At 42.5% G+C, this 129,558-nt stretch overlaps 2 protein-coding genes across 3 annotated transcripts; both read right to left on the bottom strand.

Annotated features, from left to right (window-relative positions):
* Nucleotides 1-22,240: 22,240 nt before the first annotated feature.
* Nucleotides 22,241-83,658, bottom strand: TXLNB (taxilin beta). The gene is made up of 10 exons (XM_075597822.1): nucleotides 83,542-83,658; nucleotides 62,130-62,572; nucleotides 46,289-46,380; nucleotides 43,332-43,502; nucleotides 41,455-41,649; nucleotides 39,228-39,347; nucleotides 36,213-36,287; nucleotides 27,735-27,827; nucleotides 26,582-26,677; nucleotides 22,241-22,768 (listed from the first exon to the last, which is right to left on the bottom strand). Exons 2-10 carry the CDS (start codon nucleotides 62,563-62,565, stop codon nucleotides 22,310-22,312), a joined length of 1,737 nt encoding a protein of 578 aa, XP_075453937.1. The 5' UTR covers nucleotides 62,566-62,572; nucleotides 83,542-83,658; the 3' UTR covers nucleotides 22,241-22,309.
* A 31,184-nt stretch (nucleotides 83,659-114,842) lies between these two features.
* CITED2 (Cbp/p300 interacting transactivator with Glu/Asp rich carboxy-terminal domain 2) lies at nucleotides 114,843-119,843 on the bottom strand. Of its 2 annotated transcripts, none has more exons than XM_075597781.1 (2): nucleotides 119,689-119,843; nucleotides 114,843-117,853 (listed from the first exon to the last, which is right to left on the bottom strand). In XM_075597781.1, exon 2 carries the CDS (start codon nucleotides 117,844-117,846, stop codon nucleotides 117,115-117,117), a length of 732 nt encoding a protein of 243 aa, XP_075453896.1. In that variant the 5' UTR covers nucleotides 117,847-117,853; nucleotides 119,689-119,843; the 3' UTR covers nucleotides 114,843-117,114. The 2 variants fall into 2 exon arrangements, with proteins under 2 accessions (XP_075453896.1, XP_075453895.1); XM_075597780.1 differs by lacking the exon at nucleotides 119,689-119,843 and adding an exon at nucleotides 119,487-119,682.
* Between the last annotated feature and the right edge of the window lie 9,715 nt (nucleotides 119,844-129,558).

Below are 129,558 nucleotides of genomic sequence, written 5' to 3'. Positions count from 1 at the left end.
CCTTCCTAGGGATGAGTATGTTTAATAGGGCAATCCTTCCTAGGGATGAATATGTTTAATAGGGCAATCCTTCCTAGGGATGAGTATGTTTAATAGGGCAATCCTTCCTAGGGATGAGTATGTTTAATAGGGCAATCCTTCCTAGGGATGAGTGTTTAATAGGGCAATCCTTCCTAGGGATGAGTATGTTTAATAGGGCAATCCTTCCTAGGGATGAGTATGTTTAATAGGGCAATCCTGCCTAGGGATGAGTATGTTTAATAGGGCTATCCTTCCTAGGGATGAGTATGTTTAATAGGGCAATCCTTCCTAGGGATGAGTATGTTTAATAGGGCAATCGTTCCTAGGGATGAGTATGTTTAATAGGGCAATCCTTCCTAGGGATGAGTATGTTTAATAGGGCAATCCTTCCTAGGGATGAGTATGTTTAATAGGGCAATCCTTCCTAGGGATGAGTATGTTTAATAGGGCAATCCTTCCTAGGGATGAGTATGTTTAATAGGGCAATCCTTCCTAGGGATGAGTATGTTTAATAGGGCAATCCTTCCTAGGGATGAGTATGTTTAATAGGGCAATCCTTCCTAGGGATGAGTATGTTTAATAGGGCAATCCTTCCTAGGGATGAGTATGTTTAATAGGGCAATCCTTCCTAGGGATGAGTGTTTAATAGGGCAATCCTTCCTAGAGATGAGTGTTTAATAGGGCAATCCTTCCTAGGGATGAGTATGTTTAATAGGGCAATCCTGCCTAGGGATGAGAGTGTTTAACAGGGCAATCCCTCCTAGGGATGAGTATGTTTAATAGGGCAATCCTTCCTAGGGATTAGTATGTTTAATAGGGCAATCCTTCCTAGGGATGAGTGTTTAATAGGGCAATCCTTCCTAGGGTTGAGTGTTTAATAGGGCAATCCTTCCTAGGGATGAGTATGTTTAATAGGGCAATCCTTCCTAGGGATGAGTATGTTTAATAGGGCAATCCTTCCTAGGGATGAGTATGTTTAATAGGGCAATCCTTCCTAGGGATGGGTATGTTTAATAGGGCAATCCTTCCTAGGGATGAGTGTTTAATAGGGCAATCCTTCCTAGGGATGAGTGTTTAATAGGGCAATCCTTCCTAGGGATGAGTATGTTTAATAGGGCAATCTTTCCTAGGGATCAGTATGTTTAATAGGGCAATCCTTCCTAGGGATGAGTGTTTAATAGGGCAATCCTTCCTAGGGATTAGTATGTTTAATAGGGCAATCCTTCCTAGGGATGAGTATGTTTAATAGGGCAATCCTTCCTAGGGATGAGTATGTTTAATAGGGCAATCCTTCCTAGGGATGAGTGTTTAATAGGGCAATCCTTCCTAGGGATGAGTATGTTTAATAGGGCAATCCTGCCTAGGGATGAGTATGTTTAATAGGGCAATCCTTCCTAGGGATGAGTGTTTAATAGGGCAATCCTTCCTAGGGATGAGTATGTTTAATAGGGCAATCCTTCCTAGGGATGAGTATGTTTAATAGGGCAATCCTTTCTAGGGATGAGTATTTTAATAGGGCAATCCTTCCTAGGGATGAGTGTTTAATAGGGCAATCCTTCCTAGGGATGAGTGTTTAATAGGGCAATCCTTCCTAGGGATGAGTGTTTAATAGGGCAATCGTTCCTAGGGATGAGTGTTTAATAGGGCAATCCTTCCTAGGGATGAGTGTTTAATAGGGCAATCCTTCCTAGGGATGAGTATGTTTAATAGGGCAATCCTGCCTAGGGATGAGTATGTTTAATAGGGCAATCCTTCCTAGGGATGAGTATGTTTAATAGGGCAATCCTTCCTAGGGATGAGTATGTTTAATAGGGCAATCCTTCCTAGGGATGAGTATGTTTAATAGGGCAATCCTTCCTAGGGATGAGTATGTTTAATAGGGCAATCCTTCCTAGGGATGAGTATGTTTAATAGGGCAATCCTTCCTAGGGATGAGTATGTTTAATAGGGCAATCCTTCCTAGGGATGAGTATGTTTAATAGGGCAATCCTTCCTAGGGATGAGTATGTTTAATAGGGCAATCCTTCCTAGGGATGAGTGTTTAATAGGGCAATCCTTCCTAGGGATGAGTATGTTTAATAGGGCAATCCTTCCTAGGGATGAGTATGTTTAATAGGGCAATCCTGCCTAGGGATGAGTATGTTTAATAGGGCAATCCTTCCTAGGGATGAGTATGTTTAATAGGGCAATCCTGCCTAGGGATGAGTATGTTTAATAGGGCAATCCTTCCTAGGGATGAGTATGTTTAATAGGGCAATCCTTCCTAGGGATGAGTATGTTTAATAGGGCAATCCTTCCTAGGGATGAGTATGTTTAATAGGGCAATCCTTCCTAGGGATGAGTATGTTTAATAGGGCAACCCTTCCTAGGGATGAGTATGTTTAATAGGGCAATGCTTCCTAGGGATGAGTATGTTTAATAGGGCAATCCTTCCTAGGGATGAGTATGTTTAATAGGGCAATCCTTCCTAGGGATGAGTGTTTAATAGGGCAATCCTTCCTAGAGATGAGTGTTTAATAGGGCAATCCTTCCTAGGGATGAGTATGTTTAATAGGGCAATCCTGCCTAGGGATGAGAGTGTTTAACAGGGCAATCCCTCCTAGGGATGAGTATGTTTAATAGGGCAATCCTTCCTAGGGATTAGTATGTTTAATAGGGCAATCCTTCCTAGGGATGAGTGTTTAATAGGGCAATCCTTCCTAGGGTTGAGTGTTTAATAGGGCAATCCTTCCTAGGGATGAGTATGTTTAATAGGGCAATCCTTCCTAGGGATGAGTATGTTTAATAGGGCAATCCTTCCTAGGGATGAGTATGTTTAATAGGGCAATCCTTCCTAGGGATGGGTATGTTTAATAGGGCAATCCTTCCTAGGGATGAGTGTTTAATAGGGCAATCCTTCCTAGGGATGAGTGTTTAATAGGGCAATCCTTCCTAGGGATGAGTATGTTTAATAGGGCAATCCTTCCTAGGGATCAGTATGTTTAATAGGGCAATCCTTCCTAGGGATGAGTGTTTAATAGGGCAATCCTTCCTAGGGATTAGTATGTTTAATAGGGCAATCCTTCCTAGGGATGAGTATGTTTAATAGGGCAATCCTTCCTAGGGATGAGTATGTTTAATAGGGCAATCCTTCCTAGGGATGAGTGTTTAATAGGGCAATCCTTCCTAGGGATGAGTATGTTTAATAGGGCAATCCTGCCTAGGGATGAGTATGTTTAATAGGGCAATCCTTCCTAGGGATGAGTGTTTAATAGGGCAATCCTTCCTAGGGATGAGTATGTTTAATAGGGCAATCCTTCCTAGGGATGAGTATGTTTAATAGGGCAATCCTTTCTAGGGATGAGTATTTTAATAGGGCAATCCTTCCTAGGGATGAGTGTTTAATAGGGCAATCCTTCCTAGGGATGAGTGTTTAATAGGGCAATCCTTCCTAGGGATGAGTGTTTAATAGGGCTATCGTTCCTAGGGATGAGTGTTTAATAGGGCAATCCTTCCTAGGGATGAGTGTTTAATAGGGCAATCCTTCCTAGGGATGAGTATGTTTAATAGGGCAATCCTGCCTAGGGATGAGTATGTTTAATAGGGCAATCCTTCCTAGGGATGAGTATGTTTAATAGGGCAATCCTTCCTAGGGATGAGTATGTTTAATAGGGCAATCCTTCCTAGGGATGAGTATGTTTAATAGGGCAATCCTTCCTAGGGATGAGTATGTTTAATAGGGCAATCCTTCCTAGGGATGAGTATGTTTAATAGGGCAATCCTTCCTAGGGATGAGTATGTTTAATAGGGCAATCCTTCCTAGGGATGAATATGTTTAATAGGGCAATCCTTCCTAGGGATGAGTATGTTTAATAGGGCAATCCTTCCTAGGGATGAGTATGTTTAATAGGGCAATCCTTCATAGGGATGAGTGTTTAATAGGGCAATCCTTCCTAGGGATGAGTATGTTTAATAGGGCAATCCTTCCTAGGGATGAGTATGTTTAATAGGGCAATCCTGCCTAGGGATGAGTATGTTTAATAGGGCTATCCTTCCTAGGGATGAGTATGTTTAATAGGGCAATCCTTCCTAGGGATGAGTATGTTTAATAGGGCAATCGTTCCTAGGGATGAGTATGTTTAATAGGGCAATCCTTCCTAGGGATGAGTATGTTTAATAGGGCAATCCTTCCTAGGGATGAGTGTTTAATAAGGCAATCCTTCCTAGGGATGAGTATGTTTAATAGGGCAATCCTTCCTAGGGATGAGTATGTTTAATAGGGCAATCCTTCCTAGGGATGAGTATGTTTAATAGGGCAATCCTTCCTAGGGATGAGTGTTTAATAAGGCAATCCTTCCTAGGGATGAGTATGTTTAATAGGGCAATCCTTCCTAGGGATGAGTATGTTTAATAGGGCAATCCCTACAGGACCAAAGGGGGAAGATTAATCAAGTGTTGCTATGGGTTAGCCTACCTAGGAGTTAAAGCTTGGTTGTGTGCGCTAACTTGTACCAGCGCTTGATCAATCCGCCCCCTTTGGTCTCAGGAGGAATTGCCCCGTTAAACATACTCTAACACAGGGGTGTGCAAACTATTCCTCCTGCGCCCACCTGTCTGCTCTTCCTCCCCCCACCCCCCGCTGGCATACCTCCCCCTAGCTCGGCGTCAAATGACATTGTGGGGTCATGGCGACGCGACACCCGACACAAAGGTAAGTGAAGTTACAGAGGCCTCACATGGTCCCCCGGCATTTAATTTAAATGCCTTTGGGAACGCGCAGGGCCCCTGTAACTGCTGTGTCCCCCCAGAAAATCCCGCACCCCCACCTCCAGTTTGCGCACCCCTGCACTGACATGCACCTCTTCTGTTCTATTTTCCTGCTTAGAGCTGTTTAATACTGCGACACTGTGATGAAAAAGTCAAACCTTTCTCCCATTTTACGTCCCTAATCGGTATGGGGAGAAGCCCGGGATCAGCTTTTCAACACCTTCAATAGGGGTGTTAGAGACGACATACTTTCCCCTAATGATTGTTAAATAATATCATACGCCTCATAGCAACTAATGTTATGCATCAAATGCTTAGCACAGGAGTGACCAATTCCTGTCTGTAAGGGCCAACAACAGGTCAGGTTCAATGGCTGAGCCAGATTGAGCCACCTGTGCTGAAGCAGGGATATCCTTAAAACCAGGCCTGTTTGGTGGCCCTTGAGGGCTGGAGTTGGCCATCCCTGGCTTAACAGCTTGAATCAAGTGATTATGTTACTTGGCAAATAACAGTACATGCCCTTCGCATGGACGCTAAGCTTGTTGTTATATACTCTTTAGTTTCATTGTAATTGTTTGAAGGCCGGTTTGTGGGAACATTTGTCGAACTGACAGTCCCAAAAAAAAAATCCCATATTCCTACATCTAAGGCTGGGGCCATGGAGGGGTGAGGAGTTCGGAGGCGCGCTGACGCTGAGGCTCGCCTGCTGACATCTGCGCGATTTCATGCCCATGCAGGCGAGCCAGCGGGCGCGTTCGGAGGCGGGGGGAGACTGAGGGAGGAGGGGCAGTGACGGCGCTGGGCCAATCGCCCGCGACGCACTGACGTCAACGTCACGGCGCAGACGTCACGACGCCGTGACGTTGACGCTGGTCCCCTAGTTGTATGATTCCAGATCCTGTAAGACACACAGTATTTTCCCTTTGGGTCTTTTTTTATAGTGCACTTTCAGACAGGCGAATAAAAAATAAATATGTACATTAATACTGCTGGATTTAACGTGTTTGACTATGACCTAGCAAAAATTTTAAAAATTGCGATACACTACAAATCAAATAAAGTGGAGAAGGGCAATTTACCAAAATAATTATTTATTGGTCATGGCAGAAGGGTACAAAAATCAGACCACCTACGCGTTTTGCACCGCTTAAGCGCTTTATCAAACGGCACATTAAGCGGTGCAAAACGCAGAGGTGGTCAGATTTTTTTTTATTTTTGTACCTTCCTGCCATGACCAATAAATAATTATTTTGGTGAATCGTCCTTCTCCACTTTATTTGTTTTGTGGTGCAAGGCAATTTTTCAATTGTTTGCTATTTTCTTTATTCCTGCGGATTTGCACACTCGAGGATCTACCCTGGATGAAGGGATGAGAACACCGCAGTCCACTTCACTCAACACAGCAAGTGAGTGCCTAAGGCTGTACATTACTCTCCTAATACAGATGAACCCTATTATAACGCGGTGCTCGGGGGTCCACCCATTGCGATTCGCGTTATAACCGGATCACGGGGGAAAAAATGGCCGTGATCAGGGGTTCTGCGTCCGCCGGAGGGGGAGAGCTGGGATAACTCTCCCAGCTGTCCCGGACCCGGCGGCGCAGCAGCACCCCCACGCAGGAGTTACCCGGCATCAGCTCTCTCTGGTGTGTGTGTGTATATATTTTTTTTTTTTATTATTATTTTTATTTTTTTTAAGTACTGACATAAATTCTGGGAGCTTATGGGGCTCTCAGCGATGGGGGGGGGCGGGGTTCCCTCATGTGTAAGAGGGGCGGGGTTCCCTCATGTGTAAGAGCAGGTACCTTCTGCAGAGGTCTGGAGTCCCTGGCAGTCAGGTGCTATCCTGGCTGGTAGGGTCTTTTAAGAGCATGAGCAAGGTCATTATTCTATAACAGTAAAACCAAATCCAGAGATAGATTAACTCCTGATCTAAAATGCAACCAATTTAACTTTTTGACAGAGTTTTGATGGTGAACTTTCACAGAAAGCCAGCATGCTGACTTTAGCTAGTTCCGTTACTTGCAGAGTTGTAAACATGTACTAAAAGCTTGAGGCACATGCTGGTCAGAGAGGTGGTTCCTTTGGTGGGCTTTTTAACACAAAGCTATTACTGCTGGCTGCTACCTCTGGATTCAGTCCACCTTCAGCAGTATACCATCCTGTTCGCAGTGACAGGGGGCTGGGCAGCTATGGTGCTACTGCTGCTGCTGCTTCCCCGGCTGAGCCGCGCTGACGAGCTGCAGGCTGCCCAACACAGAGCACAAGAGCAGGCTGGTCCGGGAGGTATCCGTGGTGCCGATCAGATCCTGCGCCCCCTCCTCTTCCTCTGCGTCAAATGACCCCGCGGGGTCATGTGACGCCGCGTTGACATGGTGACGTGACGTCACATGAGCCCGCAGGGTCAATTGATGCCGGAGCCGAGGAGGGGGGGTGGGCGACCGGCAGCAAGAGCACAGAATCGGAAAGGTAAGAGATCTGCTTAAATCGGGAGCCACGCTCAAACCGCGTTATAAGCGGATCGGCGTTGTAGCAGGTCGCGCTATAACGGGGTTGAGCTGTATATTGGGTATTATTTCAGTTATTTCAATTGTCCAGATGAAACATATGACGCCATCTTTTTCCTGGCTGCTGGGCCTTTCAAGACTGAAGATCCGGTTGGCACTATCTTCTGGTTTTGAGACAAAATCAAAAATCTTGTATATGCATTAACCCTTCAATGGGAGACCTCTTATCATTGGACTTGACAACTTGAGAAAATCTCACTGTGTTTATGTTAACTCTTTGAGCACCACCATTTGCATTCTGGACTGTTCTTTATTTGACTATGACCTAAATTGTCTTTAGAAATGTACGACATTTTATTGTTTACATTTGTTTGTAAATAAAAGATTAGAAAATAAGACGAAAATCTGTCTCGTGTTTTCCATATGATATACATTCTTACGTATTTTTCTATCCCTGATTTGTGTTTTATAATAATACAAAATAATAATGTTGTCGTTTTTTTCAAAATTGTCCATCAATCATCTTGTTCATTCAGAGTCTTTATACAAATTTAAACTAGGGTTGTTTATTTTTTCGAATGGAAGAAATCCAATGCCCAGAGGAGTTTAGTCAACAAAAATGGGTGATAAGAATTTATATTGTTATTAGCAACAGGGAAGGCAGCTACAGGTGAGCACTATCTGAATTTTCCCTCCTTGCTCATCTATAAAATAAATAAAGGAACCATCAATCACAAAAACATGGATTTGGGTGTAAACCTTGGGGCAAAACATGAATTCTAACGTAAATGTTTTTACGCTGGTTGAAGTGTACAACAAATTAATGCCTTTCAGTATTTCACAGCTATGTAATAACCGCAATCGCATGAAGAGGTCTTATTTAACTTGTCTTTGTTGAGATAGTACTGCAAATGCAGTTACCTAGATATATTACATGACCGTTAACTATGAGTTGGCCCAGCAGCTCTGCCACATTCCCTAGTTAATACAATGTATAAGCTGGACTTCAGCTCAGGTTTTGGCTTCCCTTTCCTATTTGTATGATACTTTTAATTCTGTTTTTTGTTACCAGCACCTCATCTGTGGGACAGTTCTATTTGTCCACCAACTTTGATCAAATACTTTATCATCTGCCTGTTGTGATATGGACATGTATCAGAGCTTTAACCGGACTATTGTTCTCCAAATGGCCTTCAATGATTTTTCAGTAAAATGTGCTTGGTCTCATTCTTGATTGTTCAACTAATAGCCTTGGATCATTCTTCACATATTACAAAGCTATAAATACACATCTCTTTATGTAATCAATTAAGATTTTATATATATATATATATATATATATATATATATATAATCACACGTGTGTGTGTGTGTGTGTGTGTATATATATATATTTATATATATATATATATACACATACACACACATAAATATATATATGTGTGTATAAATATATATATATATATATGATAATAACCGGCACTCCTGTATTGCTAAAGTGCTATTGCTGGTGCTAATGCCATAAACCAAATAAAGCATACATTACCAGCAGTGAAGATGGCAAAGAGGCGACAGCACTCAGTAAAGTAACCAAAATAAGATTTCGAGGTACAGTATAGTACACAGAACCTGAGTGCTGTCGCCACTTTGCCATCTTCACTGCTGGTAATGTATGTGTAGCCCTTTTTCTGAACACCTTCCTAAGGGACTACGGGTGACTGTCTAACACCTGTGGCTCAGGAGAGCTGAGCCTCCGCTAGCTGGGAGCCTGGGGTAATACACACACATTTACATAGCGCAGCGCCTCCACTTACCCAGGATCCCCATTATGAAAGATTTACCCTGGGCAAGAAACATACCATACATTGCGAGAGCAACCAATCTTTACTGTGTTTATCTGTGGTACCTCACTGTTCACATAACATGCATATATATATATATGTATATCATAAAATTGACATCACTCATAACACATAACACCTCATAATAACTGGCTCTTATACTAGAGTGGCTCGGCCACACCCCGAGGGGAATATCGTCCTGTACAGCCATGGCTCCGCCACGCTCTCATAGAGTATGTCCTTGTGAAACTTATGTAGGATATGTTCTATCCGCTAGCCACTTGCTAGCTAGCTAGCTGTCACAGTTAATTCTAAGGCGGGATCAGCGCCTGATTACCGGTGTCGGTGCACTTGCTGTTTACAAAGTACCTCCCGGTCACGGCGGTGACCGCACCTCTTCTCAAAGGGTCCGTCGCATCCGGCCCTGACCTGCCGATGTCGCGCGGCTCCACCGTCTGAGCCCAGACAGCAGTATCCGTCCACAACTCCGTGCGCTTGATGCCTACCTAAGGTGACAATGTCTGTCCACTACGGGCGTCCCTACAGTACCGCAACCTACGGTGACGCGGGGAATACTCATATGGACCTGGGGGTAGTATCTGGCCTAGGCAGGCGGGTCACGGACCCCCGGCACTCGCACTACCTCTCTCAGCACTGTCCCACTCGCTTCTGCCAGCGTGGCCTCTCCCCCACGCTTCCTGTTCTCCTCTCCTCCAAACCCAGCCTGTCCATTGGCTCCTAGCGTCAGCTGACTCCTCCGGAGTTCGCGGGGGTTATAGTTCATTACAGAGCCCTTTCTCATTGGCTCGTTGTTCGCGCGCTTCCAGAGCGCATGCGCAACCTCTTCTCTGGACCAGTGACCTCGGCAACATTGCGCAACAACATGGCGGCGCCCTGTACCAACTTGCCGTCGCGGAACCCGCCGTACAAATGCACACATATACGGTGTATTAACACATCCTTACATATGATATATATATAAATTTTAATTAAGCAGAATACTTCATGAGGTGTACAATGATCCTTATCTCTCATTTTCATGCTGTGGTGTACAGAGTATATTAAAAACATTTTTCTTTTCTTTTATTTTCAGGTTTTTTTGTTTAGTTTCAGTCTGTTTGAAAACATTGTAACTTTATAGAATAAAGGACAAAGTGCAATAGCGCCGCTTCTGCACTATCGCATGGGAAGGTTCTCTAACTGTGGCCTTTTTGTGTGTGGTAGTGATGGATTGACGCTGCCACAGTTTATAGTATGAGGGCCTTTGTCTTGATTCACATTACTCATCACGAATCTGTACTAAGCAATTTCCTATATACCATCTGTAAATATGGTGAAGGTGATACCCAGCTGTGTGTTCAATTTTTTGAAACCGCAAACTTGTCTTATAATATATGTTGTTAGTCCAAATAAAAAAGGTATCACCTAATACTGAAGTACTCATTGAAACTGTAGCACATTTTGCCAAGTGGGACTGTATCCGTATAAGGATTATGCTGTTAATTATTCAGAGGTACTACTAGCAAAGTGGAATTGCAAGCACCGTAACACTAATAAGGTTGTTGACTACTTACCCTATGCCAAGGATGGCCATTCTCAAGGGCCACCAACAGGTCAGGTTTTATGGATATCCCTGCTTCAGCACAGGTGGCTCAGTGTGCTGAAGCAGGGATATCCGTAAAACTTGACCGTTTGGTGGCCTTGAGGACTGGAGTTGGCTACCCCTGCTCTATGCCATTAGAATCGATATTGCCATTAAAAGAGTGCTAAGAACATTGTAGATTTTTTTTTTTTTATAAGCAGGAAATAAACAAACAATCCATAGGTACAGTGTATTCCTTGTGCATCACAAGCAAATCTACACCCGGCGCTGTCCCTCTCAGGGCTAAAAATATATCTGTCAAGAATAGGCAAGTGGAAGCATGCTTCCTCTCAGAGAATTTCAGGAAACCGGGCAGCAATCAAACACATTCCTATCTGGAACTGCAGCATGTGAAATGACAATTTCTAAACAGAGCAATTCTAATATAACGACTGTCTCTACCTGCTGTATAGTGAGATCTAAATCATCCTACTGTTGCACTCTGAATAATGTGTAGAGCTCTGGTTAGTCCTTTTTTTGTTGAGGAAGTGCAGGCTTGTCACATGTTTTGATAGTCACAATACATCCGAAGCATCACTATTTCTATCAAAAACTATAATATTGGTCCATTAATAGGTATCTGCTAAACCAAACAGCCAGAAGTAAATCACGAGCACTCTCAATCTCCAAAACCCCAAAATAAACAAGTATTATTAAAATACTGCTGGCAGCCTGAAGAAGGCCCTGCCTAGGAGAGCAATACACGCTTTGGCAGAGCAGTGCCATGCAGCGTCCTGATCTTGCAGTGTCTTCACTGCGTATTGTTTTGAGTGTGCAGCGTGCCCTCTTAAGGCTGCGGTCCCAGTTACTGCCACAGCGCACGGCTCGGCGTGTGCTGTGCGTGTAAGCGGCGCCCTCAATGGGGGAGGGCCCAGTACGCACCTTCCCGCTGAAGGTGCAGCCGTGCCGTGCTACAGTTTTTTTTTCAACTCAATGAAATTGAGTTCAAACCCTGCGACGGAGGCGTGGCCACGCCCCCACCGGCGGTTCACCCAATGAGGGCGAACTAACCGCATGACGTAATGGCCACGCCCTCGCAAATCCAAAACCACGCCCCCTCCCGTCGCAAGCTCCCTCTCTCCCTGTCAGACCGCAGATCGCGGTTAGCGCTGTGCATGCGCCGCCCCCCCCCCGCGCGTGTCACAGACATGACTGGGACCGCAGCCTTACCCGATTGGAGGCTGAGACTGATAGATCTGGTTTACCCGCGAGGAAGAATCCTGTGTTGAGAGCCATCAAGTATGGCAAAGTAGGAACAGGAGAGATGACACCGAGACCAATCTAGTCCTGATTAATGACGTGGGTTTTGTGCATCCTTATTCATGCTACAAGAGGCCAGTTTGTGATGAGGCCAACACGAATAACTATATCTTTTCGATCTCTGTTCTATCTGTGGGGCCCTGCCAACACCCTTTGAAATACGCAATGGAATGAGACAGGGATGCCCATTGTCCTTCCTCATTTATGCCCTGGTGATTGAACTACTGGCAGAGAGCATACGGTCCAATGACGATATATCTGGAGTTTCAGTAGAGAACATAAACTAGTGTGATATGCCGATAACGTCTTGCTGATACTGGCGAATCACCTCCTTTCCATATCTAATGTTATGGAGGAAATAAAAGCTTTTAGTGAGCTCTCCAATTTGAAAATAAACTTCTCTAAATCGGAGGTGTTGAATGTTTCACTCACACCTGCTCAGCTTAAAGACAATTTTCAATTTTGATGGGCTTCTTCTTCAGTCAATTAGTTAGGACAGCGGTGCGCAAACTGGGGGTCGCGCCCCCTTGGGGGGGCGCAAGATTATGTAGGGGGGGCGCGGGCTGAGTGCGGGGAAACCTGGGGGCGGGCATAGCTGTGCACGGGCGGCCAGAAGCTCCGTGCACTGGCTGCTTCCCTGCTCTGCCTGTGTCAGAGGGGGCGGGGCCAGAAGCTCCGTGCAGAGACTGCTGCTGCTGCTGCTTCTATGCTGTGTCTGCCTGCAGAGGGGGCGGGGCCTTGCTGCGGGGCCTTCCCTGCACACAGACAAGCCCTCCTCCTCCTGTCTGTTACCCGCCCGTTTTCTGCAGCACATGGGGGGACCGGAGCAGGTTTAGTTACTCCCTCCCCCAGGTAGTGTGTGTGTGTGTGTGTGTGTATGTGTGTGTGTATATGTATATGTATTTATGTGTGTGTATATGTATGTGTGTGTGTGTATGTGTGTGTGTGTATGTATGTGTGTGTATGTATGTATGTATATATGTGTGTGTGTGTGTGTGTGTGTGTGTGTGTGTGTGTGTGTGTATGTATGTGTATATGTATGTGTGTGTGTATATGTATATGTATTTATGTGTGTGTATATTTGATTTTTCAGGGGCTGTCGCCTCATGTGACAGCCCCTGAACCAATCAATGGCCAGGTCGCCCGCACCGCCGCCGCAAAGCGAAATACAACTTTTGTTAGCGTCGCCGTCGCGGGCACTATACGCGCGGCCTTAGACATATTTGTATTTACATTGTATACCGTTTAATAAAGGTTTTTTTTTAATGTGATTTTGATCAGACGGGGGGGGGCGAGAAATTTCATGGATTAAAAGGGGGGCTCGGCATAAAAAGTTTGGTCACTCCTGAGTTAGGAGTTAAAATTACACCACAATTTTATTTATTTATCAAGTGTTTTACGAGTAAGTAATACATCGAGAGTTACCTCTCATTTTTAAGTATGCATTGGGCACATAGTTATTATAATACATGGTTGCATTAAATGGACAGTGGTAATACAGTGCATTCAATTCGCAGACATTTCATGGGCAGCTAGACACAACATACTGTATGATTATGGGCGTATGTAACCGTTACAGAAAAGGTAAAATTGTTAGAAGAGTAGAACAAGTAGAAGATCTCTTCCAAAAAGATAGAATTATTATTATAATTCTATAGAGTTATTAAAATGAATATTCTGCCCAGAATGTTATATTTATTTCAAACACTGCCAATAAAAGTGTGTCCCAAATTCTTGAAAAGCATACTGACAAGAAATGTATTTGGCATAACAAGCGTGTCAGAGTCGCAGCCTCATTACTGTTTGTACAGAACGAAAGAGGGGGACTCGAAGCACTGATATTATTCAATATTACCAGGCAGTTTAATGGACTGAAAGCACCTAAAAAATAATAAACCATAGGTCCAGCTAAAGAATCATTTTTCTTAGAGAGAGGAATGTGGTGGCTACACAAATCACTGAGATCCTCTGACTAGTAATCATCCTTTAATTAGTAACATCTTACATATTTGGGATACACTAGCTGTTAGTTAACAACTAATAATGTTTCCCTCCCCCTAACACCTGTATTTTGTAACTCAGAATTTCATCCAGACATGCAGATGGGGGATTTTCAGAGATGAAAGACAAGTAAAATCCACAGAATTTCAGATTTGCTGTTTGTTGATAGGATATAACCAAATAAAGTATTTTATCAACACTCATATCAAGAAGGCATTAATATTGAGACAAAGTAATGTATTGGAAACTATGTTTTTGTGCCTTAGTGCTGCAGGTCATAATTTTCTTGGGTATACAGACTTCTAGTAAACATGAATCCTGTGGCTAAACTTACATTTGTCACAGTTGAACTAAAGGAGGACATTCCAATAGAGGACTGGGATACCATATGGGAAACAACAGCTTCTTCCACCATATTGGTCAGAATCCTGGAAAAACGTCACATAGTATATGATATGAATGGTTTTAGACACCAGTAAGGTTGAACAGATTCTTCCCTAGATCTTCTAACCTCTGCTGGGGAGGGGAAAAGGGATTTATGGTAGACATATGGTGGTATACGTATTAAAGTCAATTCAACTGGTCACTGAGGTGTCAATCCCACATGACCCATGGATTACTCTTGAATAGAGATAATATTTAAACTAAAAACGTCCCAAGGGCTGCACTTACCTAATTCAGCAGTAGCAGGAGTGCTATACTCTTGCTCTGTAAACAAGCCAGTGTACCGTCTATTGGGGTTTTGGAGGTATATGAGAGGGAGTGGCTCAGTGAGTAAAACACACTGAGTGACACTGAGAGTTTGAAGCAGGGGAGCCTGGTTCAATTCCTGGTGTCGGCTCCTTGTGACCTTGGGCAAGTCACTTTATCTCCCTGTGCATCAGGCACCAAAACATAGATTCTAGGCTCCACGGGGCAGGGACCTGTGCCTGCAAAATGTCTCTGTAAAGCGCTACGTACAACTAGCAGCGCTATACAAAAACATGCTATTATTATATGACATGGAAAAAATTACACACATTATACAAGACTCTTCCATCAAATTCAAAAAATACCCTGGGATGCGTATCATACCAAACCAGACTAATGAATTTATCCTGTGACAAGAAATAAATAAGAAGGTGCTCTAAAATGTGAAAGAGACCAATGAGGTCTTAAAGTGAATGTATATCTGAAAAAATACAGTGTATATAGTCTTTAATATGAATGTGATAAATAATATATATGCATATAAAACCATTGCACTGGCTTGTCATTTAATTTGTTTGCGCTCCACTTTTCTGTTTTATTTGATGCATTTATCCGCCTCAAAATTATATAAGGGAAAAGAATTATACTGTGTATGGAAATACCTACCTAAAATTGGTATAATATTACTTACCTGGGATTTGACTTATGTTACCTTCATCCCCCTGTTATGTTATGTCATAACATATGTGTCAAGCATAAATGCAGGTGCATTGACTAGCATTGTCAAAAGTATGCAAGGGTTTTTATATGATGTAACAAATGTCTTGTTTTTTGTTTGTTTTTTGTAAATAAAGAATATTGATGCAAATAAAAATTCAGTTTTTGGCCCACAAAAAAGAATACTAAAAAATGTTTAAAAAATAACCCACGACGCCAAAAACCCAGAGGGCTCAAATGAGGGATAATCCAGGACCAAATGACCTACACGTAACACTTTGCCCCCCAATCCTCTATATTGCATGAAACACATTCTCCTTTGCTGCTCTCTCTTAATGTCCTTCCTCCGCCAATGACTGAGCTGTTATGGATGGGTGCAGCCTTTATAACAAATGTTTGAGTGCCATGTGTCAAATCAACCAATAATATTAGTTGATTTAGCACATGGTCTCCACTCTTCCTAATGACGTTGCTTAAATTCCCAGCAACTACAAGAGAACTGAAGGCTCAAACATAATAATTTAACCAATCAGCAACCACACATATGGCTACACTCTGTCAAAACCACATTTACCACATACAAAACAATGTATCATATTTGGCAGTATTCTACACTTGGATACTGTATATACTTTTCTAATGAAAGGCAACCATGCAGTTATGAATTATTTTTTTTAAACGTCTTGTTGTCAAGGTAGTAGAGCAAATGCTCCATAGAGCTGTAGATATAATGATCGTAAGTCGGGACTGTAGGCCATATGGTCATCCTTTTGAATAAAAGGGACACCCGTCCAGGACATAAATAATATGGAGGGCAATTAGAATCTGATTACCTCCCTGTACGTCTCTGGATTGCTGGTTTTAAGGACTTCCCAGGTTGCTGCTCGCGGCTGTTAACAGAATCGTTTTGCTGCCGCTGGAACCCAACGGATTGAAGACCGTCCCCGTGTGCGAGGGGGAAAACGGTGAAAATAGAGAAAGAACGAGCGCTGCAATCAGACCAAAAACGGAAACTTTTGGACCCGAGATGAAAAAAAATATATAAAGGCTTTATTTAAATAAACTCATTGTTAAAAACCAAACAATCCTCCCACGTGTTGCAGAGAGATTCACAAACTTTGTCTTTGTTAGGACCTTGTTATTCCTATTTTCTTCTTCTATCTCTCCATATCTCCTAAAATACTTGATAGTTTCTCTATCTGGTCACTCTGTCTTCTTGTCTCTGTGCAAACTGCAGATTTCCAGCTCAAGGTAACAAACGCCCCTTTTCAATATACCGTGAAGCAATCTTCACCTAGCTTGGGAATTTTTAAATGCTACTAACTTGAATGGAGCTTCAGCCTTTCCAAGTAAGAGGAAGTCTGCTTCCCTACATACTGAATAGGGGCCATTGAGAGACACGTATCACCAAATTAATCTAATCCCCCCCCCTATTTATTGTTAGCCCAATGGGAGAATCGCAGGGGTTCACTTTTTGTTTTGTGAACAAATTAATGTTTATAAAGCAGTCTACAAAATCTACAAATAAGTATTCTTTAGTCCCTCTTGAGTAAATATAATAAAATGTCAAAAGACCGTAAGAGTGTTTTTCTGATTTTCCTGCTCTGTAATTGACCACATAATAGGAGCAGAGAAGTGCATTTTGTATAAGTGAGTAATTAGAAAGATGAGTAAAAAGCATTTCCTTAAATCATAGAACATGCATATTGCTTTCTTAATTGTACATTTTGTTCTTTTGCTTTTTAAAGAAAATATTGAGTCTAGAAAGTACTCCTTGTAAAGTGATACTCACGACATGCAGTGTGCTTAAGTGAATAACTTTTATTTAAGAAATAATCGACGTTTTAGTCCCAGCTTCGACTTGAGAAATGTTCAGAGAGAGGGAGGGAGGGGGAGAGAGAATTTTGCATTTTTTGTGTGAATTTAACCCAATTTCAGGTACAATTTTGAGTAAATCAGAAAAAAAAAGTGCTGGAAAAAGCGCTTGAATATAATGCATAAAATATGTGTATACTCAATGTTATAAAAATTTAAATTAATCTAAAACAAAAGTACAAAGAAGCTCACATGTATGTGTGAGGTAGGCAGGCTGATAACACTGACTGAACAAAGTCAGGAAACATACAGGGAAAACCTAAATACAGACCGGCGCCTTGGAAAATAAAGTCCAACAAATATCCAGATACACTGGCAAGAGCTATGCGCCTTGTGGGACAGTCCTGTTCATCCGGATCAAACTTCGTGGAAGGCATCCGAGATATATGGAATAAAGCACATAGATATTACATAGTGTATACTGCTGTAAATATAGGACAAACTAACATATAACACTAATGAACAACACTGACTGACAAAAGACAGCAAACAAACAACATTTAACATACAAACACAAGGCTATAAACACAATTTAAACTAATTTATTAAAATATAAAATGGACACAAAATATCCATAAAAAGATGAAGGTTCTCTGTTGAAGGCTATCTGGGGGTTAAAACCAGAATCCTACTTACAACAAGGCAATTTAAAGCTTGAATGTGTGTCCAAATCTTTAACAAGGCAGCTGCTATTCTCTTCCAACAGCACAGGCGTCTGCAGCTCCTGTGGCAATGCTGTTTGTGTGTTCTGTGAAGGCACACGCTGGGGGAGGGGCTGCTCCTGGATGCTGGAAGCACAAGGGCTTCAGCTGCTGTACAAACACTTCCTCTGGTAGCTGTGATCTGACCCTACATGTTTTGTGAAAAGTCACTTCCTCAGGGGTATATGAGGTAATTTTGAGCAAATGGCAGTAAATAAATGGTAATGTGCGTATTGATCTTTAAAGCTCTTTAAAATCTTTTCCTTTTTTGCAAAAAAAAAAAAAAATGAATAAAAATAGAAGTGGTAAATTTCGCCTGGTTTTGACAACTTTTGCAAACATTTTGCACATGTCTAGGAATCAGTTAAACTAACAGAAGACTAATGCACACGCATTTGCTCAGAAATTGAAGGCACTCTTCTTATGCGTGCCTGACTTGGGGAGCCTGATGAGAGCCAAAAGGTCGAAACAGCTGTCTGTGAGTAAGTTTACTGACCATGAACTTCTTTAACCCAGGCTGAAAAATCTGTAATATGGCAGGCGTTAGCTTATAGGGGTCCATTTTAAAATGGATAAGAAGTTGGCATTCCCCTTGTCCGCCTCTCCCAATGCCAATCCATCCAAAATGCTGCTGCTAGACTGACCCACCTCATTCACCACTCCACTTCTACTGCTCCACTACACCTAAACTGTGCTATCGCCAGAGAATGTCGATAGCACCACTTAGGCGTAACGTGTTGTTTTTTTTTGCCCTCCGAGGACACCGTACCAACCATGCAGATATAATCCTGGACTCCGCACTGATGATATGGGTGCGTGCGCAGAGGCGGAAGTCAACACACCGGTGAGCAGGAGCTGAGCGAGAAATCTGCCGGATCACAGACTGACGGTGATTTCTGGGCTGTCCGGAGCCGGTAAAGTGAGCCCATAATACACTAAATGTAACTTTTAGGATGGAAGAGTGTGTGTGTTTTATTGCCTTAATTTCATTAAACAATGTTATGCCATGTTCTCCTTATTTTTAATTTGTGAGGAGCGTTCCAGCATGTAGATAGAGTGAGCATCCATGCTTATCCAACATGGACATTAGGCATATTACCATGGCCGTGAGTGCAGGATTTATTGTTTGAGCACTTTATGCACTTATTTAGATTTCCGCTCTATTCATTTTGTGCCTTTTTATTTATATCACTCCATAGTGACATAAGTAGAAATTTCAGTAGAAAAAGGAAGGGAAAACATAGACTCATAAATAGAAAATTGGTTCTGCTCAGTAAGACACAGGGCCAGATGTACTCAATGGTCCTTTGCTTCAGAGCACATGTGGGACCGTTCACATGACTAGGCCGTCAGATATATGAAAGTTTTAGCATCTATTCACACAATCTGAGCTGCACTGCCCTAAAACTGCAACCTGTGAGCATGTGAGAGCTTTCTAGTCTGGGCTCAGCAAGAACACTGATGAATCAGAAATTGTTGTACGCATAAAATTCTTTAATTACAAAAGAACAAACCAATATTTTTTGTGTCACACTATCTTTAAACAAATTAAAATCAACATAACATGTTAATCATTAAAAATATGTCTGCTCAGGTACATGCAATCACACCGCTACGTATATTTAAAATGAAGGAAAACATATGAAATAGGTGTGGGGGAATGAATATAGTTAGCAGAAGATAAATAATAGCCTTAAGTGTATGTATTTTGACATGACTGCACTTCCAAAGTCCAAACCATTTATATTACCTTAGCAAAGGCTCTGTTATTGCATAGAATATTATTCATCATAATATTTGCTACTCACTTCTAGTCTAGAAGCCCCCAACAAACTCAAATGTCTTGATCGGCCAACTCACTTACTGTTACTAATACAGAAAGATATCAGTCTCAATGGATTTCCCCAGTCGCATAGTTTTGATTGATAATACTTGGTAGGTGTGTGTTGGAACTATGTTCTATTTGTCTGTACCCTACTAACAGCCAGTAGTTTCAATTTCACCCGTGCTTTGCTTACTGACAGCACTGCGCTAAAAACTAGCTTTTAAAATCTATTTTTTTAAATTTAGATTAAAAATTATCACAGATTCATATTTATATCACATGAGCGTTACTAGATAAAAAGTGAAAAATGATGTGATTAAAGCAGCAGGTCTGTCTATGTCTGCGCAGCTGGACCACATTTATCTCAGCTCTGGGGACCCGGGCTTAACGAGAGGTTTAAATCCCCCACACCAGCGTTTCCCAAATGGTGGGTCGCGACCCGGCACCGGGCCACGGCACCAAAATTGCCGGGTCGCAGTGAGGCTGGCCACGCGGTGTCTCCCGTCCCCCCTGCTCAATTTTAAAAAAATGGCGGCGATTCCCCCCGCGGTCCTGCGCGCTTGCGCAGGGCCCGCTCCCTTCCTTCCCCCCGCTCCCAACGTGGGACGGAGGAGGAAGTACCAGCTCCTCCTGCGGCCCGCTTCCCCCCGCGGCCAGCTTCCCGAGCTCACCTCCCGTGCCACCCCCTCCCGTGCCCCCAAGGCCACCTCCCATCCCGGGCAGCAGGGGATATCGGGGGCAGCAGGGGAAAGCGTCCGGCGGCAAGGTAAGTTACCCCACCCAGTCACTGCCTCCCACCCAAGTGCCCCTGGGCCCCCTCCCTCCCACCCAAATGCCCCCTCCCACCCACCCAAGTGCCCCAGGCCCCCTCCTGGCACCCAAGTGCCCCTGGCCCCCTCCCACCCAAGTGCCCCTGGCCCCCTCCCTCCCACCCATGTGCCCTTGGCCCCCTCCCTCCCACCCAAGTGCCCCTGGCCCCCTCCCTCCCACCAAGTGCCCCTGGCCCCCTCCCTCCCTCCCACCCAAGTGCCCCTGGCCCCCTCCCAAAGTGCCCCTGGCCCCCTCCCTCGTGCCCCTGGCCCCCCCTCTAAAGTGCCCCTGGCCCCCTCTCCAGTCACTCACATCCGTCGTTGCCTGTAATTCACTGTTTGTGTCTGTGTGCGTATAGGGGAGAGCGAGTGTGTGTGTATCAGTGTGTGTGTGTGTAGCAGTGTCTCTGTGTGGCTGCGTGTGTGTCAGTGGCTGCATGTGTGTGTCAGTGGCTGCGTGTGTGTGTCAGTGGCTGCGTGTGTGTGTCAGTGGCTGCGTGTGTGTGTCAGTGGCTGCGTGTCTGTCAGTGGCTGTGTGTGTGTATCAGTGGCTGTGTGTGTGTGTATCAGTGGCCGTGTGTGTGTCTGTGTGTGTATCAGTGGCTGTGTGTGTGTGTATCAGTGGCTGTGTGTGTCTGTGCGGGCCCTATAGGCCAGTATAGGCGATAAAATTTTTAGTGGGTCACGAAGGAGAAGTTCAAAAATAACCGGGTCACGGAAAAAAAAAGTTTGGGAAACCCTGCCCCACACCATACGAGCCAATAGGAAGCTGAGATAGATGACGTAGATTTAAACCTTTGCTTCCCAGGGAGGGACAAAAAGCAGAAACCTAGAATGGGCACTCTGAATGGACACCTGAAGGGTGATATGATGAACACGTTAAAACATATACTTTATTATCCAAATTAAAATAATGGGTATTAAAACGAAAATTAAACGCTCCGATCCTAAAAGTTTGAACACTCAATTAAGTGTTCTGGATCAAACTCGAATACACTGCACTTAAACACTAAATTGTGTACTGCAGTATGAACAAGTGGGTATGATAGACCACTGTTCAGTGTGAACCAGGGTGCCGCTAAAAACTCTACTGTGTTAACTTTCATATATCTGACGGCCTAGTCATGTGAACGGTCCCACAAATGCTCTGAAGCAAAGGAATTTTAATCAGTTACTGTTAAGACCTGCAAATGGTAATGCCTTGATGTGGCTAGCTGGCTTATGAAACTTTAACCAAAGGGTTTAACTAAATTACCCCTTTTCAAGAGATATATTGGTATTTCACTTTGTATTTTTGTCATATTGGATGTAGCTTTGGGCTTCTTTGTTTTTTGTTGTATACTGTTTTAACGTGCTCATGATTTTGCTTAAAAAAACCTGGGAATTGGTGCAATGTAAATGTCTCTGAGGTTTATGTAAATGCATTTATCAAATGTTGGTATCACAGGTACATGAGTGACACATCCTGCAAAATATACATGAGTAACCTAGTTGTGAGATAATAAAGTAAGACGGTCATACAGTTCTATGTAAGCTGATATTTCTATGTGACTTCTATGTTCTTTTGTGTTTTGCAAATATCAAAATAAGTAACTTATAGACAAAAAAAAGAAAAGAGTACATTTATGTGAATCTATAAAGCATTTGAAGCGGAACACAATGTTACATAGTTGGCTTAATCTACTGCTTCCATGTCACTATTCACTGCTGGCTGTAGTGGTTGATCCTTTGATGGATTTTGCAAGGTGGCATCTGGGCAGCTTCCAGCTTCCAGGGTCTGTGCGGGTGGCTCCATGGCAGGAGGCAATTTGCTGGCTTCAGATTGTAGACATCCTACGCTACTGTCTTCAGGTGTCTCTTCCAAATGATGGGACACCATAAAAGCTGTTTCCAGGGCTTTGATGATCTTTTCATCTATAACTGAGGGCTCTGCGCCGGAGCTTTCAGCCTGGTCAGTTTTGTGACTATCTCCTTCATCATTTTCTGTGTCTGCTACTTCCTCATCATCATGGAACTTGGCTTCTTTAATTCTTTTGTACAGTTCAATTCTTTCCTCCTGCAGAGCTCTGCAAAGCTTATCCAGCCTCTCAATTTTTGTTGTATAGACATCATATTCTTTGGCCCTCATTACTTTCTGCAATGACAAATGAGAAAACAGATCACGAAAAAGTCATAAGCAGCCAAGATTCTGTAGTATTTCATTTATTGAAACAGAACCGCACAAATGCCCTTGTGACTGCACATGTTGTAATTAGCACAACAGACTTTTATCTACTTCGTGGAAATTTTTTATTCACTATAACTTACTTTGTGTCTGGTGGTAGCCACTACCAGCTTTACATTGCAAGGCAAGTAAACCATCCTCACACTGATGAGACTCAAAAGGTCAAAACAGCTGTCTGCGTGTAGGTTTACTGGCTATGCACTTCTTTAACTCAAGCTGTGCTGAAAAAGCTGTGTACTGTAATGCGGCAGGCATAGGTTTATAAGAAGCAAAAAGTGACACACTGAGTACTCATTTGCATGTCATTACCCAGAATCCCTGACTGCAGTAGAAGCTTTGTATGCTAAGGGATAATGGGGGAAGGCAGGTTTGTTAGCCTGTCTGATGCATGCAACTGTGCTCATATGTGGTGTTTTTATTTTCTTTACACTGTACAGTGGAGGGTTTTTGACACTTTTTTTTTTACAAAGGAAAAGGCTGTGTGGTGCTCAAACCATAGACCCAACAACTTCAGATAATTCTTAATTGCTATACGTTGTATCCTAGAAGTATCCCATATTAATAATGGTGACCACCTATGAAATAACACACCTCATTCCACTAGTTATCAATAAACTGGAAGAGTATCACCTCTGAATCGGTAAATACTCACACTAGCTAGTGTCCAGCCAAAACATTGAATAGGAACATATGGTGCAAGATTGAGTGAAATAACTCACTTGTTCTTAAAGGTGGTCCTCCAGGGATTGAACCTTCATAGGTGTGTGCATCCGGTACTCCACAGCAATAGACAGGTTTCCACGAAGGAGAGTTGGAGCACTACTACACAAAAATAAATTGCTAGAGAGTGTGTCCCAAAAATAGTAAAGGTTTAATGGGTCAGAGCATGGTTACAAAGAAAAAATGAGCCCTCAGGCCCCCACCGACATGTTTTGAGCTTCCGCTCTTTCTCAAGGTGTACACTCTCTAGCAATTTATTTTTGTGTAGTAGTGCTCCAACTCTCCTTCGTGGAAACCTGACACTTTTTTTTACTCACCACAACTTTGTGTCTGGTCATTATTTAGAGAATTTGTAAGAACACTGATTGCTTGAGTGAAATGTATAGCTATTGTTTCACTTGGCAGTATGAACAACCTTTAAAACATGTAAATTACAATAAAACATCATTTAAATAAGAATAAATATATATTTCACAATTCTTTCGAGCATATAATATTGATAGCTATCTGGAATGGAAACGGGATTAGTTAATTTAATGCAGAAATTCATTAAAAAATGCATTGTGTTAGAGCGTGGAGTTGCACATGCTGTGGTCTTTCCCTCGTCTGACACCCTTATGGGAACAAATAAAAAATCGGCTACAGAGGATGTTGGGCCTCGATATCCCCATGGGCCCTTGGTTCTTCTTACTGAACAGACCGATACAAGGTATATCCAGAACTAGTTCCAAGCTAAATGCCCACTTTACCAACGGCAACGAGGTGCGAGATCGCAGCATTATGGAAGCAAGATGAGATTCCTACTCTGGCCGAAATTAGGAACAGAATTTGTTTGTGTGCCAGATGGAGAATTTAACAAGTCTAGTAAATGACTCTGGCAATAAATTCCAACTCTGGCTGCCATGGTTGGCCCAGACAGACATCCCAGGAGTGAATGCCAACACTATATTGCTCTGATACTGTAGTTCTAGATGCGTTCTCCTTTGACTAGTTGTAGAAACACACGGGCAATAGGGCATGAACAGGGGCTGCACGGGAGCTAGAGCAGGCCGACCATGACAAAGTGAATGGGTTATTTCCTGGAAGACACCAAAGGAAACAGAAAAAAGGACCTTCAATACACCCCCCACCCCCTTCCCACTTTTCCCCTTTTTCTGATTTGAATGTACCAATTGCTCTGTTCCGTTTTACCATTGAATGTTGTTAGAAAGGATGAAATGGAATGTCATGCATTCTTTGTTCAGAAACTTAATACAATTGAAGTTATATATAAAAAAAAATGCTTAATGTTAAACAAGCACCTGGTTGAGAAAGGAAGTTCTGAGACAGCAGTTAAGTGTGTTCAATGTGTCCTAAAAAAACGATGGGCCACCACTGACTTATTAAAGGGGCAATCCCTCCAATACCAAAGTGAACTAATTTCCGTGACATGTTTAAGGGGTGTCATCTGGGTATTTGATACATTTTTTACCCAAATCGGACGCCTATATGTATTTTTTATTTATTTTGCAAGTTAGACATGGGAGGGGTTTGATTTTGTCTGGCTCCTCCCATTAGTGTGATGTCACTGTGTGATCAGGAAGTGCTTGCACAGACAGATTCTCTCCTCCCCTTAAACTTTATTGGTTCTCTAATACGAACAGGGCGCGAAAAGGGAAAATAAAACAATTGATTGAGAAAAACTTCAATTAAGAAATTCAACCAGCCAACTATGTGAGATTGCACCTTTAGATGCCTTTTGCATGTAAACATTTTTTATTTGACCAGAAATGCTCACACTCACTAATTTGCGATCAGTCCACATTACACCTTCCCAGAAATGTTTAGCAACTTTCATTCTATATTAAGTGTGTGGCCTGCAAGCTTTCCAAAGCTTGTCAAGTAGCCCTCCAGCCAAAATAATTGCCTACCCCCCTGGTCTAAAGAATATATGTATTAGGGAGAAGGAGCAGCTCAGTGAGTAAAGACACTGACCGGTACTGAGTTTGAAGCAGGGGACCTTGTTCAATTCCCAGTGTTGGCTTCTTGTGACTTTGGGCAAGTAACTTTATCTCCCTGTGCCTCAAGCACCAAAAACATAAACTGTAAGCTCCACAGGGAGGGATTGTGTCTGCAAAATGTGTCAGAAAAGTGCTATACAAGAAATGCTATTATTATTATGTTTTAAGGCAAAAGTGGTGCAATTATAACATTGCTCCAGAAGGATCAACAAAAAATTATATTCATTTTAATTTTTTTTTTTTTGCTTTAATAAATCTGGTGCAGTTTTTTTTAACCACAGAATTGCACCAATTTGCCTTTATACACATGGACTTATAGAGTTATTTACTAACATCTCACAGCTGCAAAAAAACCCCCAAACATATTACTTATGTGATTTATTTTATTTGATATTTTTAGTGCTGCTTTCTGCTGATTTTGCCCAATTTTACAGCCTGGAGACTTTAGTAAATAACCCTCTGTGCCTGTAAAGTTTAATTTTAGTTTAGATAAATCTTAGTGTGTGAGTGTTTTGGGGCCCAAGCTTTTTATGTAACTTTAGTAGTGGTGGCTTAACCTTAGGTAATCAAAGAGCCACAAATGCGCTCTTTACATAACCCTTTAAGACCACATGTGCCACTTTTCCAAAGTGCCATAACTCAACATATACAAAAGTATTATAAAACATTAGATCCACAAAGCTCTGTTAAATCACGTTACGTTATTGGCCCTTGGATATTTGCGATAAGACTGGACGTGGCATTCAGTTTGGTTAATGTCATGTTATGTTACTTAACATAGCTTTGTGGGCTTAGTCTTTGGAGTATACAGTAGCAACCTGGACATTTTGCCCAGCATTAATCTATTGCCAGAGCCATATATAGTGCAGGTTGGCAATTCATAACCAAATAAGTGAAACGGCCACAACAAAGCAGATAACAGCTGAGCAGCAAAGGTTTTTTTTTAACCCTTTCAAGCTTTTCAATGCATTGGCAGTAAATGAGTGGATATAAAGTCTCTCACCTCTTCAATCATGTCCAGCAGGGCTTTGTTGCAGTTCTCAAATCTGGTTTTCCAGGTGTTTGTGTCTTTCTCTAACTTCCTCATTTTCTTTGACATCTACCAAATGGAAATGAGTTAGCACATACTGTAATCGTGAAAACAAATTGCTAGACACTGCTCAAATAAAATGAACATACAAGGTGTTGGGAAACAAAAACCCAAATGCTGTCTTGTTTTACCATACCACTGACTTGATCATTGTAATTTGACAAAAGTAATTAGATTTTGTGTCAACTGATCAAAGGCATGATTGTTTTTTTTTTTTACAATATGAATATTTTACAGGCCTGCCATGATTTGTAGCAGCGTGAATACTCGTGAGTTACAGATGGTTTATTTTACGGCAAGAACAATGCTTCTAAAACTGGAAAACAAAAGTCTGTCTAATTGGTTTACTTTAAGTGCAATGTGGCACTTATCATAAAATGCTGCATAAGCTTGTATTATAATGTTGTAAATTAATATGTATTGCTGTAGCATTTATTTCACTGAAAGAACACTGTAAAGTCATTAAGCTCAGATTTTTGAGCTCCTTATGCCCTACTTAATCAATAAACCATGTATAACAGAAGGCAGAAAACACCACATGACAGACCAAGGTGACTGTGTAGATGTAGGAACTGTGTATGATAAGAGTTGTATAGGTCTTGAAAGGGATGGACCGGCCCGCCAGGAAAGGTGGGCACTCAACCCTGGTGGGTCCTCAGAGCAGGCATTCCATCATGCCAGGGGTGCCAATAAGGGAGAGAACTGGGTCAGTTGTCCTGTGTCTGGCAGAGGAAGGTTGACCCGACCAGTTGACCCAGATGTGGACATGCGGGAGGTGACCTGTGAGGCAACCTTCCTCCGTAGCTCCATCCTCAGTTCCGCGATCAACAACCATGCTCTCCCACTGCACCACTTTCCTTCATGTGTATGTTGACACTCCGTAACATTATAAAGTGCAGTATACTCATATTACATATATTTCTTACCTCATACATTTTTTTCCATGCCCATTATCACGCTCTTCCCCATTGTTCACACAGATATCCTGCATTATGGGCATTTAGTTACATTTTGTCCTTTTACATTCACAAACGTGAAACGATTACATAAAGTATAAAACACTTACTTTGTCCATCTCCCCTTTGAAGGTAGAGAAAACCTCGTTGCTTTTTGTCAAAGACTTTTGAAATTCTTCAAACCTCTCAGAGTAAAGTGTTATCTGTGTGCAGGAAAGACGAGAATCATTCATAGACTTTTATAAAGAAAATGTGCAATGGATTTTACACAAAATTAATTATTTTCTGGTCATGGTTTTCTGTATGATAAATAAACCAACATTGGATAAACCAAACATTTTCTAAACGGTTTATTGAATGCAGCACCCGTGATACATAACAATGTAGACCCCTTTATCTCCATAGTAACGCAGCTAGTTCACATTGGGTCTCTTTGGAAATACACGACATCAATCTTACCATTTGCTGTTTAGAAAACAAAGTTAATAATTCACTCGAGTACTGTCATCATTAACAGTGTACATTACCTATCCTGAAAAATATTGGAATAATAATTGTATTTAATTAGGGATGGGAAAGTAAAGCACACAGGTATTCAAAATATAAGGTCACAATGGTAGTGTTAACTCTAGAAATAATCTAGAGAGTGTATTACCAAACTACGGGGTAGATCCTCAGAAGGTTGTTCATTTTTACCTAATAACGATTTGGGAACGGACGTTATGTTTCTTATTAACGGGTATCCTCAAAGCTAATGAGATGAAAAACTAACGTCCATTAGCAAAATGACCATAGAAACATTACCTGGATGAACGGGTATTCGTAGAGTTGAGACGTGTTAAAAAATACACTGCTCATGTCATGTGCATTGGAAAAGTCTTATTAGCACGCACCAGTTAGGGATGCAATATGTATTAGCCTGCCACTAACTCCGTGCCCATGATCATGTTACAATTTCAAAATAAAGACACAAGCTCATCTGCAAACATCAGCCATTTTCCACTGCTACACAGTAGAGATGGCTGATCAAGCATCTACCTCCACTGCTGGGGTTGCTGCTGTGGCTGGCAGAATAAGAAGCCTCAAGTTCAACAATGAGGAGCTTGCCATTTTAGTTGAAGGAGTTGGGGATAACCACTCCAAATGAATGGGGTCTCTCTGCTAGAAGACCAGCACTGCAGAAAAGCAACACATTTGGGGGTGCATGCTGGAGGGCATTAATACTTTCAGTAATACTGTCTGCACCATAGATCGGCTAAAAAAGTAACAGTAAACGCAAGGTAAAATAAAAAAGAATTGGCAGACTATTCAGCCCAGGCAAGGAAGTCTGGAGGGGGACCCCCTGTCCCCTTGCACCTGTCCCGTACAGAGGAGCGGGTTAGCTCCATTATCACACACTCCCAGGTAATGGGACTACCTGAGTTTGTGGACACCATGGATGTGGAGATGCCTGGGAAGTGACAATACAGTACATATATAATACACTAGATAGCAATCTCATGTATACATGTCACTTTAGATACAACCTTGAACACCAGAACAAACATTACTGTCTTATTTTTATATTTATATTTGCAATGCACTCAAACATACAGATGAGGAGTACTTTGCCAAATAACGCGTGTCACATGCTATTATGTGTATCCTCATACGATTACCAAACACTATAGGCCATGCCTCGTACATTGCAGTAAGGGATTAATCAGTATAAAGTGATCCCTTTTCTATTTGAGAATCATAAAACTGCCCACTAATCACAAGAACTCTAGTTTAAGCAACTCTTACAGTCTCAGTATCCCAAAGAGTTCATGTCAAACCTAATCAATCATCTTAAGAAAGCTATCTAAACACCCACTGTACCCAGTCCTTATCTCTTATGATTCAACCTCTGCAAGCTGCGCATAGTCTTAAGGTGTACAGAAGAATCCTGTTGCTCTTTCTTCTGTTAACGATCACCCCGCTGCTTTACCTATTTACCTGTGTCACTCAAATCATCTGTCATCTGTCTAAATACATTCCAAACTTATGATGTTAGCCACTGCAATCATGTTATAAATAGTCACTTTGACAGTACTTAACATAAATTACTGGCCAGGACAGAATTGAAAAGGAGAGGTAACCCTCAATGTAATTGCAGCATAAAAGGGCGATAAACTGTAGCCTGCCTAAACTCTCATTCATGTGCACGAGAGTAAAAGCCTTGTAAAGTTTAGCAACAGTTTGTGGATCATGGCCTCTATAAATTGGCCTGCTATAATGTTAAAAAAAAGTAAGAGACATGTTCTAAAATGACTTTTTTGGACTAACAAATCTATACTATTGTGCTTACATGTACCCACGTTCTGTATGAATGTTTATGATATAATGTCTTTCTTTTTCAGGACCATCATACAGATGCCATGTGGCTGTGGAGAGACTGCCTGCTGCAGAGCCCGTGATTGAGGAGGAGCCCACTGTGAGCCTTTATCTTACAGAGGATGCTCCAGCCCCACCAACTGCACTAGTGGCTACCTGTTACAGGCCCAGTAGCTGCAACTCTGACTGCCAGTCCTGCAGTTCCGAGGACCCAGACCCTCTTACAGGCATGCTGATTGCACACCAACTAGAAATGCAGTACAACGGTTTCAGGAGACTGGAGACCGAGCTGCAAAGTCTGCAAGCCTCAGCACGCCGCATGGAGCTATCTGCCCAGCGCCATTAGGTGCTGATCAACACCCTGCGCCGGCACAGAAAGTGCTATAATCAGCAGCCTGGGTCAGATATCTGCTTCAATAAACAGGCTGACCTGGACAATCCAGTAGGGGCTGGAAAGTATCCATGCCCCCTCCACGGGCACAACCCCCGGCTACCTCAATCGAGTGTCTGGCAACATCAGGGGTTTCAATAATTGAGGAGTCTTCACCTCCACCATCTGTGGGCTTGCCTACACCATCTATGCTGCATCTTCACACCCTGAGTGTTAGGGATGTCCCAGTTTGAGATTGAACTCTGGTTGCTCGCCGGCCCTTGTCCCGCTCATACACCAGAACTGTTATAACCTGCTGCTGATTTCTGCAGAGAATTCTCTGGGAATTTTGATTACCTCTGCACCTGTCCCCTCCCTCAGGCCAGCCCTACATAAGCCCTCCACTTCCTGCAGCTTTTTATTCCCAGTACTCAAGCTTGATGCTACCTCATTGCCTGTTACTTACTTCTGCTGTGTTGCCAATGCTGCTTGGACATCACTATGCTTTCCTCTCTTCAGCCCTGATTCTGCCTATTTACAGACCACCACTCTCTGCCTGCCACTGGCCCTGACTCTGCTTCGTTCCTGACCATCGCTGCCCACCTGTCCCAGCCAATTTACTCCAGCCCCGCAGTCATTCCCCAACACAGAATAAACAGGCCCTTTATGGACCTCGAAGGAACAGGATCCACTCTGGCTCAGCAAGTGACCGAATTGCCACGTTGTTACAAACATAAAGGACCAACTAGGGCATGTATTTACTTGGCTTGGCAATGCTGCAGCTCAGCTGCAGGAACTATATGCTAACTCTACTACTCCCTCGATTCTGCGAGACCAAGTTCGGACAATTTTGGTGGTATCCGACTCAAATTCCGAGAATTTCTTACGCTGTGCTGACTTTTGCAGATGCCTATGTCTATACTGCCGATGCTGCTAAAATAGGATTGATCATTTCCTTGTTAAAGGATGAGGCCCTCTCCTGGGTGGTCTAGGATGTTTGGACATGGCCATTTGATCGCGACCAAATCGCCACCAGCGCTCCACCACTAGAACTACTCACCGCTGGTCACCTCACCTCTTTCCACCATTTTAAAATGTCATCGATCTCCCCAGCCGCAGGGTACCCCGCTGCTCAAACTTCATTTGTGAGCGCACCAGCAGGACACTCAAAATGGCCACCAGAAACCAGGAGACATGGATTGAGGGTGGCGAGGTGACCGGCAGCGAAGGTGACATGCGGTGAGTAGTCCTGGTGGCAGAGCACCAGTGGCAATCTCATACCGCTCTGCTGGATATCCCCTTTTCTGGAGCACCAGGGCGCAGGGCACCCGCGCGGGACATTTTAAGATGGTGCTTCAGAGGGGGTGATATAGGATGTTTTGTGGCCTCATGCGGGTTATTTAAAGATGGCATGTCTGAGCCGGTGGTCGAGGGCATGTAGTGGGCATGGGAGCATGCACGGCGGGACATTGACATTTAAAGACGTGTCAGGGTGCATGCGGCGATATGTGAAGCGCGAGGCGCCCTACAGCTGTGGCCCAATGCCCAATTCCGTGCTGTGAGCGTTGTGTTCGATTACCCTAATAGCTGCGTTATGGCAGAAGGAAGTCTGATTAACCTCCGCCGGGGTAGGCGTACAGCTGCTGAGTGTGCTGCAGAATTCTGTAGATGGGTAGCTGACAGAACTTGGAACGAATCAGCTCAGAGGTCAATTTCCACAGAGGCCAGTCCGATAAGATACATTTTCAATTTCAGTTCCTGATCTCATACCACCTTGGTTCTAGGAATGGGGAAACAGATGCGCTGTCCAAATTGTCTTCTAGCCCCTTTTCAGGCTTTGAACAGGAGGAGACTATCCTGTCCAGTAAAAATGTCCTTTGTGTCCCCTTTTCTGCGGATTTTGTCTCACGAATTAAGGGAGCCTATCCCACAGACCCATTTCTAAGCAGGATGTTGAATTATTTTTGCAGGATGGCCTCTGGATCTTTCAGGACAGTCAGTTCATCCCGAAAGGGTAAAGTTGGAAGCCCTCCCAACTAATGCGCAACTCTAGACCTGCCGGTTATCCAGGTATCCACAAGAGCTTTTGTCCCGTTCTTTTTGGTGGCCCAAATTGCCACAAGATGTCAACAAATATGTCCTCTCTTGCAAGAGGACCATTTGGCTACCATCCCCAGACCAATGTCCAGACAGAGAGGACTAGCCAGACCATGGAGCGCTGCTTCTTCTGTGAACTCCAGGACGACTGGTTCCGACATCCTGTCATTAGCCACATTTTCTTTCAACAACACTCAGCACAGTTTAACTCAACAAAGTCCCTTCTTTGCCAACTATGGGTTCCCCACTACCTTACTTCCCTGCTTCCCGGCCTCTGGTCCAATCCCCGCTGTCACGGAAAGAATTTCCTCTCTGCAGGAGACCCAAAAGATTCTTAAATAAACTCTGAGGGAACAGGGCTACAAAAGGACAGCTGATTGCCGTCGCAGACCAATCCTTGTATTCCTGATTGGAAACAAAGTCTCTATAAAAAATCTACATTTAAAAGCTCCCACCAGCAAGCTGGGCCAAAATGTATTTTGGATTTCCACACTGATTAACCCTGTCTCATTTCGGTTGGTGCTCCCCATCTCCATGGAAATCTACCAAGTGTTCCACTTTACTAAAGCTTTTTTTGGGAGAATATCTGAGAATTCTGATTACCTGATTCTCAGCACCTGTCCTCTTCCTCAGCCAGCCTTACATAAGACCTCCACTTCCTGCGCATGTTTATTTATTTATAAAATGTTTTACCAGTAAATAGTACATTGAGGAGTTACCTCTCATTTTCAAGTATGACCTTCAAACGATGTGGTTCTTCCCAGTATTCAAGCTTGCTGCTACCTGGTTGCCCATTACTTACTTTTGCTGTGTTCCAGCCCTGCTCAGACTTCACTACACTTGCCTCTCTCCAGCCTCCAGCCCTGACCACTGCCTGTTTGCAGACCACCGCTTTCTGCCTCCCGCCAGCCCTGACCTCTTCTTTGATCCTGACCATCCTCTGCCTGCTGAAGCCCTGACCTCTGCTTTGATCCTGACCATCCTCTGCCGGCCCCTCCCTGATTTCTGCTTTGATCCTAACCATCCTCTGTGTGCCGCCAGCCCTGACATCTGCTTTGTTCCTCACTGCCCACCTGCTAGCCTGTCCCAGCCACTGGACTACAGCCTCACAGTCTCTCCCAGTGACACTGAGGCATCGCAGAGCATGTACACGTGGGCCCTGTGATACTGGGGCGTGGCACAACATGTACGTGTGGGCCCAGTGACACTGAGGCATGGCACAACATGTACGCGTGGGCCCAGTGATACTGGGGCGTGGCACAATATGTACGTGTGGGCCCAGTGACACTGAGGCGTGGCACAACATGTACGTGTGGGCCCAGTGACACTGAGACGTGACTGAGCATGTACGCATGGGCCCAGTGACACTGAGGCGTGGCACAACATGTACGCATGGGCCCAGTGACACTGAGGCGTGGCACAACATGTACGCATGGGCCCAGTGACACTGAGGCGTGACTGAGCATGTACGCATGGGCCCAGTGATACTGGGGCGTGGCACAACATGTACGTGTGGGCCCAGTGACACTGAGGCGTGACTGAGCATGTACGCATGGGCCCTGTGATACTGGGGCGTGGCACAACATGTACGTGTGGGCCCAGTGACACTGAGACGTGACTGAACATGTACGCATGGGCCCAGTGACACTGAGGCGTGACTGAGCATGTACGTGTGGGTCCTGTGACACTGAGGCATGGCACAACATGTACGTGTGGGCCCTGTGACACGCACGCAGAGTATCGACCAAAGAGGGGCGCTAAATTATAATCTTTGTAGATATTGTTCTTTCTTGTGTACATTGTTATATTGTTTATTTTAAATTTTTTCAGAAACACTGAAGTAACTGTTTGTATATATATATATATATATATATCATGTAATAAATATATATATATATCATGTAATGAAAGGGTTAAATCCCACACTTAGTACATTCATTTGGGTACCACTTAAGACCTGCCCTTTTCCTTTGCAGGCTATTTGTAGCAATAACACAATACTCCTCATGGTCTGGATGTGAGTAAGGGCATCTTTTGGAAGGTGCTAAATATCAAAGTGTTATTAACATGTTCTAACATTGAGGATCTCCGCTGTTAAGAAAACTGCTTATTACCATATGATAGCCTTACTCATATGCAAACGTCCTTTAAAATGTAAGGTTCTGTGATTTTGAAGGAAAATGCCAGGACATATTTAAGGATTAATATTGATTCAATTTTATGAATAAACAAAATCCTTTTACGTATAAATAAGATGCACACACATAAAAGAACACATAACTAGTAGCTCTGATACACGGAGCGCTGTTATTGACTTAATGCATTAACTTAAGTTAACGGCTCATTAAGTGCTAACGGTATCTTCAATACTCACTAACACAGTGTTAAGTGCTATTTTGACCTGTAACGGGCCCTTGGGTTAACTATAACAGCCATTTGTGTTAATGATATGGAGAGAGAGTGGGAGAGAACAAGGGAGAGAGATAGAGAGTGGCAGAGAAAGAGAGTATTGGAGATAGGTGGAGAGAGGGAGGGTAGGGAAGGGAGAGAGAGGCAGATAGTGGGAGAGAGAGCGTGGGAGATTGGGAGAGAGAGTGGGAGAGAGGCAGATAGTGGGAGAGAGAGCGTGGGAGATTGGGAGAGAGAGTGGGAGAGAGAGTAGGAGAGGGAGAGAGAGAGAGTGGGAGAGAGATAGAGCATTGGAGATAGGTGGAGAGAGGGAGGGTAGGAGAGAGAGGGAGGGTAGGAGAGAGAGAGAGAGAGAGAGAGAGAGAGAGAGAGAGAAGGGAGAGAGAGTAGAGGAGGGAGAGAGAGAGAGTGGGAGAGAGGGAGAGAGGTGTTGAGCCTATGCTAATGTGATAACTACCGGCTGTTGTTTTTGCATATAATTAGCTTTGTGGACCTCCGGGAACATAACGTTCATTGTTGATTTTGATAACATGACGTAATGAGCCCTGAGTTAACAGAACTTTGTGTATCTGGCCCTTTGTATCTTTTGTTTAGACTGTCAAATCCATTTTGGATTAAGCAATTTAGAGTAAAAGGTTCTTGTTTCTAACTAATCGATCTATCTGTCTAAGGGAGGTTAGTGTAGCAGAGCGATTTACAGTGCAATACGTTCAATGTGATGTGTCAATTAGAAATGTATTGTGTATTTGTTCCTTCCAAAGGATGGTTTCACATGGTAGAAGTGAAAGAAGAAAGAAATCACCCACACTTTAACTCAAATGTAATAATAATAATAATAGCATGTTCTTGTATAGTGCTGCAAGTTTTACCTAGCGCTTTAAAAGGACATTTTACAGACATAGTCCCTGCCCCGTGGGGCTTACAATCTATGTTTTTGGCGCCTGGGGCACTGGGTGATAAAGTGAATTGCCCAAGGTCACAAGGAGCTGACACCAGGAATTGAACCCCCTCAGTGCCAGTCAGTGTCCTTACTCACTGAGCCACTCCTTCTCCTAATAATATACAAGTTTGACTGGCACTCTGGCAGGACAACTGTATAATGGGCACATAATATGTCTCCAAAAGTTTTATGGTCGCCTAACACATTCGTACTTGAATATCTTTGTATTATTATTGTATTGATACAAACCATAAATCCTTCATAATTTGCATGCGTTTGTGATATTCTTTAGCATTTCTTTATTCTCTACCATTTTTTTATTATCACCATCGTGTATAACTATTACCAACTATATTCTCCTCCAGGACCAGAATATGTAAAATTGTTCATGTGAATTGATTACTTTAACAGTTTTACCTGGGTCTGCAGTACAGTCTCCTGCTCCTTCAGCATTTTGCTCTGTAACTTCCACTCAGCAGCTTGGGTCAGCAGCTATTTATTAAAGGGCAGAACAAAGAATGAGAAAGAAGCATCAGCTTGATCAGATTTGTATAGTCTGTTCATCTTTTTCAATGGTAGTGTCTACTTTTATACATAACACAAACGCTATGCATTGTCTGTTCAAATGACAAACACAACATAAAAAAATACATTATTTGGAACTCACTATCTTATTACTTTAACAAAAATCATCAATCTCATGCTAAGAGCATCTCATGGTATCAGCGCCTCCAACTCTTGCAGGCTCCAGGGATGCGGAGACAATCCCTGCCGGAGAACTCACCAATACTCCCCCGGATAGATTGCACTCACGAGGCAGGAGTATATTTTATAACAGCAACTCTTTATTCTCTGCACAGCATATAACAGCATACACTGGATCCACAGCATGCACTAGGCCTCCAGCCTCCCGATGGCCCCTGGACACCCCCAGCCATTGGCACAAAGGGGCGGTCCAAGCTCTTCCCTGACTCTGTTAGAGTCAGAGGAATCAGTCCCACTCCCCTAGGGGAGGGGATAGAAGGTGGCCAGAGCCCTGCGCACACTCTTCTATGATATGTCTCTTTCCAGGGAGAGACAGACTGAGACAATTTGGTAATGCAGCCCCTTAGGTACCGAGGGGGAAGGTCCAAGGTCTGAGCCCCTTTTGGGCAGATCACAGGCCTTAGCCCGCCTACCCCCTTGTCACCTTGCTGGTGAGGAAAACCCTGGATTGGTCCTGACACTGCCTGCACTGTTACCAGGGCCTGTGTGTCAGGGATGACAGGTTAGTAGCCAAGTCAGGCATGGCTACACTGTAATACATATGCCAAACTAGGGGTACTTTACAGGAACAAATCCTCCCTAAGTCTCCTGGTCAGAAAGCATATCGCACAGCAGATGCTAATGCCAATTATTGACTATGGAGACATAATATATGACTCGGCACCTCAAACCCACCTTAGCAAACTTGACACCCTCTACAATTCAATTTGTTGTTTTGTTCTCCAATGCAATACAACACACATCACTGCGAAATGCTCAAAGAACTAGATTGGTCATCACTAGAGTCTAGGCGCAAAGTTCACCTTTCCTGTCTTGCCTTCAAATTCTTTCTCGGCAAGCTACCCAGCTATCTGAACAAGCTCCTCACCCCTACCACATGCAGCACTTGTCATCTGAGCTCTGACTCCAAAAGACTATTCATGGTCCCAAGGCTCAACAAAGTATTCGGCCGCTTCTCCTTCTCTTGCCGTGCACCCCAAACTCGAACAACCTACCAGAGACTCTCACATCCACCACCAGTTTAAGGTCTTTTAAATCTAAGGCTGTCTCACATTTTAATCTGGTCTGTAACTGTTCCATACGCCCATAATATATATATTTTTTAACTGTGCATGCAATGTCTTGTATATAATGTATACCCTGTTCATTTATGCAACTGTATTTGTAACCATGTATTATTTGTCTTAACTCTGTGCCCAGGATATACTTGAAAACTAGAGGTAACTCTCAATGTATTACTTCCTGGTAAAATATTTTATAAATAAATACATATGCTTTTATATATTAACCCCTTCTGGGTTTATTTCACATAACATTAGTTATGCTTGGATATATTAACCCCTTCTGGGTTTATTTCACATAAAATTAGTATGCATTTAGCATAGGGATCTGCTATAGAGACTTACCTTGACATGGTTAGCAGGTTTGGCGTTATTTGATCAAAGGATGTATACCAAAAGTCTCCTTTATCTTATAGATTTTTACACCATATATATATATATTCCCCATTTATTGCTATCCCAAAGGGAGAAGCGCAGGGATTCACTTTCTGTTTTTCACATTTGTATGGCCAATCCCTTTGCCAGCTGCATGCTCTGTACATGGAGAAGCGCAGTGATTATATATTTGTTTTACATTTTCTGTTGAGCCGATTTTAATCCTTAGCAGCACGCTCCTAGAGGGCACCACTATTAGGGTGTAATCAATATATTTAGCCAATCACCTGCAACTGCTTATTGGGCAGCTTATGGGAGCTCAGCCCTCCTTCTTCTAGGTATATAATCTCCCAGCAAGGTCCCTGGATTTCACTATTCACTTTACTTGCAGACATGTGAGTATCTTCACTGGTATATACCAGTTTTTAACTGCACTAGGTTATATAAGCATATGCTTGGATATATTATCCCCTTCTGGGTTTATTTCACATAACATTAGTATGCATTTAGCGTAGGGATCTGCTATAGAGACGTACCTTGACGTGGTTAGCAAGTTTGGCATTATTTGATCAAAGGATGTAAACCAAAAGTCTCCTTTATCTTATAGATTTTTACATATATATATATATATATATATATATATATATATATATATATATATTCCCCATTTATTGCTATCCCAAAGGGAGAAGCGCAGGGATTCACTTTCTGTTTAACCAGTTGGTGCCTCGTGGATGTGTAGACAGCCATACACATATCCACGGAAACATAAAGTAAACATCAGCTTTGGCCTAAATGCCCCCAGTGTAGTTGGGTCTTGATGTGCTAATAGTCCTTAGTAAATTGCTGTGGGGTAGGAAGGTAAGGGGATTATATATAGAGAGGAAGGAACAGTGAGGTCTTTACCGTGTGCTGTGCAAGGAGCAAACCTGCCTGCCCTTCCCAGATGTACATTTGTAAAGAACGTTACGGGTATCATATGATGTGTTTTATATATTTACAGTATGTATATTGATGGTTATGTAGAAAAGAATGCATGTAATGGTTAAAAAATCAAATAAAAATGTAGGCAAAAGTATTTCCGTATTCAACTTTATCTCCAAATGTTTCCAACATTTTAACCGGACAAATGATTGTTGATATCTGTATTACTGACCATTTAATACATGCAGAACTTTTTTCTGGACATCCTCTGCATATGCTGTTTTGAATAAATATCACTAATACTTACAAAGTCCTTTTCCCGCGTGTGTTTCTCCTCTGCTTCTCTCATCTGTTCATGAGCTTGCTCCAGTCTGGCGTCCACCAGCTTCTGTTCAATATCTCTGTGTTTAAATACTTTGTCCATGTGCTGCAACAATATGGTGCATATTTTTTTCAATCACACGTGAAACAAACAAAAAATATATCATGGAGAAAGTCTGTATTGCACAGTAATTTTCCATCACAGGAGAGAATGTAAAGCTACCACACTTCTGGACGCCTCCACTAGGACAAGTATACATGAGCCAATAATATATTGGAGATAGAGTTGGATGCTGCTCTAAAAATGGGGTCTGTGATATTTAAAAGAAATCATATTTTTGTTGACATTTATGCCACCTAGAGTTATTCCTGAAATAACTGTGCTTTTCCGCAGGCCAGAGGAAATCGAGACTGTCATTTAGAACATTTGGTAGCTTTAAATAGATCCCATGCAGATAACGGTTTATGATGATGGTGGTGATTTAGATTTAGAGTGATATTTCCTTTTCATATCTCAGATTACTTTTTTTTTTAATGTCAAATGGCTCATGTTAGTGGTGATTTAAATGCATTGATGACCCAAAAAGGAATTAATCAGGACTTTTACATTTGCAATGCAGCATGGTATTTACATTTATTTGGAAGGTGCTCATACAACAAACATTTAGGATTACTATGGTACAAATCTAACAATAGGACATCCGTAACATGAGGGCACCTGTTGTTGTAACACAAGTGACTGGCCCAGACTCTGCATTTAACTGTATATCCCAGGAAATGCAATATGATACTAATGGGCCACTTCAGCGGATATAAAATAAGCCCCTAAGAAGCTAAGTGTACATTTCTTTTTGCTGTGCGCATATCAATAATTGAATTGTTGTCTGTGTATGTAACCATGTCCTTGTGATGCCACATTGCCAGGGATTCATCAAGCCACGATGCAGAATATTGCACCCGATCACACGTTAACTGCCGCTGAGTTGAATGGCAGATACGGTCAGATAATAGTGCGATATGCACCAGTGCGGCTATCCGAATAAAGGCCAATGTGCTACTTATGCATATTAACTGTTGAATTGAATGGTGTTAGTGGATGTCACGGTCTTATTTTATGTCTCATACCACTGCCAAGGAGTTCGATTCTGTGAAGAGAAATGTGTGAAAATCTCCCAGTTTTAAAAAGAAAATTGTGAAACCACAAAACATTTGTTTGCCGACATTTGTCAAATGCCACCAACTTTGGCTAATGAATTGTCTTCATATTCTTGAACCCTGGGGTCCAATACTGATCTCTGAGCAAGATATTTGCCAGTTGCAGTTTTTGCGAAGTTTGTTAAATTTGCCCTTTCTTCCCAACAAAAAATGTACACAATTCTGCGGAAATGTGGATACTTAATTACATAAATTGGGTAGATGAAGATAAACAAGAGTATTAAAAACTCAAGACAGGATCAAGTGACTTCCCTAAGTATGAAGGATAAGGATGAATAAAAGTTATGAACAAGTTATGCAAGACCCGGCAGCTTAGTATCTTTTTTCAAAGACAACATTCTAATTCAGAGTACAAGATAAAGTGATTAGAGGATGAAAACCCTGTTAGATTGTCAGTGTCAGCTCTCCTACTGACTTTGGGCAAGTAACTTGATGTCACTGAGGTCCAGGCACCAAAATTAGATTGTACTGCAACATTCTATGTACAGCGCTCTGTATACTGTCAGTGCTATATAACATTTTTTTGAAATATAAAATAATACTTTCTGTATTGTGGATAATATTAAACTTTAAGTGCTAAATATGTAGGTCCATATTTCCTAAGCAGTTTTATTGCATAAGACACCTTCTGGTAAGGAAAATGCTTTGCAGCCCATTGAAGGGTATGGGCCCCATCATGTCTTCTGGTGCTGGACGAGCACTGTTTAGTAAATCTGAGCCTTCCCGTTAGCCGTTAATGTGTTTGATTGTTAAACATCTGTGGTAGATTCTGAAAATCATGAAGCAGGGGTAGTGCAAACAAACTAATTTTTGTGGGCTAGTAAATCGGGACAAAATATGTTTTCATATAAAATCAAGAGTAAAAGTTGTGCGTAGAGACAATATCACAGTGTGCCTGTCTATATTCCCCTCTAGTTATACAAGTTTGGCATCTGAATGCCACTTTGTACGGCTGTTCTTGAGTAAGATTGAAGACTAGGACAGCTGTTTCATCTTACCTCTTCTCTGACTTCATATTGGTCAACGATACTCTTGAGTTTCTCTGCCAGCTCTGCGTTTTCCTGACATAGTTTAGTATTTTTCTCACTCTGTTGCTCAATCTGAGTCTGTATGTCAGTCAGTGTGGACTGGAAATGATTTGTGATCTCTTTCCGTTTTTCCTCATCCTCTCTGACACGCTGAATGGTCTCTTCCTGTATCCCAATGCAGACAAATGTCGTTTAGAGCTCGATATATATATGTTTATAAACTGTATATAGTCGTAATAAATAATCTCTTCATAAAACCAGTAGCATTTGCAGATCCTTCAATGGATTTAGTTTGCTTCTCACATCTACTACGACATGTCAAAATCATATCAAATAAAATGGGACTAAAAAGAATGGTGGATTAGGCTCAACAATAAAATACAAAAAAAATGTTTTATTTTAAACCATCAACATTGACTTTTTATGAGCACCAGTTAAAAATATGTTGGACAGTATGTACTGAGAGTTACAAATTGGCACGCAGAAATCTCATTTTAAATTGCGATTGTATGCGACTGTTTAATAACCTGAAATGTCTCCATCTGCACCAGAAGCGTCAAATCATTTTCGTCCATTTGGCGCACAGAAATGCACTGCGCTTGGTGTACAGATGGCAATAGTTTTGTACTTAAACATGTTTCTGTGTGCCTCAAAAAAGGACCAAAGTGCATCAAAGTTGTTCGCCAAGTTGAATTTGGCATAAACCCTTTAAGACTGTTAATAGTGTTAGCGCACAATGAAGTTCTGCATCAATCAAAAAATGTATTTGATGCACCATTATTTAGTTTAACACAATGTATTATTTTCACAGTACGCCTATTATAAATAATATTACATTAATAATTAACATTTACTCAAAAATGTACACAATTCTGTTTTAATTGTACCACTTAGGTAGTGAATATGATGCAATGCATCAAAAATTATTTTTTAAACAACAAACTATTCGGCATATGTACGTACGATACAGGTTTTATGAAGGTTTGTATTACTTTTAGCACTGACATTTTGATGCACAGAATCCTTTAAAATGATGGTGGATTGTCTCTTGTTTTTTTTCTACCTAATACACACATCCCATTACTCTCTAGTTTATTACCCTGCAAAACGACGTTAAAAAAAAATGCAAATCCAGTAGGCACTATTTACTAAGTGGGGCTTCATAATAAGACACCCTTCTGGCCTTTTCAAATGAACGTGTCTTCTGGGGTCAATAAGGTCTCTTATGGCAGAGCATCACTTGATAAATATGTACTGTACCTACATATTTCACATTGAAAAAATGTATACATCTTGAGTATTTTCCAAAGTCATTAATTGACAAAGGTTAGATTGCAATAGGCAATAGCACTTAACACAGGATCCCACAACCCATATCGGAGCGTGTTTAATCCATGTTTGTTGAACCTGTCTCTGCTTTTTAGCGGACCATGCAGGTTTCACTGTACTGGTAGCACTGAACATATTTAGATCATATCCCTTTTAAAAAATTAAAAAGCATTCCTAAAAAACATTTTTCTCTCTTTTTTTTTTTAAATCAAGCTACAAATAGCCAACACAGCTTGCCCGTCTATTTAATATTCTACGTAATACAAGTCGCACATACGTTTTTATTTTTTTTTAAGAGGCATTGGGTTCCTTGTTGTTGCTTCAAGAGAACACCTACCTCTTGCAGAAATGTATTTTGCTATTAGAAAGTTACATCCCATTTTGTGAAACCTCCTTGTGCAGTCTGCATTGGTTTACATAGTGCAACTTTTGTTATCTAATATTAGCGTACGGCAGAGTAATTGCCATATCAAGTTTTCATCTGTTCATGTGCCGCTATTACATCTTATAACAGTAACCTTAAGTGTTTTGTTGTGTCTCTGCAATTCTCGGCAAAGGCTCTCCAGTTTGCTGCGAGCGAGAATGGCTTTGCTGTGCTCGCTCTGCAGCTGGTCCTTCTCCTTGGTGAGTTGTGATTGGCGCTTCTGTATCTGTTTCATCTGCTTTTGTTCTGCCCGATATTCTTCAAGCTGATGGGTTGGAGAAACAAGATGAAAAAAAATAAAAATAAATAAAACATACTAACTGAAGTAAAACCAAGTCACGGCCCATAGTGCTGGCCTAAAGGAAAAGAGGTGTTTATCTCTCCATGGTGGTGTAATTAAAATAAATATGCCCGAAGCAAATAAGACCACTGAACATTTGCTGACCTATTTTTCAACTGACACAGACTTAGCTCAAACACAGTGGATAATATTTACAGTGCCCCAGACACACAGCAATTTGCCAGAAGACAGCTACCACTTAGTACTGTATCTTTTCAGTGAGAGTTTGCTGGATATTCTCCCTTTCCCATTTTGACTCCTATTACATTTGTAAGTCTAAAAGTGAATTTTTATTCAAACAACTGTATTCATTATTATTGTAAATGATTTTACTATGATGGTATCAGGAGGTATCTTGTAAAAAAAATACTTTTAAGTAACAAACCTGTACTTTCACTTTTTTTTAATGAAGACAATGGTATTTATATTTAATATGAGTGTCATCCATGCTGTTCATACATTATAAATGTATCTTAAACCTCTTAAAAGTAGCTAGTGTGCTAAAAACGATCTGAAATCTCTTGCAGTAATGCACCGTTTCACTAAGTTGTTATTGCAAGAATAAACTGCATTTTGTACAGTATGGCTTTAGAAAAAAAAATGCCAACCTCCAGGAAATGTCCCTTCTTTCCATTTTAAACACTGCCATTTTTGTGTCAGCTGACCAGTATGTTAATGAATATGCACACACTACCGTACAGACATGGAAAGTAGGTTCAAAATACACCTCCGCTTGCACATGCCATCTCCCTTACGGTTTGCTCTTGATCTGATGAATTAATCTTATTACTGTGCATCATTCCCACTGATTCCGGTTCATGGCTATTTGACTCATCAGCATAACTGAAGAACCTTGTTGATTTGAAGGTGATACAAGTTTAAGAATATTTGTATTTGCTGTCCAGATAAGTAACGTGGTCATTGGTTTCTTTCTTACTGATGACAATAACACATGCCCTTCCCCAGGGCCATCTTAACAACATTAGGGCCCCCCGGACAAAGCAGTGCACGGGGCCCTGTCTACACTGTCGCTCCCAGCCTCCCACGCGCTCACTAGCAGCAGCAGGCACCGGAAGTGCTGCACTGCTAGGCTGCGAGCGGTTGAGACGCGAGCCGGGGTGCCGGGCGGGCAGAGAGTGAGCGGAGCCGGGGTGCCGGACAAGGAGAGAGCGAGCGGAGCCGTGGTGCCGAGTGGGGGGAGAGCGAGCGGAGCCGTGGTGCCGGACGGGGAGAGAGAGCGAGCGGAGCCGGGGTGCCGGGCGGGGAGAGAGCGAGCGGAGCCGGGGTGCCGGACAGGGAGAGAGCGAGCAGAGCCGGGGTGCCGGGCGGGGGGAGAGCGAGCGGAGCCGGGGTGCCGAGCGGGGGGAGAGCGAGCGGAGCCGGGGTGCCGGGCGGGGGGAGAGCGAGCGGAGCCGGGGTGCCGGGCGGGGGGAGAGCGAGCGATGCCGGGGTGCCGAGCGGGGGGAGAGCGAGCGGAGCCGGGGTGCCGAGCGGGGGGAGAGCGAGAAGGGTTGCCAGGTGGCTTGTCCAAAAATACTGGACACAATGGTGAAAGGTGCGACGCACTCGAGAATCGTTGGTGGGGAAGAATGTTATTTAAATGACCCGACTGTTATGTCATTTGTTCTAAATTTCACTCCAAGTATTACCCAATTTGCACCACTTTATATTCTATTTCGTTAAAAATCTGGGGAGGAGTCTTGGGAGGGAGCGCCCTTCCGAGGATTGTTTTAGGAAATAGAATATGAAATAGTGCAAATTGGTGCATGCTTGGAGTGAAATTTAGAACAAATGACGTAATGGTCAGATAATTTATAAATAACTGACCTGCAGTCATACTGTACATGGCGAGCAATACTGATCTTATTGCTCCTCCCACAAATTCCAAGATTGTTGCACCCCTCCTCATCCTCTCTCTCTCCTCCCCTTGTCCTCTCACCCTCCCACCCCCTTTGTCCTCTCACCAGTTGCCAGTACTGTATGTACTGTATGTCACCACACACACACACACTGAGACACACACACACACACACACACACTGAGACACACTTATATACACACTGAGACACACACTGAGACACACACTGAGACACACACACATATACATATACAGACAGGACACAGATAGACAGACACACTGAGACACACACATACACTCACACACACACACTGAGACACACATATACACACACACACACACACTGAGACACACATATACACACACACTGAGACACACACATATACATATACAGACAGGACACAGATAGACTGACACACACACTGAGACACACATATACACACACACACTGAGACACACACATATACATATACAGACTGGACACAGATAGACAGACACACACACTGAGACACACAGACATAGCCTCACCGCTCTGCTGCATGCTTTTCCTCTGCTCTTTGGCCCCACCCCCCAGGCTCCTGCCACCTCCCGATTGGCTGAATTACACAGCAGCAACTAATCAGAAGCTGCCCAGCCCCCTAGCAGCAGCAGCAGCCCTGCTCTAGAGCGAGCCGGGGTGCCGGGCGGGAGAGCATTGGTGGGCACACATGGGCCGGGCACGTGGGGACCCCCTATGCTGTGGGGCCCCCGGAAAGCTGCCCAGTGTGCCCATACGTTAAGACGGCCCTGCCCTCCCCCGAAACCCCCCACATTACAGGAACAAATTATGAGATTACAAGCATGCGATACCAACCATCTCTGCATACTTCTTAATCAAAGCTTCTATCTTCTCTTCCGGCGTGTTCAGCTTGCTCACGCTTTGTAGCAGCAGCGTCGCCTCTTTGCCTTCGGAAAGGAGAAAAATACAAAGTGTATGAAAACAATTCAGAAAAGAAACATATGAGAGATAAATAAAAAATAAATGTTTTCTACTAAACATAACTTTGGAAACGTAATCAACTACTACAGAGTTGTAGGAATATAATGCTGTTCATTTAAAGACATTGGCACAGTGATGTCTCAAAGCAGCAATAATCTACACACACAAAAAATGTAGGTGTAGATTTGCTCTTTATTTAGGTATAGCCAGGCATTAAACAAGTTATGGTGGGTACCAAAAATGGGACAAAAAAAACCTCCACCGTACAGTGTACACCAAATATAAATACCGCTTGTGGGTACATTTGCATGTCTCATACTGATGTCCAACCCTGGGTCCATGTTAAAATGGACAAGAAGCAGAGAGGGAGACACTGTGACTGCTCATTTGCATGTCACTACTCCCAATCCCTGCCTGCAGGGGAAGCATTGTATGCTAAGAGATACTGGGAAAAGACAGGGCTGTAGATCTATTTGAGACATGCGAGTGGTATTTTTATTGGCTGTACTCTGGATATTTGGGAAAGCAGCTGAGTGGACTTGAGGCTGGGGATTCCAGTGATAAGAATGTGTGACCTTGGGCTCCATATCACTCTATATCCCCAGGCACACAAATAACAATAAACTCAGAGTAAGGACTTATTGGGGGTAATTTTACAAAGTCACCTGCCTGCAAAACAACAGCGCCAGATTTACTGAAGAAAGGGAATTTCACTGAGGTCCATGTCTTTTCTTCATATGATAAATCTGTTTTGCAGCCTCTAAAATATTAAACACTCTGCTGCGACCTCATAAAGAACATAAAAGGAAACATTTAATAATAATAATAATATGAGATCAAATAATAATGAACTTTTTTTGTTTCTTTATAATGTAATGTTTTTCTTTTCAGTGTGGAACCAGGTTCTTCTCAAAAGAGAGCCAAATCCTCAACTTACTTTGGCATCTTTAAATGGATAAAGAACACTGTTATGAGCACATTCACAAACCTGTCTTGCACCGGTTACCCACATATTGCCCCGTAATCACACAGCATATAGTGCTTCTGTTGCAGCCATGGATTCTGGGTAATGACATGCAAAGGAGCACCCACTTTTTGCTTCTTATCCACTTTAACATGTATGCCTTTCAGCTTATGCCTGCCGTATCACACAGCGTTTACAGCACAGGCTGGGTTAAAGAAGTGTATGGCCAGAAAACCTGCTCATAGACAGCTGTTGAAACAAAATGTAAAAATACTTAGAGGTGTCTGATTACGAGGTTTGAGATTAGCTCATGTTCTTTTAAAGGCGCAAAAATCAAACTATAAAAAGGTACCATTAGTCCCTTGACTTACCTACAATACATCACTATTTGCATGTGACTGATATATTCATAGTATTCATGTCCTTATCACAGGTTATTAATGTATTTATAGTGATAGATAAACATGTATGGGTAACGGTCCCAAAGGATAAAGCAGATTCAATATGCGGGCTTATACTGCATAAACCATAAGAAAACTATGTATGTTGCCCTCTTTAATCAAAATTGTAATCATGGTCCTTTGGTTGATTTGGTTAAGTTTTTGTTATCCAGTGGATAAGTGCGTAGTGATAATAGGTCTGAGACATGCAAATGCAACACAAGTGCTATTTTTATTTACTTACACTGGAAGGTTTTTGGCACATTTTTTTACCCACCATAACTTTTTTAATGTCTGGTTATACCCACGTACCAGTTTTACGTGCCAAAGCCATCAACCAACCTCGCACTGATGAGACCCAAAAGGTCGAAAGAGCTGTCTTTGAGTAGGTTTACTGGCCATGCACTTCTTTAACCGTGACTCTACTGAAAAGCTGTGCAATATGTCAGGCCAAAGCTTATAAGATTCCATGTTAAAATGGATAAGAAGAAAAGAGTGAGACACTGTGACTATGTCATTACCCAGAATCCTTTGTGGCAGTGGAAGCACTGTCTGCTAAGCGATAATGGGGAAAGGCAGGGTTGCAGCCTTGTCTGAGACATGCAAATGCACCACAAGTAGTATATTTATTTACTGTTGTAGCCAGGTCCCCCCTGTCGTGGCTGACCCCCTCCTCCCTTCTCGCCAGACGCTGTGTGCGAGGGAGTGAGGGGGGGGGGCCGGCGCGCGAGGAGAGAGATCGATCCCTGGTAGCTAGGGACGCGAGCGGCGAGCAGGCCGGTTGCCGGGGACGCGATCGGGCCGTCGCTAAGGCCGCGATCGTGTTGCCACCGGCCCGGCGGCTCGGGAAGCAGGGCGCCGCCATGCTAGGGCTGTTGCGCATGCGCAGTAGCAGAGCACAGCGCGGGAGGCCCCAGATAGCTCGTGCATGCGCGAAGATGAGTCTGCCAGCCCCCAGGGTGCATAGGGGCAGAGACACCTGACGCCAGGGAGCCAATAGGGCTGAGGGATTTGCCAGGGAACAGATGGATACATTTCGCGGGGTTTTGCAGCTACGCAGGCAGTCAGGATCCGGACCAGCTAGGGGTAAGAGGTGGATGCAGGGGTCAGTGACCCTCTGCATAGGCCAGCAGCCCCCAAGGTCCCAGTTAAGTCCTGAGCCACCTAGTAGCTTGTCGAGCTTAGGGACAGGCCCTAGATAGGGACACTGCCCCATTATTTGGTCGAGTAGTCAGGGACACAGTGCTGAAGCCGTGCGGCCCTGCGAGGTGGGTTCTGGGCTCAGAACACCACCAAAGACCCTAAGACTAGGAGAGACATTGTTCGCGCTGGACTTTCAACCAACGCGGTGTGGAGGACAACGTCGGATCGTGCGGATTGATATCGCGGTACCCGTGGCTAGAGCCCGGGCAGGTAACCTGCAACTCACGTGCACCAACCAGGCCTATCACCAAACATAGTGGCTGCGCAGTCACACACACATATGCACAGTGGTATTTGACTCTGGGAGTGCGAGACATTTGGGTGGGGGTTACTGGCCACAGGGTGGGGTCACACTGTGGGAGGTTAGCGTCCGCCGTGACGCCTAGAGGTGGTAGCGTCCGCCATGACGCCTAGTGTGGTTAGCGTCCGCCGTGACGCCTAGAGGTGGTAGCGTCCGCCGTGACGCCCAGTGTGGTTAGCGTCCGCCGTGGCGCATGTTGATTTGTGTTGATATATGTTTGCTATGCAGTAAAGCCAGTCCTGTTTTACATTTGCTCGCTTTGTATGGTTGTTTCCTGTGAGGGCCTCCTCCCACTCCGTTGGGATCCCTCCCAGGTGGAGGCGTTGCACCAAGAGATGTATAATATGTATGTACCCCAGGTTCCCCAAGCGGAGGCTTAGGCTCCTGAGAGCCACACAGGTTGCACAGCAGGTAGTAGCGGCTGTATTCATAGGGAATACCCGTTACATTTGGAGGAGCTGCTGAGATAGTCCTGGGGTGCCCCACTTTGTAGTACCGTTACCCTGTCAGTCAGCATGTCTGCGCTCACGCCCAAACAAGTGGCCGACTGGGCTGAAAAGCTAGGAGAGCTTCTGCGACACGTGGTCGCCGTAGACGGAGTGCCTGCTGATGTCTCCATGTTTACTGTCTGCAGCGCAGTAAGGACATTACCTGGTCTGGCGGACGCCCGCCTCATCAGCAAGCACTATGACATTGACCGGCAAGAGAACACCCTATTGCTAGCCACTGAACAAGCTATACTTCCTGATAGAGGCCCACGAGTAGTGTATCTACCAGAGACTTTGCCGCAAGGGTGCCCTCTAATTTACCCGGGAACTGTTTCCAGTCACGTCACTTCCCTCCCCAGACATGAGGGTTGGGACGACAGAGATATGGCCGCCAGTACACCCATCCGATCAGATATATCCCTACCCAGAGTGACCTTCTCTTCAGATGCTAGGCAAGGGGCCACCAGTTGGGCCGGCAGTCCGGCAACATCACCGGTTACTAACCGGTCCGTGAACAGTTCTACCCCATCCCCTAACAGGCAGCGAGCAGCGATAGCCAGTGGCTCCGACAATGACGGCTCCCTGTTAGGAGTGACATTCCCGCAGCTAGTGGAAGCGATAACTACGTCCGCTCAAGCCCAAAATTATAGGAAATTGAAGGCGTTCTCAGGAACGGTTCCTGTCCCCACAGGCGAAGAAAGTATCGATTCTTGGAAGGAGCACACCCTCAAGGTGATCGAATGGCCCTGCTCTGAAACGGTCAGACGGCAGAGAATCCTGGAAAGCTTACGACCCCCAGCGGCCACCATGGTCAGTGCACAGCGTGACCAAGACCCTGATCTCTCTGCTCACCAGATGGTAGACTTGTTAGTCCAGATCTATGGCAAGGAGGAAGAGGAGAGCGAGCTGTGGTTCAAATATTACGCTCTCAGACAGAAGGAGAAGGAAGACCTGTCCGACTTCCTACAACGCATCCAGCTGGTCCTGTGGAAATTGCGAACTTGCGGCCTCATCCTATCTTCAGAGATGGACGAATATTGACGCAAGCAGTTCCTCCGAGGGGCCATCCCCACGCATCACATCGTGATCATGATCAGATGCTCACTAAAGGAGGGACCTCCCCCTACCTTCATGGACATTCTGGGGATCGTAAAAGGGCATGAGGCCTATACCAAGCTGCATGCAGGCACCAAGGTCAGAGATCCTCCGGCCGGTGACACCCCGGGAGCCTTCGCTCGCCGGACCAAGACACCTGTCAAAGAGGAAGATGCGCCACCCAAGTCGCCCTCAACGAAAGGGCGGGCTTCGGGGAGATCCTCCCCCACTTACCCAAGACGACTGGACCGCAAGGACGTCGTCTGCTATAACTGTGGACAGAAAGGCCATTTCTTTAGAGAGTGCCCTAATGAAGTCACCCAAGAAAAGGAAACGCCCAGTAAAGGAAGCTCGGCCAGGGCTATGATCTGTCAGAGGCAGACCTCAGAAGCCAAAACTACCGAAGCCACCCCCACGCCTTCCGAAGCCCCTCCTGACCTGAGCCCAAGCGAAGGACCTCCAGGGGGAGATGGTTACTGTCAGGTGGGCCCTTCGGCCATCATACGTGTGGTAGTAGAGGGAGTCTATGCTGCTGCTCTATTGGACACCGGGTCTCAAGTGACCATAATATACCGGCACTTCTACGACCAGCACCTGAAGCATTGTCCCCTTCGGTCGGCGGAACATATGAAGGTGAGGGGGTTGAGCAACGAGGATTACCCTATCGATGGGATTGTGAGCGTTCAACTGGAGATACTTCAATTGAATACCGGCAAGAAACATCCCATGCATGTGGAGGCAATGGTGTGCCCAAAGCCTCAAGGACAGTGTCAGTACCCGGTCATCCTGGGGACAAATACGGATATAGTACGAGCTGTAATCAGAGCCTACTTGAAAGAGACTAATGAATTGCCAATGGCCAATACACGCCTGGATCCTGTACTGAGAGAGGAGTGCAACCGAGTATATGCCCTAGAGCGTCACGGGGACCTCTACAATCGTCAACGCGGACTGACGACCATTTCACCAGGGGGAGTGAAACGCCTGGCCGTCTGGTGCTGTTATCCGGATCGGGAGGAGACCGATCATCTGTTCTCTCTGGAGAGTGACCCTGAGAAAGAGATCCAGAGAGGATATAGGGTAATACCTGAAGTAAGAGAGTGGGCGACCCGAATTCCTCCCCGAGCCTATGTGTATATTCAAAACATCTCTCCATTCCCAATGGATATTGATGTGGGACAAAGTCTGGGAGGTATATACCCCGTCAGCCCCGTAGAAACAGCGCCCCAGGTGAACGCCGCTGCAGTAGGTGAGCAGTTAGTCGACCTGGACTTCAACTTCGGAGACTCGACTCTGCCAACTGAGTGGAAGGGTCGGCTGACGGCCAAGCTGAAGGAAAAAAGAACAGTATTTTCTACCAGTGAGATGGATGTGGGCCGCAACCGCAGCACCCAACACACTATTAGGCTGAGTGATGCCACTCCGTTCCGTGAACGTTCTCGTCGTATCGCCCCCAGGGATGTGGACGATGTAAGGGATGTCCTGGAGGAGATGAAGACCGCTGGAATACTGACGGAGTAGCGGAGTCCTTTTGCCTCGCCCATAGTGGTAGTAAGGAAGAAGAATGGATCTGTAAGATTGTGCGTCGACTATCGAACGCTGAATAATCGTACGGTACCTGACCAATACAATCTCCCTCGTATTGAAGAGATCCTGAATGCTCTGAAAGGGAGCCAATGGTTTAGTGTGCTCGATTTGCGGTCCGGGTACTACCAGGTACCCATGAGTGAAGAGGATCAGGAAAAGACTGCCTTCGTCTGTCCTCTGGGCTTCTACCAGTTTACACGTATGCCCCAAGGTATATGTGGAGCCCCGGCTACCTTCCAGAGGCTGATGGAAAAGACGATAGGGGACATGAACCCTCGGGAGTGTCTGGTTTACCTGGATGACATCATTGTCTTCGGAAAGACCTTAGAAGAACACTAGGAGAGGTTGCTGAAGGTGATAGATCGTCTTGGCCAAGAAGGATTGAAGCTATCACTCGACAAGTGTAGGTTTTGTCATACCTCGGTGACCTACGTGGGACACATCGTGTCTGCCCAGGGGATTGCTACTGACCCAGCCAAAGTAGAAGCGGTGGTGAACTGGCCGCGTCCCGATAATGTCATGGAGCTGCGGTCCTTTCTAGGGTTCTGTGGGTATTACCGTCGGTTCGTGGAAGGGTACTCTAGCCGAGCTAAACCCCTGAACAATTTGCTGAAAATATACCCTGAAGATACTGGGAGAAAGGCCACGTCGGCCCGTCAACCGTTTGGCGATAAGTGGACGGCTGAGTGTGAACGGGCCTTCCTGAATTTGAAGAAAAGCCTGACTGAAGCCCCGGTGCTTGCATATGCTGACCCAGAACAACCGTATGTCCTGCATGTGGATGCCAGTCTCAATGGACAGGGCGCGGTCCTGCATCAGAAGCACCCCGAGGGTCTTCGGCCTGTAGCCTACATCAGCCGCAGTCTGACACCCAGTGAGCAAAAATATCCGGTGCACAAGTTAGAGTTCCTGGCTCTCAAATGGGCGATCACGGAGAAACTTCACGATTACCTCTATGGTGTTACGTTTGAGGTAAGGACCGATAACAACCCCCTCACGTATATCAATACTTCCGCCAAATTGGATGCAGCCGGACACCGATGGCTGGCGGCACTATGTAACTACCGATTCTCCCTGAAGTACAAGCCAGGGCCTCTGAACATTGGGGCCGATGCTCTATCACGACGACCAGGATTGAGTGCTATCCCTGATGATGATGAATGGGAAGAGATCCCCGGACCTGGGATGCGAGCAATGTGTAGTATAGCAGCCGTCATCAATGATCAGGTCGCATTCTCTGAACTAAGAGTTGCCGATTCGTTAGGGTGCCAGTCGCAGGCGATCCCTGCTGCCTACTGCGACCCCGCCGGGATGAACATAACCCAGGACAAAGTCATAAGATGGAAAGACTTAGTGGACTATCAATTAAGAGATCCAGTAATCAGCATCATCCGACAAGCCGTTCAGCGGAAGAACCCCGCACTATTGAAGAGTGCTCCCCGAGATCTGGTCGCGTTACTCATGCGTGAGGTGGACAAGTTCGAGATAGATAATTGTTTGCTCTATAGGGTAGTCCAATATCATAACCACCCTGATAGGCGACAACTAGTTCTACCCCAAAATTTGAGATATATGGTGTTGAAGTCTCTACATGATGAACACGGGCATCTCGGTGTAGAGAAGACTTTTGGGCTAGTCCGAGACCGTTTTTTCTGGCCCAAGATGCGGGAAGCGGTGGAGCAACACTGCCGCCGTTGTTCCCGGTGCGTTCAACGCAAGACGTTACCTACCCGAGCGGCTCCCATGGCCCATCTTAAGAGTTCTGGTCCAATGGACCTGGTGTGTATGGACTTCCTGTGTATCGAACCTGATAGTCGAGGAATCGGTAATGTGCTGGTCATCACGGATCATTACACCCGCTATGCACAGGCCTTCCCCACAAAAGACCAGAAGGCTATCACGGTCGCGAAAGTTCTGTGGGAAAAGTTCTTCGTTCATTACGGCCTTCCAAACCGACTTCACTCCGACCAAGGGCGAGATTTTGAGAGTACTCTGATCCGAGAATTACTTAAAATGCTGAACATCGCCAAATCCCGGACGACTCCGTACCACCCTGAAGGAGATGCTTTACCTGAACGATTCAACAGGACCCTGTTGGACATGCTTGGGACCTTGAAGGGAATGCAGAAAACAGAATGGAGTCGTCATGTAGAAACTTTAGTACACGCGTACAACTGTACTCGCCATGAGTCCACTGGGTTCTCCCCGTACTTCCTCATGTTTGGGCGGGAGGCCAGACTTCCAGTAGATGTGCGTCTTCGAGTATCAACGGACGGGATACTCAATACCACTCATTTTAAGTACGTGCAAAGGCTAAAAGACAGTCTGCAACAAGCTTACCAACAGGCTGAGAAGTCTACAGCCAAACTGAATGCTGGTAACAAGAGACGATATGACAATAAAGTCAAGTATCGAGAGTTACGTCCTGGGGATGCAGTGTTACTTCGTAATTTGTGAATCCCCGGAAAACATAAACTGGCGGACCGGTGGAGAGATGGCGTGTATGAGGTGGAGTCACAGATGCCTGGCCTCCCGGTTTACCGCATCAGAGACACCGATGGCCGGGTAAAGGTTTGGCATCGTAATCACCTTCTCCCCATTCCCCAAGTGGGAGATGAAGAAGAGGAACTACAAGCCACACCGCTCAACGGTGAGTTCGATCTATCAGAGGTGGGTCAAGAGACTGTAACTAACGAGACTCACTCTGAAACTCCGGAAGACCCTATGGAGGGACCCTCTCAAAGGGACCATCCCGCAGAAGGGGCATCTCCCGAAGGAGCTACGGGTAAAGGGCCCCGTAGGCCAACGCCTACTAAGGTGGCACCAACAGGCCAGCCTTTGGATCCACAGAGCCCGTGTTTTGTACCCTCAGAGACATTTCTCCCCTCAAGGGAAGAGGCTAGGCCTCAGGACTATGCTTATTACTCCACCGAGGGAGTTGCCGAAGAACAACTCCGACAGAGTCAACGAGTTAGGTACCCGCCAACTAGGGTTATTTACGATCAAATGGGGGCACCCCATTATGAGGCTCAGCAGTGTTCTCGTAGTAAGATACAGTCTGTGATTGTGATGCTCAACGAATTATGCAATCTCGTTTAGAGTTACCTGTGCTAAGTTATATAGTTACTGCATTTTTATTATATAATTTGTGTACATTGTTGGGAAGTTATGTGGTCCAAGCGAGGACGTTGGAGTTTTCACAAGGGGGAGGATGTAGCCAGGTCCCCCCTGTCGTGGCTGACCCCCTCCTCCCTTCTCGCCAGACGCTGTGTGCGAGGGAGTGAGGGGGGGGGGGGCGGCGCGCGAGGAGAGAGATCGATCCCTGGTAGCTAGGGACGCGAGCGGCGAGCAGGCCGGTTGCCGGGGACGCGATCGGGCCGTCGCTAAGGCCGCGATCGTGTTGCCACCGGCCCGGCGGCTCGGGAAGCAGGGCGCCGCCATGCTAGGGCTGTTGCGCATGCGCAGTAGCAGAGCACAGCGCGGGAGGCCCCAGATAGCTCGCGCATGCGCGAAGATGAGTCTGCCAGCCCCCAGGGTGCATAGGGGCAGAGACACCTGACGCCAGGGAGCCAATAGGGCTGAGGGATTTGCCAGGGAACAGATGGATACATTTCGCGGGGTTTTGCAGCTACGCAGGCAGTCAGGATCCGGACCAGCTAGGGGTAAGAGGTGGATGCAGGGGTCAGTGACCCTCTGCATAGGCCAGCAGCCCCCAAGGTCCCAGTTAAGTCCTGAGCCACCTAGTAGCTTGTGGAGCTTAGGGACAGGCCCTAGATAGGGACACTGCCCCATTATTTGGTCGAGTAGTCAGGGACACAGTGCTGAAGCCGTGCGGCCCTGCGAGGTGGGTTCTGGGCTCAGAACACCACCAAAGACCCTAAGACTAGGAGAGACATTGTTCGCGCTGGACTTTCAACCCACGCGGTGTGGAGGACAACGTCGGATCGTGCGGATTGATATCGCGGTACCCGTGGCTGGAGCCCGGGCAGGTAACCTGCAACTCACGTGCACCAACCAGGCCTATCACCAAACATAGTGGCTGCGCAGTCACACACACATATGCACAGTGGTATTTGACTCTGGGAGTGCGAGACATTTGGGTGGGGGTTACTGGACACAGGGTGGGGTCACACTGTGGGAGGTTAGCGTCCGCCGTGACGCCTAGAGGTGGTAGCGTTCGCCGTGACGCCTAGTGTGGTTAGCGTCCGCCGTGACGCCTAGAGGTGGTAGCGTCCGCCGTGACGCCCAGTGTGGTTATCGTCCGCCGTGGCGCATGTTGATTTGTGTTGATATATGTTTGCTATGCAGTAAAGCCAGTCCTGTTTTACATTTGCTCGCTTTGTGTGGTTGTTTCCTGTGAGGGCCTCCTCCCACTCCGTTGGGATCCCTCCCAGGTGGAGGCGTTGCACCAAGAGATGTATAATATGTATGTACCCCAGGTTCCCCAAGCGGAGGCTTAGGCTCCTGAGAGCCACACAGGTTGCACAGCAGGTAGTAGCGGCTGTATTCATAGGGAATACCCGTTACACTGTGATAAGAGAAATTGACATTTTTGTCTGAATTGTATTTGAATGTTAACCATCACATGAATTGATTTTACCTTTGTGGGTAACAAATCATTAAACATGAATTCCTTCAGTTCTGGTGAGGCATGTAATGGATTGTAGAGCAATTATTAAGGTATATTATTTGTTTTTCATGTATGGTGCTTTCAAGTATTTTTCTATGTTTACAATCATGTTCATTTTGTTTAAGATTTTTTTTACATTTTGCACCATATATCTTGACGCTACAAATTTAATCTTGTGCTCAGCCTCAAAAGTGCCAAGCGTTATTCTATTTTTCATCTTTTTGCTATAAATCTTATTGACAATCATCCATAAAGCATATTATATTAGCCAATGCCCCTTGCGGACAAACATTTAATTTTTATGTGGATAAAGGAGTTATTCCCTTAACTGCGACATATTGAAGAATACACTTCTGTAACTATTCAGCTTTAGAGGAAAAAAAGAACTGAAAACCCAAATACTGTAGTATCATATTCATAGAAACTATCAATTTGTGTAATCCGTGCAAGTTCATTTGCAAATGAAATGAGCAGGGCTTTGAATGATGCGCATCTGCTAAATGTGTGCCAAAAATGTTTATAGCTTGGCTTTTCGTATGAACTACGATTGTCGCACACAAAAAGGTTTTTCTTAACACACACGAGCAGATATCATCTCAAAATATTAGTGAATGTTGTTTTCTGATTAGCCAATTCCCACCTGCTGACTTTAAGGCATACAGTAGGTCTATTGGGCAAGTGCGATAAAGCAGCATTGGGGCAAAGGCATCATTGAACAGGCAAAGAATTAAGCAAGTCACTTTGGCCAAAATTTACTAAGCAGTGTTAGGTTAAAAGACACCTTCCAGTGATGAAACAATCTTTATTATCCATTCACTTGAATGGGTCACGAGGTATCTATGAGTTATATGGAAAAGCACAGCTTAGAAAAGATATCTCTCATATGCATCAGGCATCGCAATGAAATGGTGATCTCTTTTAAGGCATGGAAGAATTGTGAATTCTAAACGCAGCACTGCATATATATGACCTGCTAATTATAAAACATAACTACAATGAAAGGTCCATATAATGTTCAAGTACCCATATTGGTCCTAGAGAAATCTGGATTCATTGTAGGTTGTGATACAGTACCTATTAGGGGACCAACATGTTCTTCATGGATGACATGAAAGATTATACATGCAGAGCTTTTGAAACCTCAAACATATTTTCTGCAAGAGCCATTGTATAATTGCATCTATGAATAGGGTGACCACCCGTCCCCCTTTTGCCGGTACAGTCCCGGTTTTTCGGGAGCTGTACCGATTTTCTGTGTGTACCGGAAATGTCCCGGATTTTCCTCAATGTGTCCCCATTTTTATTTTTTTTGTCCCCGGCGGTGCGCGAGTAAGCTGCGGTGCGCTGTGCGCTGTGCGCGAGTCTGCGGCGGCGCGGAGGAGGAGACTGCAGCAGCCCGGCTGGTAAGTATTTTTTTTTTTTTTTTTAATGCCAACCCCCCCTCCCGGCAGTTTCCTACCTTGTTGGCCAATCCCCAGCGTCCCGGCATTAAGCCCCGCCCCCGGCATCATCCTTCACCAAGGACCGGCATGCGGAATGGATGGAAGGAAGGGTGCCTGGGGGCGGGGCTTCCGCTTCCTGCGGCAGAGCACACGTGGTGTGTGTCTCTGCCTGCGGCTCCTGGCTCTTCTGCGCGGTGTCTCCCCCCCTCTGCCCGCCCGGGGGGATAGGAGGTGGGTTTTTTATCCTTTGCCCCCTGTCCTGGCGCCCCCTTCCCCCCCCTGTCCCTTTGGTTCGAGATGGGCGCGGGGGCGGGCAGTGGTGGCTGCGCGGTGTTCCCCCATTCTGCCCCGGGAGCCCGTGGCTGCCCGCCGGGGGAGGGGGGGCGGCGGCAGTTTACCTTTGTGTCCCGGCGCTCCTATCCCTCCCCCCCCCCCTAGGTGCGGGAGATGGGCGCGGGGGTGGGTGCAGGGGGAGGCGGAGAGCCACCTGCTCGTGGCTGCCTCTGTACTCCAGTCTGTGTGTGTGTGTGTGTGTGTGTGTGTGTGTGTGTGTACCAGTGTGTGTGTCTGTGTGTACCAGTGTCTGTGTGTGTGTGTACCAGTGTGTGTGTGTGTGTACCAGTGTCTGTGTGTGTGTGTACCAGTGTACGTGTGTGTGTGTGTGTGTGTGTGTGTGTGTACCAGTGTGTGTGTGTGTATGTACCAGTGTGTGTGTGTGTACCAGTGTGTGTGTGTACCAGTGTGTGTGTGTACCAGTGTGTGTGTGTACCAGTGTGTGTGTGTGTGTGTGTGTGTACACCAGTGTGTGTGTGTGTGTGTACCAGTGTGTGTGTGTACCAGTGTACCAGTGTGTGTGTACCAGTGTGTGTGTGTGTACCAGTGTGTGTGTACCAGTGTGTGTGTGTACCAGTGTGTGTGTGTACCTGTGTGTGTGTGTGTGTGTGTGTGTACCAGTGTGTGTGTGTACCAGTGTGTGTGTGTGTGTGTGTGTGTGTGTGTGTGTGTGTGTGTACCAGTGTGTGTGTGTGTGTGTGTGTGTGTGTACCAGTGTGTGTGTGTGTGTGTGTACCAGTGTGTGTGTGTGTGTGTGTGTACCAGTGTGTGTGTGTGTACCAGTGTGTGTGTGTGTGTACCAGTGTGTGTGTACCCGTGTCTGTCTCCCCCTCTCCCTCCCCCTCTCTCCCTCTCACCCTCTCCCTTTCTGTCCCTCTCTCTCTCTCTGTCTCTGTCTCTCTCACCCTCTGTCTCTCTCACCCTCTGTCACCTTCTCTCTCTCTCTCTCTGTCACCCTCTCTCTCTCTCTCTCTCTCTCTGTCACCCTCTCTCTCTCTCTCTGTCACCCTCTCTCTCTCTCTGTGTCACCCTCTCTCTCTCTCTCTGTGTCACCCTCTCTCTCTCTCTCTCTGTGTCACCCTCTCTCTCTCTCTCTCTCTCTCTCTCTCTCTCTGTGTGTCACCCTCTCTCTCTCTCTCTCTCTGTGTGTCACCCTCTCTCTCTCTGTGTGTCACCCTCTCTCTCTCTGTGTGTCACCCTCTCTCTCTCTGTGTGTCACCCTCTCTCTCTCTCTCTCTCTGTGTGTCACCCTCTCTCTCTCTCTCTGTGTGTCACCCTCTCTCTCTCTCTGTGTCACCCTCTCTCTCTCTCTGTGTCACCCTCTCTCTCTCTCTCTGTGTCACCCTCTCTCTCTCTCTGTGTCACCCTCTCTCTCTCTCTCTCTCTGTCACCCTCTCTCTCTCTCTCTGTGTCACCCTCTCTCTCTCTGTCACCCTCTCTCTCTCTGTCACGCTCTCTCTCTGTCACGCTCTCTCTCTGTCACGCTCTCTCTCTCTCTGTCACGCTCTCTCTCTCTCTGTCACGCTCTCTCTCTCTGTCACGCTCTCTCTCTCTGTCACGCTCTCTCTCTCTGTCACCCTCTGTCTCTCTCACCCTCTCTCTGTCTCTCTCACCCTCTCTCTGTCTCTCTCACCCTCTCTCTGTCTCTCTCACCCTCTCTCTGTCTCTCTCACCCTCTCTCTGTCTCTCTCACCCTCTCTCTGTCTGCCTCTCTCTCTCTGTCACCCTCTCCCTGTCTCTCTCACTCTCTCTCTGTCTGCCTCTCTCTCTCTGTCACCCTCTCCCTGTCTCTGTCACCCTCTCCCTGTCTCTGTCACCCTCTCCCTGTCTCTGTCACCCTCTCTCTGTCTCTCTCACCCTCTCTCTGTCTCTCTCACCCACTCTCTGTCTCTCTCACCCACTCTCTGTCTCTCTCACCCACTCTCTGTCTCTCTCACCCACTCTGTCTCTCTCACCCACTCTCTGTCTCTCTCACCCACTCTCTGTCTCTCTCACCCACTCTCTGTCTCTCTCACCCACTCTCTGTCTCTCTCACCCACTCTCTGTCTCTCTCACCCACTCTCTGTCTCTCTCACCCACTCTCTGTCTCTCTCACCCACTCTCTGTCTCTCTCACCCACTCTCTGTCTCTCTCACCCTCTCTCTGTCTCTCTCACCCTCTCTCTGTCTCTCTCACCCTCTCTCTGTCTCTCTCACCCTCTCTCTGTCTCTCTCACCCTCTCTCTGTCTCTCTCACCCTCTCTCTCACCCTCTCTCTGTCTCTCTCACCCTCTCTCTCTCTGTCTCTCTCACCCTCTCTCTCTCTGTCTCTCTCACCCTCTCTCTCTCTGTGTCTCTCTCACCCTCTCTCTCTCTGTGTCTCTCTCACCCTCTCTCTCTCTCTGTCTCTCTCACCCTCTCTCTCTCTCTGTCTCTCTCACCCTCTCTCTCTCTGTCTCTCTCTGTCTCTCTCACCCTCTCTCTCTCTGTCTCTCTCACCCTCTCTCTCTCTGTCTCTCTCACCCTCTCTCTCTCTGTCTCTCTCACCCTCTCTCTCTCTCTGTCTCTCTCACCCTCTCTCGCTCTCTGTCTCTCTCTCTGTCTCTCTCTCTGTCTCTCTCTGTCTCTGTCTGTCTCTGTCTCTCTCTGTCTCTCTCTGTCTCTCTCTGTCTCTCTCTGTCTCTCTCTGTCTCTCTCACCCTCTCTCTCACCCTCTCTCTCACCCTCTCTCTCACCCTCTCTCTCACCCTCTCTCTCACCCTCTCTCTCACCCTCTCTCTCTCTGTCTCTCACCCTCTCTCTCTCTGTCTCTCACCCTCCCTGTCTTATTTTAACTGCCGTATACCTACACCGAAGTAACCTACCCTTCTTTCTTCCAGATCTGACTCAAGTTTCACACGGGAGACCTCGAAAGACAGGTAGGGAACACCTCCCCTCCAGTATAGTACCTTGAGGGACTGCGGATCAGGTAAGATACTAGCTGCTTTAGAAATTGTGAAGAGGGGGCATCCAGACACTGGTTAAGGGGTTCAGAATCATTCACATCTGGGTTTTTTTTGTTCGATTAGTGAGGTCAACACACACACACACAACTATGTAACAAAGACTAATGGTCGTAAGTATAAGTGTACTACAATAAATAAACTGTTATGTAAAAAAAAAATGTCCCGGTTTTTCATTTTCAAAATCTGGTCACCCTATCTATGAAGCACTTTCATGTTGGTCCACACAGCAACGTGCCCAAGTTTACTTACCCAGCCCTTTCAGGATTTTCTTTTCCAGCTTTTTCTCTTTATTTGTAGAAGTCTCTTTGGCCATGGTGACATCTGCTGAAGAAGCTTGATCTTTTGCCCCCTCTGTATTTGCCTCCTCACTCTCTCCATCTTCATTCAATGACTCTTCCTTGATTGGCAATCCAGCACTCTGGTTGTCAGTGCTCACAAGATCAGCGGACCCATACGTCTGAATGATATCTTCCAGTTGTCTGCTCAGCTCTTCCGAAATGTCACGAGCTGTTGTTTCAGATGGAGCACTAGCAGCTTTCTCACAGGGCTGTGAATTGATGACAGCTGGTGGCCCATCGTCTTGTACTGCAAGGCCATTTTGGCTGAGTGGCACTGGATTGCCACTTACAGTGGCTGTGAGCTGCTCGTTAGGTTTGAGATCAGAAGTTTGGTTACTATTCTCCATCTTTTGCCTAAAAAAATACAAAACAATAGTAATGTTGGCAAAGGTATATTTTTAAATGAAACCTTTACTTTGTCTGACACATACTATTAGAAGAGGCATTAATGGAACAATATTGCATGTTTGCTATCGAGGTAACGGTTTGTTATTCCGTCTTCTTATTACTGCGACCCTTGGCTGCTCATGACAGTCTCACACATGGCATACCTAGAATACCAGACTTGTTTTGTGCTGCCTGCACTTAGCATTAACGTTTGGAGCGAAATAGAAGCCATGGAAAGGAATTGCAAGTGAATCCCGACAGTAAACTTACATACCGCCAGTCATAGTTCCCTCTAGTATTCCTTTTTCTCTCTTCCCTAAAAAGTACAACCAAATATTGCTGAAGTACTACTAGAGAAATAACAAATATACACGCTTTTAAAAATGACATAGAAATGTGTATTAATATGGGATAGTAATAAATAAAGTGTTTTGAATTACATTAGTTATCTTAGTGGCAAAATAGCTATTATGAAACATGTAGCATGTGAGCAGCTATGATAAGATAATGACTTTACAGTTAGGTATGTGTGGCCTCCATGAAATAAAAAATAATTTCAGTCGACAATGTCCTTGCTGACTGGTCACTCAATAGTAAGGTGTGTGTGTGCATATATACATATCTAAATATATAAATAATATTTATATGATAGGGTACTGTGCATCGCAAACAATTAATACTAGTGCATGTCAAACTCAATTTCTGCCGTGTTGATAAGTATTCTTTTTTGTTTGTTTTTTGTATGTGTAAATGGTATCTGTTAAAGGCAAATATTTATGTGCACAACAAAGTTAATTAAAAGTGCATCAGAAACCCTAAAAAGACTCTTAATAGTGTTAAGAGTGCAGAATGAAGTCGCTATGCATCAACCCAAAAAAAAGGAATTTGACAAAGTGCGAATGTGTCATTATATAGGTTATGTCTAAGCAATCTAATACTACACTAATAATTTATATTGACTAATTCTAGTATAAAAAGAAATATACATAATTCTGTTTTCATTTAAATTGTATCAAATCAGATTCAACATGAGGGATGCATTAAAAATTATTTCAAACAATAAATGATGAATTGTATGTATGACGTCTTCATTCATACAACACACATTTTGAAGCTTTGAATTACTTTTAAGCACAGAAATGTTGATGCACAAAAAAAAAGTTAAATCAAGTCTTAAAACATAGACCCCGTAGTGTATAGAGCTTCCAAAAGGCTTTTGAAAGATTTGCACACTATAATTTCATCTATGAAAACTCTAATGTTGGTCTGCTAAAAGGTATCACGATCTACAACGAATCTGCTTTTCATCTCGACCAATATGGCTATTGGAATTTTGACTTTCCAAATACATTTGTTCTTTTTAACGAATGGATGGACTCATTCTTTACATTTCATGCTACTTTTAGTGCATAAGACAAAACAACATGGCCCCTGGGACCTATGGTCAGTGGTTGACAAATCACCAAAAAATCTACTCGCCACACAAAAAATCTACTCGCCACCTAGTACCAAACGTGTGCTGCTTGGGCCAATATTTACTCGCCCGAGGGTTAAATCCACTCGCCCGGGGCGAGCAAATGTATAGGTTTGTCGAACACTGCCTATGGTAATGAGTGGGTCAAGGTGGAGGATGAGGTTTTGGACCTGAGCCTTAGTCTTGGCCTATGTGTAACATTGTGATCTCAGTCACACTTCTGTCATATCATCGTATAATCTTTCAATTTGAAAATCATCCAACATTTTGTTCTAGGCACACAAAAATAGACAGATTTGTTTATGGGGGTATTTTTTCGACTAAATAGAAGATAGTTACATTGTACTGTAATTATACTATATGCATTTTTATTGGTGATTGCTTTTTATTTCTTAGATTTAAATTTTTTCTTTCTCATGTTTTCCAAGTTCAATTGAGCCCTAGTGGCACATTCTGAAAATGTTGACTTTTGTGATGCATAAAAAGCCATGATTCGATCATTTAAATAGGCTCATGGCATTGCTACAGCCGGTGCTTAGAGAATTTGATGATAATGAAGCATTTACAGCATTTTACAGTGATTTGTTTAATTTCCAAGTAACAATGTTGCTAATTGTCCTCCCCCTTCTCTGTCTTTAATCCATTTCCTAACTCTTAATTTCTACTTCAACTGCTGCCTTTCTTCCCCTTCCAATTTCTGCCTCCTGATTCTCTGTTGTTCTCTACCTTTTTTATCACTCTATTACACTCACCAAACTTCCCAAACTTTCTTGTCAATCGAGATAAAACTCGCCTCTGATTTACAGTATGTCTTTTCTATTCAGACTGAGCAGCTTTTGCCTTCTGTACTGAGCTACATTCTGATCGATATGTGGAACAGCCAGGATAGACATACATCCTAGGGAAACAAAATGGAGTCAAACCGTGGGCCAATAGGAAGTTGCAAAACGTAACTGCTGGAGCCATCTTTAATTTTTTTTTTTTAAATTATCAAGAAGTGCATTGGCAGCTAAAACTGTAAGTAACATAGAAACCAAGGGTCCAGTGAAGTTAGGATGATTCAGGCCTAACTATTAATTATGCTATATTCTCCATATACATATATATTCAGCATGTAACTAGTTAAAATAAGTAATTTAGTATTAAGTTACAAATTATATTGGAAAATGATTAGCTGCCTCTGCAAAGATTAGAAGATAAATCAGGCAGATGGAAATGTTTTCTGTGATTTAGAAACTTGGTATGTTTAATGTCTGCTGAGTTGAATAGTATATGGTCTTGAGTTTGGAATCAAAGGTTAGTTAAATAGTTAGTTAGTAGTAAAAGACAATACAAGAGAGACGGGTCTTAAAATATGAGGAACATAGGATTAACTATAGTTATTTAGTGACAGAACAATGAAAGTGTTCTAATGTTGTTGTTTGACTAAGAAGATTTTGGCAGACAGAGAGAAAAACAGGGATTGCTAAAATGTATAAAGATTGCATTTGGATTTATAGAATTCAGAATCATTTAACACCACCACCAGAGAGAAAAATCTCCCAAACTGTTCAGTATATGTATAGAATATTTGTAATACTCAGGTGTACAGACATAGGGAACTGGGTACACAATATAAACATGAATTCCAGTACATGTGTGGAAATTGTGTTCTTCTGATTGGATAAGAAAAAAATAGCATGTTATCAGGTCATGTCATATAGAACACCTACAAGCTCAATTTGAACCTCCAAAATACCCACAACATATATATAAGCATATAAGTTTCATGTATACATGTATATTTAGGCACTGTACCGTATATAAGTTTTTCTGGATGTGCACTGAGCCTTGTCTGTGTTTTATGTTATGTCTCTGGTTTTAAAATTATCAGGTCATGTCCCCTGAGATCAGAGACAACTATGAGAAGAGATAGAAAATCCAATCCTTAAAGAGAGGGTAGCTGGAAGCAATGGGAGGAGCAGGGAGTGGAGGGGGATGACGGAGGAGCGGAACACCCACCTCCTGAAGCCCAGATGGGAAAGGTAACCATCACTCCCTTCACACGTCCTTCCAAATATTAATCCTCTTTATAGCATACCACATAGTCATATGTAAAGAACAACCACAGTGTGACGGGAGCTTTGTGACAGGCTATTAATAATACACCAAAATATATACATATATAACTGGGTTGAACTGGGACGAGACTTAGATATGATAAAATATAATTTATTCCTTGATAAAGGTGAACACACAAAATATACAAATAACAGGCAAAATATAGACACTTACTTAAAGATTAGGACAAGAAAGCCATCAGGATACAGGATGGGCCATTTCTTCCATAATTCAGTTGCAGATGAAGACATCACAGCAATACATGAAGATCATGAAGACCATACATGAAGACAATAGCCATAGGCTGAGCCTGGTTCTTATACAATTATTTCCCTTTGAACACAACCTAAACCCAGCCCCTCTCATAAATCAGCGGTGAAGTTGACAGTTTTCCTCAGAGTAAAACTCCTCCCACCCCACGACGTTTAAAAACTGCTTTTCCCTATCTAAATAACTTCATAACTTCAGTTCAGTAGTACCGACTGGCACGTGAACCATATTAATGCATTCCGTCACGCATGACGCTCCCAATGAGACTACATATTACCGTGTAATATTAAAATTAAGAGAGATATTAATATCTGGCTCTTAGTATCTGTTAGATATCAAATGTTTAGAATCATTAGTTGGGGCTCGGCCCCACGAATACACATATGTAATGTTTAGCATGTTCCGCCAAGGACATCTCATAATATTCTTATATTTAATAAGGTCACTCATTCTGATTTTCTCCTTGGGTAACCGCCCCCCTGGCCCCCATCAAAAAAACCTTTGAAGCAGGGACCCCTGGGTGGTGGACATTTGTCACCTGGTGCTAAATGTCACACCCAATGCCCCCAGCCTGGGTCTAGCTGTCTCTACCAGCAATATACCCTTGGCCTGCAAATTAGGTATTAACATACTGTACACTAAAAACCCCTTCTGCTTTTCACACCCAACTTCAATCAAGCCTTTTGAAGTCCAGATTTTCTGAAAAGACACCCCACAGTTGTATTTTCTTAAACTGTAGCTTATTAACCCCTTAAGCCCCAGTGTGTGTGGTGCAGACACTGGCCCAGAAACAATACATTTTTTTTACAGGGGAATAAGCATTTGGATATTGGAGCGAGGTAAAAACACATTACTGGACCTCAGTCCAGTTAACCCCTTGCTTCCCAGGTGAGGGTAGAGGGTGGCCAATTGGGGTGTAACCCCTTTAATCCCGGGCCAAATCCTCTCGATCGTCACACACAGTCCAATTGTTTAGTCCCGCAAGACAGAGCCAGTTTTAGCATGAGCAACACACAGCCGTTTCTCGCAGTATTTCCCCCCTCTCTACTCCGAAGGCGTGCTTCTCCAATCAGATAGATCAGCGAAAATGCCCTGTGCTGCGGGTGGGTGGAGAGTACTGCTCCTTGACAAAAAGATGGGGTCCAAAATCCAACTTGCTCGTAAAAACAGAGTTTAAAAGAGGACAAAAAGCACCAAAAAGTACAAAACCACTAACTTTGATAAAGCGCCGTGTGCATGAAACGTGTTAGCGATGTTCTGTACTTTTTGACTATTATGCTGCTTTTCATCCTCCATTAAACTCTCTTTTTACCAGCAAGTTGAATTTTGGACCCCACCTTTTTGTCAAGGAGCAGAGCTCTCCTCCCACCCGCAGCACATGTGTGAGGAATTCGTTCCTGGGTTTGGCGGGATCTCACTCTTGTAGAGCTGGTGAGCTTTCAAACAAACCTCCCCTTGGAATTGCTAGCACTTTCACCTGTGCTTGCAATCACCGCAGCTCTGTCTCTCTGCTCTGGCATTGGAAGAATTCCCACACACTCCTGTCTTGGGATTGGCTATCTGCCCTTCTTATACTGGCCTCTTTCTTGGACACTTTGCCGAGCATAGTTCAAGTTAACTTTGATGTAACAGTGTTTGCCACATACTTCCGCCTTGGCCTTGTTCCTGGGACCTGCTGCAGAGGTCTGCTTCCTGTGCTGAAGCTCTGGATCCCCAGTGCTACTCTTGCCGTGTTCCTGAGACCTGCTGCAGAGGTCTGCTTCCTGTGCTGAAGCGCTGGATCCCCAGTGCTACTCTACCTTGTTCCTGAGACCTCCTGCATTCACCCCAGGCAGAGGTCTGCTTTCTGGTACCTGTGCTGAAGCTCTGGATTCCCAGTGTCTAACTTATCCTGTTCCTGAGACCTCCTGCATTCACCCCTGGCAAAGGTTTGCTTCCTTTACCTGTGCTGAAGCGCTGGATCCCCAGCGCCAGCCTTGCCTGTTCCCTGAGGCCTGCTACCTTCTCTCCTTGCAGAGGGCTGATTCCTGGGGCCTGCTGTATATCTCCATTGCAGAGGCTGGGTCCTGGTTCCTGTGCTGAAGCGCTGAATCCCCAGCGCTAACCTTCTGCTTCCTGTTTCCTGTGGCCTGCTGTATTCCTGCCATGCAGAGGTCTTCGTTATGGGCCGCTCCCACTCCTCGCGCAGAGGCCATTCCCACAGTACAGCAAAGTAGAGAGTACGGCTGCTACGCTGAAGCGCTGCGTACCTGATTCCTTGTTGCCGAACTTACCATCCCCAACACTTACCCTGGCTTGTCTAAGGATTACTCTACATTCTCCAACCCTGACCCTGCTACTAATGACTACGAACTGCGCAATCCAGAACTGGCTTCGTTGTCTAAGGTCGGTGTATTCACATCCCCACCTCAGCCCCGTGGTCCGGTTAAGGTTTGTGGCGAGCACGACCGTTACAACATGTGATTTTCGCTTAATCTTTTCAGTGCTGGACGTTCTACTGGAACTCTGACATTTTTGGTAATTTGATCAATTTAGCAGCAATCACCTGATCACCACTACCCTATGGCTGATGGAGACGGAAGTGCATTGGCTCCACTTCCTTCTCGATCCATTGGAGACGTTAGCCCAATCATACCCTGGAAAATTTGCATTTGTGCCATGACATACTTGGTTAGTCAATTGGGCCTCGTGTGTGCCTGTGCCCATGACTTACCAGGTCTTTCATATGAGTACTGCAAAGGTCAATGTGTCTTATTTTTATTTAACAAATTTTTAATGTGGATTGTCCGACCAGCTTTTCAAGTGGACAGACATTTCATTCAAGAGGCTCGATCCCTCTTTACATTCGAGTCAATGGTGAAATCAAGCCCTTATACTGCCTATTTCCCTAATAGGGAAAAAACACTTAATAATGATAACACTCAGAAAAACGACAGGTTTAGAATTTAGAATCCTCCATTTTGCTACAGCTTTGAGGTCGCATTAACAACTACCATTGGAAGGGGAAAAAAAGAGAACAAACAGGAGGAAAATAGGGAATGATTTTAATTAAACTAAGAGAACATGGGTGGTTATTCATTAAACTGGAATAGAACCAGAGCACTATCGCATGGATACTCCCATTACAATCAATGGGAGTTTCAGTGTGACTCAGGCACTATCAGCACCCATCACAGCTTAATGTATAACCCCCATAGTCCCTTTGATGTATTGCCCCTAGTAAAGGAGGTAACTGGAGCATGGTCAATAAAGGAGCCTCATGGGACGCCATATTCAAAATCGCAAACTTGTTTAATAGCGATAACATAGAACCGTATCTAAAAGATCCAAGGCATAATGTTATGGGAGCTTAAATGTTAAAAAGATAACTTATTTAACAAACCCTAAAGTAAAGTAAAAAGAATAGGCAAACCAATAAGAACAAATGAGACAACAATCAACAGGAGCAGTCCATATTCAGCGTTTATCTATGTCCTCTGCATTTCCTCCCAGGTGGTACAGTTTTAGTTTCTAAAACGGGGGTGCTGTGTCTCTGATCCACTGTGATCTATGGGACCATGGAGTTGAAGCCACAGCCTCCAGAATCTAAGCGTCAGGTTGTTATCTTCATCTTAGGTTAGAATTGCTTGAAATCCATTACTATCCTCCATTAGTTGGGATGGGAACACTCAAGTAAATCTGATCAGCTTAGCTCGCAGCAAAGTTGCAGCATTTGTTCAGACTAGAGGGTGCTAAACATAGAGTACTTGTATCAGGACTTCTTCATACTAAAGATGAGAGGTAAGTCACTTAGCAGATGAGACATTTTTATGTTTTATACTAGTGGAGAGTTTTGCTGGAGATGAAGGTGGAGGGATGGTTCTGCCAGGCCAATGTCATGAGGACATTCAGCCAGCTAATTGGAAGCACTCTGTGTCCCTAAAAGACTGACAGACACATTTGACCAGGATCTTTCTCCTCCAGGACCAGGAAAATTGTCACAGTGGTCCTGGTGGAGACTAACCAGAATGTTTATTGGTAACTTCAGATCAATAGAGTGTGAATGAATGGCTATGTCAAAGTTGTGAGTCTATGAGACATGGGCAAACACGTGTTAATCAGTGGAGGAGGATGTGTTTTAGTGATGTTTTGTAATGGCCAAAGTTCCATGTGCTAGGACAACACCTTTGGTGTGCCAGTTGCTATAAAGTTCGGCATTTACTAAAAGGTAAAACAAATACTTAAATGTCTATAAAAAAAAGGAAATGGACACAGAAAATACTGATTACGGTGCACTTACCACAAGCCCCTTAATATTCAAACTAAATAATATAGTGAGTAGGTGCATATAGGGGAAAGAGAAGGGAAACAAAAATGGTCCCTAGAGTGGTTCTCCAGAAAGCCCCCAAATATTGTTGCACTCATATCCAAAAAAATAAATAAATGGATTGTGAATACATCCTAAGACCAAATGTCTTAACATATCGCTGCTAGAATTAGCTATAGATAAGAAAGAGAACAAGTAAATGTACATGCACAGCACCTCTATAGTACGGGGGTCATCCCAACACATGGCTTTGGGAAAGTTCCTGATTCCGGAGTAATCAGCTCAGGCAGCCATCCTATAGCTCGCCATCCTACAGCTCGCCATCCTACAGCTCGCCATCCTACAGCTCGCCATCCTACAGCTCGCCATCGTACAGCTGCCATCCTATAGCTCGCCATCCTACAGCTCGCCATCCTACAGCTCACCATCCTATAGCTCGCCTTCCTACAGCTCACCAGCTCGCCATCCTACAGCTCACCATCCTACAGCTCGCCATCCTACAGCTCGCCATCCTACAGCTCGCCATCCTCCAGCTCGCCATCCTACAGTTCGCCATCCTACAGCTCGCCATCCTATAGCTCGCCATCCTACAGCTCGCCATCCTATAGATCGCCATCCTACAGCTCGCCATGCTACAGCTCGCCATCCTACAGCTCGACATCCTATAGGTCGCCATCTTATAACTTGTCATGCATGCACCACCTAATTATTTATTTAAAAAAAATAGCTACACCATTATATCTAGTGATAAAGGGCACATTATTAATATATTTGATATGGGGGAAAAAATTCTCTTTAGTGTTATTCATTATAAAAATAAAATCTCTACCTAGAGACAGAACGTTTTGTAGGAGAGGAATTAACCAGATATGTATTATAACCCTTTTCTGCAAACTATTCTCATATTGCTTGTTCCAAACAATCAAAGTAACGTGAACATTTATGTCTGGTTCTTTGGCGATGACCATATGGCAATATGTCCAATTTGGATACTGTTTCCGGGTGCCCATAGTCTATTCCTTGGTAGAAATTTTTCATGTGGGTAATATTTGTAATACTCTCAGCAAATAGGTACTATTTAATTATTGAACATCACGAGTGATCTATAATCGTGCTGCCAGGTAACATTTTTACAATTATTCAAAATATGTAACATATATCTTAAATAACTGGCAGGCTTATCACATAACATATTACAGATCAATGTATTGAGAAAGAAAGGAGTATACTGTATTATGGGTCTGCGTAAATGTGCGTGCAAACATGTATAAACTTTTATCAGGCGATAAAATCGGTTATCCTTGTATTAGAAATTCAAATTATTCCTATTTAAAATGCTTTTTTCTAAAGCATTATCCAAAAAGATTTTCATGTCTTCTCAAGCGTACAAAATATGGAGAGAAAGAGGCTTGGGGAGACTTTGGGATGTGGTGAAATCAGACAGGATAAAAACATTCCAGGGAATAAAGGAGGACTTTGACCTACCAGACATGCATCTGTATCAATATTTTCAGATAAGACACTATGGGGCCTATGCAGAGAACAGCACTGGAAATAATTGGAGATAACAATAAATTGTAACTTTAATGGCGTGATTTTATCTCCATATGCAGAAAGGTCCGAAAACTGCATTTAAAATCATGTGTGAATATGGAGAGTTTCAACCGGCGAGATGCGCGCTGGTGAAAAATGTTTGAAAAAAAACGCGTTTTTTTTTTTGTATTTTCCCTCTCGCCGGTGAGCTCCAGCTTCCTGCCAACTTTTTTTGGCGGAGGTAATTATATAATTTCTCTCCATGTTATTGGCGCGAACAGCCACTAGATGGCGATCGCGCCTTTCTGAATAGGGACATTTTTACAACTGGCGAGATTTAGGTTCTCACCAGGCGCGCGGCGCAATTTACAAATAAAAAAAAAAAATGGCGCGTTTTTCTTCACTCGACATTATCTGTTTTTCTCTAGCCAAATTTCGGCAAAAAATGGCGATTTTTATGTTTGCGCTGCTCTCTGCATAGGCCCCTAAGTCACTTCAATGCAACCAGCACAGGATGTTTTTAGGCCACTAACTATTTTCGAGAAACTATACGCAGCTAGTGTATAGCATAAAGGAACCATAGCACAATTATACCAGACTCTGATCACACAGAAAGTGGAGTCACCAAACAACCTACACTGGGAAAAGTATATTGGGCGAGCGCTGGAGAGAGACGAGTGGATGGAAATTTACGAGAGGTCAGCTTGATCATCTAGGAGCTCGGCAGTCCGAGAAATCAATCTTTAAATATTACATAGGTGGTATTACACCCCAGCTAGACTCTACTCGTTCTTTCCAGCTTCCTCCCCCCTATGCTGGTGCAACTGTGGCCAAATAGGCTCATTTAAACATATACAGTATGGTGGACATACCCAAAGACAGCACTATTCTGGAGAAAAATGTAAAAACTAAATGAGAATTACGGGCCTGGACTGCCCATGGAATATAGAGACAGTACTAACCCTAAAACCACTAGAGGATATAGAGAGGAACATAGACAAACTAATGGTACATATTCTGTCCGCAGCTAAAGCAGTTACAGCTTAAAAATGGAAGCAGAACGATCCACCAACAATAGCAGAGGTCAAAAACACACTAAACTATATTATGATAATGGAAAAAAGTACTAGTTTAATCCAGGGCAGATATGAAGGATATCTGAAGATATGGGTACCATGGATGATCTACTGGGAAGCTAATGTTTAAAAACTTTCTACTCATTTTCTATCTAGCCAGTAAATATGTGACTGTAATATGAAACAAGCCAAAATACAACTGTATGTGTAACAAAGTATAAATGGATGTAATGTAAACAAAGTCAATATGGAAATGTACCCCCCCCCTCCCCACCTACTTTTTCTTTGTACCCCCTTCCCCCCTCCTAAATAAAACTTGTAAAAAAGAACAATAAAATACAAGTTTAAAAAAACCAAAGATGAAGTTCTGAATACATTTAACATAACATGTGTCATCATTTTAAAAACAGATTTCACATCTGAAACCCGAGTACTTTCACCCCCAGCTCTATGCAAGTGTTCCTGTTATGTGTTTTCATAGCCCAGCCATAAAGACATACAAAGCATGCCATGCCCATTATGTCAATCAACATATTGAATCCATCATTGGTAGTTTTTGTAAGGATAGTGTGGAGTTAATCAGCTGACAACATCAAAAGTGATAATCGAGAAATATTTATTTATTTCTGTATATAACATTTGCACCATTGCACCAGTCCAGGCATTAGACTAGCCAGCTATATTTATCCTGTCCCCAAGGTACATCTATATTCAAGTCCCAGAAGTCCTTCGCTGCAGCAGAAATGGGCTATCTTCTGTCAGGGACTCTCTATCCTACATATTTTGTGTTGCCCGTGAAAAAGCTATATACCAAAAATTAGGTTTCAGCCCATATTTAAGTTCCTGATGAAACGTGTGAGCCTTTTCTACTGGTGTTTCGGAGCCTATGCAGCATATAAGTATAAGAATAGTAAATATTTATGTGAAGAGTTGCTTGTCTTTTTCCAGCCTGCTGGCAGTAAACAAGTGAGAGGCTGTTTTTTTCCATGCTGGAAGAAATCTTACATCAGTTGAAAGAAGATATTTATAACTATGTCCACAAAGACTCCTCATGGTGTGACATGCAGGTAACCATGGTAACTGAAATTGTCCATGAAGTTATACAAAGATATTATTGACCTTCAACCCTATTTTGCCATTCTGTCAATTTATGACAAGATTTAAACAATGTTGTATATTATTGATGCATTGACTGAGATTTGGATCAAATGTACTATAATAGCCCAGTTAATGCGTAAAGCTTTGGATTCATAAAGCTGACACGTTGCCAAGCTTATTTTTCCCCAGAAAAGTACAGACACCTCTCCCTGCTTCATGCTGTTTCCTCCTCTCTTTGGCCCCAGGCTCCTGACACCGCCTCCTGATTGGCTGCCCAGCCCCCCAGCAATAGCCCGCTCTCTCCCTGCTCAGGGAAAACCTGCGGCCCCCCAACCGGGTTCTAAGGTACAGATGTAGCATCCTTTTTAGGCACCCATGCAAACATTTTTTTATAGGCCCCCCTCTGTCACTCTCTCTCCCCGTCTTCTCTAACTCTCTTCACTCCTCCTCTAACTCTCCCCATGCCTCTTCCCTAACTCTCCCCCCTTCTCTCTCTCTTCCACCCTTCTCTCTAACTCTCCCTTCCAAATCACTCTCCCCCCTCTCTAACGCTCTCACTCTCCCCCTCCACCCTAACTCTCTCTCCCCCTAATCTCTAACTCTCTCACTCTCCCCCTCCTCTCTAACTCTCACACTCAATTCCCCCTCTCCTCTTACTCAAGTCTCCCTCCTCTCTTACTCAATTCCCCCTCCTCTCTTACTCAATTCTTTCTCCTCTTTTACTCAGTTCCCCCTCCTCTCTTACTCAATTTCCCTTCTCTTACTCAAGTCTCCCTCCTCTCTTAATTCGCCCTCCTCTATTACTCAATTCCCTCATCTCACTTACTCAATTCTTCCTCCTCTCTTACTCAATTCTTCCTCCTCTCTTACTCAATTCTCCATCTTCTCTTACTCAATTCCCCTCCTCTCTTACTCAATTCCCCCTTCTCTCTTACTCAATTCTCCTCATCTCTTACTCAATTCTCCCTTCTCTTACTAAATTCTCCCTCTTCTCTTACTCAATTCCCCCTCCTCTCTTACTCAATTCTTCCTCCTCTCTTACTCAATTCCCCCTCCTCACTTACTGAATTCCCCCTCCTCTCTTACTCAAGTCTCCCTCCTCTCTTAATTTCCCCTCCTCTCTTACTCAATTCTCCCACCTCTCTTACTCAATTCTTCCTCCTCTCTTACTCAATTCTCCCTCCTCTCTTACTCAATTCTTCCTCCTCTCTTACTCAACTCTCCCTCTTCTCTTACTCAATTCTCCCTCAATTCTCCCTCCTCTCTTACTCAATTCTCTCTCCTCTCTTACTCAATTCTTCCTCCTCTCTTACTCAACTCTCCCTCTTCTCTTACTCAATTCCTCCTTCCTTTCACACTCATTTCTCCCTTCCTCTCAAAACTCATTCCTCCTCTCCTCCTCATACTCAATCCCCCTCTCTTTCCCTCAATCCCCCTCCTCTTACCTTGTGGGCAATGTGGGACGGGGGCATGTCCTCGGGTTTTACATCGAGGGAAGCTGGGGCCACTCGAGTGGTTGTAGATGTTAGGCCAATTCCTAGACATGCCCAACTTCGGGTGCAGACGGGGACATGGGTACACCGACAGGGGGAGGGGGGGAGTTGGTGTGAGGGCCCCACAGCAAACAAAAGCCTGTGTAGCCCGACACAGAGTTTGGGCCTAACCTCTGGCCATGCCCAACTTCTAGTGCTGGTCAGCCACCCCCCCCCCTTTCTGCTCTCGTACCCCCTTTTTTGCAGGGTATTTGTAATGCGCCACCATATTCTGCAGCGCGGTACAATAGGGGTACAGAGATTTGATCATTACAAAATAAATATATAAGTCTACATGCAGTCGAGTTTTATCTTTGCCCATTAAGTCTTAATGTGAAAAAAATAACTAAAAGTAAGAAAAGCTGATATATATGTGAACATGTTATCTTCATAGCAAATCCAATACTTTTACAAAATGGGACTTGGTCTTTAAAACCACATGTGACATCTTCCAAAGCTGCTGAATCCAAAGTTTGTAATTATAAAATATATATGTATATTGTGAGAGGAAGTGTGGTGTAGTTGTGGATGAAAGGTATATAGGATCCCACCCCACAGCCTTGCTTGTAAGGCATTTTGAAATCCAGGCCAGCTCTTGCACAAAACAGTGGAGGCTCTGCTGTTGCAGATCACCTGGGCTTGATAAGCAGAGTTTAAAAAGGCCAGCCTGGGCCAGTTCACCCTCTTCCCTCCTATTCCAGCCAAGAGAGCTGGACTGCTACAAACAGACACTTGTCTGTCGCAATTTAATTTGATGCCTACATTTGTGTTAGTTGGTAAGTGGGGAAGCCACCCAACTGTAGATAGAAACTTATGTCTAGTAAGTGCTCAAGAGAGAGCAAAGATTTATTTTTTATTTTGTTTCACCTGCTGAAGTGTTAAAGCAAATAAAAACCCTTAAACCAGAGCTGGATATGTCCTGTATTGTGGTTTACCCTAGTTGACAGTGGGTTTTAAGGATCTCAGACAAAAAAAAACCATTAGCCAAAAGGGCAGTTTTGTCACAATATCAAAAGAATCATGCCAAAACGGAGATTCAGTATTATTGGGGTTAACCTGCTAATCAAAATACCAATATTATGTCACTTTGTTCCCTTGTGCCTTTCTGCAGCAGTGACAACAAAAATAGATTTGGCAGAAATGTATTGTGACCCTAATGCCTTACCATGTATAGCACTGTCTGTATCTACCAGCACTGACACAACAGTGCATTTCTGCACTTACTAACACTGACACAACAGTGCATTTCTGCACCTACTGACACACAACAGCACATGTCTACACCTACTAACACTGACACACAACAGCACATGTCTGCACCTACCAACACTGACACACAACAGCGCATGTCTGCTCCAACTAGCACTGACACACAATAGTGTATGTCTGCATCTACTATTACTGACACACCAGCGCATGTCTGCAGCTACTAACACTGACACACATGGCGAGTATACGACTTCTGCAGAAACAATGAGGAAACTCAGTTGTCAGAATTCAGTTTACAGAATTTTTGATGCTAAACATAGGCAGATTAAATACATAGACCAAAGAATATAAATGAACTTCAATTGCTTTATATTTTTTCTAAGAACTTCGAATTGCTTTTCTATGATTCGTGTACCTACTTGAAACCTGACTGCAGTTTGAAACACTTACTTCAAAGGTATTGAATTCCCATTTGCTATTCTCATAATATTTAGAAAGTTCTGTATAAGACACCTTTTCTAGGGCTCTAAATGTGTTATATCACCACTATATCTACTTTGAAGAAAGCTTATTGTTCAGTAAACAAATGTTTTGTGTGGAAGCAAATGAAAAGTGTCAGCCTGCAGTTTAGATGTTCTAATTAAACAATTCAACTCAGCCCTGAGTACAGTACAGTACAGTACATCTTGTCTCTGCTTGTTATTGTATTGAAATACATTCCTGACACTGAAGTAGGGAGAAGAGTATGTACTTATACACCACACCCTTAATTGAACATTAAAAAGGTAATGTGCCTGTGTAACCATACCAATGTTGATGGCAAGAGAACCCAGCACTGGTTTTAATGGAATAGTACCTGAATATAGGTCATTGTGTTATTACCAAACGCATCATTAGATTTGTATCCAGTTCGTTCTCTAACCATGATCTCAGTGTATCACAGTTGCCTACAGTGGGCATGCATTTTTCGCTCACTCTCCCCCCTCTTACACTCTTCCTCTCACTTCCACTCCCCCTGCTCTTTCTCCCCCTCTCCACTCTATCCCCCCTTCTGTCTCTCACTCCCCCCTCCCCTCCATCCTCTCACTCAATCCCACTTTCTCAACCCCCTTCTCTTCACACACACAACCCCCCACACAACCCTCCCCCCACTGGTCTCACACACACAATTCCACAACAGACATACAATTACACTCACACAATTCCACCTCCACAATACCAACACAATTTCTCGCCTACCACAATATCTACACAATATACGTATATACCGTATAAACAAACACACACCATTTTACCATGGGGGTGGAAGGCCTCCATACCACATTGGGCCCAAATTCCGGCGCTGACCAGTGGAGGAAGAAGGTCCAGCAGCAACTTGGTGGGGCTGGGATGTCTGGCACTGCAGCAGCCAGAAAGTGCTGGAGCCTGAACTCTGTCTTGGCCCAACTTTCAGCACCAACCGGCCAGGCCCCCCACAGCCACCAGGCCCAGGACAGTTGTCCCAGCACTCCTTCCTTGTCCATAATCTTAGGACTGTATGCGAATATGTGCATATATGTTGTATATGTTTCATCGCCATCTTCAGTCTTTGTCGATCTACTGCTGGATGAAGGTCTCCCCAATACTCTATCCAGTACTGATTTTGCAAGCCTTTTCCTCATTGCTCCAACACATTTTCTTACCAATCATCTTACCTTTCCAGGGGAAGGACCCATTGAAATATTATCTTATTTCTTTCAAATGCGCTCCATCCCATCTTCATTCTCCTATTGATTTCATTCAAAGTAGACATAGGGGCCTAAGAGCCGATAAAAAAGCCTACAGCGATTCAGTATGTCGGCGATAAAAGACCTTTTCGGCAATTTTATTTTCCACAGAAATAAAATTGCCAAACGAGCAGCGATAAGCCACTTATCGGCAGGTTTTCAAACTCGTGCAATTCTAGTAGCACCGATTAGCTTATCGAGGCTGATTGCGGCTCTAGAATAGAGATTTCCTCTCAAAATCCTCCTGCCAGGAAAATCTGGCAAGAAGGTGGTGAGAAGCTGCCGATAAGCGGCGAGAGGGGACTTAGGGAAAAAAATATGTTTTTTTGCTGCATCGGATTGATACATCCATGCATCTGGAGCAATGGAGACCCCCGGCAAGAATCGCACGCAATAAAAATGCATTTACAGACAACTTCATTTCTTTAGCAGTTAACCGCTTAGGCAATGAAGGGGTTATTGGGTACTCACAGAAGACCTCACGGATATGTTTCAATCTGAATTGTGTTCTCTGCTCAGGGAAGCAATGTCTCATGGTGTTATAACCAAAGATTAATTCAAATTCCTGTATATATCCAATCCTCACATGCCAATTCTTTACCATCTCCCCAAGGTGCACAAGAGACTTGTGGACCCACCGGGCAGACCCATTATATCGGGGTTTGGAGTCAATGACGTCGAGCGTGTCCAGATATGTGGACGACTTTCTTCAACATTATGTGGTCCAATTACGCTATTCAATGGAAGCCCACTTATATGTGGGCAACATGTGATGTGCAATCATTGTACACATGCATCCAACATGTAAAGGATTGGCAGCGATTGAATACTTCCTGAGCAGGGATATCAATCTACATGAAAGGCAGCGTCAATTTTTACTATCTTGTATCAAATTCATATTGGAAACATCTACTTTCTGTTCGAGGACGTCTTCTATCTCCAAACCTGTGGCACGGCCATGGGCACGAAATTCGCGCCCAGCTATGCGAACCGCTTCATGGGGTTCTGGGAGGGCCATTACCTCTTGGACAACGAGCGGCTGGGCGTGGGTCTGGTTTTCTATGGCCACTACATTGATGACTTGATCATCATTTGGGATGGGGACGGAGACGTCCTCGAACAGACACTAGTTGGTCTCAATGACAATGACTTAGGGCTCACTTTTACACATCAAATTAGCAGAGATCAGATAGTATTTCTAGATCTTGCTCTTAACATTGATGCTAATCTTGATATTCAATCCAAGGTTCATTTTAAGGAAGTGGCAGTGAATAGATACATTCACGCCACTAGTAGTCATCACCTCAAATGGCTTCAAAACATACCCCTTAGTCAATTCAATCGACTGAGATGTAATTGTTCATCTGACAACACCTTCGATGAACAATCAGAAATAATAATTAACAACTTTGTCCAGAAGGGGTATGATTCGGAACGAGTCCTTAAGTCTTATCATAAAGTCAAATCTGTTGATAGGTCATCACTGCTTAACAAATCCAAGCACAAGTACAACATCAATCGTGCTAGTGGAGGTCATCATGGGGTACCTGTTAGTGACAATGGTCAGTTTACCAAATTTATCACCAGGTATAGCAACGAATCCAATAAAGTAGTCCAGATTCTCAATTCACACTGGAAGGTGTTAGCTTGTGATCCGTTTTTGAAGGATCAGGTCACTCAGTCTGCTCAGGTGGAAAACCACCTGAGCAGACTGAGTGACATGATCCTTCAAAAACGGATCACAACTTAACACCTTCCAGTGTGAATTGTGGTTTTCCGTAAAGGAAAAAATATCAAAAACACACTGGCACCAAGCAGACTGAGGAAAACTGAAAACATCGGATCCATTTCCCCTTTACCCAAAGGCAATTCGAAATGTGGAAGGACTAGATGTCTGATGTGCAGACACAGTGCTATGGGTGATAGCTTTTCCTCCCATGCCAATGGTTCAGTTCATCGGATTAATAGCAACATCCACTGTCTTGCAACACACGTTATTTATGCATTGCCTTGTCCCTGTCAAATCCAATTTATAGGGCGCATCAAGCGACCCCTTCATGTTCGTTTCATTGAACATCGTAGAGCCATTATCAAAGGTGTGCTGGCTTGTCCCTGAGGAACTCTGTGGCGGCTTCGATCCTAGCAGGAGCTATACGGAGTAAGCTGACAACTACCGGAGGAGGCAGTGACTCTCATCCGTGAGTCTATCTGTTGAAATGTGGTTGGTGAGGGACCTTGAGCTGCGCATCACACCCCCACAGCTGAGTTCAGTGTGATTCCCCCAGCCCCCCTCCTCCCTGCTTGCCTCCCAGTTCCTGCATTGTGAGACGTTACTCTTCATGCCTGCTCACCTCCAATATATAGTACATTGGGACTCCTGTGCTTATTAATTAATGGATTGCTACACACCCTGGTTCTGACTACTCCACCATTGAGATTTTATCTCATCTATGTTATTATTGGATCTCTTGTGAGTGCAAGTCCAAGGGACCTTTTTCATCTTTTAATTTTTTATTAAATTTCCTTACGGTATCACGCTATGGAGCTTGCGCTTCTTTTTATTTTTTCTTTCAATAGTAAGTGTTGAGAAAATGGAGCAAGCGAGAGAATACAAGACGTTCAAGGAGTTTAGAGGCAAAAGGCAGGAGGGAGACAGGACAATAGTTAGAAAGACAGGTAGGGTCAAGCTTGCTGTTTTTGAGTAATGGTGAACAGAGAAGTTCAGAAGTACCCCTATAAATGCACTCTAGACATAATGTATATGTTTCTAAGGTAATAAGGTAATAGATCCCCTTTACCAGAAACTAAAAACGAAAACGGCGCAAAAAACAAAAAAGTTTTAATACATCTTTAAATTGAACTATTACACTCAAATGGATAAAATTGTGGGTATAAACTGAACCCCAAGTAGGTGCGATAAGAGTCTATTTGGAGGTGCTGGTGGAACTAGTGTTCTCTTAATGTTATTGAATGCCCCCCATAGACTCCTGCGTATGTATAGGACGTATATTGCCACTAACCCTTTGTACTCATCAGATGTTGTATTTGGCAAAATGGTATTTGCTGGGTTGAACAAAGTAGTTCAATGGTACACCGTTTTTATACACAGATAGTTACAGTCATCGCTCTGTATATAGTAACCAGGTACAAACAGTTTTTTGCGCCATTTTCGTTTTGAGTTTCTGGTAAAGGGGATCTATTACCTTATTACCTTAGAAACATATACATTATGTCTAGAGTGCATTTATAGGGGCACTTCTGAACTTCTCTGTTCACTCTTGCTAACATTGATACCATACCTCTCTGCACCTACATTTTTAGGACCTTTGGCTAAATAGGTGAGCAGTTCTCTATAATCCTTTATGTGTTTTTGAGTAATGGTATGACAGTTGCATGTTTGAAGGAGGATGGAAAGGTTCCAGAGCAGAGGGAGGAGTTAAAAATGTGTGTGAGTGTAGGGATTATAGTAGGAGCAAGTGGTTTTAGGAGATGGAGGGAATGGGGTCAAGAGGGCAAGTGGTAGAGGGAGAAGAGGCGATCAACAGCCACACATCCTCCTCTGAGACAGTGTCAAAAGAGTAAAGGAAGGCAGGAGGAGAGTTAGGAAGAGGTGTAGGATGGGAGGAAGAAACAGAGGGGATGTTCTGCCGTATGGATTCCACCTTTTCCTTAAAATAGTCAGCAAATCCTGAGCGGAGATGGAGAAAGGAGAGGCAGTTGAGGGTGGAGCAAAAAGTATTAATGTCCCCCTATCCCCCAGTGTGCAAATAACAAAAGCTGTCTTATCAACAAGTTTAATATTTCTTGGCAATACATTGAGATAAACTTAGCTTGTGCCTTCCCTTTGCTCAACCAACCCCCTCTGTTCCTTCCTCTATAGTCCTTCAGAGAGACACATGACACCTGTTGTGCAGCCAGAAGTTATTTCAGGCTCTATTGAAAGGAGTCCCAGGGTGTAGCAAAATATAACTAGAAATACACATCGAAGCAGCAAACAAGTCTACAAACTCAAACATAAAAAACAAATAAAAGCAGAAAAAGTACTTAAAGAGGTTAGGTGTTTTTACAGCAGCTAAACCAACAAATCAGAATAAGCTCTGTAGTACTGACACCATATTCTTGCCTGACAGTAAAATGCATACATTGTAAATTACATGGAACCCGCTGTACTTTAGAAGTAGTTAAAATTGGAGGTTAATTCATTTCCACACTCATTCACTCTAATATACATTTCCCTCACAGATGGGATTACTTAGAAAGCTATTATTATTATGATTATTATCATTTTTAAATCACACATATTTAAAGCCCCTCTAATTAGCTGGTCAGAAGATCACGGTTAGGAAACAATTATTTTATTCAGTGAATTATAACTGATTACCTGTATACATGCAGGACCTACTGTAGTTAACACTTTTTTTCCTACTGTGCATCACATACAAATACTTTGAAGTAAGAAATGAACAAGACATAACGTCTTCCTATCATGATACATATTATACATACTAACTAGTGGCATTTACAGTACAATAAAGCAAAAAATTGAAACTCAAGACATATTTAAAGACTTACCAGAAAAGTGTTCAGAGAGAACGAGAAGGATAGGGACCAGGTAAGGAGAGAGAAAAAGGAGAAAGAGGGTAAGAGGAACTACTGGAGGCTGGGCGTCACGAAAGAGCATGATGGAGGAGGGGAGGGAAGAACAGATGAGAGTAGTGACAGAGACATATGCTATGCCAAATTTAGACAAGCTCAAAGAAACCCAGCAGCTGATGGATGAGTGAAGGCATGTAGTGGGAGCCACTCTTCCATGGTGCATTATCTGTAAAAAGATTGATATCTTTACAAACAGTTTCTAGCTATGATCTAAAAAGATGATGTGATGGGAGCATTAAGGTATATATGGGAATTTACAAAACTGGATTTTTTCCCCCAGTTGTCTCAACAATAGACACATTTTAATATGTGCACATGGTGGAATGGGAAAAGCAGAAACTGCGAAGAATATTAAAAATGTGGTTTTACTAGCACCCAGATGGATGGCGGAGAAACACTCTGGGGCATCATTGTGTTTGCTGCAGACAGTATAAAAGCAATCAAAATGACATTTGGAAACCAAGCATGGCGATTGATTGAAAAAGCCTGTTGGATACTTTCCGAGTTTGAAAAAGGAAACGGAAAAACAATTGATTGCGAACTTCACTTCTTGTGTCTTACAAAATGGCATAACCGTGTCGAGCTTGGTAAGGATGAAGCTCCTGCGTCTGCTTCAAAGAAATAAGGACGGCAAGCCTTAGCGAGGAGGTTTTCTCCAAGAAGTGATTCTGCCTCATTGTATGATCCATGGAGAAGCATTGGCATCCAGAGAATGTGATGCTTCACAATGTTATATAAATGGTGAATTGTGTGCTGAACACACCTATCAAATCACAACTGTTTGCTTCGATTACTAACGACTCACTTCTTCGTTACTGTAAATCAAGGTGTCTGACCCGTGGTAAAGCACTTTCAAGAGTGTTTCAATAGCATAAAGAGCTTCACTTCTTTCTGGAAGAATTCATAGGGAGGCAATTTTGTCACTAAATTAATAATGGATTCTTCTCTTATCTCTGTTATATATTTGAAAATATAAACATACTTAATACATGTATGCATGAAACGGATATGATTATTCTAAAAACAAATGACAATAGCTGCGGCTTTGTATGAAAATGTACACTCTGGATACACAAAGGAAACAGCAATAATGTGTGTGTTATGTTTCCAACCTTAAATATGTGTGTGGTGATCTAAACATGGGGAAGCAGGAGGTTAAGGATTATTTGTGCTCTTAATGGACTTCAGAATAAGTTCCAGCAATATGTTGGAGATATTGACACATCTGCTACATTTGGAGATATCAACACAAGTGGATTTGCAAGCCATTCTTGACCTGTACTTCACGTGGTCTGTCAATAGTAGCAGAAGAGCAGCTGAGTGACTATTCTCTTAAAAAGCTATTTCAAAATACTGAAAATGTTTCTGAGTTCTGGATAAAAGTTGGAAGATAATATCCATTACTGTTTGCCTGAGCATTGAAGGTCCTCCTTCGATTCCCAATATCGTATTCGTGTGAAAAAGGTTGCTCGGCTTTTACTGCGATAAAGTCCAAATACCGAGGTGGATTGAACATTGAGTAAGAGTTAGTGGTTGCTGTCAGCAATATTGCACTGGGATTTTACATTTTCTTTACAAACAGTTTCTAGCTATGATCTAAAAAGATGATGTGATGGGAGCATTAAGGTATATATGGGAATTTACAAAACTGGATTTTTTCCCCCAGTTGTCTCAACAATAGACACATTTTAATATGTGCACATGGTGGAATGGGAAAAGCAGAAACTGCGAAGAATATTAAAAATGTGGTTTTACTAGCACCCAGACGGATGGTGGAGAAACACTCTGGGGCATCATTGTGTTTGCTGCAGACAGTATAAAAGCAATCAAAATGACATTTGGAAACCAAGCATGGCGATTGATTGAAAAAGCCTGTTGGATACTTTCCGAGTTTGAAAAAGGAAACGGAAAAACAATTGATTGCGAACTTCACTTCTTGTGTCTTACAAAATGGCATAACCGTGTCGAGCTTGGTAAGGATGAAGCTCCTGCGTCTGCTTCAAAGAAATAAGGACGGCAAGCCTTAGCGAGGAGGTTTTCTCCAAGAAGTGATTCTGCCTCATTGTATGATCCATGGAGAAGCATTGGCATCCAGAGAATGTGATGCTTCACAATGTTATATAAATGGTGAATTGTGTGCTGAACACACCTATCAAATCACAACTGTTTGCTTCGATTACTAACGACTCACTTCTTCGTTACTGTAAATCAAGGTGTCTGACCCGTGGTAAAGCACTTTCAAGAGTGTTTCAATAGCATAAAGAGCTTCACTTCTTTCTGGAAGAATTCATAGGGAGGCAATTTTGTCACTAAATTAATAATGGATTCTTCTCTTATCTCTGTTATATATTTGAAAATATAAACATACTTAATACATGTATGCATGAAACGGATATGATTATTCTAAAAACAAATGACAATAGCTGCGGCTTTGTATGAAAATGTACACTCTGGATACACAAAGGAAACAGCAATAATGTGTGTGTTATGTTTCCAACCTTAAATATGTGTGTGGTGATCTAAACATGGGGAAGCAGGAGGTTAAGGATTATTTGTGCTCTTAATGGACTTCAGAATAAGTTCCAGCAATATGTTGGAGATATTGACACATCTGCTACATTTGGAGATATCAACACAAGTGGATTTGCAAGCCATTCTTGACCTGTACTTCACGTGGTCTGTCAATAGTAGCAGAAGAGCAGCTGAGTGACTATTCTCTTAAAAAGCTATTTCAAAATACTGAAAATGTTTCTGAGTTCTGGATAAAAGTTGGAAGATAATATCCATTACTGTTTGCCTGAGCATTGAAGGTCCTCCTTCGATTCCCAATATCGTATTCGTGTGAAAAAGGTTGCTCGGCTTTTACTGCGATAAAGTCCAAATACCGAGGTGGATTGAACATTGAGTAAGAGTTAGTGGTTGCTGTCAGCAATATTGCACTGGGATTTTACATTTTCTTTACAAACAGTTTCTAGCTATGATCTAAAAAGATGATGTGATGGGAGCATTAAGGTATATATGGGAATTTACAAAACTGGATTTTTTCCCCCAGTTGTCTCAACAATAGACACATTTTAATATGTGCACATGGTGGAATGGGAAAAGCAGAAACTGCGAAGAATATTAAAAATGTGGTTTTACTAGCACCCAGACGGATGGCGGAGAAACACTCTGGGGCATCATTGTGTTTGCTGCAGACAGTATAAAAGCAATCAAAATGACATTTGGAAACCAAGCATGGCGATTGATTGAAAAAGCCTGTTGGATACTTTCCGAGTTTGAAAAAGGAAACGGAAAAACAATTGATTGCGAACTTCACTTCTTGTGTCTTACAAAATGGCATAACCGTGTCGAGCTTGGTAAGGATGAAGCTCCTGCGTCTGCTTCAAAGAAATAAGGACGGCAAGCCTTAGCGAGGAGGTTTTCTCCAAGAAGTGATTCTGCCTCATTGTATGATCCATGGAGAAGCATTGGCATCCAGAGAATGTGATGCTTCACAATGTTATATAAATGGTGAATTGTGTGCTGAACACACCTATCAAATCACAACTGTTTGCTTCGATTACTAACGACTCACTTCTTCGTTACTGTAAATCAAGGTGTCTGACCCGTGGTAAAGCACTTTCAAGAGTGTTTCAATAGCATAAAGAGCTTCACTTCTTTCTGGAAGAATTCATAGGGAGGCAATTTTGTCACTAAATTAATAATGGATTCTTCTCTTATCTCTGTTATATATTTGAAAATATAAACATACTTAATACATGTATGCATGAAACGGATATGATTATTCTAAAAACAAATGACAATAGCTGCGGCTTTGTATGAAAATGTACACTCTGGATACACAAAGGAAACAGCAATAATGTGTGTGTTATGTTTCCAACCTTAAATATGTGTGTGGTGATCTAAACATGGGGAAGCAGGAGGTTAAGGATTATTTGTGCTCTTAATGGACTTCAGAATAAGTTCCAGCAATATGTTGGAGATATTGACACATCTGCTACATTTGGAGATATCAACACAAGTGGATTTGCAAGCCATTCTTGACCTGTACTTCACGTGGTCTGTCAATAGTAGCAGAAGAGCAGCTGAGTGACTATTCTCTTAAAAAGCTATTTCAAAATACTGAAAATGTTTCTGAGTTCTGGATAAAAGTTGGAAGATAATATCCATTACTGTTTGCCTGAGCATTGAAGGTCCTCCTTCGATTCCCAATATCGTATTCGTGTGAAAAAGGTTGCTCGGCTTTTACTGCGATAAAGTCCAAATACCGAGGTGGATTGAACATTGAGTAAGAGTTAGTGGTTGCTGTCAGCAATATTGCACTGGGATTTTACATTTTATGTTCAACAAAGCAAGCATAACCTTCTAATTAAAATTGGGGAAAACAATGTAATTTGTATTATTACATTTGAGGGATTTGTTAATGTTCAATTAAGTTGTATATTATCTGTAGACGGATTTGTAGATTTTGTAATAAGCAATACACAGTTTGAGTGGTAAGGGTGTATTTGCAATGTTTTTATTTTTTGTATTTATGATTAAAGGCTGGGAATCCCTTTGAAGGATAAGTGAAAGAAAATGTGGTAAAAGATATCCTACACAAACATAGTCTACTAGAACCAAGGTGAACAAAGTGCGCAACTAAAATCAAACTCTAAATTAACCACTATAAACCAAGTGAAAAAAGTGGTGAGACGAGAAAATATATAGAATGTAAATATATTATGTGACCTCGTAAATAATGGGATGAGAGCGTCTGCAGCTTTGCGAACAGGGGTGGCTCAAACACCCCCTACAACTGGACAGAGAAAAACACCGCACCCAACGCTCATAGTGCATTAAAAGAAATGTTAATTAGTTACACAGTACAGGTGAGTAATATGCGTACATCAAAGATGAAATAAACCAGCATGTCAAGGGTTAATGTTACCCAAGCGCCAACCGGATCTCCAACAGGATGTCATCAGTTGTTCCACAGATTTGCGCCTCTGGATCTTGAGATTTCACTCTAGTACCCTTGGACAATGTCTGTAGTTCCGTCACCAGTCCTATTGATGTGGGTGGAAATGTCCCAGCAGAGTTGCTATTCGATAGTGGTGAGAGTTCCGTTGGTAGGAGTGATCGCTAGCGGTGGTTTACTGCATGCCTGCATCCATCCGCCTCTCCATCTCACAATCTATGACGTCACTCCGCGGCGACACCGTGTAGCACGCCACGATCTTACCACCAGTCAAGAGATCACACTAGCAGCAGATATTTGGATGAAATGTGCACTGAACTCTTGAATCACAGTGCTTTGCAACGCGTTTCAAAACCGCAAGGTTTCTTCATCAGGGAATCGCATACATTAATTCGTATGGCATTGAAATACCCCACGCTCGATCCTGATAGGCCCGTGAGACGGAGAGAGGGGCAGGTTAGTTTTCTTTAGTTTCAGTAAGATTAATGCTGCTTGGGCCACTCAAGGGTACCACAGCTGCTTGGGGTGGCAGAGCTGGGGTAGCTGTCCCAGCACCCCCTGGCTTCCCAGAAGCAGCCGTCCAGTGGTCACTGCAATCCTCTCCCTCCTCCTGTTGGCGCAAGAAGTCAGGTCCAACTTCCGGACGACCGGAGGAGGGAGCTGCGGACTGGCACAGCACCATAGGCCTTCTCACCCCAAGGTGAGTGTGTATGTGTGTAATAGGAGGAGAGGGGGAAGTGTAAGAGGGGGAGAAAGAGAGGGAAGAGTAAGGGGGGAGAGAGGGTACAATAAGAGGGGGTAGTAAGAGAGGGGAGAAAGAGACAGGAGTGTAAGGTGGGGAAGAGATATAGTGAGGGGAGAATAAAGGGGGGGGAATAAGAGGGGAAGAAAGAAATAGAGGAGAATAAGGGGGAGGTAGAGAGAGAGGGGAGAATAAAGAGGGGAAGAGAGAGTGGAGAATAAGAGGGAAGAGTAAGGGGGAGAGAGAGAGGGAGAGGTAAGGAGGAGAAGAGTAAGGGGGGAGTAAGGTTTGGGAGAGTAAGGGGGAAAGTAAGGGGGGGAAGTAAGGTGGCAATGAGTAAGGGGGGAAGAGTAAGTGGGGAAGAGTAAGGGGGGAAAGAGGGGAGAGTAGGGGGAGAGAGAGGGGACAGTAAGCTTGAGAGAGAGGTGATAGTAAGGGGGAGAGAGAGAGAGGAGGGTGAGAAGAAATAGAGAGGGAGGGATAGAGAGGAGAGAGACAGAGGGGAGATAGTCGGGAGAGTACAGGGGAAGAGAGAGAGGGGAGCATAAGGGGATAGTTAAAGAGGGGTAATAGAGAGAAAAGTGGGATAGATGGGAGAGTGTAATGGGAGGAAGAGAGAGAGAGAGAGGAGAGTGTAAGGGGGAGGGGAGAGTACCCTGATCCCCCACTTCTGATGTGTTAAATGCTTGAGCGAGTACCTGTAAGAATAAAACTGATTATGATGTCACGCAGGGTCACCGACAGGGGGGACAGCCGGGACAAATGTTCCGGGGGTGCCTAGCTGGCCTTGACAGGAAGTTGGACCTATCTTCTATCAATGCGAGCAATTGCGCAGGTCCGCCTCTTCCTCCACTCCATGGACACTCTCCCTTCAGCTGGGACCCTCCTTGCACTGCCCCACGTGGTCCCTGTGCCCTCCACCCTCACAGTACCATACCTACTCTCCCCCCCCAGAGCCATACCTACTCTCACCCTGCCCATGCCCTTATGTACCCCCCCTAAGGACCTTATCTACTCTTTGACCACCAGGCCCATACATTACTTCCTTCTCCTTCCCCCAATACCTCCTTCTCCCTCGCCCCCCATCCCCCCATACCTTCTCTCCCCCTCGCCCACCCCACCAAAACCTTTTTCTCCCACCTCCAATCCAGGGTAATTTGTCCTGGGCCCCAAGATTTGTTGGCAGCCTTGATGTCATGTGCCAGATTCATAGACTACCAGATACAACACCCACTGTCTGACTTACTTTTCAGATACATTTTAATCACCTCATAGAATTAATGCGTTTACATTTTTTTTTAAAGAACCACAGGTGAACACCCCTACGGTCCCCTTAGTATGTCTGTATAGTTTCAGGTGTCTAGGTTCATGGTCTTGGAGCTATGGCGCTGACATTATTATTATAATGGCTCTGACATATACTCTTTTATTATTATAGATGCTCTGAAGTCATCACTCTCATACTGGCAAAAATGTTAAGATCATTCTTTTGCATGGAGCTGAACCCTACAAGTGAAATATTCACTCACCAGTGTGGCAGGAATCTGTTTCCTGACATTGAGCACAAGACAGGACAGATATATACAAACCGTTCAGGAAAAAGGACATTTAGCTCAGCCCTCTTCCATAATCATAGATCCCACCTTATTTAGTTTTTTTGCACTGCACTTCCTGGGGTCACAATGAGTATATACCAAGCATTCATGCATGTACAGTATATAGGTATGTCTTTATATAGCACCACTAATGTACATAGCGCTACATAGTACTAATACATGTGACAATCATATAAATAACAAATAATACAAATAATAGATCATGGGAATAAATGCTTCAGACATAAAAGTAACATTTAGGAAGAGGAGTCCCTGCTCCGAAGAGCTTACAACCTAATTGGTAGATAGGAAGAATGTACAGAGACAGTAGGAGAGAATTCTGGTAAGTGCGTCTGCAAGGACGCAAAGTGGTCTGCAAAGAGGTCAACACAGCAGAAAAAATGCAAAAAATGCACACAGCTGTGCACTGCCCTGAAAAAATGGGACACAGGTGGTAAAAGTGAAAAATGTATTGCCCAATCAATATGACAAAAAGGTGTGGACCCTCCTACGCGTTTCACACCAAATGTGCTTTATCAAGGAGTAACTCTTGTTGCATTTTCTCTGCTGTCCCGACTTACTGTAGCTTCTGGCTGCTATAGGGAAAGTCCATAGTTAGGGACCTTTCCCAATAGCTGCATATAGTCAGGTACAGCACCGGTGAGACTCCACACGGTGACTGCGGCCTGTGGTCTGGGACCAGACCAGTTACGCTGTAAAGACGGTAAGGTGATATTATCCATGCCGGAATTCACCCCACGCGGAGGAGGACGCCATCGCGGACGACAACGTTGGATCTGACGGATCCTCCTTGTTATTCTGCAATATCCGGGTGCTGGAGCACCGGGCAGGTACCTAACCAAGTGCACTAACACTCCACGGGATAGCACTATCTCCAACACTTTGGGTGGGACTTGACATTGGGAAAGGGACATCAGGGAATTGGTGCCTGGCACCCATTGTACTCTGGGGACACTCACTGTTGGTATCAGGTTGGGGTCTATTTTACTGTGTGGTACAGGGTACCAATATTATTGTGTTCAGTAAAGGTTGTTAGCATATATTTGTGTGCGTGTATCATTTGTATTGTTCCTGTAAGGGTCCATCCCTCCAAGTCGGGATCCCTTGAAGGTGGAGGCGCTGTCACCATAAGAATCAGGTACACCCCAGGACCCGGCGGCGGAGGTTCAGGTCTTCTGTGAGCCACAGGTAACGCACCACACACACCGTAGTCGCCATATCCTCCATAGGATGGGGGAAAGTGCGCTACATATATTTAATTTCTTCCACTGCACAGAGAAAAGGAAACAATAACAAATTTAGGAGCACTGTATGTAAAACTAATTAAAAAACAGAAACCAAATACATACGGGAAAATGTAAAAATTGCAAGAAAACAACAACAATATATACACAGCATAATTACCAGTCCAACAACCGGTAAAAGAGACAGCATACAGCAAGGAGTAATCCAAAAGGTAATTGTATTAAAAAAACAAACAGTTACACGAAAGTCAACGCTTCGGTCCCACAGGGAGACCTTCCTCAGGGCCCTTTGGCTTTCGTGTAACTGTTTGTTTTTTTAATACAATTACCTTTTGGATTACTCCTTGCTGTATGCTGTCTCTTTTACCGGTTGTTGGACTGGTAATTATGCTGTGTGTTCTCCTATGGGATTAGCATCTGCCTTATGCTCTACACCAGTGTGCTGACTGTCTCTGCGATACTATATACTGTATATATATATATATATATATATATATACAAAAACACAGAAAAAACAGGCGCACTCATAGCGTAAAATTGTATAACAATAAATTTATGGAGTAAGGGATAAAAATGCACACTCACAAACAAAGCTGAAAAAAAATGCGTTTTTGAGTACAACTCAGCCCGTTCAGATGCAGGAACCCAAGGAGGAGGACTTCGGTGTGATGTCCACGGTGTGTCTTGCCACAATAGCCCCTCTAGGTCCTGGCAGGGACCGAAAGCCACGAGGGACGCCGCCTTCCCCTCTCTCTGGTGCTACACAGAGCATACACTGATGAAGTCTCGCTTGAGACGAAACGCGTAGAGATTGCTGTGGAGCCTACTGTCCAGGTTATATATTTTATTTGCACTCATCTACATTATTGCACTCCTGCTGCTTTGCTAGCATTTTGCTACCAGCCATTCAGACATTTGAGTTCCTGTTTACACTGTGAACTCTCCCCGGCTGAAACCTCGCTGACATCATCAAGTTCACGCGAGACTCCATTCAGTGTATGCTCTGTATAGCACCAGAGAGAGGGGAAGGCGGCGTCCCTCGTGGCTTTCGGTCCCTGCCAGGACCTAGAGGGGCTATTGTGGCAAGACACACCGTGGACATCACACCGAAGTCCTCCTCCTTGGGTTCCTGCATCTGAACGGGCTGAGTTGTACTCAAAAACGCATTTTTTTCAGCTTTGTTTGTGAGTGTGTATTTTTATCCCTTACTCCATAAATTTATTGTTATACAATTTTACGCTATGAGTGCGCCTGTTTTTTCTGTGTTTTTGTAGATATCCTAAGGAAGTGGTGTTCCCTTCATTCGGGCTGCAGAGACTCTTTTGGATAGCAATTGGAACATTTTGGGATTTGTATATCTTTTAGAAATATTTTTGTGGACATTTTCTTTTTTGATATTTTATTATGTATTTTATTGGTTCATTTTTTAAAAAAATGTTACTACATCCACTGTGCTTAGCATAGGTTTTTTACTTTTATTTGTAATAACATTTTCCATTTCACTTTTATTTATATTTTTACTCTATAGAGATTTTATATAGTGATAGGTTGGCGCTAATATATTTCTTCTTTTGTTGTGATATATATATATATATAAATATATATATATTGCCAATAAAGAATACCACTTGTGAGCACATTCACATGTCTAAGACAGGTCTGCAACCCTGCCTTTCACCATTATCACCTAGCATACAGTGCTTCCACTGCAGCAAAGGATTCTGGGAAATGACCTGCAAATGGTCACACAATGTGTCACCTTTTGCCTGAAGTCCATTGTTACATGGAACCCTTATACGCTAATGCTCACCGTTCACACAGCATTTAAGCACAGCATGGGATTAGATGCAAAGCCAGTCAAACCACGCACAGACAGCTTTTTTTTGCTCCCCCTTGAACTCAACCTTTATTGGCTTGGGTGCTTCTCCTTGAGACTTTCTTCCCAAAGTCGAACGTCCTGTTACTCCTCCCAGAGATCTTCAGCCTGATAGATAGGAAGCTTCTAGGGCTCTTTGACACCTTCCTCCGTCAGGATTTGGAACGTCCTTCTCTTCCTCCTTCGGCCAAAAGGCCCACAAGAAACTCAAGGCTTTGTCGTTTTCCCTTTCCTCTGTTGCTTGACTGCAAAAACTCTGACACAGACCCTCATACTCTCCCTTCTCGACTACTGCAACCTCCTGCTGTCTGGCCTTCCTGCCTCTCACCTGTCTCCCCTATAATCTATGCTAAATGCTGCTGCCAGAATCACTCTGCTCTTTCCTTAATCTGTCTGAGTCTCCCCTGCTGAAATCCCTCTCCTGGCTTCCTATCAAATCCCGTATCGCACACTCAATTATCCTCCTCACTTTTAAAGCTTTACACTCTTCTGCCCCTCCTCACATCTCAGCCCTAAGTTCTTGCTATACACCATCCCGACTCCTGCGTTCCGCTCAAGGATTTCTTCTCTCTACCACTTTTGTATCTAAAGCCCTCTCCCGCCTTAAACCCTTCTCAGTGACTGCCTCACACCTCTGGAATGCCCGTCCCCTCAATATCCGACTAGCACCCTCTCTATCCACCTTTAAGACCCACCTGCTTAAGGAAGCATATGAGTAGCTCCATGGCTGATAATTAACACCTCATACATTAACCTGGGACCCTTGCAGACACACTTACCAGAATGCCCTCCTATTGTCTCTGTACGTTCTTCCTACCAACCAATTAGATTGTAAGCTCTTCGGAGCCGGGACTCCTTTTCCTAAATGTTACTTTTATGTCTGAAGCATTTCTCCCCTTTATGTGTTATTTATATTATTTCTATGATTCTCACGTAAATTACTGCTGTGAAGCGCTATATACATTAATGGCGCTATATAAATAAAGACATACATATAAATAACAATCCGATATTATATAAGTGCATAAGTATATAAGTCTTGCATTAATGTATATTCATAAGTAACAATAAAGCAATAAAAGAACGGGAAACAAATAAGAGGTCAAAGAATGATTGTGCTAGGAAATCCATATCTCTGTTAGAAATACTCTTTCCTTTTCTGTTTATAGAGCATAAATATTGTAGAAAGCTTTTTTATTCAAATAAAGTCCAAACAGCTTTGCAGCAATATTTAACAGGTTTAAAGTATCCTAAAATCAGGCAGATTACAGATGTAGCAGACGTTATTGCACCCTTTCTGCAAGATAATGTGCACAACTGAGGTTGCTAATTTGCACGATAGACATTTCAGCAGCTGTAACACTTTCTCACGCAATAACAGGTGCAATAATGTCTGTTACATCTGTACCTCTACTTTTTCAGCTACAGTTAGCACAGTGGGGGCCACCTCCAGTCCTCAAGGGCCACCAACAAGTCAGGCTTTAACGATATCCCTGCTTCAGAACAGGTGACTCAATTAGTGGCTTAGTTGAAGACTGAGGGGGTTATGCACAAAGCAGTGATAAGTGTTTTTAAGTGTGATAAGTGCTTTTTGGCGCAATTTATGGTGCAAATCTTTTAGCAATGACTGTGTTTTGATGATGAAAAGCCTTTTAAGCGCGCTACTGCAGTGTTATCACTGCTTTGTGAATCGCGCTGCACGCAATATTGAGAAATAAAGGCATTTATCTCACTTAAAAACAATTATCACTGCTTTTTGCATAACCCCCTAAATCATCTCTGCTGAAGCAGGGATATCCTTAAAACCTGATCTGTTGGTTGCTCTTGAGGACTGGAGTTGGCCACCCCTTATTTAGCAGACGATGGAATAGCACTAGTAAAAGGGCTACTTCAAGTGAAGTATCAAGACATATCTACCCTACCTGCCTCAATTAAACCCAATAAGTCAGTTTCCCTACATACTTCAAATAACAAAATACACAAGCAGTCTCTTTGGCCTACATTTCATGTGGATAGTGTATATGTAGGGTTAACTTTCTAAACGCTATAAGCTGTATTTGTAGCAAGAAGATACTGATGCCCATATTTACTAAATGGTGCTTTTCCAAAGACCTCTTTCTGGTATCAGGAGAATGGGCAGTAAGACACCTGTTTGCACTGGAATCTTATGGAATAGCATTGCTTAGTAAACATGGTTCCTGATGTCTCACAGCTGTTACTGGCATAACATAAAACATTAAACTGTGAAAATCTTTCTGTAAGGCCAATCATTTATGAATTTTATGTCAAGCGTAAAAACAGAATTGTGTTTGGGAGAAAAAAATAATGAGGGGTAATTGATCATTCATGTTTGAATCCAATGCAAAACCATGGTTGCTTAATACCATCTAGTGGCCATGTACTATATGTATTCTTCAAGAGTTTTGGAGGAGGATGTCGACTCCCCACTGGAAGACTGTTCTCTCTTTTATACAATTTACATGACGCTCTAAATTTATGTCCATATAAGTCATATAGAGATGATAGCATATCAGTTTGCAACTTGCTTACATTGTATAAATACGGATGCTTAAATCAACATAGTAATTGATATCAGATAACTATGTCCCATTGTGGTTACCAAAATAAGTGTGTATTTATTTGTGTGTGTCAGTCGTAGTTATGCATTTGCTCAGTCTTCAGCGTATAATATTGTATTGAAATTTCATTGTGGGATTCAAGTGTTTGTGTGAGGCTAGCAATTCATGGATATTTGGGATCACTGCACGCTGAGTAGACACACAGTAGCTATGCAAAGTAGGTGAAAAGAACATTTTTTATCCACAAATGATTTTCAGGTTATAATGACCTGATGTATTTCAGTAGCTGAAATGAATGCAAATGTTTGTTGGGGCGCCTAAAAACAAAGCATATTTTTCACCTTTTGAAAATGTCTGAAAAATTGTCATGAACATTATTTTCCCCAACTGCAGGAGAATGAAGTAGAAAGTGTTTTCTATCCATCAGCAGAAATCATTACTTATCATTAACATCAAGAATCATATCAAGCGTTGGACGCTAATTGGCGTTGGTATGGCAGGATTTGCTGAATCTAAAACTGAAGCATCATTAGGCAAGCGTAAGTCACATTTTTAAGCTTTGGAAGTTTTTATTTATATAATAATATTTTCAGTCCAGCCTTGTGACAAGTCACAAGGCACAGAGCGTCCAACCTATAGATGAATAGGTCAGTACTGTCGCTAGAATCAAGTTAAATTGCCTCCCAATAGACACTGAAAGAAAAAGCCCTAAAGAACTGGGACGTGGAGGAAAGACGTAAGTAGTTCAGCTGACCCCATGCTGACAGTCAACTTCACCTGGGGGAGGAAAGAGACCAGTTCAACCACAAGAGAACAGCGAGAAACCTACGGAAGTTTTTTCTAGTCGTAGTTCTTAAACCCACCCAACATACTTAGGAGTACTAAATGAGAAGATGAGTGAGTTGGCAAGGGCAAGTAAAGAGTATGTGAGTTTAGTAACAAACTGGATTGGGGTCAAAGTGTGAAGCAGTACCATTACTGTTTTATTTGTATTTATTTTCACACATGCAGTACCGTTAGAATGAGCCCGGGGAACATTATTCTGTAGCCTTGCTTCAGTGCTTGATGGGCATGCTTCGCAATCAGTGGTCGGACCCGTTATGCTGAAGGCATTTACTATGAAAATAAATCCCAAGGGGAAAAAAACACATTGCCTATAATAACAAAGAGGATAAATCATTTTTGATAGATGTTGTGGTACTTGTCAATTACCATTATCCTTCACCTTGTACCTATACTGCACACTAGTTGTATTGCTAGTTGTATACACCTAGTACAGTATATTGCTATGTTGCCAATGTGTACCTTAGCTAGAAAACACATCTCGGATTGGATTTCTGCAGCATTCTACCTTATTCCAGGTTAGATGCCAAGAGAGTGGGGGGGGGGTGGGGGGGAAGAGGGGAGGTGAAGGGGGAGGGGGGAGGTGGGGGGGGGGGGGGGGTGGAGGGGGGCGGGAGTTTACCCATGCATTACAGTGACTTAATAGCCTTTAAGGCATGCAATTGGTAGTTAGGTAGCTAGTTAAGAGTATTAACCCTTTAGGTTAATAACAGACAACGGCATGCATGATCGTATGACCACTATGCTTACTAAGGGTGTTTTGACCCTACTAAGCCAGGGTTTACAATTATATGTGGCTGCTTCATCACCGTGGACTAGCCAAAACAACAGCCCTCCCCTCTGCTATTTTAACTGACAAACTCTTTTCAGGGTATATACTGTAGCATACAGGGTGAAGAGATATTTTAGCAAACCTAGCTCTGGTCAAGGGAAATTTGGTATTTGGCCCAAAAACCAATGATACTTTGTTTTGAAGCTGCTTTGCGTATCAACTTACATTGAATAAGGAGAAGACGGCTTACGGCATTCTCTAGCAATTATTTTGCAAACAAACTGTTGAAGCTGCCTCTTCCAACTGTATAGAATAGGGCCCACAGTGAATGAGTTTCAGTAAACTAGAAACTCAACCCAGGTATTTTTTTTTTATTATAGTATTGATGCAGGGGGTCTCTTGAGCTGAACTATGTTAATTTCAGCTCTGGGGACCCTTGCTTCTAGAGATACTTACCTCTTACCTTGGAGTATCTCTGCAGCCAGGGAACTTGTGTACCTAACGAAATGGAAGCTTTAAATATCCCGCGTCATTCTGACCAATAGGATGTCATGATATCATCCATTGCAGCTTCCTATTGGCCTGTATGACCTGGAGATTTAAACTTCACAGGGATACCACCAGCAACTACGGAGGTAAGTATGCCTGGAAGCAGGGATTCCATTAGCACAGTTCAGCTCCGGAGACTCTCTGCTTCAAACCTGTAATAAAATCCCCACAATGCAGCGTGTTCTGCAGCTTTAACACAACAATTTAACTAAAAAGAACAATGAAAGCAAATTGGGGCAATGTTTATTATTTGTTCTGGACATAATCTTTATTTAGAAAGCAAGAATGCAGAATTGTTTTATTTGAAGCTCCTGCACGTTCCCACCCCCCCCCCCCAAATGTTTGGCTAAAATCAGTCACAGGAAATTGCGCAAATGCATTTAAAATAATGTATTAAATGTTGTCTTACATAGATAATTACACCAGAAACAAAACCCATATGTGTCATGGATAATATAGAGGAGCCTTTTAAGCTGAATTTTGTGTGTGTGAAATTGATTTAATTATATTGTGCCCTTTATCGGCATATATATCTGTCTACTACTTTAACACACTGTAATAATATTACTGTGTATTATACTTTATATTAATATTATTGATACACAGATTCAGAGGGCAAGAAACTTAGTAAAGTTATCTAGGGGACTATTTACTAAACTTTCTGGGCTACACCAGTGCACAAAAGCACCATATGTTTATGAAAAGCACACAAACCAGGAATAACTATGGACAGCAGAACAGGTTTCTTAAGTTTACCAAGGCTATTTTGTTGGTCATTTATGGGTTTCATTTCACAGACCATTGAAAAACACTGTCTGTTCCAAGTTAACTAGACTAAAATGATTATGGTAAAGTTATTTCATTAATTTAAAACTACATATTTTTACACAATCGAGTGTGGGCATATCTAAAAAGTTAAAAACACATCACTGAACCAGTGATAGGACAACTTGCTAGCTATGCCCAAATGTCAATAAAAATAAAAAGGCATGCTTCATTCAGTCATAGCTGGGGGAAAACGGATATATAAAAAGAACACAAAAAGCGCAAATAACTCTGATATGAAATAGCAATAATAAACCACGAATAAAGTCCAGAAAAGGATTCCTGCTCACAATGAACAGGTTCCCAACCTTGTATCCCAAAGTCCAAGTAAACAAATACACGCAAGAGCCCCAAAAGATATATATGCAAGTAGGCAATAATAGCACTAAAGGGTAAATGATACCGTCCTTCTTCAAAGAGTAATCAGATCTCCTTAGGAATGCGGAGCCTTTATATGAAGAAGAAGAAAAAAAAGAAGACAAAGGGGACAAATAGTGTGAAACTGTAATTTGTATTGAACACGCAGGCTACTACAAATACACTTACAGAAATTCCAATAGAAAGAAGCCCTAGGTGTTAATAGGGACACCCGCGCCCTGTTTGCAAACGATCACAGGGGCTTCAGAAACAGCTGTGGAACTTCCGATTGGAACCGACTCCTTAATGGCGCTTGTGCATCGCATCCTACATGCGTACAGCATCGGGCCAGGGAATAACTGCTGTGGGAAACATGGCGATGGTGCTAGCTACGGCAAGCACAGAAGTCCTGAGAAAAGAGAAACTGATATATACCTGCACTTTTTGTTTTTTATTGAACTTGGATTCTTTTCCATGAACATGTCTCTAACATCTCCTCCTGAATATACCAGGAGGTTAGAGAACCTCTGTGCACTATAATGTCATCCATGAAGAACTCTTCATGTTGGCCTGCTAAAAGGTATCCTATCCTGCAATGGATCCGCTCATCTCCAGAACCAAATAAAGCTACTAGTTCTTCAAACCACATCTACAGTAACACCTCCTCAAATTTGCATGTTGTGGCTGGTATATCTGCATTCAAAGGAAATGCATCCCTGCTGTGAATATAGTCCTACCGGGCATACGTCTCCATTTAAATATGAGAGACTGTCCTTGTCAGATAATTGGTGCAACGTTTGCAAGTGATTTCAAAACAGCAGATGGGTGTACAAAAGCCCAGATGACCTCGCTAACATCTGGAATACACATCATCCTGAAAGGTGGAAGATTGGCAATCAGAATATAGCACAGGGAGTGATTAGCATCAGAAATAGTTCTCATTTACTTTCTTATTGTGTGTTGACAATCAGCAGTTAAGTTTAAAACAGCAGGTGAAAAAACTGTAGACTGACACAAAGCAATGTTACCTACGGTGTTGCTGTCCTTAAAATAGAATGAATGAAAACAAAAATCATTCCTAATCCTAAATGGCTGTTTAATTGAGTTCAAGGTTGCAGTTTCCATATTGGTACTGGGAAAGTGTATTTATTATAGTACAGTTAGTCCTCGCTATCCAACGTTTCACTTTACAACGAATGGCATATCCAACGCTTTACAATGCTACCCTATGGGTTGTTTTTCGACGCCGGAATGCGTTATCCAACGCTCACCGCCACTGATTAACATGGGACTCACTTTACAACGGTTTCACTATTCAACGCTACTTCCAGAACGGATTCCGTTGGATAACCGAGGACTGCCTGTAATTATACCTTTTTAATGGACAAGTATTATTCAGCAGATTTGGAATTAGGGTGCAGAGCTTTTGAAACCTCACAATATCTTCTCTTTATCTGTTTATTGTGACACTTTTGTCTTACACTGAAGTGAGAACAAGAGAAGCTCTGATTCAGTGAATAAAACCTAACTCCAGTCCAGATGAGTGAACTTCAGTTGTTCAAGAGCTGAAGTACCCTGTGGGATTGAGAAACGTGAAATTAAATGCCTTTGCACAAGTCCACTCTGTAGTGTGGTGACATCAGGATGTTAAGGACTCCCTGAAAAAAAAAAAAAAATAAGACAGCACGCGGACTTTTAGCGGCCTAAATTCACTTGGGACCTGGTAAACTCAATATCCCAAATGCTACCAACCCCAAATTTAGCAGATTATGTGAAAACTACAGAGCATTATAAAGCTCATCAGGGTGAAAAGATTTTGTATGAAGATGATACAACGTATTAGCACTGACTTGGGTAGTCACAGTTGTGACACTTCCTTTTCTTCTCAATTAGGGACATTTAAAATAGTTCTGCAGAAATTCATAGCGTGAGCCTGTATGTCCCCATTTTGTGTGTCTTTATGGAGTAGTAAGGGGGGAGCAGTAAAGATATAACGAAAGCTTGTGTAGAGTTAGCTACCTTTTAGTCACGTTTTACAGATAATAATGAAGCAAAACAGGAACTGTTCTCAGCGAAGAGTTGAATGTTGAAAGTGTAGCAACACAGCTGTGCTAGTTGTAGCATATGCAATAATACAAACATCACACCTCCACACAGCAAAATGTAATGACCCCTTCTGCTTGCTTCTGTACCATATGTACAACAAATACAGTACTATGTCAAGTTTCTTCAGGGTGATGCAGTTCTGGTAGCCAAAGATTAAAAGCAAAAATAATCTTGCATGTACCACACTATCAGTTATACGCATGCAGTTTGTAGCCTGGCAAGCAAGTTTGTGCACTCGTTATTAATTCCACTGGCTGAAATGTACACCACTTCAGACCTTGCAGAAACTTTTGATACTGATGAAAGGTACAGACAGATATTAATATATGGTAGAGACAAAGGGTGAACTGCGCTCTATTAATCGTGATTTTGTGTTAAAAAGTGATAATTCAGTGATAATAATAATATAAACCTGTTACTTTAAATAGTGAGGATATGCTGCTAGATTCGTGGAATGGCTCCACAGACCAGGGCTAATGATACAAAGACAAAAGAAACAGCGCAAAAAAACTCATAGTGTAGTATATATAAAATTATAATGTGATGAAACAGGTGAGTATTGCACGTACATCAGTTCAATAAATAAATACTAGCAGTACATGTTGTGGACATGTTACCAGTCAGCAACAGATGGTGGGTAAGGATCACCGGATAACTCCCCTTCTCCTCTCATGTCTCATGTCTCTCACGTCTCCTGGATAAGAGGGCGCATTCTGACACTACCTGCAGTGTGTTTTTACCCTATCTTGCTACTTGGCTCCATCTCCGTTTTTGCAACCTATGCTCTCTACGCTCCTGTGGCCGGCAGAGACTGCTGAGTGATCGGCGCCGCTTGATGACGTCATCCGATGCGCGCTGCAAGCGGACGCCACACGTTCAGACACACGCCTGAAAGCCAGTGACTGAGAGCTTGCTTCCCCGCAAACTGCCACAGCTAACACGTCGGGAGACAGCTGTACTCCACCGGGCTGCTGTATCCATGCTGAGGGGCTGCTGCCCTGTATCACGGCGTCCTGAGCGATACCACAAGCGAGATGTGAGAGGAGAAGGGGAGTTATCCGGTGATCCTTACCCACCATCTGTTGCTGACTGGTAACATGTCCACAACATGTACTGCTAGTATTTATTGAACTGATGTACGTGCAATACTCACCTGTTTCATCACATTATAATTTTATATATACTACACTATGAGTTTTTTTGCGCTGTTTCTTTTGTCTTTGTATAGATATTAATATATGCCAGTAGAAGATGTGCATTATGTAACCCGTACAGTGGTAATGTCACTGCTTTTCCCAAAGGGAAAAGTTGGTTGGAATCTCAGTGTCATTGTCTGTGTGACCTTGGGTAACCTTACCCCCCTATGATCCATGCACCAAACAAAATAGATTGGATTATTTGGGGCAGGAAAAATTCATAATACAGTACTGTATTATATAATATTGTGCTAGGCTTCGGGCCCTACATTTGAAAAGCAATGAAACAAAAGATGAATTAAAAAATAAACAAGAATAGAGAAGAAGGTACATGTTCAAGTAATACACTTAACATAGGCTCCATGTGACATATTACTTATGCGATTGATTTTATACTGCCAGCACATTAAGTCCAGGAGCCTAACAATAAACAAGGTGTGTGTAATGCCCTTCATCAAATGATTGATTCCATGAATAGAAAAAGTCCACCAATAGGCCTATTTTATGGAAAAAAGTCCACTTTTGTGTTTGTTCTTCTCAAAAACATCTCAGTTGTAACTTTACAGTCACTGCATATCTTTCCAGAGTTTCTGTACTGTATGTATCACAGTCGAACAAAGTCTTACGTGCCTTATTCATTTACAATACTCTTTTGAATAATAATGACCAATAAGGACATTCTACCAAGATGTGCTAACTTGGTATAGTATGGGGGGGGGGGGGGGGGAGAATTAATAGCAAATAAGAACCCCTTGATTCATATAATATCCTAATTTTCTGTTAAATCTTAATAACTTTAATAATAACTTTATTTCATATAGAACCTTTCTCAATTGTGACTCAAAGCGCTTCACAATTACAGTATAGTGTCTGGTACGCAGCACATAGGAATTTTTAAAGACAGTCCCTGCACCGAGGAGCTTACAATCTATGTGTTTGGTGCCTGAGGCACAGGGAAATAAAGTGACTTGCTCAACGTCACAAGGAGCTGACACCGGGAATTGCTCAAGGTTCCTCTGACTCAAACTCAGGGCAATTGTTTAGTCAGTGTCTTTACTCACTGAAACACTTTCTCCCATCTTAGACCTTATATCTATTTTTGAATCCAATGTCTTAAACTGTACAACTCTTTAAGGAGAATACACCCTGATTCCACCAACCTCTCCCTGAAGGTACATTTCTGCTGAGCCTCCCAATCTACAGTTTCAATTGAGTTTGTGATGGCTTTTAACACCTATTAGAACTTTGATCTGCCCTCCAGTTTCACAGCACGACCTCTTGTTCTAGCATTCCTCTTTCTCTGAAATATCTCCCCCCCCCTGTACCTTTTTGTATTGTACTTGTATATTTGCATATTGCTCTGCATTTGTGTCACTCTCTTTCATATTACACTGCGATGCAGGATATACTGCTGCTGTATGACAACAAAGACCAACACTAAGATTATTGTGCTTTTCCCAATGAGGTTTTTGGATCATAATTGTATAGATTTATTACACATGTAACAACATTAAAATCAACTGCTAGAAATTGTAGAGGATTTTTTTATTACCAATGCCATTGGTTGCTGCCATTGTTGCAAAGTCTTCTAAACTATCCTAGCAGTGAAAGGGTCAACTGAAAATCATATTTATTGTTTCAGATTGTAAACCTTTCTGGTCATGAATACTTTTACTATCACCTGCTCTCAGTTACAAATATCTATGTTATAACTCCAATGTGCTAATGTCTCTCTCTGTGAAGCATTGCATGCATGGTTGGCTCTAGATAAATTACATGGATCCAAACGGTAAATGAAATGCAGCATGAAGAAAACTATTCTCGGGCTTTTGTCATGTATTCCACTGGGGGGCAGACATGTACAAAGCATTTGAAAACGAGAGGGTTCGTTGCCAGGTCTCACCACCAGAAATAGATTATTGAATAAATATTTTGCTTCATAAGAGCTGGCCTTTACCGCTGGCAGCAATTTATATCCATCTCTGCCTTCTAGAGCAGTAAAACTCACTGAGCCTATATAAACTTTGCTATGGAGAGCTGCCGAGTGCTAGTGTATAGTTTGCTGTACACCCCATAAACAGCAGTGATCAGGTAACAGTACATGAAATCTCTGGACCTTTATGTAATGTCTTTCTTAGCTCCAGCAAAATCATAATCTGAGCTTCATCAGAGTCCTGGCAGTGTCACAGAATGATTAATTAATAATATACTTTTCCCACGTGTATATTTTGGATTATGCTGACAGTCTTTCATGAATGGCTTGCAAAAGTGCAAATAACATACTGAAGCTGTTTATTGACACAGCCTTAGAAAATCAAACTCCTTGTTCACTGCTTAGGAAATAGAACAAGTTTCAGGATATAATACTTTTAGCAGCCAAGTAACCAAAGCCAATCTACCACTCACTCCTCAGTTTGGAAGTAAGTTAAAGCTGCAGTTCAAGCTCCCGTTTTGTGTTTTTTTTTTTTAGTTTTTTTTTTACTTCAATAGTTTCATGTGGGCAATCTCTACTTACCTAAAGAACTGCATAGCTACCGGTCAATTCGTTCTCCGTCTATTGATCGGCAAAGTTTGGCGCCATCTTTAGGTCTGGGGAATGTAAATGGTTGCTATAGTAACAAACATGCGTGTTAAAATAGAATACAAGAAAATTGGTCTTTCAAAGTTGTTTTTTTTAAAGCAGAAAATACTAAAAGTATTTTTTCTAATTACTGAACTGATTTATTTTAAAAAAAAAACACGCAGGATATTGCTTGAACTGCAGCTTTAAGTTGCTATTTAGTTCATATAAATGTTTGTATGCAATGAAAAATAAACTCGTCAGTAAAATCTCTTTTCTATGTATTACCTTTTCTACTATTTTTCATGCCGGTTTCAAGTTTTAGGACCTGTAACAATAACTCCTAAGAAAACAAATACAGATTTACTGCCGTTGTTATTGAAAAATTAGGGTGGTCAAGACAGAGTTAAAACGCAGTTCTTACAAAATATCACCATTTTAAGAGTCACCGAAAATAATTTCCCCCTTCCAAACTATAAAAATCCAGACAAAGATAAAGTATGACGTCAGTGTTATGAAAGACAAGTAAATGTGATTTTAGCATAAAAAGCTTGCTGGACTGCGAAGTGTGTTATAACTTGTGCTCTGAACTATGAGGGTTCAAGACTTGCAATGTCGTCTCTGGGCCCTAGATCAATGTTTAATTGCCCGGGAAACCTAAGGGTCAACCCTGGGAACCCTTGGGTTCCCCGGGCATCCATAAAGGGTTCCATGCAATTTTCAGGTCATTTGAAATTTACAATGCATCTGATCTGAGACGCACTATTAAAGATTGTTGGGGGGAGGGATTCCTTACAATGCATCTGATCTCAGACGCGCTATTAGAGAAGGTCGGAGTTCCTTACAATGCAGCTGATCGCAGACACGCTATTAGAGAGGGTTGGAGTTCCTTACAATGCAGCTGATCTCAGACGCGCTATTAGAGAGGGTTGGGGTTCCTTACAATGCAGCTGATCTCAGACGCGCTATTAGAGAGGGTTGGGGTTCCTTACAATGCAGCTGATCTCAGACGCGCTATTAGAGAGGGTTGGGGTTCCTTACAATGCAGCTGATCTCAAATACGCTATTAGAGAGGGTTGGGGTTCTGCAGAATTTCACAATATAATTATAGGGTTCCTTAACCAAAAAAAGGTTGGACACCACTGCCCTAGATAGTATAGGTTCAGTTAGTGCTGCCATTCATAATCGGTGTAGAGGTTTAAAAGACATTCTGAGGCATCCTTTTATTATTGAGGATCGCACAGGCTAGCTTGAGCCAATTTAATTGTGAAGGGTCCACGGTGGTTCTTAGGCAGGAGACTTATCTCCTTACCCTGAAATAAAGTACGTAGTCGTGTGTCACACAGATTACATTTAAAACAGTACCATAGCAATATACAATTATTTGCGATAGGATGACTCACATACACCTGACCTGGTTGAGCTTTCTAGAAATTAGGTGGTTTTAGTAGTACAGTATTTCTATTTTTTTAGACACTTCCTCAGCTACATTTAAAGGTGGAGCAAGCACATTTGCATGTGTTGAAGTGAACAACTATGGCACAAGTAAAAGTAATTGCACTAATTAGTGAATCTAGCTGCCTAATTTTATTTTTGTTCTACCCTGTTCCTGATAAATGTGAATGCTAGAGAAATTTTAAGGGACTTCCCACACTTGCATAGAAACGGTCAACATTATTCAGCAAATACAAATATCGCTTGTGAGCACATTCATGTCTCAGACAAGTCTGCAGCCTGCTTTTCACCATTATCTCCTAGCATACAGTGCTTCCACTGCAGCTAGGGATTCTGGGAAATGACATGCAAATGAGCACACACTGTCATCTTTGCTTCTTATCCATTTTAACATGGACCCCTATAAGGCCATATTTTCAAGCATGTTGCCGGTCAAATTTAAAAGCATGGAAATTGAAACCATAGTGAGGGTTAAGGCAACCCTACCAATACTTCATGGGATTTCTTATCTTCTAAAGGGCAATACAACAAACTCTTTGTTTTATCTAAGGCTCCTGAACTTTTTGTGCTCGCAAAGAGCAGTACACGATCAGTGAGTTAGGCAATACCCATGACGTACAAAACAAAGCCTTATACTAATATTATCTAGTGTTAAGGCCAACTCCGTCCGGGTGCCTTGCTTTGTGGTTAAGGCAGAATGAGGAAGAGGTTACACAATGACATGTACTTATTATTTCAAGGGAGGTTAGAAACGAATAAAAACTATTTGGTAAAGCTCATGCTGTGGTTACAATCAATATATATTTTTTTGCCACGGTCCCAATTGTTAAAAAAAAGAAGGTAAATGTAATTCCTATGTCTTATGGTAAAATGATTCCTACAGGTATTTGGTAATCAATAAAGTTGCAGTAAAACGGGATTTTATTCCTATAATGCATTCTGGTAGGTACGGGCTGGGCTGTTTTTTTTTCTCTCTCTAAATCTATCCATGCTACCGTATCGGAGTTATCAATTTACATTTTTATATTTCAGATTTTTTTTTTTCGTCAAAACAATATTTAAAAACAAAATATAAACCTAATTCCCTGTTGTTTTTATATTATTTTGCTATTAGTTTCCTATCAGTACTGGGTGGAAATGAACCCAAGTAGCTGATGGAAGCTTTGCCTTCATTTCCATACAAAACACACTGTGACCGCGGCATGCTCAGACATAATTGCAGTTATTACACAGTCCTTGAAACTTCTAATCTGCAAACAAGCATCCCCATATAAGGTAATGTCGCACTGATATAACATTACTAACATCTGGATGGCATGAGAGACTGAGGGAGAATGTTTGCAAGAGAGGGTGGAACAGTGACTGGCAGATCCTGACACTTAACAGTGTTGACCCTGTTAAAGACAACACACCCTTAAAGATTCCTCTTGGCAACATACAATAGAGTTGCAAATGAGTGAAAACACCAATCTATTTAACACCTTTTTTTGTTATCATTTAAATACTTGTTTTGTCATTGAGATTGCCAAATTTTGCTCCAAGGCCTATTTCTTGAATAGCTAACCAATCATTAGCTCAGAAATATGATATATTCTTTTCATAAAGGGTTGACACAGGTGAGATTGCTCAATGGGTCCTGATCTCCAAGAGATGGGATCCAGACCAGATGATGAAAACGGGAAGGTTTATCATTTTCCTTAGAAAGAGTTGAATCTTCCTAGTACAATGTGCAGCTCCATTGGGAAGCTTCAATCTGTTGGTTTTTTTAACCATACCAGTTCATTGTTCTTCAAGTCACCAGGAGTGAGAATGTTATAGAAATCTCAAAGTTGCAAAGTTATCAGACAGTTTTTAGTACAGTTATAACTCAATGGATAACATCACCAGCATGAAATATAATTATGTCTATGAAACAGAAAGAACTGCAGAATTTCACTGCTAATTAGGTTATCAGGTTGGAAAATAAAAAGCATAGCATCATTATGTAGCTCGAGATGGCTAGTCTGGTGTGTTCTAGGGTCACTTGAGCTAAGCGCACAATTAAACCAATTAATCTAAGGTAGGTATAAGAATAACCACGTTGCACTTGCAAATATAATAATATAATAGCAATAATAATAAAGGTTACACAACTGAGTTCCTAATTGAAAATAAAATAAATGTTTATTAATCACAATTTACTACTTATTAGATTATAACGTTGTAATACATTAGAGCTCCAAGCGTGTTTTTTTTGTCCTACATATGATATAATGATGGTTTCTCAAAACTGAATTATTAAATGTGTGAGCCAAGAAGAAAACATATGTGACCTATGTCACTTTGTAAGTGTGATTTTCCACTGTCTTCTTACTACAGTACTTGTATTGAAGTCACAGTGCTGTTATATTTTTGGAAAGGGGTACTTGGCTTCTCTGACGCATAGCAAAGGAGGAAATTAGTGAAAAAAATGCTTGTTTAGTGCAATAGTCATTTTTAAAACTCAATAATGTGAATGAATTGTACCTTTAACACTATTTCGCTGTAGTAAACAAGGATTATAGCAATACAGTTTTGAGTTGGGTTTTTTTTTAACATTAATAATACATTTGCATATAATGAGCTTTTGGTCTCTGCCCCCACATGTATTTTTTTTTCAGGCGATAAGGCCCTTACAATTTGCAATAGTTATACAATCACTTTAAAGGTTTATTTAAACGATCACCCTGTTGATAACCTACTGAATCACCCCCCTGTGTTTTAATCCATATGAATAAATAATATACTGTGTAGCGGCTATAAAAAAATACATAAAAAGAATAATATAGTGGCAATCATATGCAAAAAAAGGTAATTTCGTTAAACCCGTCTTCTACAAATCAGATTTTGAGCATAGTTTTTCTGTCTGGGTCCCAGAAGAGGTTACATTTTGGGCCTAGACTCGTCTGAAATCCTGGTCTGAGTGTTTGCAGTTCAGCGAGACGTAGCTTTGATGTGATTGTCAGTTCACCTGAAGGTTTGTGAAATTTGTTTAAGCAAATTCTCCCAGCAAAATCAGCACCGTAGGAAAATCTGTTCTGACAGTGTTTAGTTAGAGGATGTCTCGGTAGCGTGTGACTGCTGAAGCAGCCCCAGGGAACTTTGCAAAATAGGTGTATGCAAATGATCTCCTAAAAAAGCCAACGCATCCAACCATTGGTGGCAATGTTTAGTTAGGGAAGGCTGTGTGCTGAACAAGGACTAGGCATTGACAAGCTTCAACAGAGGAACATTCCAGCTCCAACCAGCTTTATCAAGTCAGTGTCAACAAAAGCAAACTGTATTTGTCTGCGCTTCCTGACACTTGGGAAAAAGGGTTTAAACTTACAAAGAAATTCACACATCAAATGGCCTTCTGGACGCACACAAATCATATCAGTGAAGAACTGGGTTACCAAGCTGTACTAAAAATAAATAAAAAAAGAAATAGAATTTCACATATTCCATGCGGATAGAGTACCGGACGTTGACAATTTCTTGGGAAAAAAATTAATAAATAAAAAAACCTTTGTATACTTTCTTGTAGAGAAGTTTATAATGACAAGTAGTAACCTGATTTCTCTATCCATTTGCAGAAGAATCTCGGGGATAAAGGACGGGTTTTTGAGATGTGTCCCATCACAGCCAGACTCTTCTGAAATTAAAGAGAGGAGGGTGGCTGGTTTCTGTTTTCAAAATGCAAGTGATTTTAGCCTTGGGGGGCAGGGAGCTCACATCCTCTATGGTTTGAGAGGAAACTGGATTGTGTGCAGTTCTCAATACATTTTACTAGACCAACCAGAATCGTACAGAGATCGTGTTGCGCCTAAGTTTTTAAACACATTATTTTTTGTTTTTACTAGTAAACTGCTTAAAATGAAAATGCGTTTCATGTCGCTTATTTTGGTCTTGATAAATGAAATGACCATTTACAACCGGAACACAATAATCTTTTGCCTGGTGTCCTATTTTACAGGCTGACAATTATGCATATAGTGACTTGTGATTGAAGCATATTTAAATTAAACACTAATACAAAGTAGGATCTAGCAAGTAGATTTACTTCACGAGTTCAAACCAGCAATCCCACCCAACATGTTTTTTTTCTTGCCTACCTGATCTGGGGGTCCCTCACACTTTATCTATGTTGCCCCAAAAGTCTCACGCTTCTCAAAAAAGCAGGAAAATATTCTTTGGTTGTTCCTTTGAGAAAAGAAAAATACAAACCGTTGCTGGGGTCACAATTAAATTTTAAGGGGACCCAACTTAGTAAAACAAACAAACAAACCCATCAGAACAGATTCCTGCTTTAACATGTGAAGCCTTTTACAGACCTAGTACTGTATTAAACTGGTTACAGAATTGCACTGTGCATAATACCAAGGTCAGTGCAAAGGTTAGTTATGGTTAACCCAAATTCTATTCACATATGGGGATCCTTTATCTCCCATGCTTTAAGTGCTAGCAACGTATTGTAGAACAAAGTAGAGCGGCACTGAAGGGGTTAAAAATCAGACCACCCCGTTTTGCCAAGTGGAAACCACTATGCATCTATGTAGCAAATAGAAGTCGAATCACCATATGAATGTGACGAGAGGTGCCCTGGACGGAGACGTTGCTGTACAAATGTGCAACTCTCCCACAGGGCATGCGCTGAAAAATAAGACATCCAAGGGTTGTCACTGATAAAATAGAGTCCTACGAGCCTACAATTGTAAGCAGCAAAACTAACATTACTATCATCGCATGCCCCCTCCATATTTCGTGCAGGATTCCTATGAGCCGGTTCCCACACATGGAACTGCTGTTATGGGTAAAACCTACTGTATTCCCATTTCTAAAATGGCATTGATTTGTGAAGTCATGTCAATTGATCTTTTGTTACAGTTCCTGTGTTCTCATGCAGCTTTTACATGGAATTGCCTTTAGCTTTAGTGTGATGGGGGAGGGGGGGAAGCAGGGTGTGTGGTGCATTCTTTCCAGTGGCCTCTCAGTCATATCATTATGTGGATGCTTACAAATGAAACACATCTTTGTTAACCTATGTGTAGCCTCTTAAGGAGCTATTGATCAAGGCAGAAAAAGGGGCATTGGTAGGCCATCTGCTTGAGATTTGGCTTGCATTGGTCACGTGCACGTTGAATTTATGTATGGGATTCCTGTATTTTGCACAATCAAAATGAATCGGGGGCTTCTAGGGTATGTGCAAATAAATACAGATTATATAGGACAGCGCTATGTATAATAGGTGACATTTGACTGTTTGATGCATTTTATTTAAAATAAATATATATATTTTTTTAAATAAGTATTTTGTAAACATTGTCATACTAAACAAAAGCTTTAGTGTTTTTTTTTTTTTACAATCTTTAGCTAATGTGTTGTGAAAAGACTCCGTCTTAAACCTGTAAATCTCTTTTTCCAGTGATCATAATGCCAATATACAGTCTTTCAAATCAGTTCATATTGAATTTTTTTTAGTTACATCACTATTGTAAACAGCATCTTTTGACTTCATATAGTGCCAATCAGGACTAAATCTAGGCATACATAATGTCCCAAACTACATACACATTGTGCCCGAACCACAATTTCCAAATCGCTTGCAACATTTGTGAACAGCATGAAAAGAAGAACCGTCACTTATGTCATTTTTAAAACCCATTATGGCTGACATTATTGTCTCCTCCTTTGCACTGCTGTTCAGGAAGCAATGCTTTTGACTCAATCTTTCTCTCATGAAAAAGACTTGGCACAAGTCAATGCATCCTCCTTTGTTCTGGAATTTGCAATGTTTACTTTTAAGCTTCTAAATGGCATTAAGAGCATTACATCTTATATTTCGCATCAACTGGATTAACCCTGTCGGTGCTGCTGGGGTTAATCTGGTCAACATTTGAAGAGGATCTGAATGTCAAAGCAAGGCCTTGTGGGTATTCGACAAAGAAGGGGATAATTGTTTTTGAAGCACAATGGGATCATAGAATAAACTCGCGAAGACCAAACTATTTCCTGCAAAGCTATGCGGTTTTGCAAACAGATAGTTTTTTGTTGTTCATCAGAAGACTTCACTGTTGTGCAACTCGGAGATTATATTTAAATACCAGCAAGCATCTTTACCTGGCAAACTAAGCCGAGGTTTCTTATCAAAAGTCTGCAACATCTTACCAGGCCCATGGTTATATAAGGCTTTGATGGTTTCATACACATCTGCATACCTAGATCATTAGAGAGCTTTATAGATGTTATTAGAAGTAAAAGTTTGCCAAAATGTATTTGGTCTCATCACGGAGGGGGGGGAGGGGGGCTTCACTTTACAACACCAAGTGAAGTGGCTGAGTAACTAAGGTACCTATGCACATTAAAACGCAATAGCTGTGAACAGTACATTCTGGCAAAAAAAAGTTATGCATTATCTTAGCTGTCATTGGGAGGTTTCACAAGACTTCTGTTGGCGTGAAGGCCAGAGAGAGCAGGGCAGTAGATCACAGCACTATATTGTCAAAATAATGTAAAAGTTATTCTAACAAGACAACGCAGTCTCAGATGGTAAAGGCAGTTATTTAAAAACAAGGTTGATTTTTTTCCCCCCCTTATACTTTATTGCTTGAATCCAGACAATTTTGTGCAATAGTACTCATAATTAAATGCAATAAACTGTTCAGTTATGGGCGATTGTGTAAGAGTCAAACCAACATTACACAGGTTGTTAGGTTTGATTAGTTCTAGTGGATTTTATGTATATTGAGATATATATCTATATATATATTATATATATATAAAAAATCAAAGCCAGAGCCTTGCACTTCTAATGGCAATATAACCGATGACTAATACATTGGAAACACTATCCCACCTAGCACTATGTTGATGCTGCAGTACTGTGAGACTACAAAATTGCAGTATATTTTATTGGTTGGTTTGCAACTGTAGGTGTTTGTTAGACCAGAAAGTCTGACTTAAGCCAAAAATAATTGCAGCTGTAATACATGCTAATCAGAGCTAAATAAAATTATGCAGCAGAAATGCTAAGGATTCGCTCATCAGGGAGAGTGTTAATATTACAGAGAATAGCAGTCGTGGCTACTTTAAAAGACAATATATATCCCTTTTTCTCCAGGACAGAGAAACTACTCAACAATAAAGTGTGCCATCGACATCATGAAAGACAACAAAGGCAATTTGCAAAACAAAAACATGTGGATCTTAACTTTGAGAGCAGATTTGATTAACATAAGACAAGTTCAGACAAGCCCCCAATGCTTTAGTACTTTGTTGTTGGTCACCCATTTTTATCCATGCACACATACAATGGTCCATATTGCTGTGTGTTTAATAACAGCATCAGAAATATTCATAGTTCAAGCAATGATATCTGGTATGCTGAGGCACCTTACAGAGCAAGGCTGGAGCAGAAGTGGGGTTTTTGTTCCAGGTGTTAGACAAAACCTTCCCTTTTTCCTGTACACTAGAAAACCATGCAAGGTTTTAAGATCAAACCTTAACACGGCACATAAAAAAAAGAAAAGTCAATACATTAAGTGTGAGACCCTTTTATTTTGTACAATTTTTTTAAAATTATTTTATAGATGGTATATTTGCCATTTCGCTTCCTGCCTTACATTGCTTCTGCATACTTGGTTGTAAGGTGAACCCATTTTATCTTGGGAAAATAAATAAATAATTCTAAAACCTTTACTGGGATTTTACAAAATCATTGAACAAACGCAATTTGCGAAAGTTACAAAATGTAGGAGAGAAACAAGAGTGCTTTCCTTTTACTGCACCTCTAACTTATGCTGGCCAGTGGGAATGAACCCAACACAAACTGGAGCTTTTACCGATGCCCAGCACTGTATAAATAAAAGGTCATTCCATGATCCACAAGAAAATCCCCATACATTAAGGTGCACATGGGCTGCATATACTTTTGACAGAGCAAAGATGTTTAGATTTGGTAACCTAAAGGGAGAAACCTCCCATTTAGCCCTACCACATGGTTGGGCTATAAAAGAAGGAACAAAATGAGAAAACAAATGTCTAGTCTGGCGTGCAACAGCACTATAAGTGGTACTTTGTCATCTCTTTATGCCAATAGCTTTGGCGGTAAGATACAATACTCCTTTAAGTGGAGCAATTAAAATAAAAAAAAGCAGCTGTCGAAAGGACTCCAGTTGTTGCACTGCAATGAATTGCTGCCCAGAACAGGTAGAAAATCAAGGGAGATTTGGGCACATTGAGTTCGTGATTTTCTGGACTGGACACAACACGAGTTGGAGATTAGAATATTGTATGGGATGGGGGGGGGGCCTTATTGGACGAGTCTGGCCCTTAAAAGCCTCAACTATCCTATGTCTACCTGCTAAGTCTTCTCAATATTAGGAAAGCTGCAGCATGCTGTCGCACACTATAACTAAACCTTGCCACATAGCATCTCCCTTGAATAAAGAGGACATTTGTAATAACCTCTATTTCCAGTATAAAACCGGGTTCAAACAATACAAATCTCCATTGTGGTAGGTAAATTGCAGCAGCTCAAAAATTAGATTGAGTTTGACAAAAATGTAACCAGTGCGAGTTCTGTGGATGACATAAGATACAAAAGTTTCAATGTCCCTCACGTGATAAACACGATTTATAGCAGTAAAGCACGCTGGCGTAAGTAAATACTTGTTAAGTATATTTGCAGACTAAAAGCAGATTAGAGATGGCAAAAAAAGTTTTGTTTTTTTAGCTTTGGGCCTAATTTTATAGGTATAGATATTTTGGCTTATATGGCATATGGCATAGACAATACAGGCTTTGTGCAATTTGCAGACACAATGAACTACTGTACTGTCCCAAAGAGCAACATTAATTATTTGTGACCAAGGTGGGAAGGATGTCTGAAACAGTTTTATACCAGGTTATTGTGATCACATGATTAAAGAGGAGAAAAAAAAAGTGTAAAAATATTAATATATGTATATAAATAACTTTTAGACCAAACTAGAATAGTGCACTTTGCAGCTTTTTATTGACATTGGCAAATAAAATTGAATAAATTAACAAGTATTTTCTCAAAAAAAAAAAAAAAAAAAAGTTGTACAAAAATACTGTCAAATTTTCCTAAAAAGCTTTCAACACAGTAGTATTTTTCCATGAACTAAATTAACTAGTAGCACAGTGTCAAACATTTTTTGGGGAAAAAATAAAATAAAACGACAGTGAAATGTGTTCCACTGATTAGTTACATTCCACCCATATTGTTGTCTGTACATGAAGGGTGGAATATGGGTAAAGAAAAAATAAATTAACAGTAGGACTTTTCCTAATCCAGCAAGGCTTGGCCCATATTTGTTAAACTTCCAGTTTTGCATACAGAAAAAAAATAAAAATAAGGGTGCACAGCAATGCATAGATTAAATGAAGCAACATGGCAGCATTAGTGCAGCAATATCTGCCTTGAAGGTCCATGCAGTCAACAGTTCTATTTTTTCTTCTTCTTCGTGTTGATGCAGTCCAGCAAAACAAAAAAACATGGAATTCACCAGTCAGGTCAAAACACCTTAAAACGGGGGTTTGAGACTGTTTGCTAAAAGAGATTAAAAAAAAAAATAATAATAAAAAAAAATTTAAAATTAAAAAAGCTGAACATTCAACAGAAAGAAAAGTGGCTCAATTACTGGGGGGCAGGGGGGGGAATAAAAAAAGGGGGAAAAAAAAATAACAGTATTATGTACAGATTAATAGTGGACTCTGGAAGCAAGATTCTGTGTCCATAAAGGAATGTTCTCAAAGTCTATCGTGTTCTCTTCTTTGAAGCAAACCTAACAGCTTACTCTGTTTGGCTGTTGTTTGCAAACAAAGTCTGTCATAAAATCAAACTCGTTCTGTCCCAGCCAAAGCTCCGGTAGTTCCTTGATACGATCCAAACCCATTTCTATCACCAAGGACATTAGGACTTCCTCATCTATGAAGTCAGTATCTATGACACTAGGAGGCAGCATAGCTGCAGGGACGTGGCTGGCTGAAGGAGCCATGCCAGTGCTATGCTTTGGATTGCAGTCTCTGAAATGCTGGCTTGTCCCATTTATCTGATGATTTGCAGGATGCAATTCCGGCATGTAGTGGTTGTGTGGGTACGGATGATGCGTAAAATATTGGTTGTTCAGCTTCTGTAGCTGCATACTGGCAGTCAGCTGTGCGCCTTGATTTGTAACAGGGGGTCCCATGAACTGTGAATTGGTAAATCTTGCAGCCGGTGCCATACTGCCATTTGGATGCCCACCATTTACATTCCCAGGCACCATAGCATGTCGAATGCCACTGTTAGAGTTCAGGCTCCCTGCTGCGTAGTGCATGTGCTCTCCCATTAGGCTGTTATAGGTGTGTTGCTGCTGCTGTTGCTGTTGCTGCTGCTGCTGCTGCTGCTGTTGCTGGTGATGGTGGTGAGGACTGGGAAATTGACCCATTCCCATCCGATGAGCAGGGTGGTGATGAAGCCCATTTGTTCCGTCTGGAAATCGACCATGATTCATTGCCATCATGTGGTCTGCCATTGCACACCTGGGGAAAAGAAAAAAAAACATAAGAAATGTTGCTGATACACAATGAAAGGTCAAACAAACCACTCACAAAAATGGGTGCAATTTACACATTTTTCAAGTCAAGTGAGCAGCACTGTTAATGCAGTAACCTCACCTATTAGGGGATATTAAATTAGACAGTCATGCCCCATAGAGATATACAAGATTGCTAGTGGTAGGATTATTATTGTATCAAATGCCACTTTCTTCACAGCGTCCACACTCTAAATGGTGTGTGCATTGACGTTTAACTACACTTCTCCCTCATCAAGCCTCTAATATCCTGCTGATAACACTTACATATTTGAATCCTTCAAATTCTTGACATTTTATGAAGGATTTAGAATATTCCTGGCTTACTATATATTACATACACGAAAAATAAAAAATAAATCACAAATGAATCACTGAAAAAAATCTGCCTTGTCAATTAAACAACTGAAACAGACAAGATTTTTTTGTTATAATAATGTTATCAGCGGTGCCAAAATGCCTGTTTATAGGCACACAAATGCAATAAAAACATTAAACTTGAGTCATAACCCACTGGTCCTACTCATTCCACGTTTTAACATCTCCCTTAAATTGGATTCAAAGTCACCCCACATCGCAAAGGAGTTACTATTTCAATGCTAAATTATTGCCACAAAGGCTTTACAATGAGATGAATTCAGCACTGCCTTTCAACTTGCGTTAGCTTAAGCACTTCACATTCTTTCCACAGAAATAGGTTGCTCAGCATAAAACTGAGACAAAGCAGAAGTCACGATTTCCAAAATTAAACAAATTATAGGAGGACCCAGATCTAATCCAGCATTCACCTCCTCTAGAGATAGCACAACATTCAACTTTATACAGCAGTGAAGATAGGAAACAGGAAAACCACCATGATCTCGTGAAACAATGAAAACAAAGATACTGGGGATCATTTTTCCAAAGTCTTGATCTCCATATGCTCAGAGTTTGCAGCTTGTGTGTGTTTATTTCAAGGGAGTCTCATGCAACACTTCCAGCAACAAAAAAACAGTAACTACAGCACCTACCCTCTCTCCTCAAATATGTCTGCCACTACTGAAAGGCTTTCAAATCCATTAACAAATGCAGCCAAGAGGGGGGATGTTGATACAGACACCAATTACCCACACACTGTACACTGAACATAAACTGCTTACTTTCATCATTTACTGATCCAACATCATGCAATCCGCAAAAATACTTTTCACACAAGGGTCAATGCAAGCAATAATCCGCCCAGCAAAATAGGCAGTACCCCATAACTTCCCCCATTAAAAAAAAGGGGGTGGGGGGGGGGGGGGGGGAGGTTATTCTTGCTCAGATCCAAGAAAACAAAACCTAAATAAATCCATGGGGGGGGAAAAAAAGCAGAGATTTGATTCTCCCTGACCATACAAGCAAAATAAGAAATTAAAAAAAAGGGCAACTACTATTTCCCCAACTTTTATAATAAACTGAATTATTTATTCTAGCACCGATGGCAGCCACTGCCATCTGTCTCACGCCGCAGCCACGATGAGGGTGAACCCCCCCCCCCCCAAAAGAAAGACAATGAACACGGCGGCTTGGAGAAGTCAGCAGTGCTAAATAAACCTCACCCCTTGCGATCGAATCCAAAGCGCTGGTGGGTTAGGATCAGGGAGCAGATCCCAGCATATAGGAGGGTGTAGCAGCTCTCCCTTTTGTACTCTTGTGGGTGACCCTTGTAATGTGATCTTGCTGCAGAGCCGCGGGTTTCCTCCTCACTCCTCAGCGAGAGGCATCGGGACTAGCCAACAATGAACTGTGTGCTTCTCTTACCCAGCTTGTTAATATAGGATTGCAGAAGGAGGGAGGAGCAAGAAGGAAAAAAAAAAAAAGGGCCTAGCAGGGAAGCAGAAGTAAACCCTGGATTAAGGAGATACACTGCCGGAGCTGGGAGGGTTCAAGTAGCGCTGCTGCTTTGCTGCTGCTGCTCCTCCTGCTCCTCCTGCTGCTGCTGCTAGTGCTGCTAGTGCTGCTGCTGCTGCTTCGTGTGTGACACGTGTGGTTGATCACTTGCAGTGTCCTCAGAGAAACTAGAGCTAGAGCCGCCACTAGGTGTCTTTATTTGCTTTTCATTGCTTCTTAAAAAAAAAAAACCTACACTATGAATTGATACTGCCATTAGGCAGTGGAGAATAAGAAAACAAACGTTTATGCATCACCCCCCCTCCCCCCCCACACATACACACAGAACTGAAACCTATCTGAATAGTAAATCAAACATTTAGAGACGTTGCAAACTTTATGCTGTGATTGTGATGTGGTTTATGAGATTGTGAATGTGATATTTACAGCATGATATATATATACAGGCAGTCCTCGTTTTACAACGCTTCGCTTTACAACGAATGGCTTATCCAACGCTGTGCAATACATACCTATATTCATTTTTAAAACGCCAAAACGGCTTATCCAACGCTCTTACGACGCTTTGCAACGTTGTGTATGTGTATATATATATACACATACACAGAAACAACGTTGCAAAGCGTCGTAAGAGCGTATATATATATAATATTATACTATATATTATATTATACTATATAATATATTATTTATTATGTTATATTATATATATAATACAGTATATACACGAAATATAATATACACACACACACACACACACACACACACACACACACACACACACACACACACACACACACACACACACACACACACACACACACACACACACACACACACACACACACACTGGAGAAGAGAGGCTTGCAATCGCAGCAGCTGGCATATCATTGGGGAGGCCTTCATCCAGCAGTGGATCGACAAAGGCTGCTGCTGCTGATGATATATATATATATTATATATATATATATTTTGGGGTTTGCTTTGTAATAATTATACTCCCATAGTTTAGTGATCAGCAGTGTCGGCGATGCTGAAATGGCTATTTCCCAATATGTTGACATGAGGATATCATAAGGATTATGGTGATTAGAAGCGGCACGCATGGTTTCAGCATACAGCAGGGCAGGTCATCTATGTGACACTGTTCATTTGCTTCAGAGGCTGTGTTTTAAATAAAGCAAGTGAAGGGGAGGTTATTTATGCTACGTACAATTCTTAGCTTTTTGCATTCTTGGAGCTGTTAATGTTTAACTGCAGCGATATGACATTTGGAATGTACTGTATCTACGTCTCTTAGCATCATAGCAAGTGTCTAGCAATGAATGGCTTATTGAAGTTGGGCGAAATGTGATATTCTTGGTATATAGTTATGAGATATGTATACTTCCTGTATTAAATATCATTACTTGGATAGGAAATGTTGTTAACAGCAAATTGCAGGTGGTCTAAAATCAACATAGATCATATTTAAACGTCACACACACACACACACACACACACACACACACACACACACACACACACACACACACACACACACACACACACACACACACTCTCTCTCTCTCTCTCTCTCTCTCTCTCTCTCTCTCTCTCTCTCTCTCTCTCTCTCTCTCTCTCTCTCTCTCTCTCTCTCTCTCTCTCTCTCTCTCTCTCTCTCTCTCTCTCTCTTTAAGTGTTTTTCTCTGTATGTCTCTTGCTAAGTTTGAGCATGGTCTCTTTGTAGTGTTTCTGGCATGAGGTGTCTGTGCTCCGTAAACAAAACCAGAGTCACAAGTCACCAAGATCCACCTCTTACATACACATTTACTGCCCTTCATCCGGGAGGTGGGGGGTTGCAAAGCTGCCCATCCTCCATAGCTACAACACAGTCTGTCACATGGAGACTGATTTATGGCTCATGGTCACGTTGGCAAACTAACAGGAGCACAGACTGTCTGATAACCCCTTCCCTGCCAAAGGTGTCTTCCACACTGCTTCATAAAAAATGTTTTGTTTTGTTTTGTTTTTGTTTGGTCACAAAGCTTCAACAGCCAAAGTGCCTTTAGGAAATAAAATAGCAGTAAAGTAGAAAAGCAGCACCTTGGTAAATAAAGGGGTACCCCTCTTTTTAAAAGATGAATAATATCAATCCTATAATAGCGGGAATATGGAGAACAGTTCTTTTTTTTATAATGAGAACCCCCCCACCTTTCAAAACATTGGTTGTCACACCTCCATCGGTGGAGTTAACCCATTGCTGCCCTGGCTTCTTACAGCAAGGCCCTGCTGCAGTAATCTGTGTGTGACAGCGATGCTAATATTGTACTCTGAGCTATTGAGGAAATATGCAGAAAATAATTGACTTAAGCTATTCACTCCAGGTGCTGCAAGGGCTTCAAAAAGGCAGGTGACTGCTGAAGTTCAACTATCTGATGATAAACTGAATGTTATTAAAGGTAAAGCTGCCAAGTACAGTATCTGCGAGGCTCAATCAGGACAAGTTCATGTGAGCCAGCAAAAGATATGCCCCAATAGATTGCTAAATACTAAATAATAATAATAATAACAATGTAATAATAATACTATATTTATTAGAAAACGTATTTAAAAAAATGAACAAGATTTTGATGCTGTTTAATTATACCTGACCTATTTGTGCTTCTGGAACAGACATGTGCAAGCCAGGATTGCCCTGTGTAAACGGTAACAATTTATTAGCTGTACTTAAGGGTGCAGCACCATACAGCAATGCACTTTGGAATTGCACTCACCCATATAACACGTTTTCTACCACGTTTAACAATGGTTCTGTGATTAAAGAGGTGTTTAATAATGTTTCAAATGTAGGCCCCAAAGTGTAACACCATATGGAAGAACAATAAATAACAGGGAAAATATAGTACATTCTGACCTTTTAGGGATTAGTTGGAGACTCATAATAACTGGGGGGGGGGGGGGGGGGGGGGGAGGGGAAGGCTGCAGAGATTGAAATGTTGCAGTGATGAATTTGTAGAAAATGTGTAGTCGCTGCCTTTTCTAAGAGTTCATGCAAAATAAGTCTCGCTATTAACTGAAAACTACTGGACAATTTCACATTGAAGAATGTGTAATGGGTAATCGGGGTAAAAGACGATAAAACAATATTTAAAACATATTTTTGAACAGAGCATGTACAATTTTATCTTCTATACAGGAAGATGTAAGTTGCCGCTGTAATGGCATGGATTTGAATTAAGGCCTTACACTACTTATAACAAACAAAAGAATTCAGTGGTCAAAATCAATTTTGCACAGCAGTATTTGTATACATGTTATGTTTGTATAGTCTGCTGCAGGGTTACTAAACTGGCTTGGCCAGTCTGAGGTTAGTAGGTTTAATTTTAGGGTGGAGGAGCAACATTGTTACTGCTAGTACCACTTATTTCTGCCCTGTACACCTATCAACTACTGCCTGATTATATTTTTAGAGTCCTTAATATGTAGTTAACAATGCACTGACTTCCATTCAAGTGAATGTAACAGAACAGATAATTAACTACGTGCCAACAGCTTTTGACCACATGGAATCGGGGGAGGGGTTAAAAGAGGATTTGGAGCATGGTTACTAAAGTATTTGGGAAGAGGGGCTTGCAGTCGTCTTAGGGCTCGCTCAGACAGGCTGCTACGGCAGGTTGCTAGCGTTCGCGCCCCCGCCGCGCGCTCCTGCAGCACAGCGATCTATGCTCAAACAGCAGGAGCCAGATCGTGGCGTTTGGGGGTGTGGCAGGGGCGTGTAATGAATGCTGGTTCGCCTCTATTGGCTGAACCAGCTCGCGTCACGCGACTGTAGCCCCAAATTACAATTTGGGTTGTGCCGGCAAAATGTCGCAGCGACAACTCTGCTCTTTGCCGCCGGTGGAGTTTTCAGTTTGAAAACTCCCACCGCACAACCCAAATTTGCGACGGACGTGCGCACGCACGTTAGCGCGCACACACCGCATCGCCTGCTGTCTGAGCTCAGCCTGAGAATGATGGCAAATATTTATTTATTTAAAAGTATGTTGCTCTGGATGATACATTGAGTAAACATTTATTTATTTATATATGTGATTAAATCTTTTTTGCAAGTATTTTCTGGGATAAAAAACTATTTTAACTATTTAATTTTTTTATTTTAAAAACTACTTTTTTAAGCAGTAACCATGAGGTCTCTAAAGATATATATTTTTGTTATAATGTTTAGCTGGATATGTAGGCACACAAGCATTGGTACTGCATTTTAAAACAGCAATTCTGAACAATATTGATCCATTTTTTATTTAACCTCAACTGTGAGGTTCCCAGGAGCCGCTCTGTGGTCCCATGACATCCGGGGATTGTAGGATTTTTGCGTCTTTCATTGGCACAAAAAAGACAAATTTGGCTGGTTGGTGCACCAATCGAAAGTCTGCAACATAATCTCCCGATGATATTGCAGCTTTCTATTGGTTGCCGGAGCTCTGACTCCGTGGCTATTTTGTGTCCTGAAGGCAGAATATCTAGCCAGGACAGTACTATGTTCTCTGGAGGGTCCCTGTACATTGAGATCACAGATCAGCTGGGGGTTTGATAAGTTAAAAATTACTAGCAAATTGCTGCTATAAAACAAGTTGCTCACCCTGTAAATTTACTTTGAAAAACACACACGTTATAGGTATACATTATTTATTGGTATGAGCAAACACTGGAACAGATGGCGCTTTACAAATAAACGATAATACTAATTCTCATTTAAAAACAAATGTAAAGGTGAAATTGTTCACTGACAAAAACATGAGAAAATATGCAGAAATAGGTAGATCATTAGTGAAACCTCTTCACCTACAGTACAATACTGCGTTCAGTATAAATAATAATAATATAATAATAAATTAGCGATTGTGCGAAGAAGGGCTACTGAAATGGTGCATGGTCTATGTCATAGCTTGGAGGAGAAAAAGGACAACGATGTGCGAAATTGCCAAGTTCTGCTTCGGCATTGGTTCGCTTCAACTTTTCAAAATGTTCCACCAATATGTGAAAAGTTCCCACAACGTTTTTGACCAAAAAGTTCAGAAAATGTAGCTAGAAATTGTCTAAGTTCTAGCAAAATGGGTGAATTTCACCAGCGAATCTATATTCCAACAACATCCTGAAATATTTATTTATTTATAAAATATTTTACCAGGAAGTAATAAATTGAGAGTTAGGCCGCGCTTGTAGTGCGCGCGACGGGACGGATGACGTCACCCGTTTCCGCTAGCAAAAGTTGTATTTCACTTTCTGGCGACGTCGCGGGTGACCAGGTCTTTGATTGGTTCAGAGGCTGTCACGTGGTGACAGCCTCTGAAAAATCAAATTTGACTGGCTTCAAGAATTTGTGCCGCCAGCGTCGCTCCGTCACGTCGCGCTTACTATAAGCGCACGCGATGGCAGCAATACATTTGTTTTGCCGCTCCGTCGCCGTCACTATAAGCGTAGCCTTACCTCTCGTTTTCAGAAATGTCCTGGGCATAGTGCTAAGACAAATAATACATGGTTACAAATAAGACTTTCTCTCGCAACCACCTTATTTCAGGCTTTGGAATGGGGCTCGTCTTTTAGTAGATGAACTTGCTGGCCAACTTTTAAAACTATTTGAAAAAAAAATGTGCATGGTTGGTGATCTCTAGAGAAGGGAGAGAGGGGTACGGGAGAAACTTTCAAAAACATAAAAGGGTGTTTCAACCAAGCACAAGGGGAAAGCATATTTTAGAGGAAGTGAAATACTAGAACAAGAGGACATGCTCGGAAGGTGGGAGACTCAGGGGAAATGCGAGGAAGGGCTTTTTCATGGAAAAGGTGGTGGATTCATGGAACAACAAAAAACAGAGAAGCCCAAAGCTACATCCAATATGACAAAAATACACAGTGAAATACCTATATATCTCTTGAAAAGGGTTATTTAGTTAAATCCTTTGGCCAAAGCATTTTAAGCCTGCGAGCCACTTCAAGGCATGACCTTGCTGGGTATCTGTGTGTGGATTCATGCAAAACAGCCTGCCAACAGAGGTGGTGTAGGCTAATACAGCAAGGGAATTAAAAAAAATTATTGGGATAGACATAAAGCTACCCTAAATATAAAGGAAAGTCACTCTTTGCAGCAGGGACTCCTTTTCCTAATGTTACATTATGTGTTATATTATTATGCCGCGTGAATTCATTACTGCTGTAAAGCGCTTTGTACATGGATGGCGCTATATAAATAAAGATTCATATACATCATACCGCCTTTAAGCTTTTACTGCCGATAGGAAAATGAGCAGACTGCTCCAAGTGGTTCTTATCAGAGCTTAAGTTCTATTTTTCTAATGGGTAGAGCTAGAGCATTTTGGAGCCTAGATTCCAGGACCTAGGGGAGTCTGTGTTGTAACAATGAACAAATATGTGCTGTTTTAAGTTATAACTTCTCTGGGTAAAGCAACTTGTGTGTTGAGATCTATTCAATTTTCTTTAAATAGGCAAACCCAAAATAATCCACTTAAAAAATTTTTTTTTTGGTTTTAATATATGCAGCCTTTGATTACCTTTATTGAAAACAAATTACCGAAGCTGACTATCCATTCGTTTTCCCGTAATCGATCAGCAAAGATCCTGCATCCCAGGGTTCACGAAATAGCTGCTTTTCAGTTTCAATCAATCCTTCAGTTAGTGTAATTCAGCAGCTACAATGTATTCTTATATTACTAAGGTAACAAATATCTTGCATTGCGGGGGAAGTGTGTTAAAACCTGCTATGGAAATCAAAGGATGCTCATTATCTAATACTAATGATCTAATACTACAGAACTGATTCATATTTAAAAAAAAACACACGCAGGGTATTGTAAGGAGTCCTCCTTTAAAATGTCATACAGCATGTCAATTTCTCCCCGGATATAGATATCTTTGTATATGAATATATATTTCTCTGTATAAGGTGACCTGACTGTCAAAATCTACAAACCTTATATGTGCACATTTCTTTCAACAATACGTGTTGATATTCTTATAATATACAAACATACAGTAAAAACAATGCAACAATCAAAGCAATAGTAGGACGCATTGCTATGTACACATGTACCTATTACAAGATTTGTAACCTAATAAGCGTTTGGTTTAAAAAAAAAAAGTGTATTCATTTCACATGATATTCATATTTGTTCATGTTGCTGCTAATCTCAAGAGTTTTGCTTTGTGTTTCTTTCACTCCAGGCTCAGTTTACATTCAAAATAGGCATTGAATGATCCACCAGAGCAGTCTGAGAATGCCTTTCCTGTCCCGCCCCCTTCATTTACCTCTCTTATGTTTGGGATGTCTGAACCAATCGCCATCTGATCTAATGAAACTGAGAAGAGGTAAACAGCAGGGAAGGGATCCCTGGCATAATAGCAGCAGGCCTAGAAGAATGTGAAAAACTCACAGTAACAGCGGGGGCCCTGTGCCATTCCCCATTCATCAACCTAAAGGTCCTAAAACCACATTTTAGTACTGGATTTTTACTATAACAACAATAACTATTTATGTCTCCTCCATAAATGTAAACCATCCTCTTCAGTTAAGATGGTAAATTATCTTTCTGTGCTGCACATCATATGCAAATTGCACCTTATGGTTTGATTGTTAAGACTGCGGTTTGTGCGTCGTTACGATGCAGACCTATGTCATTTCATGCACATAAACACATTATTTATGGAGGAAATTTGGAACAATTTTGTTAGCATTGTTACAATAATGAATACAGCCAGTAAACAGTTGTTCGCCCATTTCTTTTCCTTGTAAAAGTGTACGAGGTTAGACGGCTGCTAGTAAATTGGAGATACTAGTCAATGACCCATCCCTCTATCTAACAAGCAGTAATAGTAAGCAGGCAATTTATTGCCATGGATGACAACATACACTTCAAACGTAGATAAAACAACGCTGTAAGAGAATTGCAATTATGCCAGGCTAATTACTTATCTATTTATTTATAAAAATGTTTTACCAGGAAGTAATACATTGAGAGTTACCTCTCGTTTTCAAGTATGTCCTGGGCATAGAGTTAAGATGACAAATAATACATGGTTACAAGTACATAGTTACATAAGTGAACAGGGTATATATTATATAGAAGACATTGCATGCACAGTTAGAGATAATATATATTATGGGCGTATGTAACAGTGACAGACCAGATTAAAATGTGAGACAGCTTTAGTTTTGAAAGAACTTAGACTGGTGGTGGCAGTGAGAGTCTGCGGTAGGTTGTTCCAGTTTTAGGGTGCACGGTAAGAGGAGGAGTGGCCTGATACTTTGCTGAACCTTGGGACCATGAACAGTCTTTTGGAGTAAAATCTCATATAATAAGTGCTGCATGTGGTAGGGGTAAGGAGCTTGTTCAGATAGATGTGTAGCTTGCCCAGAAAGTATTTGAATGCAAAACAGGAAAGATGAACTTTGCGCCTAGACTCAAGCGATGACCAATCTAGTTCTTTGAGCATTTCACAGTGATGTGTCTTGTAGTTGCATTGGAGAACAAAACGGCATATTGTAGTGGGTATCAAGTTTGCTAAGGTGGGTTTGGGGTGCCATGTCCCCTTAGTTAAATGGGAGTGAAACCATATGCCCAAGTATTTAAAACTAGTCACAGGAGTTAGGGGCAGTGTTTAAAAACAGTTTGTTTTGGGAAATCCAATTTTCAAGTCTCAAAAAATCAGATTGAAGTATGTGTTCAAGGTTGGAGAGGCTAGGGTTGTGTGCATATAGATTGTGTCATCTGCATACATGTGTATTGACGCTCCCTTACAAGCTGTAGGAAGATCATTGATGAACACTGAGAAGAGTAGGGGCCACAGAACATAGCCTTGTGGGACACCACAGGTGATATCCAAGGGGTTGGAGTTAGAGCCTGAGATAGACACATGTTGGGATCTACCTGATAGGTAGAAATGAAACCAGTTTAAAGCATGCTTCCCTACACCAGAACACTGGAGTTTGTTAAGCAAGATAATATGATCAACAGTATCAAAAGCCTATGCAAAATCTAGGATCAGTGAGTTGTCCCAGTTCCATTCCAAAATGGATTTCATTGCAAACTTTTAGCAGGGTAGTTACAATGGCGTGTTTGGGGCGAAAGCCTGATTGGAATTGGCTAGGGAAATTTGTCTTGGTATAGTAATCGCTTAACTGGGAGTGAACACATTTTCCATTACTTTGGATATTATTGGGAGAAGAGAGATTGGCCTGTAGTTTGAGACAGTGTTTTTGTCCCCACTTTTGAAGATTGTGAATTACGGTGATATTATATGTCATGAAATCCAATTGTCATTATGTCTATGAGAAAATGCCTCCATAAGTCTTAGGTGCATCAAGATCTCAACAATGGAACAGAGCTCACTACTAGTACCTATTACTGTCATTTTACTGAGTACAGGAATTGAACAAGATATACAGGCATACCCCGCATTAACGTACGCAATGGGACCGGAGCATGTATGTAAAGCGAAAATGTACTTAAAGTGAAGCACTACCTTTTCCCACTTATCGATGCATGTACTGTACTGCAATCGTTATACACGTGCATAACTGATGTAAATAACGCATTTGTAACAGGCTCTGTAGTCTCCCTGCTTGTGCACAGCTTCGGTACAGGTAGGGAGCCGGTATTGCTGTTCAGGACGTGATGACAGGCGCATGCGTGAGCTGCCGTTTGCCTATTGGGCGATATGTACTTACTTGCGAGTGTACTTAAAGTGAGTGTACTTAAAGCGGGGTATGCCTGTAATGCTATACTT

This window comes from Ascaphus truei, chromosome 4 (genome assembly GCF_040206685.1).
Source record: "Ascaphus truei isolate aAscTru1 chromosome 4, aAscTru1.hap1, whole genome shotgun sequence".
NCBI classification, from domain to species: Eukaryota; Metazoa; Chordata; class Amphibia; order Anura; family Ascaphidae; genus Ascaphus; species Ascaphus truei.
Note: the sequence above shows the minus strand (reverse complement) of the source record. Positions and strands in the feature narration are given on the sequence as shown.

Coding starts and splice junctions, on each gene's coding strand:
- TXLNB (XM_075597822.1), bottom strand. CDS start 62,565: ATGGAGAATAGTAACCAAACTTCTGATCTCAAACCTAACGAGCAGCTC. Junction 41,650..43,331: donor GACACAACAAAACACTTAAG/GTTACTGTTATA, acceptor ATTGGGATACAG/GAAGAGACCATTCAGCGTGT. Junction 39,348..41,454: donor AATATGAAGTCAGAGAAGAG/GTAAGATGAAAC, acceptor ATATTGTTGCAG/CACATGGACAAAGTATTTAA.
- CITED2 (XM_075597781.1), bottom strand. CDS start 117,846: ATGGCAGACCACATGATGGCAATGAATCATGGTCGATTTCCAGACGGA.